Genomic DNA, 144,179 nt, shown 5'->3' on the forward strand with positions numbered 1-144,179 from the left:
TCACTGCTGAGCAGACATGTCAAACAGGGTATTTCCTCAACCTAATTCTTACACTCGCCTCTGATGGAGTGGGAAATAATCATGTTTGGCTGTTTGTGAATAAAGGGAAAGAGAGGAGGGAAAGGAGGAGTCTTAATTATCTTAATAGGTTTTTTTTCCAGACTCTTGCAGCTGAGTCTACCCAGACAGCAGCTGTGAGCAGAGAAAGGTTTTTGCCTGGCTTCAGATCCACTTCCTCTCACTGTGTCTCTTGCACAGTAATACACAGCCGTGTCCTCAGGCTTCAGGTTGTTCATTTGCAGATACAGGAGGCTGTTTGAATTGTCCCTGGAGAGGGTGAATCGTCCCTTCACTTTATCCAAGTAGCGAATGTCTGATGAGCCTTGATTTATCTCTCCCACCCATTCCAGGCCCTTCCCTGGAGCCTGCCTCACCCAGGCCATCCAGTAGCTGCTGAAGGTGAACCCAGAGGCTTGACAGGAGAGGCGAAGGGCCTCTCCGGGCTTTTTGACATCCCCTCCAGTCTCCTCCAGATGAATCTCTGATAGAACACCTAGGAAGAAAGAGATATACCATAAAGCCTCCTTTATGTTAAGGTTAAGAATTGAACAGTCCTTTGTATTGAAAAGTAGAAATATTACCTCTAAAGATGGCTGAAAAGAAAACAATTTGAAGCAACAGTAGCATTTCCCCCACTTTTACTTTGAGAAGGGTTGACTGGAAATGGTCTCAAGTCTACAGGGGGTTCTGCGTTTTGGTGTAGCTGAGGATGGTTTAAACAGGAAGCTGGCCCTTTATTTGCATACATCTCCAAATAAATGAGACACACAGGCCTTTCACAAACAGAATCTCTTTGTGCTTACACAATAAGCAGATACAATTTGGGAGTTGGCAAACAATGTCTCAGAACTATAGGAAGGAATGGGACAGGAGTTATGGCTTCAGAAAGGCATGCTGACGTTCAGAATTAATTGAAAATTGGTCAGAGAGGTTGATCAAGGGGAAACATTAAATCCCACTATTCCACATTTATTGATTTTCCATGCCTTGCCCAGACCACTTAGATTCATGCAATTGTGCTAGCGGGCTTGTTCACACATGAACACAGGTAGAAGCTGTATCTATGCATGTACAATTCTTTGAGCAAAATAGAATCATAGAGTTGGAAGGGGCCAATAAGTCCATCAAGTCTAACCGCCTGCTCAATGCAGGAATCTAAATTAAAGCATATCCGACAGGTGGCTGTCCAATTGCCTCTTGAATGCCTCCAGTGTTGGAGAGCCCACCACCTCCCTGGGTCATTGGTTCCATTATCATACTGCTTTAACAGCTATGAAGTTTGCCACCACACCAAAGAAGACTCGTGACACAGTTATGGAATAATGTTATATTTATTTAAAATATAACAATTATATATTGTATCCAATTTCTGCCAATTACCAAATTAAATCAACTTCGGGCAGGTGAGGATAACTAACTGAGAGGGATTTATCCCTCCAGTTCACTGGGCATGTCAGTCTCTACAGACCATGACTCCCTAGCAAAGTATGTGGGTGAAATTATCCCTCTTTGCCAGAAGAGTCAATCACATGTTTCCAACCTCCACACCCCACCATACAGGCATTCACCCTGATGTGCAAGTTGGTTGCACAAGGACACCCCCAAGATCCCCACCAGCCATGCCTGACTGGCGGTTCCCTAGTGAGTGCCCTTTAATACAATGCCTCAGTCACCTATTTTGTACCCCACCTTCCTCACCTGCCCGAATTCAATGCCAGCCAAAGCGAAACAACCCAAATTCCCCCTTTCAGCCAATTAAATCAAATCCCAGCAGTATGGAGTAGGCAAAACGGAAGGGATGCTGACATCAACATCCCCCCCCCAAAATTCCTACTCAGCCCCAACTGGTGACTAGCAAAACCCATACTGACAAGGGAGGGGGGTGCCGCAAGCAGAGATGCAAGATTTGAGGGAGGAGCTGGCTTATATGCCCTGCTCCCCCCTTACTTGGATTGGCCCCAGGAGCCCCACATGCCACAATTTTGAACCCTTTGGAAATGTTCCCGAGCCTTCTGCTAATGTGGGGTGGTGGCAAACATGCCCCCGCCTTGGCGGGAACAGCATTTTCCTGATGTTCAACAAACAATGTACTTATTGATTTGTGTCCATCAACTATTGTGGATATAAGCATACGGAATGTACTCTCATTGAACCTCATATGCAAATAAGGTTGTGTACACACTATACCTTTAAAGCATGTATGAAGTTACATTTTTCCTGTACACTATAGATTGTTAATGCTTTCTGGTAATTGTAACTCTGTGAGGGGTAAAATACAGCGCCGAGAATTTTTTTGAGGGGGGAAATGTGCTTAGAATATGCTTTAAAGGTATAGTGTGTACACAGCCTAACTGTCCAAGAGTAGGGTCCCTGAAGACTGCTTGTATCTTCAGAAACACTAGTCAGAGAGACCTTTTAGGCCATAAACCTTGGAAAGGAGAAGGCTTTTTTAACCATCCAGACTTTTCCCTGAGGGGACATTCTCCCACCTCTCCCTGAGAGTTACAGCTTTTCATTTCCTTTTCCTTGTTGGTAGAGGCAAGAGTATCAGGTGGAAATTATCTAGGCAGAACATCAGAGCTTCCCATATCTTCAGCAACATCAGCCTGAGACTGGACCTTTGTATGTGTATAAATGTGCCCCTAGGATGTACTTGGGTGTGACTTGTGGACTTGGAAACTTAGAAATTGGCCTTCGTTTCAGCGCTTCCTACTTTTAATTCCAGGGTTGCACTTCATTTTAAATTCTGTTAGTGTTTTAATAGAATAATGTCTTGTACTTGTAAGCAGCAGCCATGACTGAAAGATATGAATGCAGAACTGGATTCCCTGCCTGTTTTTAAACGATGCTTTCAGAATTTATTACTTCTAAGCAGAGCTTGGAAAAGTTACTTTTTTGAACTACAACTCCCATAAGCCTCAACCAGCATGGCCACTGGATTGGGCTGATGGGAGTTGTAGTTCAAAAAAGTAACTTTTCCAAGCTCTGCTTCTAAGTAAGTTTTGGAAAGGCATAAGTTGGTCTTGTCTGTACAGTCTGTTGGTCAGTAGATCCTATTGTGTTGTGTAGCTCAGGTGGTAGAGCATCTGCTTTGCATCTAGAAGGTCCCAGATTAAATCCCTGGCATCTCCAGGTCAGTCTAGGAGATACTCCCTACCTGAAACCCTGGAAAGTCGCTGTCAATCAGTGTAGCCAAAACTGAGCTAGATTGACCAATGGCATGACTTGGTATAAAGCAGCTTCCTATGTTTGTTATCACCACACAACACATTAATCAATTGTCTGTCCATGATTTGGCACATAAGGCTGAATCCCATCCTGTGGTTGGTTCCAAAATTCAAGTACTTCCCCCTGAAGTTGAAAAGAGTGCTCTGTCATTGCAGTTTCTGGGTGATCAATGGCTTTCAACAAGCCAACTTATTAGTAAATTATATGCTGAAATCTCACAAGTTGCAAAACTGGTTAGAAAATATTAGCTTTGTGTCCCCTAGAGTCTTTTTTTTTCCAAAATTAGAAGTCCATCAGGTCATGTTTCCAACAAAATATGGTCACCTGGGCCTTTTGAACTAAGGCCACAATTTGTACAAGTGCACAGGTCAAATATGAACACAGATTGGATACTCGATGAATGTAAAATATGAACACGCCTGCTGTTAATATCACACCTATCCTTTATGCCATATTCTCTGCTGGTTTTCTGTCTCTGTTCCTGACCGCTTGTACGTCTCTGGCACCACCATTCCAGCTGCAGAGACAGCAAGGCTGGCCGTTTTGTTTCCACCCTCTGCTCTGAAGGGATCTCTGAGGTATTTGTGCAGGCAAGAAGCTGGAAGCTGTCACTGTGTCTCTTGCACAGTAATACAAGGCAGAGTCCTCAGGCTTCAAGCTGTTCATTTGCAGAAAGGCTGACGTTTGAAAATTGTCTCTGGAGATGGTGAAGCGCCCTTGAACCTTGGAGTTATACCATTGGTTAGTGCCTGTAGGTTTGCTTAATCCAGCCACCCACTCCAGTCCTTTCCCTGGAGCCTGACGGATCCAGTGTATTTCGTAGTCGGTAAAGGTGAATCCTGAAGCCTTGCAGGAGAGGCGGAGGGAGCCCCCAGGTGCTATGACACACCCCATCCAGTCTCCACCAGCTGAACCTCTGAGTGGCAGCCTGAAAATGACAAGACAAATAGAGCATCAGGGGAAACCTGTGCAGAAAAGTGTGGAAGTCCATAGTGTCTCTTATTCAGAGCTTGGAAAAGTTACTTTTTTGAACTACAACTCCCATCAGCCCAATCGAGTGGCCATGCTGGCTGGGGCTGATGGGAGTTGTAGTTCAAAAAAGTAACTCTGCTCTTTTTAGGGAAATGCTACCTGAAAATGCTGTAAAGAACAGAAGGAGGTTTAACCAAAGAGTCATGTCTCTGCCTGCTTTGAAGCTGTTAAGAACAACCTAGTCCAGTGTTAGGTGGTTGGAGACTACAAGGCTGGATGGGAAATAGCAGCTTTTAAGGGTGGTGAAAATGTGCAGCTCATTTGCATGTGCTCTGTCTCATATGGGCTGCAGAAGGCCCTCTCCTTTAATTTACCTGCATTTTCTAGCTAAAGGGCTAGAGAAAAGAAGATGGAGAGAGCTGCCCTCTTGCCTATAGGGCTCGTGGAAACGCCAGAGTTTCCCAAGAAATGCTTTTTCCTAAGTGGTTCCTGCCAGGGATAGATAGACCTAAAGGGAAAGGGGGATTTCCAAATGGGGAAAAGAGGGGGACAGCCAACAAACTGAGGTTTGCCTAAGAAGGACTGTGTTTAATGAGGTAGAACCAACAACAGCATTCCAACAACATTATTGCATGATAGTTGTTGTTTTTTGTATTTGGCTCCTCTCTCTGCCAATGTCCATCATCTGCTACACATCACTTAGAAGTTAAATTTTGCTCCGATGCAAATTAAACACAATCAATTAAACAAAGAAACTTTGCCCGACTGCTTTTTTAAATGTGTACACAAAAACCTGTCACATTTTTTTTTTTAAAAAGGAAATTCACAAATGGATTTGAATCACCTAACAAGCCTATAGCTGCAGCTTATATATTCAGACAATCTATATCCCACCCTTCTAATGCATTGGCATTGTTCAGATTAAAATGCAACAGCAGCATAACAAAGCAACAGTATATTACAGTTTATTACAAATTCCCTGAGAGCCTCTTATGTCTTACATCTTTATAAAAATGCAGGATGGTATGGTTGATATGGAATATGACAAATTCATACAATCCCATAAGTACATAGGGAGCATTCACAACTTTTTTGTGAAGAATGTTTCTGAAGACTGTTAGATAAGTTTCATGCTGGGGACCTCTTTTTTTAGAATGAAGGTCACGTGCAGAAGACCTTTTTACTGAGCATTCAGCCTGAATTGATTGCTCAGTGTTTGCAAGGAGATTAGATGACATCAGCTATTTCTTGAGTATTCATTCTGATTTGTTTACAAGTAGGTTAAACATCCCATCAAGCAAATGTTACCCTACTCTTTCCATTGCATTTTCACATTACTGTCATTTTCACATACAGGTCAGATTATGGGGGGTGAGTTTCTTGTTCAAGAGTTCCAAACTGACTTTGACTGCACAAACTGATTTTGCCAGTGTATGACTGAATCCCACCCCAAAATGGTGACAGTCTGGATGGAAGCACCTTTAGCCACTGATACTATGAAAAAATATGCGTACTTTCTAGCTTCACTCTGCAGTTTGAAAGAGCCTGTGGTTCATGAACTTGCTGGTGCTTCTTGTGTATTTGCTGACCCCTTGCCATGGGCAGGACCAGATCAGGCACATTGTTTCAAGCTATTCAGAGCATAAAGAAGAACCATGTTGGATCAGGCCAAAGGCCAGCTAGTCCAGCATTCTGTTCTAACAGTGACTAATCAGCCCACAAGCAGAACTGTAGTGCAACAGCACTCTTCCCACTTGGGATTCCCAGCAACTGGCACACTGCCTCTGACAGCGAAGGTAGAGCATAGACATCATGTGTCCACTGCTCACTGGCAGCATCAGAAAAAAGTGGTGGGGTACAGGGAAAAGTACAGTTTTGAGGGAAGGGACAAGCTTTGTTCTAGTTGTTCAGTTTCTGAATGAGAAATAATAGTGTGTTTTACATTAATGCTCCCTTCCTGAATACTATTATACACACCCCAGTTGTTGATTGCTGAGATATCCCACAGGGATCTGCACATAATCTGAGTATGGTCTCATTGCAAGGATGGTGACTAGACATTTGTGGTAATTTTGTTATATATGGTTGTGCCAAAAGATATATGCATATAGAGCAAATTAGCATTAGTGGCCTTCTCAGTGGTGGCCCCCAAATTATGGAATGATCTTTCTGACAAGGTGCGCCTGGCGCCAACACTGTTATCTTTTCGGCACCAGGTGAAGACTTTCCTCTTCTCCCAGGCATTTTAGCATGTGTTTTTAAATTGTTTTTACATTTTTTAAATTGTGTTTTCAAATTGTTGTGTTTTAAAATTTGTATATTTGTTTTTAATCTTTTTAATTGCTGTAAACTGCCCAGAGACCTTCGGCTATGGGCCGGTATGTAAATGTAATAAATAAATAAATAAATAAACTGGAATGAAATCCAAGCCAAGTTTTACATCCACCCACTTAGAGGTCCAGTTGTGTTCACAGGAGTACAGAAGAAGGAAAAGAGTATTACTACCATTTCTGCTGTGGACGTGACCAAAGAATAATGCTGGACAGTGTGACAATGATCAGCAACAGGATGTTGAACTAGACGACCTTCAGCCTGAGAAGAACAGAGCTCTTAGGTTGGGCAAAAAAATTGTTTCAGTTCGCACTTGAAGTCGAATTTATCAAATTCTCACTTTCCAAAACAACAAGGGAACCCAAACGCAGGCATCCTTCAAAATTAGGACTTAATCAAATTTTGCAACGCAGTTTGCCATCCAAACAATGGTTACAAAAATGCATGTCTTAGCAGAAAGTGTGCATGAAAACGAACGTATGAGTGAAAGTAACATACAAAACTGCATCATATGACAAGAAATTGCTTATAAGAATGTGCACATTAATCAAAACTGCCTACAAAACTGTGTTTATTAGGATAAATTCACACTAACATGCTGAGGAATTTCCATGAGGTTTTTTTTTTAAAAAAAAAAATCACAAATTGCTGCAGAAATGTGGAGAACTGAATTTAAGATTGGAAAAAATGAGAAACAGAAAAGCAAAACTGACAGAACGTTTCATCCCTACTCCCCCCAATTCTACCCTTCAGTATCGTGCAGTCAAAATGGTCTCAAAAAACAAACCCAGAGAGCTGCATTGAACAAAGGAGTTTTGTGTTTTTTGCAAGCCTTCAGATTCACCTCCTCTCACTGTGCGTCTAGCACAGTAATACAGAGCGGTGTCCTCTGGTTTCAGGTTGCTCGTTTGCAGGAACAGCACGCTTGAGGGATTGTTCCTGGAGATAGTGAAGCGCCCTTTCACCGAGTTCGCATACTGTTGCTGGCTCCCATCGCTGTATATCCATGCAATCCATTCCAGACCTTTCCCAGGAGCCTGTCTTACCCAGTTCATGTGGTAGCTGCTGAAGGTGAATCCAGAAGCTTGACAGGAGAGGCGGAGGGAATCTCCAGGCCTTTTTACATCCCCTCCAGACTCCTCCAGTTGGATCTCTGATTGGACACCTGGAATAGAAGTCTTATTATAATGCTTCCTTTGTATTGAACCCCTAGAACAGCCTTCACCAAGCTGGTGTCCTTCAGATGTTTAGGACTGCAACTCAGTCCTAAATATCTGGAGGGCAGCAGCTTAGCAAAATCTGTCCTAGGATGCAAAGGTCTTCTAACTGTTAATTGTACCCAAAGGAAGAGAAATTACCTGCTATGGCTGCTGAACATAAAACAAACTGAAGCCAAGGTATCATTTTCCCCCTTTCACTTTTGGAAAAATAGACTTAAAAGTGGTCACAGACACTCAGGTGTTGTGTCCCTGGGTGGTAGTTGGAACAGAATGAGTGGCCTCTTGATTTATACAGAACTCTGTCACTGAATTTACATATATCTCAAGATAAAAATGTGACTCTGTTCCTGGTCTCTTCATGAATCAAAATGGCATTGAGAAAGTCTGGCACCGCCCATGACGTCTTGTCCCCTTTTAGCCCTGCCCTACACTGTCCATGCTGAACTGGAGACTCAGGTTCTGCACACACAGGTGTCCTGGATGACTTAGAAACCTGATTATGCAGAGTTCCAAATTGCCCTACGCATGTAGAGCAGTCACCTCATTTCTGGCCCCAGTGTCTGGACAGTGATGGTGAGGTCAGAGGGAAAGGAGATGCCATGAAGGTTTTTATTGTTTTAAAAAACCACCCATTATTATCATCATAACTATCATCACCATCACAGCAACAACAACAGGCCTCAAAGTCATTGTGCTAGCTTTTATCTTAGTTTATGACCTTTTCAAATCAGAGGAAAGCTTGCTTCTTATTAACGTGTATAAGCAACAAATATGAGATCCATGTTTAATTCAAAAAAGCAGGGAATAACTATAAACACAAGCCATTTACTCTGGCCTGATCACTATAGACATCTCCACTGGTGGAGCCAGGAACTCCACCAGATTACCTTTTTTCTGCATTTGACAGACAGAATGTTAACTGGAGCATGGGGCAGGGAGCATATCACCCCTGTGTTTATTGACTCCACTGGCTCCCAATTTGCTTCCGGGCCCAATTCAAAGTGCTGGTTCTGACCTTTAAAGCCCTAAACGGTCTTGGACCAATGTAACTGAGGGTCCGCTTACACCCATATGTATCTGCCCAGGATTTAAGATCATCTGCCTGTGGTCTCCTCTGCGTGCCTGGAGTGAAAGACATTGGACTGACAGGCATGCGGGAGAGAGCATTTTCAGCTGTGGCCCCCAAGCTTCGGAACACCCTACCCCATGAAGCCCGCTCTGCTCCCTCCCTGATGGTTTTCCGGAGACTTCTGAAAACGATCTTGTTCTGGAGAGACTTTGGGAGGGACTGAAGGTAGAGCCTGACACTGATTTTATTCCTCTATGTTAATTTTTACCCTTGTAGTTCCCTTTAGTACCACTCCTTATATATATATGTATATATACACATATATATAGTATTCTATGTATTTTAATTTATTTTAAAGTTTTTGTGATTTTATTGTTTACAATTTTATTATGTATGTGTTTGATTTTATTTTTGTAAGCTGCCCTGAGTGCCCTATTATAGGGTAGAAGGGTGGGATAGAAATATTTTAAATAAATAAATAAACTACATGTCCATAGCTTGTGGCTCTTGCTCATCTTGCTGCTTTTTGAACTCTTCTGCCGTTTTGAACTTCCAGTCTTTCCAACTATGTGGTGGTGCTTCCAGTCTAATGCCTCACCCTGCAGACTGACAAGACTTTTTCACACAGACATGTTGTACAGGTCCTGTTTTTCTCCACCATGGATTATGTGTTGTCTTTGGAGTCTGAAGGTGTACAATCAATAAAGAAGGCATTTCCTTGATCTTTTGACCTGACTCGCCTGTTTTAATTACTGTGCTGTAATTGGAATGCTTTGTTACTTGTTCTTATTATGGCGTATTTTTAATTATTTTAACAATTCTGCAAAGTTGGATTCTGTATGTAGCAAACTGCTTTGGAGCCTGTTTTGGCTTTATGTGGAATAATCATAATGTAAGTTGATGCATTTTAAACTGTTCCACTGTAATGTCTCATTCCTGAAGACTGGCAATTGATGCATCTTAAACTGCTGTGCTCACTTGAGGCATGGTAGCACAGGATTGTAGGGAAATCTCTTGAGGAGTCAAACTCTCAAGGGATCAGTACAATGTTAGTGTTCAGAGAAACAGATGAGACAATTATCATCTTCATGGGAGAAACTGCAAATCAACCAACATTACTCAGATGCAATTTAATTCCCTTGTGGTCAATGACATTTTATATTCTTTGTAAACTGCTGCCCTCTTGTGTGAAGCAGAAGGAAGAAAATGTTTGTCTTGTGGAGAGATGTTTCAAATGAAATGTGTGTCAGGTGGAAAATATATTTTTCCTCAGCCATTAGACTGGTTCCAGATCGAGTATTTTATCCTCCATAACCACAATTAGGATAGAAATAAACTCACTGTTCTGCCGGTTCCAGTGCGTCTCCACCTCTCTCTTCTTAAAATGGGGGCACACGACGCTAGTCAGACCCCGCCTCTTTTTACTGTAAAACCTTTTTAAAAAATCAGCTTCAAAGAGATTTTGCAACTGATCGGCTGATCAACCCATGGCCCCTCCAGATGTGGCCAATGGAAACGCTTTGCTGTAGGCAGCTAGTGTGTCCACAGGCTTAGAAGGTTCTATCAGGGTTGCCAACTGACCAGAAAAGACATGGCTTGTTTAAATTCTGATCCATTGACTAGTGATTGATCAACAGGTTTATAATAAGAAGATCTTCATGGTGTGTAGATAAGAATCACCAGGCGCTAATGTGTACAGTTAAGGGTGCCTTTTAAAGGCATAGAAGCAAGGTGGGATTAAAAACTGGCAACCCAAGCTTCAACAAGCAGAGAGCTGGAGAAAAATAAGGGGGCATGATTCAACTAGAATTAAGGACTAATTAATTAAGGTATTAGGAATTAGACTCCACTGATTTCTTCAGGAAAGAGGGGAACAGCATCTGACAAATCTATTTTTAACTATGCCACATCAATTTAAATTTATTTTTCCTAATATAATGCAATTTTGTATGTTATTTTCACTAATGTACTACATCATTATATACACTTTCCCCAATGCATGTGCTTGGTACGAATCATTTGGCTGGAGAATTGCACTGCAAAATTTGAAAAAAAAAAGTGTAAATTTCAAAGGATAAATTTGTTTCAGTTTGTGTATTGGTTGAAAAAAGTGTGAATTAATTAGTTTCCCATTAAAACTGGCTCCCTATTTGCTACCGGGCCAAGTTCAAGGTTCTAGTTTTGATGTACAAAGCCCTATACAGCTTGGGACTAGGATACCTGAAAGACCGTCTTACCCCTTATATACCCAGTCGATCACTGCGCTCTGCAGGTGAGGGCCTCCTGCAGATACCATCTTATCAGGAGGTCAGCTCTGCACAACATAGGAAACGGACCTTTAGTGTGGCAGCACCTACCCTGTGGAATTCCCTCCCTTTGAATATTAGGCAGGCACCATCTCTGCTATCTTTTCAGTGCCTATTGAAGACTTTCCTCTTTCAAAAAGCCTTTTAGGTTGAGACCTATCCCAATTTGCATCTGTGTTAGAATTGCTTAATATGTTTTTTAATAATGTTTTAACCCTTTTTTAAGTTGTTTTTTTTTAAAAAAAATGTTTTTAACGCTGTTTTGTTTTAATGTATTTTAAGATCCGTTTTTATGATGTTTTAAAGTGTTTTTAGTGCTTTGTTTGCTGCCCTGGGCTCCTGCTGGGAGGAAAGGTGGGATACAAATTAAATAATAAATAAATAAAATAAATGAAATGCAAACAAGTCCAATGTTCTCCTCCATCCCTTGTGAAGACCTTGATTTCCATTGACACAAGTTCCCATTTAAATTGTGTGAAATCCAATAATTTTGGCTCACTGGATGTATGTATGTATGTATGTATGTATGTATCAGAGTATAAGGGTTTATTGACTACTTCAATATTTCCCCCCCACTTTTAACTGTCTCATGGATTTCCACAACCGTGGGAATGATGATTTGGTAAAAGAGCTGAGCTTTCCCTTTGGAAGATCACAATTTCCCATTCACTGAATTACAGTTCCCAGGATCCCCCATCATAGAGAGAATTACTCTTCCATGTCTACAGTGTAGATAATTCTTTAGATGCCTTGATCTCATTTGAGTTGGATGGAGATGTGTCAAGATCAAAAGGAGGTTTTTGCCTGCCTTTGAATTCACTTCCCCTCACTGTGTGTCTCACACAGTAATACACAGCCGTGTCCTCAGATTTCAGGTTGTTCATTTGCAGATACAGGAAGCTGTTTGAATTGTCCCTGGAGATGGTGAATCGTCCCTTCACTTCATTCGAGTAATAAATGGTAGATGAACCTGAGCTTATATATGCCACCCATTCCAAACCTTTTCCAGGAGCCTGCCTCACCCAATTCATTTCATAGCTCCCGAATGTGAATCCAGAGGCTCGGCAGGTGAGGCGGAGGGAATCTCCAGGCCTTTTGACATCCCCTCCGGACTCAACCAATTCGACCTCCAGTCGGACACCTAGAAAAAAAGGTATTTTAAGAGACATGCTGCATTTTATTAACACCCCAAAATGTACCAGACTTCTTTACTGGAAAGGATGGTTTTACCTCTAAAAGCTGCTGAAAAGAAAACAAGTTGAAGCAAAGCTATCATTTTTTCCTGCTTAATGCTTTAAGAGGGTTGAGTGAAAAGTGGTCCCAGGAATTCAGGGTCATTAAGCTGGGGAGGGGAAGGCATTTGACTGCTTTAAAGAGGAAGCCCTCTCTGAAAATTTACATACGCATTTAGATAAAACAATCAATAGAGGCTTTTGGCAGTCTCTAACTAGAGGCATGGCTTGTCTTGTTAGGATCTCCTTTGACGATGGACAGTTCTTCACAGGGGTGGATTTATGTATCCCTCTTAGGATAAAAGAGCATTGCAGGCCTTGCCATTTCTGTCTCGTTGAGCGTGCCCAGAACATGCGGTGCAGAATCTGCTGAAAAAAATCCTTGGCACAGCTGTGGGGAGGAACCGGGCTAGACTGATGTGATCAAATGAAGTGTCAGAAAGGAAAATTTGGATTTATAATTAACCAACAATATAAAGCACAGTACAGCAAAGAAATAATATGCTTGTGGGATGCCCTCTCTTTATAAGCAAAAATTATAATAGAATCATAGAATAGTAGAGTTGGAAGGGACCTATAAGAACATTGAGTCCAACCCCATGCTCAATGCAGGGAATATATGAATAGTTATTTGCAGATAAATGGATAGCTTACATGTAAGTATTCTGCCTTGAGGATAGAATATTAGAGCATGTAACAAGACTCCCCTTGTCCCTGAATTATCAAAGCAGGGGAAGCCTGTCTCCTGAAATGTGTGAACTGGAAAATACGAAAGCTATGTTTGCATCAGGGGTCACCAATGTGGTGCCTTTGGGCACATCTGCACTAACAGGGGCCTTCCCTGGTGCCTACCGGGCCCTCTCTCCCTTTCGAAATTAGGCTTGAAAAAAGGACCCTGTTGTAGCCAAAGGAACAGGTTGTGTTGTGTGGTCGGCTGCAGTGTGTGTGTGTGTGTGTGTGTGTGTGTGTGTGTGTGTGTGTGTGTGTGTGTGTGTGTGTGTGTTTCAAGCCCATGACAGCTTTTCCACTTGGCAAATCTGCCCATTGGTCCAAAAAGGCTATTGGCACCTAATGTACCTGAACCAGACATTTGATTCACATCAAGATAAGTACAAGTTTACTCTTATAAAAAATCACACACCTTCCCCACAGAATGACTGTTTCTTTGTGGAAGGTGAGAGAGTAAGTTTGCTGGTACATGAAAGTTGCAGCTTAACAAAGCTACTTCTCCCTGGTGGAAGAGAGCTGGGGTGTTTTCAGGAGGTCCCTTTGCCTATGGCATGAAAGGAGACCTGTGGCCCTCCAGATGTTGTTGGACCCCAGCTCCTGCCAGCCCCAGCCAGCCTGGCCAATGGCAACATCTGGAGGGCCATGAGTTCCTCACCTGGACTAGACATATCAGTATTTCTGTCCTTGTACGTACAATTATCATGTTCTGCCCACAAAACACTTCCAGCCCAATACACTTTGCTGTCCCAGGCAGAGACCAAACTCTGCTCTGCTCTGCTTAGACAAACTTTAGAAAGTCTTCTTCATCTGCTAACTTACTAATTCCATCCATTCTTCTGCACACACGCATACCCAATAGTACTGCTTGATCACCCTGTCTCCACCGTTTCTGAGGAACAAACAATAAGAATAAAGAAAGCATACTTCGGGAGCGTGGAGTGAAGCCGATTTCATAAAATCCTCCACTGGATGGGTGCCACTTCCCTAAGATGGAACACACACACACACACACAGAGGGAACTGAAATGAGTGTTCTGCAGACGTGTGTGTGAGAGAGAAGCAGCTGTTTGGCAGTTCGTGAACAGAAAAGCCACAAAAAGGTTTTATTCAGTAAATAGCGCAAAGAATGGTTTAGTAAGATCCCACTTCATAAACCATTCTAGAGGAAGAACAGCAAGCTGTCAACAGGCTTTGCACCTGACCTAGGTGTGTCCACTCCAACACGTCTAGAGAGAGCCCTCATGTGCAGGGCCGGTTCTAAAGGGCGGCCAGGTTGGGCACCGGCCCAAGGGCCCTGGAGCTACAGGAGCCCCTGAGGGCCCCTGAGGGGCCGTCTGCTCCCCTTCTGCAATCCGCCCCCCCACACACACCCCACTTACCTGTCAGCCGGCTTTTTAGCATTGCCCTTAATGAAGATGGCGACCGCAGCTTCCCTGAGGTACTGAAGCTGCTGCCGCCATCTTTGTTGATGGTAGAGATGTGCACGCATAGCATGCACGTGTGCCATCAACAAAGATGGCGGCGGAGGCTTCATTCGCCATTAAGGGCAATGGTAAAGACTAGACAGGAAGGGGGCAGTGGGGGGGCACGCGGGGGGACCGTGTGCACACTCATATGCATGCGTGCACACACACACACACCCTCTGGGGGGCCAGGGCAAGCTGATGCTCAAGGGCCTCTGCATGCCTGGAGCCGGCCCTGCTTATCTGTTCAGGGGTGGCAGTGTCTGAGTGAAGGAGAACCTTGCAAAAAGGTGGGATTAGACTATTCATTGATAAGAATTAATGTAAACCGCCCAAAGAGCTTTGGCTATGGGGCAGTATATAAATGTAATAAATAAATAAATAAAAGATTTAAACCAAATGTGTACACTTTAAATGCATACTTTCCCTGCAGCCTTTAAAAAATGAATCTGCACAAAGCGGGAGGGAGTTTTCCTATGATTGAGCACCTGCTTCTGGTCGACTGCGTAACCTCACATGGTCAACAACATGTACTTTCCCATTGATCAGCAGAGCCACAGGAAGAGGAGGGGGCTATAGATACATGTCTAGAGGGAGCCCTCATGTGTACAGCTGTATGCAGGGGTGTCAGTGTCTGCAGGAAAGGGAGCCTTGGAAAAGGAGGGGTCAGACTATTCATTAATAAGAATTAAATCAGTGTGCACATTGATTTCTATAATTTACCCTCATATAAAGTTTGGAGGTTCTTGACTGCATGAACATGGCTACTTAGATTTTTGTTAAATTTAACAGTGGAAAAAGCACATTTCTTAAAACCCTCAGCTGTGTGCGTGCTTCTTCTCCAAATTGATACTCCCCGGCAACATACACAGACAGTCCAAACCACTGCTGAACAGATATGTCAGACTGTATGTTTTGCCACCTTGATTTTTATCCTCGCTCCTGTTTGAGTGGTGAGTGCATGGGAAGGGGTCAAGTGATTAGTCCCACCCACATGCACGTAGCACATATACACACTCACACAAACATATTATCCACATGAGAGTGCATCCTGGGGAATTGGGTCCCTCCATGACTGTGGTTCCATGTGAAGGGGGGCAATTTATTCAAGAAAAGGGGACTGGAGTACACCTACTGTAACATTTGACCAGATTTCAACTTTAGTTTTAAGATGATGGTATCATTCTCATCTCATGGTGAATATGTAGGAAGGACATTTGCAATTTAAATACATACCTTCCTTGCAGTCTTTAATATCTGCAGAAAATGGAAGGGAGTTTAACTGAGTACCTGGAAAACCAAAATGGGACAGAATTAGACCACTGTCTCCATCCATAGGCAGAAATAGGCACACACAATATTTCATGTAACCTCTTCTCACAGAACCTTCTTGTTGGATGGCATAAAATATGAGATGCTCATGCCCTGAGTCCAGTCCCCATATTCTGGATTCATGCTGTTTTTATGCTTTTTATTTAGTGGCCACATGGATTTTGATACAAACAAATTACATGTTCATTTTCTCCATTTACATTTTCTCCACCAGAACATCTCTTCGGGATTCAGAGTCTCAAAGGACTGTACAGTCATGGTTTGCAAGGAAATGTCTGAGGAAGTACTTAGCCTCACAGATGAAACCACTAGTGGTATTTGGAAGGCCATTTTATGCCAGGCATGGCTGATGGCATTTTGTCATCTTCACACCATGTTTGACCCCTTGTGAGGAACAGGAGGAAGCAGAGAGATCTGAAGCCTGATTTTGTGACAGTTGATGGGTCAATAGACAGTTGGATGAGATTTTTGAATTCTCCTTCCAGTGAAGTTGGGCACAGAGAAGCAACCCCAAGCATTTCGCTGTCTGCAAAACTAATTTGAAGTATTGAACCTTGGGTTGTTCATTGTTTCTGTAAATGTATCCTGCCCATGACACGTAACTTAGTGTGTGTTTGTGTGTAAACATAATGATACATATAGGGAGAGGAAGATTTTAAACTTTCCTGTCCCTGCAGTTCCCCTTGTGATTTTCAGCTGTGGTGTAGTGGTTAGAGTGTTGGACTATGACCTGGGATACCAGAGTTCGAATCCCCACATAGCCATGAAGCTCACTGGGTGACCTTGGGCCAGTCACTGCCTCTCGGCCTCAGAGGGAGGCAATGGTAAACCCCCTCTGAATACCGCTTACCATGAAAACCCCATTCATAGGGAACCCATAAGTCAGAATCAACTTGAAGGCAGTCCATTGTTGTTGTATTGTTAGGGAACAGGTGAGAATGGTGCAAAGTGTTGGGCTGGTGACCAGTAGGCATTACTGTCTCTAGTTGTTTTCCATGAAGCCTGCAAGTTTGAAGACGTAACTGTGGTTAAGGGGGGAGTTATGTCTATGCCCTGTCTGGGAACGGACTGCCTGGGCCGTTGCTATGGTAGCCATCTGATAGAGACTGGGAAAGTTTTAACAGAGTTTGTGTGTTGTCGTCTTCTGAATTATGCCTCTGAGCTGAGAGGTTGTCTTTTGTGTTTATCTATGGAGAGAGATGTACCAGAAGGGAGGTGACTGAAGAATCTCTACATGTATTTACTCTTAAGCCTCTGGCCTTAATGTCTTTCAATAAAGACTCTTAACATGCTCTGAAGAAGTTTCTTGCTCAACTTAACTCCAACGTAATGTATGCTGTTTCTCACAACAACGCACACACACCAACAGTGGTAGCAGAGGATGGTTGCGCTCCACAGCGCATTACACGGGAGTAAGTTGCTGGTCTGAACGGCAGACGGAGTTCCAGAGAGGGCAGCGTGATTGAACCAGACGGAGGTGAGCAACATGGCTGTAAACCTGTCTGGGGGAGGCTTGCCGATGGAACGACTTAATGAAAAGAATTTTGGCAGCTGGAAGCCGAGGATGAGGGCTTTGCTGATAAAAGAGGATTTATGGGACACAATAGATGGACCCACTCCGGCGGTACTGACTGCGGCTTGGACGCGTAGAGATCAGAAGGCGCAAGCTTTTATACTTCTGGCTCTATCTGACTCTCAACTGCTACACGTGAGAGATGTTACAAACGCCAAGGAGATGTGGGACCGGTTGGAAGGCATTCATGTGCAACAGACTGCGGGATCTAGATTGTGTTTGGCATGGAAGCTTTATCAAATGCGCTTCACGGGTGAGTGCGACATGAGTGAGCATCTCACGGAATTCAGACGCCTGTTTGCTGAGTTGACGGACCGAGGCGTCAAACATTCTGAACTTCAGAAGACCTATCTGATCCTGGCTTCACTCGATGGGACTTGGAATAATATGGTCATGGCTTTCGAAGCCATGCCTGACGGAGGTTTGAACGTTGCGTTTATTGAGGAAAAATTGTCCCAAGAATGGCAGCGGAGACAGGAGGCGAAAAGAGCCGAGTCGATGGAGGCTGTCAGGAGGCCAGAGGTGAAACATGCCGTGCCGAAGGATAATAAACAGGAGCAGCAACAGAGGCTGAAGGCTTGTTTTGTTTGCGGAGATCGACGACATCTCCAGCGGGATTGTCCAGTCAAGCGAAACTCCAGGGACGGAGGCTTGAAGCAAGGCAGTGTGAACTTTGTTTGTAAACAGAACTCTCAAGATTTACGACCTGTGAACTGGTTGCTCGACAGCGGAGCAATCCATATATTAATCAAAGACAGGAGTCTGTTTTACACGTCTACTGATGAGAAGGACTTTGTTTTACTTGCTGATGGATCACGGAAATCCGTAAAAGCTAAAGGTCTGGTGAAATTTGACAAGCTTGGAATAATGACAAACTGTTTGTTTGTTCCGGATTTGGCTCATAATATTTTATCAGTGGGCAAACTGGTGAGTTGTAATTATTCAATTTTGTTCCACAAAGACCAATGTTTTATAATGAGGGGAGATGAAGTGTGCATGCAGGGAAGCCTTAATGATTCACAGTTTGTAATAAAGAGCAGTCAAGCAGGGTGTGCTGTGTTAAACGCTGAGGCACAGGTACATCAGGGCTGCGTCCATGAATGGCATCAAAGGCTGGGGCATGCAAACCTTAACACAATAAGGAAAACCCCTTTGCACAGTGAAGACATGCGTTTAAAAGATTGCGGACAGTTAATGGATTGTGATTCTTGTAATCAAGCTAAAATGACTATTGCACCAATAAACCGGGAGGCTGAGAGAACCACAACAGCTCCCTACCAGCTAGTACCTGTTGATTTAGCAGGGCCAATAAATGCTTCACGAGGAGGTGCGAAATTCTACATGGTACTGGTAGATGATTTTTCAAGATTTTGTCATGTTTTTCTGTTAAAGCATAAAAGTGAAGCTGAGCAGAAGCTGAAACTGTTCATTAAGAGAATCGAAACTCAACACTTGGTCACGGTGAGGGCTATACGCTCGGACCAAGGTGGGGAATTTACGAGTAAAGCATTGAGTGACTTTCTGTAGAGTAAGGGAATAAACCAGAATTTCACTGCTCCACACAGCCTGTTTTCCAATGGAACTGCTGAGAGAAAAAATAGGGTGCTTGGGGAAGCAATGAGAGCCATGCTGCTGGATTGCAGTTTAGGGAATTCTTTCTGGGCAGAAGCAATTCTTTATGCAAATTACATTCACAACAGGGTGTTACACAGTGCTATTGGAATGTCTCCTTATGAGAAACTTACTGGCAGAAAGCCTAGAATACAACGCATTCAAAAATTCGGGGCAAGGTGCTGGATCCACATTCCACAGGGAAAAAGGAGGGGCAAGCTTGTGCCCAGAGCACAGCAAGGGTTTGTTTTGGGATTTCAGAATGCATATTACAGAGTTTGGTGTCCAGAAACACAGCAATTAATTCTGAGCAGAAGCATTAAAGTCTCAGAAAAGCCTTGGGATCAAAGGGAGACAGTCCTTCTTACAGGAACAAATGACACACAAACACAATCACAGAAATTTCAGCCAGATGTTGACATTAAAGTGGAAGGTACACAAATTCCTCTCAGAGATGCTTTGAATGAGCTCATTTCTGGAAAACGCAGATCGAAGAAACGAAAAGCTGAGGAAATGGAAGCTCCTGCGCAGGTTGTGCCAAGCACAAGCACAAATGGGGGGGCAGAGAGAGCCGAAGCTCTGGTTCCTTTAAGACGCTCCACGAGAGCGAATTTAGGCAAACCGCCTGACAGATTTACTGTGGGATTAATAACAAGTCCTGGAATGAATAAACTTGTAGACATGGATCCTGAAACACTTTATTTGACATGTGTTGAACCAAAGTTTGAGTGAATAAAGTTTTGAACTGTACTGAGATGTAATTTTGAACTGTACTGAACTGAAATTGTATGATGCAATGTACGGAAATGTATTGTAGAAATGTATGACTGTATGATTATGGATTATGGAAATGTATTGCATGTGTATTTTGCAGTCTTAATGGAAAAAAGGGGAGACTGTTGGGCTGGTGACCAGTAGGCATTACTGTCTCTAGTTGTTTTCCATGAAGCCTGCAAGTTTGAAGACGTAACTGTGGTTAAGGGGGGAGTTATGTCTATGCCCTGTCTGGGAACGGACTGCCTGGGCCGTTGCTATGGTAGCCATCTGATAGAGACTGGGAAAGTTTTAACAGAGTTTGTGTGTTGTCGTCTTCTGAATTATGCCTCTGAGCTGAGAGGTTGTCTTTTGTGTTTATCTATGGAGAGAGATGTACCAGAAGGGGGGGGACTGAAGAATCTCTACATGTATTTACTCTTAAGCCTCTGGCCTTAATGTCTTTCAATAAAGACTCTTAACATGCTCTGAAGAAGTTTCTTGCTCAACTTGGATGAGACCGATTATCTGGATCCGTTTCAATCCGGTTTTAGGCCTGGTTTTGGCACTGAAACAGCCTTGGTCGCCCTGTATGATGACCTTTGTCGGGAGAGGGACAGAGGGAGTGTGACTCTGTTGATTCTCCTTGATCTCTCAGCGGCGTTTGATACCATCGACCATGGTATCCTTCTGGGGAGACTCGCGGAGTTGGGAGTTGGAGGCACTGCTTGGCAGTGGTTCCGCTCCTACTTGGCGGATCGTCACCAGAAGGTAGTACTTGGGGAACATTGCTCAACTCCTTGGACTCTCCATTGTGGAGTCCCTCAGGGGTCGGTTTTGTCCCCCATGCTTTTTAACATCTACATGCAGCCTCTGGGTGCCGTCATCAGGAGTTTTGGAGTGCGTTGCCACCAGTACGCTGATGACACGCAGCTCTATTTCTCCTTTTCATCTTCTACAGGTGAGTCTGTGGATGTGCTGAATCACTGCCTGACCGCGATAATGGACTGGATGAGAGCTAATAAACTGAGACTCAATCCAGACAAGACTGAGACACTGTTGGTGAATGCCTTCCCTGCTCAGATGGTGGATGCTTACCCTGTTCTAGATGGGGTTACACTCCCCTTGAAGGAACAGGTTTGTAGTCTTGGGGTTTTTTTCGATCCTTCCTTGTCTCTAGAGGCGCAAGTGGCCACGGTGGCAAGGAATGCATTCTACCACCTTCGGTTGGTAGCCCAGCTACGGCCCTATCTGGACAGGGATGACCTTGCCTCAGTTGTTCATGCTCTGGTAACTTCTAGGTTGGATTACTGTAATGCGCTCTACGTAGGGCTGCCCTTGAAGACAGTTTGGAAGCTTCAGCTAGTGCAAAACGCAGCAGCCAGACTGCTGACGAGGACCAGCCGGTCAGCGCATATAACACCTGTTCTGGCCCGTTTGCACTGGCTACCTATTTGCTTCCGAGCCAGATTCAAGGTGCTGGTTTTGACCTATAAAGCCTTACACGGCGTGGGACCGCAGTATCTTGTGGAACGCCTCTCCTGCTATGAACCGACCCGGTCACTTCGCTCAGCGTCTAAGGCCCTCCTCCGGGTACCAACCCATCGGGAAGCCCGGAGGACAGTTACTCGATCTAGGGCCTTTTCTGTAGTGGCCCCCGAATTGTGGAATAGCCTCCCCGAAGAAATATGCCTGGTGCCGACGCTTCTATCTTTTCGGCGCCAGGTTAAGACCTGGCTATGCTCCCAGGCATTTTAAAGCGTTTAATGTTACAATTTTAAATCTCTTTGTTTCAGTTTATTTATTGTGATATTTTGTATTTCTGTACTTTTAATCTTTTGTACACCGCCCAGAGAGCTATTCGCTATGGGCGGTTTAAAAATGAAATAAAATAAATAAATAAATAAATAAACTTAACTCCAACGTAATGTATGCTGTTTCTCACAACAACGCACACACACCAACACAAAGGGGGATGCACTGCAGAAAATTCATAATTTGTATCTGGAGTCCCTCTCCTGCTGCTGATCAGTGGGAGAGTATGTTGTTGACCATGCAAGATCAGGCAGTAGACCCGAAGCATCCAGGGGGCAGGGGCAGGGGTGGAGATTGTACATATCTAAACCAGAGATAGGGAAAAGGGCATATTTCTTGGAGAATATGCATATTGCCCACAGAATGTACACAATGCCCTTGAGATACATACATTCCCTAAGGCCTGTTCAGGATTATTCGTATTGTCTGCAAAATATACCACATTCACCTGATCAGCCCAATCCACATGCCCATGGTACACATGTGTAGATGTGCATGCAGACACACATATACTATCCACATGGAACTTCATGCGAGGAAAATGTTGTGTCGGAAGGGGACCCCATTTGCTCCAGAAAGGAAATCCGTACTCCACGACAATATCGTATCAGATTTCAATTTCAGCTTTTTTTTCTATTGTCTTTGTCTCTGGGTGGATGTGGAAGGTGGGCCTCTTGATGTCCTCTTAGCCCACCACTTAATATCCTTAATATATAAGTTTAGTTTTAGTGTTGAAAGGGCCTGTCAGACTAGGGTTGCCTTTGGTTTGGCCAGAGACAGTGGGTGGTTGCTCATTTGTTCCTGAACAAGCAATTTGCCTGCCACGCTGGGAACCAAGATGTGTGTGAGATACAAACAGACACTGGGGAGTTTGTGAACAGAAAGACACAGAGAGGAGGGTAAAAATGGTCTAGTTAGATCCCCCTTCACAATACCATTCTAGATGAAGAATAACAGCATGTTGGCAGGCTTTGCACCTGACCTAGGCGTGTCCACTCCAAAATGTCTACAGAGAGCCCTCATGCGTACAGCTGTATGGAGGGGTGGTAGTCTCTGGGTGAAGGGGAACTCAGGAAAAGGAGGCAGCATACTATTCATCACAATTATCCTAACCGTTTTCTTCCAACAGTTTCCTCAGCTGTTTTGGGCAAAGGAGTGTTTTTGCCTGCCTTCAGATTCACTTCCTCTCACTGGGTATTCCCTCGCACAGTAATACACAGCTGTGTCCTCAGGTTTCCGGTTGTTCATTTGCAGATACAACAGCCTGTTTGTATTGTCCCTGGAGATGGTGAATCGTCCCTTCACTTTGTCCAAGTAGCGAATGGTACTAGAAGCTGAATTTACATCTCCCACCCATTCTGGTCCCTTCCCTGGAGCCTGTCTCAGCCAGTGCATTCAATAGCTGCTGAAAGAGAACCCGAAGGCTTGACAGGAGAGGCAAAGGGATTCTCCAGGCCTTTTTATGTCACCTCCAGACTCCTCCATCCAAACTTCTGATTGGATGCCTAGGAAGAAAGAAATAGTATTGCAAAGCTCCCTTCATATTAATCTCTAGGATTGAACATGTACTTGAACTGAAAAGGACAAAAAAAAATTACCTCCAGTGATTAATGAAAAGAAAGCAAATGGAAGCAAATGTAGCATTTCCCCACTTTGGCTTAAAGAGGGGTTGATGGAAAGTGGTCCCAGCTCTATAGGATGGATCTGCTTTTTGGTGTAGTGGTGGCTGGGAGGATGCCTGGCTGAATTAAACAGCAAGCTGAGCCTCTATTTACATACATCTCCTGTTAAAAGAGCCACACAGGCCTTTCCCAAACAAATATCTTCGTCTTTACACGGTATGTACATCCATGATGTGGGAGATGACAAAAAATTCCTCATCAGATCCATAATGAGAAATGAGGCAAGAGTTGTAAGTATACATTTAGAGTATATAGCAGAAAAGATGAGAGTCCTAATTGTTTAAGAGTTATTAACAATTGCTGAGCAACAGGAATGGAAAAATCTGTTAATTTTGGTTCTCTCTTTTTATCATTTTTCTAATCATAAATTCAGTTCTCCAGATTTCTGCAGCAATTTGTGATTTCTTTGATCATTTATTCTTTTTTTAAAAATCCTCACAGATATTCTTCGGGATTTTAGTGCAAATATCTCCTAAGAAACATATTTGTCTACAGTTTTGACTAATGCACATGTTTTGGCAAGCCATTTCTCCTAATATAAATGCATTTTATTTTATTTTCATTTTTATTCATGTGTATAGACATTTCCCCCCTAATAGAGGCATTTTTGTAAACATTGTTTGGTGGGAGAATTACATCACAAACGATTGTGCCAGTAACATTTTCCCCTCCATGAATTGTGGTCCATAGGCTGAAGAGAGAGAGCAAATTGGGAGCAAGGCTCCCAGCGAGTCAAAGTCTCACAGGGGCCCATAGAGTTGAAGTTCACAAGGAAATATCTGAGGAAATAATTAGCCTCACAGGAGAAACCACAAGCAGTACTGTCAGATCACCATTTTCTTTCAGTCATGGCTGATGGCATTTTGTGTTCTTCACACCATGTGAGAAACAGGAGGAAGAAGTGAGTTGTGAGGCCTAGCTTTATAACAAGATGCTTAATGTGTGAAATGACATTTGATAGAGATTTAGGAATTTTCCTTGTGATAACATTGGACACCAAGCATGTAGCAGTACACAAAACAAATACAAACCATTGGATGTTGAATTGTGGATTCCTTTAGAAAATTTCATCCCCATCATCTCCCTGCCTTCAAAATGTTCTATGTGGAAGCATGAGTGTTTCAGGCTAAAGAAAATGCAGGAACAATGAGGTGCTTTCAGGAGTCTCCTTTGCTTAGGCCTAGAATTGGAAGCTTGTGGTCCTCCAGATGTTGTTGGATCTCAACTTCCATTAGCTCCTGCTAGCATGGACAATGGTCAGGGATCAGACGTAAAATCCAGCAACATCTGGAGGGCCAAAGGTTCTCTACCTGGACTAGAAACATATGCATGCCTGTCCTTGTCTTTACAACTCTACTCTATGTCCCTTGTCTGCCCTCTAAACACACTGTCCTAAGATGTTTTTCTTCCAGAAGCAGAGCCTAAACATTGCACCCCTCTGCTTAGCCAACATTTCAGAAACACTTGTTGCACCAGTAAATCAAAAATCCTTTCCTTCATCTGTGTCCCTCTCTTTCCGTGGTATAGCCTGATCAACCTTCTGTATGGTAGAATTGGCCTTGCCACCAAAGTTTACCAAGAAGAACTGACAAGAATTGAATCAGTAATACACATTAATTTTTATAATTTATCTTTCTAGACAGTTTTGGAGTTCCTGATCACACACACTGGGGTATTTAGATATTCATTGACTTAAACACTAGAGTAAATCCCGTCAGAGCTTGGAAAAGTTACTTTTTTGAACTACAACTCCCATCAGCCCAATCCAGTGGCCATGCTGGCAGGGACTGATGGGAATTGTAGTTCAAAAAAGTAACTTTTCCAAGCTCTGATCCCGCTTCATATAAACCTCAGCTGTCTGAGTGCCTCTTTCCCAAGTTGGAAGCCCCTCCCTCCAACTAACAACACAAACAGGGAGCAAATACCATTGCTGAGTAGACATGCCAGACTGTATGTTTTCCAGTCCTGATTCTTATATTCACTCTGAGTGGAATGATGAGTAGGTGGGAAAGAGTCATATGATAGATCACATCCACATGTCTGAGCTACACACACACACACACAACAAAAACATATTATCCACATGGGATAATATATCTTCTCTGGGGGGAAGCGGTTCCCACGTGGCTGTGGTTATGTGTGAAGGGGCCCCAATTTATTCCAGAAGAGATGCCTGGAGTACACCTACCACAACATGTGACCAGATTTCAACTTTAGCATTAAGATGACAGCATCATCTTAATCTCCAGATGGATATGTAAGAAGGACATTTTGATTTCTTCCCCTTGGCCCACCACATCATAGCCTAGTCTTTTAAGTCCACTTGTCAGATGAAGGGGAAAGAATCTGACAGAGTTGTGTTGTCTTTGGTTTTCCCTACTTGGAAACAGCTAATGGTGGAACAGGGCAGGGAGAAAAGTGCTATAAAATTCCTTTCATGGCTTTGGATTTTTTTCCGGAAAAGGCCATTTACCTGTAGAGCTGGGAATCGAGAAGAGCGTCGTTCAGAGATGTGTGTAAAAAACTGGGCCTTGGAAGTTTGTGAATGGACAGAGAGATGAAAGCTTGAAATGGTCTGCCTGGATCCCTTTTCCTTTTTCAGGTCCACTCTGGAGGAAGAGCAGCATCACAGCGACAGGCTTAGCACCTGACCTGGGTGTATTCATTATACCTTCATACAGAGAACAGTAGCATGTGTAGCTCATATGGGTGCATGGCTCTTCCTCTCTGCATGAATGAGGTCCCTGGACATTGAGGGATTATGCCATAGGTCTCAATTATCTTAACAATTTTCATCAGTCTCTTCCAGCTGGATCAACTCAGAGAGCAGCTGTGAGCAGAGAAGGGTTTTTGCCCAGCTTATGATTCACTTCCTCTCACTGTGTCTCTTGCACAGTAATACACAGCCGTGTCCTCAGGCTTCAGGTTGTTCATTTGCAGATACAGGAGGCTGTTTGAATTGTCCCTGGAGATGGTGAATTGTCCCTTCACTTTATCCGAGTAACGAATGGAAGATGAACCAGGATTTATCTCTCCCACCCATTCCAGGCCCTTCCCTAGAGCTTGTCTCACCCACGCCATCCAGTAGCTGCTGAAGGTGAACCCAGAGGCTTGACAGGAGAGGCGGAGGGAATCCCCAGGTCTTTTGACATCTCCTCCAGACTCAACCAGTTGGACTTCTGACTGGACACCTAGAACAAAAGGCATTTTATGAGACTTGCTGCACATTAACACCCAGAATGTCCCAGTGCTCTTTATTTGAAAGGATGGATTTACCTCCAAATGCTGCTGAAAAGAAAACAAGTGGAAGCAAAACTATCATTTTCCTTGTGAAATGCCTCGAGAGGGTTGACAGAAGAGTAGTCTGAGGTAGAGTCACGTAGCTGGGGATGGGAGGGTGTCTGACTGCTTTAAGCAGGAAGCTCTCTCAGAAAATTTACATACCCATCTGGATAAAAACTCCAACTTTTGGCAGTCTATGACAGGAGGTGTGCCTGGGGTCTCTCATAGCTTCCTTCTTGACTAAGGGACAATTCGAGAACTTCTTTCCAGGGGTTGATTTATCTCTCTCTCTCTCGGGATAAAAGAGCAACACTCGCTTTTGCAATTTTTGTCTCTTTGAGCATTTCCAAAACACATGGTGATGAAGGAGGTGAACACATCCTTAGCATAGCTGTGGGGAGGAACTGGGCTAGAATGATATGACCAAGAGAAGTGGCAAAAAGGAAAGTTTAGATTTAAAATTATATAAAAGAAAGATAATGCTTGTAGAATGCCCTCATGTAAAGATTTAACCAAAAAGGTAGATGGATAATTTATGAATACAGAAAGTATCCTGCTTGATGTAAAATATTAGAGCACATTGTAAAGCACTCTCATTGTTCCATGTTCCTGCCCTTCTCAAAGCAGGGGGAATAATGTCTTCTGTAATGTGTGAATTGCCAAATAAGAAACCTGTTTTCACATCACTGGTCACCAAAGTGGTGCCCACAGGGCCACATTCACCTGCAGAAACCTTCCTTGGTGTTCAAAGTGCCCCCTCCCCCTGCTAAATTTAAAGTCGAAAGAAGCTATCTATTGCAGGCAATAGAATTGGTTGAGGTGTGTACTTGTGTTGTGGTGTGTGTGTGTGTATTGCCCATGACATTTTTTGCAGTTGATAAAAATGGACATGGGTCCAAAGTGGTTGCTGACCCCTGGTTTACAAAAAACAGACCCTTGATTTACTTGCAAATAAGGACACGGCTGTGTATTACTGTGTGAGAGACACTATAATATAATAATAATAAGATTTTATTTGTGAGTCGCCTATCTGGCCGAGTTAACGGCCACTCTAGGCGACGTACGTACATACAATAAAATACAATAAAATCAATAAGGACCGTGATTCAGCTCAACTCCACTCTTCCGATTAATAACCACATTAAAACTAACCCATCCCAGAGATCCCATAGGCCTGCCTGAACAGCCAGGTCTTCAAGGCCCTGCGGAAGCCTATCAGGGAGGGGGCATGGCGGAGATCTAAAGGAAGGGAATTCCAGAGGGTGGGGGCCACAATCGAAAATGCCCTCTCTCTGGTCCGCACCAGCCTAGCTGTTTTGGCTGGTGGGACTGAGAGGAGGTCCTGTGTGTCTGATCTTGTCAGGCGGCATAATTGGTGATGCTGGAGGCGTTCCTTCAGATAAGCTGAGCCGAAACCGTATAGGGTTTTAAAGGTCAACACCAACACCTTGAATTGGGCCCGGTAAAAAACTGGTAACCAGTGTAGATCTACTAACACAGTGAGAAGAAGTGAATCGGAAGCCAGGCAAAAACCCTTCTTTACTCATAGCTGCTCTCTGAGTTGATCCGGCTGCAAGAGACTGATAAAACTGTTAATATGATTGAGATGAAAAATCTGATCCTTCAATTTCTAGGTTTCTTGTTCATACAGAGAGGGAGAGGCACCCATTCATATGAGCTATACATGCTACCGTTCTCTGTACAACTAGGCACTAACTATTGTGTATAATTTGTTCAGCCATATTTTACGTAAAATGTTTAAACCAAATGTGTACAAGTTAAATGCATACTTTTCCTGCAGTCTTTCAAAAACAAATCTGCACAAAATGGAAGGGAGTTTACTTATGACTGAGCACCCACAAAACTGAAATGGGTCAGCATTAGACCACTCTCTCCATCCCTAGGCAGATATAGGCACAAGCAATATTGTATGTAATCTCTTCACAGAGAACCTTCTTGCTGGATGACATAAGAAAATAGCAGATGCTCATGCTCTGAGTCCGGTCACCATTTTCTATATTTATGCTGCTTTGACTTTTATGCTTTTAATTTAGTGGCCGCATGGATTTTGATAGATGATGCCAGTTACATTTTCTGCACCAGAACTCTTGGGGAGTCAATGTCTCAAAGGAGCAATCACTTTAATGCACAGCAAAGACACAGGCTTGTCAGTTAGGGTTGCCAGGTCCATGGCCTGAGACTGATCCTGTATCTTTAGGAGAAGAGAAAGTCAGCCAAGGGCAGGTGTTCTTGCAACTCTGTAATGGGAAAAACCACAAGGTGGAATTCTCCCTCTCCCCTCCACAACTTTTAAAGATACAGAAGACCTCTTGGAGGCCGGGCCTGGCAACAGGATCAGTCTTGGGCCAAGAACCTGGCAACCCTATTGTCAGTATATCCATAGCAAAGCAAACACTCAGGCGGATCAGTTTCACCTTAGCAGTGGAAAGGGACAGGCTGGTCTATTTCACAGTGGCAAAGCAGAGTTCCATGTGTTTGTTTTTTTTAAAAAAAATCCAGTGTGGGAAAAGCTGGGGAAACTGATAGCATGCAGGATCAGTCCTCAACAATGGCGAACCTGAAGACTATTGGGCTCCGCACCCCAACACACACAGAGTGCATATACCATTGTGGAACAGGTATGTCAAAACTTGGTTTTCCCAACTTCATTTTTATCCTTGCTCCTGTTTGAGAGGTGAGTGCATGGGGAAGAGTCATGTGGTAAGTCCAACCCACATGCCTGTAGCCAGAGCTTGGAAAAGTTACTTTTTTGAACTACAACTCCCATCAGCCCCAGCCAGCATGGCCAGTGGATTGGGCTGATGGGAGTTGTAGTTCAAAAAAGTAACTTTTCCAAGCTCTGCCTGTAGCACATATGCACACTCACACAAACATATTATCCACATGGGGGTACTTCTTGGGGAATCGGGTCCCCCATGACTGTGGTTATGTGTGAAGGGGGGGACAATTTATTCAAGAAAAGGGGACTGCAGTACACCTAACAGAACATTTCACCAGATTTCAGCTGTAGCTTTACGATGATGGCGTTGTTCTCATATCAAGGTGGATATGGAGAAAGGACTTTTTCATTTTTCTTCTCCTTGGCCCATCCCTTTATAGTCTAATCCTTTAAGTCCACTTGTCAGATGATACTGAAAGCATCTGTCAGACAAGGGCTGACTTTAGTATTGGATTAGTGGAGTGGGGCAGGGACAAATGTGCTTTAACGTTTTTCATGACTTTGGGATTTTTTTTTCTGAACACGCCATTTGCCTGCAGAGCTGGGAACTGTGATGAGTGTTCTTCAGAAATGTATGTAAAAAACTGGGCATGGAAGTTTGTCAGTAGACAGACAAGGAAAGGAAAGGTTAGAATTGTCTGGCTGGACCCCTTCCCCCTTCTCAGTTCCACTCTAAAGAAAGAGCAGCATCAGGGGAACAGACGTTGTGCTTGACCTAGGTGAGTTCATTAAAACTTGCAAAGAGAAATCCCATATATATTTGCATGGAGGAGTGGCTCTTCCTCTCTCTGCAAATGGGAACTGTCGTGGAATTTATGACTAGGTTCTTTTTGGAGGAGACTTAATAACATAGCCAAAGCCTGGATTAAGGTCATTTATTCAGAAAACTGCTTTACTGGAGCAAAGTACATAACTCAACTAAAATGGGGTTTAGATACAGACATATATATACCCCCACATTCGTCGTGACCATGGCAACAGTCTCATTCAATTATTCTATGCTACTCTGATGCTCTGCCCCCTGTAGCAGCCACCATTCCTGCGGCATCAGGATCCTTGGCACATGTTCAGTCTCCTACAGCAGTTCTATTCCCTATTGCTTACGTTACTCCCCTGCCTAAAGGGAATGGTGGCCAGAATCCTTCTCAGAACTCAGGAAAAAAGAGGGATCAGATTATTGCTCTCAAATATTTTAACAGCTGGATCTTGCAGCTGGATCAACTCAGACAGCAGCTGTGAGCAAAGGAGAGTTTTTGCATGGCTTCAGATCCACTTCCTCTCACTGTGTCTCTTGCACAGTAATACACAGCCGTGTCCTCAGGTTTCAGGTTGTTCATTTGCAGATACAGGAGGCTGTTTGAATTGTCCCTGGAGATGGTGAATCGTCCCTTCACTTTATCGGAGTAGCGAATGGTAGTTGAAGCTGGATTTATCTGTCCCACCCATTCCAGGCCCTTTCTGGGAGCCTGTCTCACCCAGTGAATCCAGTAGCTGCTGAAGGTGAATCCAGAGGCTTGACAGGAGAGGCGGAGGGAATCCCCAGGTCTTTTGACATCTCCTCCGGATTCAACCAGCTGGACATCTGATTGGACACCTAGAACAAAAGGCATTTTATGCGACCTGCAGCACATCAATACCCAGAATGTGTCAATAATCTTCATTTGAAAGGGTGGATTTACCTCCAAATGCTGCTAAAAAGAAAACAAGCGGAAGCAAACCTATCATATTCCTTGTCAAATGCCTGGAGAGCGTTGAGAGAAAAGTCGTCTGATGTACTCAGGGTCATGTAGCTGGGGGCGGGAGGGTGTCCGACTGCTTTAAGCAGGAAGTCTGAGAAAATTTACATACCGGTCAGGATAAAAACACCAACAGAGACTTTTGGAATGTATGACTTGAGGTGTGCCTGGTGTCTATAAAACAAGCTTTTGCAATCTCTGTCTCTTTGAGCATGGCCAGAACACAGGGTGAGGATAGAGGTGAACAACCCCTTAGTGTAGCTGTGGGGACCAATTGAGCGGGAATGATGTGATCAAGTGACAAAAAGGAAAGTTTAGATTTAAAATTAAATAAAAGAAAGGAAATGCTTGTAGAATGCCCTCAAGGTTTAAACAAGAGGGCACATGGATAGTCTACAGAGCCCAGCAGAAGCTTGTAGTTTGGGTGTGTCTAGAGAAGGGTTGGAGACTGAAGGCAGGCAGAGAGACTGGCTCTCTGCACCATGGCATTTGGGGTGCCTCCTGTAACCCAGTTGGAAAAGCTGTAGATTGGCCTGCTGATGCCATGAACCCCCTCCATCTTAAGCTCAGGTTGGAATGTGTGTAAATAAATAAACCATATTTCATAAAGACATTGCAGTATCTGCTGACCTTCTCCCCAAAGGAAACCAAACCCTGGATGAGCGCAGGGACCCCGGAAATCTCACCGCTCAGAGATTGGGGAGGTGCACAACAATATTTTGCCTATTTTAATTCCCTGTTTTGAAACTGGGGGTTTGTGGGACGTTAGAAATGTCCTCATATAGACTGGGAGATGAATTTAGTCGTAGCATGAGGCCAATCCTCATGGGAATTGCAGGGGAGGGAAGATTTTACCAGCTGTGGAAGGTCATCCAGCAGGGAAAGAGGACTGGGAGAAAAAAAAAAGTGTGAAGTATCTCTTATGCAACCCACTGCCATTTCTGCTCACTCCCCCCACGCTACTTCAAGATTACTACAAGAGAATCCAGCTCCTAATGGGAAAAAGTTTGTCCACTCCTCCCATGGCTGCAAAATACTGACAGTCTGGAGGCAACTCTAGCAGCATTCCATACCTAATTCCCCCATTCAATCCAGTAGAGTTGAACATTGAAAACACCTCCTAGTTCTGCATAGAGCAAAGGAAGGTTTTGAGCAGCCTTCAGATTCACTTCCTTTCACTGTGTCTCTTGCACAGTAATACACAGCGGTGTCCTCGGCTTTTAGGTTGTTCATTTGCAGATACAGCATGCTTGAAGGGTTGTTCCTAGAGATGGTGAAGCGCCCTTTCACCGAGTCAGCATAATATTGTGAGGTCCCTTCACCGCTGCTTATCCTTGCCATCCATTCCAGTCCCTTTCCAGGAGCCTGTCTCACCCATGCCATCCAATAGCTGCTGAAGGTGAACCCAGAGGCTTGACAGGAGAGGCGAAGGGAATCCCCAGGTCTTTTGACATCTCCTCCAGACTCAACCAGCTGGACTTCTGATTGGACACCTAGAACAAAAGGCATTTTATGAGACTTGCTGCACATCAATACCCAGAATGTCCCAGAGCTCTTTATCTGAAAGGATGGATTTACCTCCAAATGCTGCTGAAAAGAAAACAAGTGGAAGCAAAACTACCATTTTCCTTGTCAAATGCCTTGAGAGGGTTAAGAGAAAAGTGGTCTGAGGTACTCAGGGTCACGTAGCTGGGGACGGGAGGGTGTCCCACTGCTTTAAGCAGGAAGCCTGAGAAAATTTACATACCCATTTGGATAAAAACACCAACAGAGACTTTGGCAATCTATGACTGCAGGTGTGCCTGTTGTCTTTAACAGGCTAAGGTACAGTTTGAGAAGTTCTTTCCAGGGGTGGATTATCCTTCTCTCTCAGGATAAAAGATCAACACAAGCTTTTGCAATCTCTGTCTCTTTGAGCATGCCCAGAAGAAAGAGTGAGAAAGGAGGTGAACAATTCCTTTGCGTAGCTGTGGGGAGCAATTGGGTGGGAATGATGTGATCATGTGACAAAAAGGAAAGTTTAGATTTAAAATGAAATAAAAGAAAGGAAATGCTTGTAGAATGCCCTCATTTAAAGGTTTAAACAAGAGGGTACATGGATATTTTATATCCTGCCTTGATGTAGAATATTAGAGCACGTTATAAAGCACTCTTGTTGTTCCACGTTCCTGTGCTTCACAAAGCAGGAGGAATAATGTCTCCTGTAATGTGTGAATTGCCACATAAAAAGCTGTTTTCACATCAGTGCTCACCAAATGGTGCCCATGAATGCACATTCAGCCGCAGATGCCTTCCCTGGTGCCCTAAGAACCCCCTCCCCCTGCTAAAATTAGCTTTGAAATAAGCAATCTATGGCAGGCAATAGAATTGGTTGTGGTGTGTACTTATTTGAAGATGAGAAGAGTCCTGTTAGATCAGGCGAAAGGCCCACATGGCTGGCCGTGCTCCTCTCCACAGTGGCCAACCAGATACCTATGAGGAACCCAGAAGCAGGATTTGATTGCAAAAGCACCTCCTCAGCAACTGGAATTCAGAAGCCTACAGCCTCCAACAGTGGAGGCAGAACATAGTTATTGTGGTCTGTTTACTGCTCACAGAAAAGAAGGAGGTATCAGAAGTGGCAAAGTGCAGCTTTAAAGGGGGGACTTTGTCTTAGCTCTTAGATTTCGTAAAGGGAAAGAATGGTAAATTTCACATTAAAGGTTCCCATTCTGAAGACTGTTATGTACACTAGTGATGGAAGGATCTGTCAATTTCGGTTCTTTCTCATTTTTCCAACTGCAATATTCTGTTCTCCACATTTCTCCAGCAATATGCAAACAATTTGGTTAAACCATCCTCGTGGCTATTCATCAGCATTTCGTGCAAATCTCTCCCACTAAACACATTTAGCATGCATTTTTTTACAAATGTACACATTTTTTGCAAGCAATTTCTCCTAATATAATGCATTTTTGCATGTTATTGTCACCAATTTAAACATTCGTTAGGCACACTTTCCTCTAATATATGCATTTTTGTCAACATTGTTTGGCTGAAGAACTGCATGGCCAATTTCGGACAAGTGCATATTTGGATGGATGGCTGTGTTTCAATTCTCACCTTGTTTCCAAAAGTGCCGATTGGATAAGTTCAGCTTCAAATGCAAACTGAATCAATTCTCTCTCCCCGTCTCTAATGCACACCCCACTCTTTCAGCAGGGAGAGATCCCGGGGGTTTGGATTCCTTGGAATGAAGGTCACTGGAAGCTTGTGGTGACTTTGTGATAGACAGCACACACACACACAAATCTCTAATTAGCATTAATCAGCATTGGTGGATGGCTGCAACAAAACCAAAAGGCATTCTTACAGCCAGAATGATGGCAGAGCCACCCAATTGGAGCGGATCAGTCTAGCTTTGCTCTCCTCATCAACACGTACCTGGGTACAGAATCAGAAAAGGGATGTTTCTTGTTGTGGGATTGACAAAAGAAGAAAGCTGAACACTGTGAGCAACAAGATGCTAAACTAGATGACCTTCACCCTGAGAATAATAGGGCTCCTGTCGCTTTTGGGCTCCTCTAGATGGACAATTTATTGAGAATTCATCCCGATTTGCTTGCAAAAAGCTTATGTGGCCATTAAACAATGTCTGGAGGTTATATGGCAATGGAGAACCAGTGTGGTGTAGAGGTTAAGGTCTTGGACTACAACCTGGGAGACCAGGGTTCGAATCCCCACACAGTCATGAAGCTCACTGGGTGACCTTGGGCCAGTCACTGCCTCTCAGCTTCAGAGGGAGGCAATGGTAAACCCCCTCTGAATACTGCTTACCATGAAAACCCTATTCATAGGGTTGCCATAAGTGGGGACTGACTTGAAGGCAGTCCATTTCCTTTTTATATGGCAATGAGCATTCATCCTGATTTGTTTGTGGGGTGTTAATGCGTTCTTCCATTAATCATTAACTGATCACACATTTTTCAGTGCATTTCCCCCTTACTTTTGTAACTGCAATTCTTTTAATTTTTTAAACCTACAATTGTACAAACCTAAATTTCTGGTATGTGCTTGAATCCTTCCTGCAAAATACTGACAGTCTGGAGGCAACCCTAGCAGCATTCCATACCTAATTCCCCCATTCAGTCCAGTAGAGTTGAACATTGAAAACACCTCCTAGTGCTGCAAAGAGCAAAGGAAGGTTTTGAGCAGCCTTCAGATTCACTTCCTTTCACTGTGTCTCTTGCACAGTAATACACAGCTGTGTCCTCGGCTTTTAAGTTATTCATTTGCAGATACAGCATGTTTGAAGGGTTGTTCCTAGAGATGGTGAAGCGCCCTTTCACCGAGTCAGCATAATATTGTGAGGTCCCTTCACCGCTGCTTATCCTTGCCATCCATTCCAGTCCCTTCCCAGGAGCCTGTCTCACCCAGTTCATCCAATAGCTGCTGAAGGTGAATCCGGAGGCTTCACAGGAGAGGCGGAGGGACTCTCCAGGCCTTTTGACATCCCCTCCAGACTCCTCCAGACGGATTTGTGATTGGACACCTGGAATGGAAGTCCTATTATAACGCTTCCTTCATATCAACCCCTAGAACAGTCCCCACCGAGATGGTGCCATCCAGATATTTCGGACTGCAACTGCCGTCATCCCCAGCCAGGAAGATAGGAGGTGCAGTCCCAAATATCTGGAAGGAAGCTGCTTAGGAAAGGCTGTCCTACAGTCCAATTGTCGTGCAATTGTTAATTGCCCGAAAAGGAAGAGAAATTACCTGTGATGGCTGCTGAACATAAAACAAACTGAACCCAAAATATCATTGTTTCCATTTTTTGTTTGTTTGAGAGGATTTGATCTGTCTCCCTGGGTGTAGTGGGGACAGAGTGAGTGGTCTCCTGATTTATACAGGACTCCGTCCTTGCATTTACATACACCTCAATATATATAAAAAAGTCTCTACCCCTGGCCTGTTCATGCAAACAAAATGGCATGGAGGAAGAGAGTGAGGCCATATCCACTAGCTGGCACCGCCCATGTCATCTCTTTCCCAGCTGGCCCCCTCCAGTGCTGTTCATTCTGAAGTGGAGAGTCTGGCTATACACACAAAGGCTTCCTGAGTGGTTTGGGACCCTGAATATCCAGTGTTCCAAATGGCCCTACACATGTAGGGCAGTCTTCTCATTTCAGACCTTCAGCCCCAGTGCCTGGGGAGTTGGAGCATGGCCAATGGGAATGGATCTCTTCTCATGGAGGTTTTCCGTAAAAGAAAATACTGCCCATATCAGGGATGATTTATGTTGAAATATGTTGAAATAGACCTCGTTGACACTCTGCTAGCTCTGATCTTTGCTTCTCCCCTTTTCAAAGCACAGGAAAGTGTGCCTCCTGCTCATGTGTGTGAAGCAACAGATATAGAAGTCATGCTTAATTCCATAAAGCAGGCACTTGATGACCCTAACCATTTGCTATGGTTTGATATTGATAGACATCTCCACTGCTAGAATCTAGAATGGGAACAACCTTTGAGGAGACTATTTACACATTAGTTTCTCTGCATTTGATAAATAAGATCTGCAACCCTTGGTTCTTTCTGCAGTTGCTGGTTACTGAACTCTTCTGCTGCCTTCAACTTTCTGTATGTATGGTGATGTTTCCACTGGAGTGCCTTGTCCCTGTTGACTGGCTAGATCTTCACCCTAAAAAGGTTATGCAGGCACTGTTTCCCCCCACCATGGCTTACCTCTTGGCTGTGGAGACTGAGGGTAGTCAGTTAGAAAAGAAGACATCTCCTTTACTTCTTGACCAACTCTCCTGTTTTAAATTCCCATGCTGTTGTAACTGAATTGTTTTATTGTATATTTTAACGATGCTGACTTTTTGATCACGGAGAAATTTAACCATGTTGTATAATTGTTTGGCTTTTTAAAAATTCTGTACAAAATGTAGAAGTCTACTTTGGCAATAAGCAGTATATAAATAAATAAATTACTACGACTACTACTACTACCAACAACAACAATACTAATGTAGATTGCTTCATCCAAAAGTGTTCTGCTCACTTTACGTGTTGGAAAGTAGAGTCCAGAATTGTGGGGAAGACTCATGAGAATTCAAACTCTCAAGGGAGCAGTACAATGTTACGATTTCAAGGAAACCGATGAGGAAAGGATTGCTTTCGCAGTAGAAAACAGAAACCCAGCATATGTTACTCAGATGCAATTTAATTCCCCTCATGGTCAATGGTGTTTTGTATTCTTTACACAATGCTGCCCTCTTGTGTGAAGGAGAAAAAAATTGTCCTATGAAGAAATGTTTTTATTGAGATATGTGTCAGCTGGAAAAGATATTTTTCCTCAGGTCATTTGATCACCTCTTTTACAGTCCCTCATAACCACAGTTACAAGGTTGTGTCTGGGTTGCCAACTAGCCAAGTCAACAAAATGGCTTGACCCGTGATTGAACTCAAAAGGTGAACCTCTTCCTGCTGTGAAGATAAGCATCATCACCTGCTAAAGTGTGTCATTCAGGTTGCTTTTAAGGGCACAGGAGCAGAGTGTAGTAAGAAAGCTGGCAACCCAAGTTCAACAAGCAGAGAACTGGAGTAAAACAAGGGGGCACAATTCAACCAGAATTAAGGAGTTTTAAGATCCGCTTATTTCTGTGGGAAGGAATGAGCATCTGCAAACCCTTTATGTCCAACCCTGCTGTAACAATTTAAATTTAGCACATTTAGCACTTATTATGCTCATCCACAGAACAGGGGCAACACCCTTAATGCCCTGCTCTGAGTTACTGTGGAGAGGTGGCCCTGCCGCTCCATTAAGTCCCAATGTCCCCAGCCAGCATCTGGATTGCAGTACAAATGGCACAAGGTATATGCATAGGGTAATATTAAGTGCTAGTCCTAATCAGAATAAGAACATAAGAGGAGCCTGCTGGGTCAGGCCAGTGGCCCACCTAGCCTGGCATCCTGTTTTCACAGTGGCCAACCAGATTCTCCAATGGAAAGGCCAAAAGCAGGACCTGAGCACCAGAGTACTCACCTCTCCTGTGGTTTCTAGCAACTGGTATTTGGATGCATATTGCCTGACTATGGAGGCAGAGCATAGCCACTATGGCTAGTAGCCATTGATGAGGGACTCACTAGATGCCCTTGATCATTCTGGTTGCCGTTTTCTGAACCCTTTCCAACTCTACAATATCCTTTTTGCAGCGAGGCAACCAGAACTATATGAAAATGGAAACTGACTGCCTTCAAGTCGATTCCGAGTAATGGCGACCCTACGAATAGGGTTTTCATGGTAAGAGGTATGCAGAGGTGGTTTACCATTGCCTCCCTCTGAGGCCGAGAGGCAGTGACTGGCCCAAGGTCACCCAGTGAGCTTCATGGCTGTGTGGGGATTCGAACCCTGGTCTATATACAGTACTCCAAATGTGGCTGCATATGTATAACAACATTATGATATTGGCAGTTTAATTTTCAATACCTGTCCTAATTATCCTCAGCATGCAATTTGCCTTTTTCTCAAATGCCACACTCTGGGTTGACATCTTCATTGAGCTGTCCACTATGACCCCAAGATCTCATTCCTGGTCAGTCACTGCCAGTTCATATCCCACGAGCATATATGTGAAATTAATGGGGGGGGTTTTGTTCCAATATGCATAACTTATTCACTAGGAAAGACAATTATGCTGGGGAAAAACAGAAGGGAGTAGAAAAAGAGGAGGGCCAAACAAGAGATGGATTGATTCCATAAAGGAAGCCACAGACCTGAACTTACAAGATCTGAATAGGGTGGTTCATGACAGATGCTCTTGGAGGTCGCTGATTCATAGGGTTGTCATAAGTCAAAATCGACTTGAAGGCACACAGCAACTACCAAATGCATAACTACACTTTTTTATGTTGAATTGCATTTTCCATTTTATCGCTCCACTGTCATATGGAGAGATGTTTCTACTGAAATGTGTGTCAGCTGGAATATACAGTATATTTTCCCTCAGCCATTAGACTGGTTCCCATTTTAGTCTTTTACAATCCCCCATAGCCACAATTGCAAGGCTCTATCAGGCTTGCCAACTGACCAGAAAAGACATGGCTTCATCATATTCTGATCTATTAGCTAGTGACTGATCACCAGACTTCAGAAGATGTAGCTCTTCCTGGTGTGAAGATAAGGCTGCCTTTTTAAGGCACAGGAGCGGGGAGTGACAAAATTTAGCAAGACAAGCTTCCACAAGCAGAGAGCTGGAGAAAAATATTAGGACATCTCTTATTAATTAAGGGCTTTTAAGTCTGCTGATTTCTATGGGAGGGAAATAGCATCTGCAGAATCTATTTTTTTAACCATGCCACATCGATTAAAATTTATTTTTCCTAATATAATGCATATAATGGTATATTATTTTCACTAATGTACACATTTTTATAAACACTTTCTCCTAATATCCTAGATCCAGGGCCTTTTCAGTGGTGGCCCCCGAATTATGGAACAGTCTCCCCAATGAGGTGCGCCTGGCACCTACTCTTCTATCTTTTCGGCGCCAGGTTAAAACCTTTTTATTCTCCCAGGCATTTTAATGTTTATTGTCTCTTGTTAAGTTAATTTTATTTCAAGTGGTTAAATGCTCAAGCTGTATGTTTTTAGTGATTTTACCTGATTTTACTTTTACTGTATTGTATTTTATTCCTTGCTGTGAACCGCCCAGAGAGCCCTAGGCTAAGGGCGGTATAGAAATGGAATGAAATAAATAAATAAAATAAATAAATATATCTGCTTTCTATAAATAATTTGGCTGAAGAACTGCATTGCAAAACTTGGAGAAGTGTAAATTTCAAAAGAACATTTTGTTTCAGGTAGTACATTGGTTCAAAAATTAGTTTCCTATTAAAATGCAAACAAAACCAATTTACTCCCCCATCCCCTGTGAATAACTTGACTTATATTGTTTGACTTATATATTGACTTATATATTGACTTATATGTAAATGTTTTTAGATTTTCATCTTTTGTACTTTTCGTTGTATGTTATTGGATTTTATTGTATATATCTGTTTGCTTGTTGTTCACCGCCCAGAGAGCTATGCTAGTCGGGTGGTATAAAAATTTAATAAATAAAATAAATAAATAAATTATATTGAGACAGGTTCCCATTTAACAGGCTGAAGTTGTGTGAAAGCAAATAAATTTGGCTCAGTGTTGTTGTGTATCAGGGTTTATCAACTCCATCCATATATATAAGATATTTCATATCACTTTAAAATAAGGATTTCAACCATCTTGGGAATGATGGTTTAGTAAAAGAGCTGAGCTTTCCCTATTAAGATCACAATCTCCCATCCACAGAACTACAATTCCCAGGATCCCCATCACAGGGAGAATTATTCTTCCATTTCTACAGAGCACATGTTCATTTAGATGCCTTGCTCTCAAATCTCGTTCATTTCAATTGCATGGGGAGGTCTCATGATCAAAAGGAGGTTTTTGCCTGCCTTCAGATTCACTTCCTCTCACTGTGTCTCTCGCACAATAATACGCAGCCGTGTCCTCAGATTTCAGGTTGTTCATTTGCAGATACAAGAAGCTCTTTGAATTATCCCTGGACATGGTAAATCGTCCCTTCACTTCATTCGAGTAATAAATGGTAGATGAACCTGAGCTTATATATGCCACCCATTCCAAGCCTTTTCCAGGAGCCTGCCTCACCCAATGCATTCCATAGCTCCCGAATGTGAATCCAGAGGCTCGGCAGGTGAGGCGGAGGGAATCCCCAGGCCTTTTGACATCCCCTCCGGACTCAACCAGTGGTGCAATCACCAGCAGTCGGACACCTAGAAAGAAAAGCATTTTAAGAGACCTGTTGCATATCAACACCCCAAACCTACCAGCCGTTTTTATTTGAAGGGATGCATTTACCTCCAAATGCTGCTGAAAATAAAATAAGTTGAAGCAAAACTATCATTTTCCCTGTCTAATCCTTTGAGAGGGTTGAGTGAAAAGTGGTCCCAGGCAACTCAGGGTCACCTATTGTGGCAAGGAGGGTGCCTGACTGCTTTAAAGAGGAAGCTCTCTGAGAAAATTTACATACCCATCGGAATAAAAGCAGCAAAAGAGACATTTGGCAATTAATGGCTGTAGACATCCTTGGTATTCATAAAGATCTGCTTCTTTGCTAATATAAAAATTGAGCCATTCTTTACGGTGGTGGATTTATGTATTCCTCTCAGGATCAAAGAGCAATACAGGCCTTTGCAATCTCTGTCTCTTTGAGGATTCATATACCAACCTGATTTTCTTTCTTTTCAGAAAGGAAAGTGGGTTTCCTTCTGCATTATTTTTCTTAACAGGCCATTCGCCTACTGATCTGGGAACTGAGATGAGTGTTCTTCACATGTGCGTGTGAAAAACTGGGGCTTGGAAGTTTCTCAATAGACAGACAGACAGAGGAAAGCTTAATTTTTTTCTGGCTGGACCCCTTTCCCCTTCTCAGGTCCACTCTGCAGGAAGAGCAGCATCATAGCAACAGACTTTGCACCTGACCTAGGTGTATTCATTATAACTTGCATAGAGAGATCCCTTATATATGTCAGAACTTGGAAAAGTTACTTTTTTGAACTACAACTCCCATCAGCCCCAGCCAGCATGCCCACTGGACTGGGCTGATGGGAGTTGTAGTTCAAAAAAGTAACTTTTCCAAGCTCTGATATATGTGTCTGGAGAGATGGTTCCCCCTCTCTCTGTGAATGGGAACCCAGGAAAACAAACGGATCAGATTATTGTTCTCAAATATCTTAACAGTTTTCTTCAGTCTCTTGCAGCCAGATCAACTCAGAGAGCAGCTGTGAGCAAAGGAGGGTTTTGCCTGGCTTCAGATTCACTTCCTCTCACTGTGTCTCTTGCATAGTAATACACAGCCGTGTCCTCAGGCTTCAGGTTGTTCATTTGCAGATACAGGAGGCTGTTTGAATCGTCCCTGGAGATGGTGAATCATCCCTTCACTTTATCCGAGTAGCGAATGGTAGATGAAGCAGGATATATATCTGCCACCCATTCCAAGCCTTTTTCAGGAGCCTGTCTCACCCAGCGAAATGAATAGCTTTCGAAGGCAAACCTAGAGCCTCGACAGGAGAGGAGGAGGGAATCCCCAGGCCTTTTGACATCTCCTCCAGAATCAACCAGTTGGACTTCTGATTGAACACCTAGAATGAAAAGCAGTTTATAAAGCTTGCTGCACATCAACACTCAGAATCAGTTATCTTTATTGGAAATGATGGATTTACCTCCAAACATTGCTGAGAATGAAGCAAGTTGAAGCAAAACTATCATTTTCCTTGTCTAATGCCTTGAGGGGGTTGAGAGAAAAGTGGTCTGAGGTACTCAGGGCGATGTAGCTGGGGAAAGGAGGATGTCTGACTGCTTTAACAAGGAAGCTCTCTGATAAAATTTACATACCCATCAGGATAAAAACACCAACAGAGACCTTTGGCAATCTATGATGGGAGGTGTGCCTGGGGCCTCTCATAGCCTCCTTCTTTGTTAAGGTACAGTTTGAGAAGTTCTTTACAGGGGGTTGGACGATGGCCTTATAGGCCCCTTCCATTATATCCTTCTCCGAATAAAAGTTAAAATGGGCCATTGGAATCTCTGTTCTTTTGAGGATGCCCTTCACACCATGGTGAAAATGCAGGAACAATGGGGTGCTTTCAGGAGACTCCTTTGCTTAGCCCTAGAATCACAAGCTTGTGGTCCTCCAGATGATGTTGGATCTCAACTCCCATCAGTCCCTGCTAGCATGGACAATGGTCAGGGATGAGACGTAAAATCCAGCAACATCTGGAGGGCCAAAGGTTCTCTACCTGGACTAGAAACATATGCATGCCTGTCCTTGTCTTTACAACTCTACTCTATGTCCCTTGTCTGCCCTCTAAACACACTGTCCTAAGATGTTTTTCTTCCAGAAGCAGAGCCTAAACATTGCACCCCTCTGCTTAGCCAACATTTCAGAAACACTTGTTGCACCAGTAAATCAAAAATCCTTTCCTTCATCTGTGTCCCTCTCTTTCCGTGGTATAGCCTGATCAACCTTCTGTATGGCAGAATTGGCCTTGCCACCAAAGTTTTCGAAGAACTGACAAGAACTGAATCAGTAATACACATTAATTTTTATATTTTATCCTCCTAGTTCCTGAGTTGGAGTTCCTGATCACACAAACTAGCCTATTTAGAAATTCATTAGCTGAAACACTGGAGTAAAGCCCACTTTGTAAAGCCCTCACTCAGCGGTCTGAAGGTCTCTTTCCTAAGTTGGAAGCCTCCCCAACTGTCAACACAAACACAGAGCAAATTGCTGAACAGACATACCAGACTGTATGTTTTCCCTGATTCTTATATTTACTCTGAGTGGAACGATGAGTGGGTGGGAAAGAGTCATGTGACCAGTCACACCCACATGCCTGTGGTACACACACACACACACACAAATACACAAATACACACACACACACATATCATATATTATTCACATAGGATTGGATCTGGGGGGAAGTGGTTCCCACATGAGTGTGGGTATGTACAATGGGCCCAATTTATTCCAGAAGAGATGTCTAGAGTATTATTATTTATTTATTTGTTTATATTTTGCCTTTCTTTTCATGCTTAAGACCCTCCGTGGCGCAGAGTGGTAAGTGGCGGTAACGCAGCCGAAGCTCTGCTCACGGCCGGAGTTCGATTCCAACGGAAGGAGGAAGTCGAAACTCTGGTAAAAGGGGTTGAGGTCCACTCAGCCTTCCATCTATCCGTGGTTGGTAAAATGAGTACCCGGCATATGCTGGGGGGTAAAGAAAGGCCGGGGACGGAACTGGTGATCCCACCCCATATATACGGTCTGCCTAGTAAACGTCGCAAGACGTCACCCGAAGAGTTGGAAACGACTCGCTCTATAAGTGCAGGGACACCTTTACCTTTTTTTCTTTTCATGACAGAAACCCAAGGCGGCTTACATATGGTTCCCAGGCAGTCTCCCATCCAGGCACTGACCAGACCTGACTCTACTTAGCTTCAACAGGATGCTGAATTCATGTGCCTTCAGACCAGAGCTTGGAAAAGTTACTTTTTTTGAACTACAACTCCCATCAGCCCCAGCCAGCATGCCCACTGGATTGGGCTGATTCGAGTTGTAGTTCAAAAAAGTAACTTTTCCAAGCTCTGCTTCAGACCACAGCTTGGAGTACAACTACCACAACAAAATTTGACCAGATGGTATCATCTTAAACTCCAGATGGATATTTAAGAAGGACATTTTGATTTCTTCCCCTTCGCCCACTACATCATAGCCTAATCTTTTAAGTCCACTTGATAGATGAAGGGGAAAGAATCTGAGAGAGCAGGGTTGTCTTTGGTTTTGCCTACTTGGAACCAGGTATCGGTGGAATAAGGCAGGGAGAAAAGTGCCTTAAAGTTCCTTTCATGCCTTTGGATTTTTTTCTTGAACAGGCTATTCACCTGTAAAGCTGGGAATTCAGATGAGTGTCCTGCAGAGATGTGTGTAAAAAACTGGGCTTCGCAAGTTTGTCAATGGACAGAGAGATGAAAGCTTGAAATGGTCTGCCTGGATCCCTTTCCCTTTTTCAAGTCCACTCTGGAGGAAGAGCAGCATCACAGCGACAGGCTTAGCACCTGACCTGGGTGTGTTCATTGTACCTTCATACAGAGAACAGTAGCATGTGTAGCTCATATGGGTGCATGGCTCTTCCTCTCTGTATGAATGAGGTCCCTGGACATTGAGGGATCATGCTATTGGTCTCAATCAGAGCTTGGAAAAGTTACTTTTTTGAACTACAACTCCCATCAGCCCAATCCAGTGGCCATGCTGGCTGGGACTGATGGGAGTTGTAGTTCAAAAAAGTAACTTTTCCAAGCTCTGGTCTCAATTAACTTAACAGTTTTCATCAGTCTCTTCCAACTGGATCAACTCAGAGAGCAGCTGGGACCAAAGAAGGGTTTTTGCCCAGCTTATGATTCACTTCCTCTCACTGTGTCTCTTGCACAGTAATACACAGCCGTGTCCTCAGGCTTCAGGTTGTTCATTTGCAGATACAGGAGGCTGTTTGAATTGTCCCTGGAGATGGTGAATCGTCCCTTCACTTTATCCGAGTAGCGAATGTAAGATGAACCAGGATGTATATCTCCCACCCATTCCAAGCCTTTTCCAGGAGCCTGTCTCACCCAGTCCATCCAGCAGCTGCTGAAGGTGAATCCAGAGGCTTGACAGGAGAGGCGGAGGGAATCCCCAGGTCTTTTGACATCTCCTCCGGATTCAACCAGCTGGACATCTGATTGGACACCTAGAACGAAAGGCATTTTATGCGACCTGCAGCACATCAATACCCAGAATGTGTCAATAATCTTCATTTGAAAGGGTGGATTTACCTCCAACTGCTGCTAAAAAGAAAACAAGTGGAAGCAAACCTATCATTTTCCTTGTCAAATGCCTGGAGAGCGTTGAGAGAAAAGTGGTCTATTGTACTCAGGGTCATGTAGCTGGGGACGGGAGGGTGTCCGACTGCTTTAAGCAGGAAGTCTGAGAAAATTTACATACCGGTCAGGATAAAAACACCAACAGAGACTTTTGGAATGTATGACTTGAGGTGTGCCTGGTGTGTATAAAACATGCTTTTGCAATCTCTGTCTCTTTGAGCATGGCCAGAAGACAGGGTGAGGAAGGTGGTGAACAATCCCTTAGTGTAGCTGTGGGGACCAATTGAGCGGGAATGATGTGATCAAGTGACAAAAAGGAAAGTTTACATTTAAAATGAAATAAAAGAAAGGAAACGCTTGTAGAATGCCCTCATTTAAAGGTTTAAACAAGAGGGTACATGGATATTTTATACCCTGCCTTGATGTAGAATATTAGAGCACGTTATAAAGCACTCTTGTTGTTCCACATTCCTGTGCTTCACAAAGCAGGAGGAATAATGTCTCCTGTAATGTGTGAATTGCCACATAAAAAGCTGTTTTCACATCAGTGCTCACCAAATGGTGCCCATGAATGCACATTCAGCCGCAGATGCCTTCCCTGGTGCCCTAAGAACCCCCTCCCCCTGCTAAAATTAGCTTTGAAATAAGCAATCTATGGCAGGCAATAGAATTGGTTGTGGTGTGTACTTATTTGAAGATGAGAAGAGTCCTGTTAGATCAGGCGAAAGGCGCACATGGCTGGCCGTACTCCTCTCCACAGTGGCCAACCAGATACCTATGAGGAACCCAGAAGCAGGATTTGATTGCAAAAGCACCTCCTCAGCAACTGGAATTCAGAAGCCTACAGCCTCCAACAGTGGAGGCAGAACATAGTCATTGTGGTCTGTTCACTGCTCACAGAAAAGAAGGAGGTATCAGAAGTGGCAAAGTGCAGCTTTAAAGGGGAGACTTTGTCTTAGCTCTTAGATTTCGTAAAGGGAAAGAATGGTAAATTTCACATTAAATGTTCCCATTCTGAAGACTGTTATGTACACTAGTGATGGAAGGATCTGTCAATTTCGGTTCTTTCTCATTTTTCCAACTGCAATATTCTGTTCTCCACATTTCTCCAGCAATACGCAAACAATTTGGTTCATCAATCCTCATGGCTATTCATCAGCATTTTGTGCAAATCTCTCCCACTAAACACATTTAGGATGCATTTTTTTAACAAATGTACACATTTTTTGCAAGCAATTTCTCCTAATATAATGCATTTTTGCATGTTATTGTCACCAATTTAAATATTTGTAGCACACTTTCCTCTAATATATGCATTTTTGTAAGCATTGTTTGGCTGAAGAACTGCATGGCCAATTTCGGACAAGTGCATATTTGGATGGATGGCTGTGTTTCAATTCTCACCTTGTTTCCGAAAGTGCCGATTGGATAAGTTCAGCTTCAAATGCAAACTGAATCCGTTTTCTCTCCCCATCTCTAATGCACACCCCACTCTTTCAGCACGGAGAGATCCCGGGGGTTTGGATTCCTTGGAATGAAGGTCACTGGAAGCTTGTGGTGACTTTGTGATAGACAGTGTGTGTGTGTGTGTGTGTGGCTGCAACAAAACCAAAAGGCATTCTTACAGCCAGAATGATGGAAGAGCCACCCAATTAGAGCGGATCAGTCTAGCTTTGCTCTCCTCATCAACACGTACCTGGGTACAGAATCAGAAAAGGGATGTTGGGTGTTGTGGGATTGACAAAAGAAGAAAGCTGAGCACTGTGAGCAACAAGATGTTAACTAGATGACCTTCACCCTGAGAATAATAGGGCTCCTGTTGCTTTAGGGCTCCTCTAGATGGACAATTTATTGAGAATTCATCCCGATTTGCTTGCAAAAAGCTTATGTGGCCATTAAACAATGTTTGGAGGTTATATGGCAATGGAGAACCAGTGTGGTGTAGAGGTTAAGGTCTTGGACTACAACCTGGGAGACCAGAGTTCGAATCCCCACACAGTCATGAAGCTCACTGGGTGACCTTGGGCCAGTCACTGCCTCTCAGCCTCAGAGGGAGGCAACGGTAAACCCCCTCTGAATACTACTTACCATAAAGCCCTAGTCATAGGGTTGCCATAAGTCGGGACTGACTTGAAGGCAGTCCATTTCCTTTTTATATGGCAATGAGCATTCATCCTGATTTGTTTGTGGGGTGTTAATGCGTTCTTCCGTTAATCATTAACTGATCACACATTTTTCAGTGCATTTCCCCCTTACTTTTGTAACTGCAATTCTTTTAATTTTTTAAACCTACAATTGTACAAACCTAAATTTCTGGTATGTGCTTGAATCCTTCCTGCAAAATACTGACAGTCTGGAGGCAACCCTAGCAGCATTCCATATCTAATTCCCCCATTCAATCCAGTACAGTTGAACATTGAAAACACCTCCTAGTTCTGCATAGAGCAAAGGAAGGTTTTGAGCAGCCTTCAGATTCACTTCCTTTCACTGTGTCTCTTGCACAGTAATACACAGCGGTGTCCTCGGCTTTTAGGTTGTTCATTTGCAGATACAGCATGTTTGAAGGGTTGTTCCTAGAGATGGTGAAGCGCCCTTTCACCGAGTTAGCATAATATTGTGTGCTTCCTTCACCGCTGGTTATAGTTGCTGTCCATTCCAGTCCCTTCCCAGGAGCCTGTCTCACCCAGCTCATGTAGTAGTTGCTGAAGGTGAATCCAGAGGCTTGACAGGAGAGGCGGAGGGACTCTCCAGGCCTTTTGACATCCCCTCCAGACTCCTCCAGACGGATTTGTGATTGGACACCTGGAATGGAAGTCCTATTATAACGCTTCCTTCATATCAACCCCTAGAACAGTCCCCACCGAGATGGTGCCATCCAGATATTTCGGACTGCAACTGCCGTCATCCCCAGCCAGAAAGATAGGAGGTACAGTCCCAAATATCTGGAAGGAAGCTGCTTAGGAAAGGCTGTCCTACAGTCCAATTGTCGTGCAATTGTTAATTGCCCGAAAAGGAAGAGAAATTACCTGTGATGGCTGCTGAACATAAAACAAACTGAACCCAAAATATCATTGTTTCCATTTTTTGTTTGTTTGAGAGGATTTGATCTGTCTCCCTGGGTGTAGTGGGGACAGAGTGAGTGGTCTCCTGATTTATACAGGACTCTGTCCTTGCATTTACATACACCTCAATATATATAAAAAAGTCTCTACCCCTGGCCTGTTCATGCAAACAAAATGGCATGGAGGAAGAGAGTGAGGCCATATCCACTAGCTGGCACCGCCCATGTCATCTCTTTCCCAGCTGGCCCCCTCCAGTGCTGTTCATTCTGAAGTGGAGAGTCTGGCTATACACACAAAGGCTTCCTGAGTGGTTTGGGACCCTGAATATCCAGTGTTCCAAATGGCCCTACACATGTAGGGCAGTCTCCTCATTTCAGACCTTCAGCCCCAGTGCCTGGGGAGTTGGAGCATGGCCAATGGGAATGGATCTCTTCTCATGGAGGTTTTCTGTAAAAGAAAATACTGCCCATATCAGGGATGATTTATGTTGAAATATGTTGAAATAGACCTCGATGACACTCTGGTAACTCTGATCTTTGCTTCTCCCCTTTTCAAAGCACAGGAAAGTGTGCCTCCTGCTCATGTGTGTGAAGCAACAGATATAGAAGTCATGCTTAATTCCATAAAGCAGGCACTTGATGACCCTAACCATTTGCTATGGTTTGATATTGATAGACATCTCCACTGCTAGAATCTAGAATGGGAAGAACCTTTGAGGAGACTATTTACACATTATACATTACACATTACACACATTAGTTTCTCTGAATTTGATAAATAAGATCTGCAACCCTTGGTTCTTTCTGCAGTTGCTGGTTACTGAACTCTTCTGCTGCCTCCAACTTTCTGTATGTATGGTGATGTTTCCACTGGAGTGCCTTGTCCCTGTTGACTGGCTAGATCTTCACCCTAAAAAGGTTATGCAGGCACTGTTTCCCCCCACCATGGCTTACCTCTTGGCTGTGGAGACTGAGGGTAGTCAGTTAGAAAAGAAGACATCTCCTTTACTTCTTGACCAACTCTCCTGTTTTAAATTCCCATGCTGTTTTAACTGAATTGTTTTATTGTATATTTTAACGATGCTGAATTTTTGATCATGGAGAAATTTAACAATGTTGTATAACTATTTGGATTTTTAAAAATTCTGTACAAAATGTAGAAGTCTATTTTGGCAATAAGCAGTATATAAATAAATAAATTACTACGACTACTACTAACAATAACAACAATAATAATGTAGATTGCTTCATCCAAAAGTGTTCTGCTCACTTCACGTGTTGGAAAGTGGAGTCCAGAATTGTGGGGAAGACTCATGAGAATTCAAACTCTCAAGGGAGCAGTACAATGTTACGATTGCAAGGAAATCGATGAGGAAAGGATTGCTTTCACAGTAGAAAACAGAAACCCAGCATATGTTACTCGGATGCAATTTAATTCCTCTCATGGTCAATGGTATTTTGTATTCTTTACCAAATGCTGCCCTCTTGTGTGAAGGAGAAAAAAATTGTCCTATGAGAAATGTGATCTGACCATCCCAAGGCAGAAATAGGCACAAGCTATACTGCATACGGCCTGTTCAGTCAAGACATACAAATCAGGTAAGTAGGATTAGGATTGCAATTTAATTAAGTAATTGAAACATATGTGCAGGAGAAGCAGATTTTCTCTCTCTTGATGTTGTGTGTACAGTATTCCTTGGATCTGAGTTAATTTCTAATGATGTTCCCTTGTGCTGCTTCCATACTGCTGAGCTCCTGATTTGACCTGGTCTGACCACAAGGTAGAAATAAAAAAAATCTGATCAGGAGGAAGTCAGGCCTCTCAAACTCCCCTGATGTTTAAAAGGTGTAGAAGTCCTTTGCTTGCACTCACCCAGGTAAGGGTTGCTTCCAGACCACCTGTTTTGCTGCACATTCATTCTGATTCGTTTGCAGGGAATTTTCCTGACATTGCATCAGGCAATGGTTATCCCACATTTTCCAGTGACTTTCCTCATCACTTTAATATTGCCAACAAACACCTCTGAGCAGCACAAAGGCGGGGGTTTCAGGGAAAGCCAAGTTCTACACCTCCTCCTCTCAGAATCCTGATGGAAATTGCTCCGCACCCAGACATACCCACACACTGCTTTTATAGCTGAAATTGAATCCAGTCAATCATGGGAATCACAAGGGTGGGGAGGTTTAACCAGCTGAGGAAGGGGTTTGGGGGTTGGGGTTATGCATATGGGAGTGTGCACTGATGGGACTGTGTACTGATTTGCTGTAGGAATTCTGATGCCATTGCCTTTTGAAATGCTGTTGATTTGTGCTTTTTTGCACGCGTGTGGAGATATGAGCTGTTTAATGATTTGTTAGGAATTACCTTGATAGGTTTTTGTAATAAGATTTGCATGTTGAAGGTTTGCTGTTCTGTGACTGTTGGATTGTGGGTGTATGTACAACGGTTTGGGAGAGCAAGGAAAATGTGCATGTGGTTGAGGGCATGCTTAAACATGTCGGGAACTCAGTCTCTTGGCCACCGCCAAGTTATGAGGACTGGGTAAGCTGTTTGGATGCAGAACTGGGACTGGGAGCTCCAAGAAAGAAGAGGAAGCCTGAAGAGAGAGTAATTAATTGAAACCGTGATGTAAGGGAATGGACTGTTTGTGTACTTGTGTGGGAATGCAACTGTATGTATATGACTATGCTTTTAATGATGTATATTTCAATGTCTGCCTAACCTCTACGTGTTGTTTCTTTGTAGGGGAAGCTGTTATTCTGTTGGTTGTTTGCAGGTCTGGGACAGACCTTTTCAGCGAAGGGTGTAGTGTTATGAGCATGGGGGTTGGGATGGATGTTTCCTGTGGGTCCCCTTTCCAGCCCCTGATTTGGAATCCCATGCCTTGGGGCTGGCTCTGCTGGCCAGATGAATTTCCCTTGTTAAACAAATAGAGTGTCCAGGTAAGATAATGGGTCTATCAGTTGCCCAGCAACGGTGAATGGGCCAGGAAGACCCTTTTGTCATTGAAACTCTTCAGGAGAGGATCCCCCCCTTCCTAGAGCCCAGCAGAAGCTTGTAGTTTGGGTGTGTCTAGAGAAGGCTTGGAGACTGAAGGCAGGCAGAGAGACTGGCTCTCTGCACCATGGCATTTGGGGTGCCTCCTGTAACCCAGTTGGAAAAGCTGTAGATTGGCCTGCTGATGCCATGAACCCCCTCCATCTTAAGCTCAGGTTGGAATGTGTGTAAATAAATAAACCATATTTCATAAAGACACTGCAGTCTCTGCTGACCTTCTCCCCAAAGGAAACCAAACCCTGGATGAGCGCAGGGACCCCAGAAATCTCACCGCTCAGAGATTGGGGAGGTGCGCAACAATATTTTGCCTATTTTAATTCCCTGTTTTGAAACTGGGGGTTTGTGGGACGTTAGAAATGTCCCCATATAGACTGGGAGATGAATTTAGTTGTAGCATGAGGCCAATCCTCATGGGAATCGCAGGGGAGGGAAGATTTTACCAGCTGTGGAAGGTCATCCAGCAGGGAAAGAGGACTGGGAGAAAAAAAAAAGTGTGAAGTATCTCTTATGCAACCCACTGCCATTTCTGCTCACTCCCCCCACGCTACTTCAAGATTACTACAAGAGAATCCAGCTCCTAATGGGAAAAAGTTTGTCCACTCCTCCCATGGCTGCAAAATACTGACAGTCTGGAGGCAACCCTAGCAGCATTCCATACCTAATTCCCCCATTCAATCCAGTAGAGTTGAACATTTAAAACACCTCCTAGTGCTGCAAAGAGCAAAGGAAGGTTTTGAGCAGCCTTCAGATTCACTTCCTTTCACTGTGTCTCTTGCACAGTAATACACAGCCGTGTCCTCGGCTTTTAGGTTATTCATTTGCAGATACAGCATGCTTGAAGGGTTGTTCCTAGAGATGGTGAAGCGCCCTTTCACTGAGTTAGCATAATATTGTGAGGTCCCTTCACCGCTGCTTATCCTTGCCATCCATTCCAGTCCCTTCCCAGGAGCCTGTCTCACCCAGTGCATCCAATAGCTGCTGAAGGTGAACCCAGAGGCTTGACAGGAGAGGCGAAGGGAATCCCCAGGTCTTTTGACATCTCCTCCAGACTCAACCAGCTGGACTTCTGATTGGACACCTAGAACAAAAGGCATTTTATGAGGCTTGCTGCACATCAATACCCAGAATGTCCCAGTGCTCTTTATCTGAAAGGATGGATTTACCTCCAAATGCTGCTGAAAAGAAAACAAGTGGAAGCAAAACTACCATTTTCCTTGTCAAATGCCTTGAGAGGGTTGAGAGAAAAGTGGTCTGAAGTACTCAGGGTCATGTAGCTGGGGACGGAGGGTGTCCCACTGCTTTAAGCAGGAAGCCTGAGAAAATTTACATACCCATCTGGATAAAAACACCAACAGAGACTTTGGCAATCAATGACTGCAGGTGTGCCTGTTGTCTTTAACAGGCTAAGGTACAGTTTGAGAAGTTCTTTCCAGGGGTGGATTATCCCTCTCTCTCAGGATAAAAGATCAACACAAGCATTTGCAATCTCTGTCTCTTTGAGCATGCCCAGAAGAAAGAGTGAGAAAGGAGGTGAACAATTCCTTAGCGTAGCTGTGGGGAGCAATTGGGTGGGAATGATGTGATCAAGTGACAAAAAGGAAAGTTTAGATTTAAAATGAAATAAAAGAAAGGAAATGCTTGTAGAATGCCCTCATTTAAAGGTTTAAACAAGAGGGTACATGGATATTTTATATCCTGCCTTGATGTAGAATATTAGAGCACGTTATAAAGCACTCTTGTTGTTCCACGTTCCTGTGCTTCACAAAGCAGGAGGAATAATGTCTCCTGTAATGTGTGAATTGCCACATAAAAAGCTGTTTTCACATCAGTGCTCACCAAGTGGTGCCCATGAATGCGCATTCAGCCACAGATGCCTTCCCTGATGCCCTAAAAACCCCCTCCCCCTGCTAAAATTAGCTTTGAAATAAGCAATCTATGGCAGGCAATAGAATTGGTTGTGGTGTGTACTTATTTGAAGATGAGAAGAGTCCTGTTAGATCAGACGAAAGGCGCACATGGCTGGCCGTGCTCCTCTCCACAGTGGCCAACCAGATACCTATGAGGAACCCAGAAGCAGGACTCGATTGCAAAAGCACCTCCTCAGCAACTGGAATTCAGAAGCGTACAGCCTCCAACAGTGGAGGCAGAACATAGTCATTGTGGTCTGTTTACTGCTCACAGAAAAGAAGGAGGTATCAGAAGTGGCAAAGTGCAGCTTTAAAGGGGGGACTTTGTCTTAGCTCTTAGATTTCGTAAAGGGAAAGAATGGTAAATTTCACATTAAAGGTTCCCATTCTGAAGACTGTTATGTACACTAGTGATGGAAGGATCTGTCAATTTCAGTTCTTTCTCATTTTTCCAACTGCAATATTCTGTTCCCCACATTTCTCCAGCAATACGCAAACAATTTGGTTAAACAATCCTCGTGGTTATTCATCAGCATTTCGTGCAAATCTCTCCCACTAAACACATTTAGCATGCATTTTTTTACAAATGTACACATTTTTTGCAAGCAATTTCTCCTAATATAATGCATTTTTGCATGTTATTGTCACCAATTTAAACATTGGTTAGGCACACTTTCCTCTAATATATGCATTTTTGTAAGCATTGTTTGGCTGAAGAACTGCATGGCCAATTTCGGACAAGTGCATATTTGGATGGATGGCTGTGTTTCAATTCTCACCTTGTTTCCGAAAGTGCCGATTGGATAAGTTCAGCTTCAAATGCAAACTGAATCAATTCTCTCTCCCCGTCTCTAATGCACACCCCACTCTTTCAGCAGGGAGAGATCCCGGGGGTTTGGATTCCTTGGAATGAAGGTCACTGGAAGCTTGTGGTGACTTTGTGATAGACAGCACACACACACACAAATCTCTAATTAGCATTAATCAGCATTGGTGGATGGCTGCAACAAAACCACAAGGAATTCTTACAGCCAGAATGATGGCAGAGCCACCCAATTAGAGTGGATCAGTCTAGCTCTGCTCTCCTCATCAGCACATACCTGGGTACAGAATCAGAAAAGGGATGTTGCTTGTTGTGGGATTGACAAAAGGATAAAGCTGAACACTGTGAGCAACAAGATGCTAAACTAGATGACCTTCACCCTGAGAATAATAGGGCTCCTGTCGCTTTAGGGCTCCTCTAGATGGACAATTTATTGAGAATTCATCCCGATTTGCTTGCAAAAAGCTTATGTGGCCATTAAACAATGTCTGGAGGTTATATGGCAATGGAGAACCAGTGTGTTGTAGAGGTTAAGGTCTTGGACTACAACCTGGGAGACCAGGGTTCGAATCCCCACACAGCCATGAAGCTCACTGGGTTACCTTGGGCCTGTTACTGCCTCTCAGCCTCAGAGGGAGACAACGGTAAACCCCCTCTGAATACTGCTTACCATGAAAACCCTATTCATAGGGTTGCCATAAGTTGGGACTGACTTGAAGGCAGTCCATTTCCTTTTTATATGGCAATGAGCATTCATCCTGATTTGTTTGTGGGGTGTTAATGCGTTCTTCCATTAATCATTAACTGATCACACATTTTTCAGTGCATTTCCCCCTTACTTTTGTAACTGCAATTTTTAAAAACTTTTTAAACCTACAATTGTACAAACCTAAATTTCTGGTATGTGCTTGAATCCTTCCTGCAAAATACTGACAGTCTGGAGGCAACCCTAGCAGCGTTCCATACCTAAGTCCCCCATTCAATCCAGTACAGTTGAACATTGAAAACACCTCCTAGTGCTGCAAAGAGCAAAGGAAGGTTTTGAGCAGCCTTCAGATTCACTTCCTTTCACTGTGTTTCTTGCACAGTAATACACAGCGGTGTCCTCGGCTTTTAGGTTATTCATTTGCAGATACAGCATGTTTGAAGGGTTGTCCCTAGAGATGGTGAAGCGCCCTTTCACCGAGTTAGCATAATATTGTGTGCTTCCTTCACCGGTTATAGTTGCTGTCCATTCCAGTCCCTTCCCAGGAGCCTGTCTCACCCAGCTCATCCAGTAGCTGCTGAAGGTGAATCCGGAGGCTTGACAGGAGAGGCGGAGGGACTCTCCAGGCCTTTTGACATCCCCTCCAGACTCCTCCAGACGGATTTGTGATTGGACACCTGGAATGGAAGTCCTATTATAACGCTTCCTTCATATCAACCCCTAGAACAGTCCCCACCGAGATGGTGCCATCCAGATATTTCGGACTGCAACTGCCGTCATCCCCAGCCAGGAAGATAGGAGGTACAGTCCCAAATATCTGGAAGGAAGCTGCTTAGGAAAGGCTGTCCTACAGTCCAATTGTCGTGCAATTGTTAATTGCCCGAAAAGGAAGAGAAATTACCTGTGATGGCTGCTGAACATAAAACAAACTGAACCCAAAATATCATTGTTTCCATTTTTTGTTTGTTTGAGAGGATTTGATCTGTCTCCCTGGGTGTAGTGGGGACAGAGTGAGTGGTCTCCTGATTTATACAGGACTCTGTCCTTGCATTTACATACACCTCAATATATATAAAAAAGTCTCTACCCCTGGCCTGTTCATGCAAACAAAATGGCATGGAGGAAGAGAGTGAGGCCATATCCACTAGCTGGCACCGCCCATGTAATCTCTGCTGGCCCCCTCCAGTGCTGTTCATTCTGAAGTGGAGAGTCTGGCTATACACACAAAGGCTTCCTGAGTGGTTTGGGACCCTGAATATCCAGTGTTCCAAATGGCCCTACACATGTAGGGCAGTCTCCTCATTTCAGACCTTCGGCCCCAGTGCCTGGGGAGTTGGAGCATGGCCAATGGGAATGGATCTCTTCTCATGGAGGTTTTCCGTAAAAGAAAATACTGCCCATATCAGGGATGATTTATGTTGAAATATGTTGAAATAGACCTCGATGACACTCTGCTAGCTCTGATCTTTGCTTCTCCCCTTTTCAAAGCACAGGAAAGTGTGCCTCCTGCTCATGTGTGTGAAGCAACAGATATACAACTCATGCTTAATTCCATAAAGCAGGCACTTGATGACCCTAACCATTTGCTATGGTTTGATATTGATAGACATCTCCACTGCTAGAATCTAGAATGGGAAGAACCTTTGAGGAGACTATTTACACATTATACATTACACATTACACACATTAGTTTCTCTGCATTTGATAACTAAGATCTGCAACCCTTGGTTCTTTCTGCAGTTGCTGGTTACTGAACTCTTCTGCTGCCTCCAACTTTCTGTATGTATGGTGATGTTTCCACTGGAGTGCCTTGTCCCTGTTGACTGGCTAGATCTTCACCCTAAAAAGGTTATGCAGGCACTGTTTCCCCCCACCATGGCTTACCTCTTGGCTGTGGAGACTGAGGGTAGTCAGTTAGAAAAGAAGACATCTCCTTTATTTCTTGACCAACTCTCCTGTTTTAAATTCCCATGCTGTTTTAACTGAATTGTTTTATTGTATATTTTAACGATGCTGAATTTTTGATCACGGAGAAATTTAACAATGTTGTATAACTATTTGGATTTTTAAAGATTCTGTACAAAATGTAGAAGTCTATTTTGGCAATAAGCAGTATATAAATAAATAAATTACTACAACTACTACTAACAATAACAACAATACTAATGTAGATTGCTTCATCCAAAAGTGTTCTGCTCACTTTACGTGTTGGAAAGTGGAGTCCAGAATTGTGGGGAAGACTCATGAGAATTCAAACTCTCAAGGGAGCAGTACAATGTTACGATTGCAAGGAAAGCGATGAGGAAAGGATTGCTTTCGCAGTAGAAAACAGAAACCCAGCATATGTTACTCAGATGCAATTTAATTCCTCTCATGGTCAATGGTGTTTTGTATTCTTTACAAAATGCTGCCCTCTTGTGTGAAGGAGAAACAAATTGTCCTATGAAGAAATGTGATCTGACCATCCCAAGGCAGAAAACGGCCCAAGCTATACTGCATACGGCCTGTTCAGTCAAGACATACAAATCAGGTAAGTAGGATTAGGATTGCAATTTAATTAAGTAATTGAAACATATGTGCAGGAGAAGCAGATTTTCTCTCTCTTGATGTTGTGTGTACAGTATTCCTTGGATCTGAGTTAATTTCTAATGATGTTCCCTTGTGCTGCTTCCATACTGCTGAGCTCCTGATTTGACCTGGTCTGACCACAAGGTAGCAATAAAAAAAATCTGATCAGGAGGAAGTCAGGCCTCTCAAACTCCCCTGATGTTTAAAAGGTGTAGAAGTCCTTTGCTTGCACTCACCCAGGTAAGGGTTGCTTCCAGACCACCTGTTTTGCTGCACATTCATTCTGATTCGTTTGCAGGGAATTTTCCTGACATTGCATCAAGCAATGGTTATCCCACATTTTCCAGTGACTTTCCTCATCACTTTAATATTGCAAACAAACACCTCTGAGCAGCACAAAGGCGGGGGTTTCAGGGAAAGCCAAGTTCTACACCTCCTCCTCTCAGAATCCTGATGGAAATTGCTCCGCACCCAGACATACCCACACACTGCTTTTATAGCTGAAATTGAATCCAGTCAATCATGGGAATCATAAGGGTGGGGAGGTTTAACCAGCTGAGGAAGTGGTTTGGGGGTTGGGGTTATGCATATGGGAGTGTGCACTGATGGGACTGTGTACTGATTTGCTGTAGGAATTCTTCTGATGCCATTGCCTTTTGAAATGCTGTTGATTTGTGCTTCTTTGCATGCGTGTGGAGATATGAGCTGTTTAATGATTTGTTAGGAATTACGTTGATAGGTTTTTGTAATAAGATTTGCATGTTGAAGGTTTGCTGTTCTGTGACTGTTGGATTGTGGGTGTATGTACAACGGTTTGGGAGAGCAAGGAAAATGTGCATGTGGTTGAGGGCATGCTTAAACATGTCGGGAACTCAGTCTCTTGGCCACTGCCAAGTTATGAGGACTGGGTAAGCTGTTTGGATGCAGAACTGGGACTGGGAGCTCCAAGAAAGAAGTGGAAGCCTGAAGAGAGAGTAATTAATTGAAACCGTGCTGTAAGGGAATGGACTGTTTCTGTACTTGTGTGGGAATGCAACTGTATGTATATGACTATGCTTTTAATGATGTATATTTCAATGTCTGCCTAACCTCTACGTGTTGTTTCTTTGTAGGGGAAGCTGTTATTCTGTTGGTTGTTTGCAGGTCTGGGACAGACCTTTCCAGGGAAGGGTGTAGTGTTATGAGCATGGGGGTTGGGATGGATGTTTCCTGTGGGTCCCCTTTCCAGCCTCTGATTTGGAATCCCATGCCTTGGGGCTGGCTCTGCTGGCCAGATGAATTTCCCTTGTTAAACAAATAGAGTGTCCAGGTAAGATAATGGGTCTATCAGTTGCCCAGCAACGGTGAATGGGCCGGAAGACCCTTTTGTCATTGAAACTCTTCAGGAGAGGATCCCCCCCTTCCTAGAGCCCAGCAGAAGCTTGTAGTTTGGGTGTGTCTAGAGAAGGCTTGGAGACTGAAGGCAGGCAGAGAGACTGGCTCTCTGCACCATGGCATTTGGGGTGCCTCCTGTAACCCAGTTGGAAAAGCTGTAGATTGGCCTGCTGATGCCATGATCCCCCTCCATCTTAAGCTCAGGTTGGAATGTGTGTAAATAAATAAACCATATTTCATAAAGACACTGCAGTCTCTGCTGACCTTCTCCCCAAAGGAAACCAAACCCTGGATGAGCGCAGGGACCCCAGAAATTTCACCGCTCAGAGATTGGGGAGGTGCGCAACAATATTTTGCCTATTTTAATTCCCTGTTTTGAAACTGGGGGTTTGTGGGACGTTAGAAATGTCCTCATATAGACTGGGAGATGAATTTAGTTGTAGCATGAGGCCAATCCTCATGGGAATCGCAGGGGAGGGAAGATTTTACCAGCTGTGGAAGGTCATCCAGCAGGGAAAGAGGACTGGGAGAAAAAAAAAAGTGTGAAGTATCTCTTATGCAACCCACTGCCATTTCTGCTCACTCCCCCCACGCTACTTCAAGATTACTACAAGAGAATCCAGCTCCTAATGGGGAAAAGTTTGTCCACTCCTCCCATGGCTGCAAAATACTGACAGTCTGGAGGCAACCCTAGCAGCATTCCATACCTAATTCCCCCATTCAATCCAGTAGAGTTGAACATTTAAAACACCTCCTAGTGCTGCAAAGAGCAAAGGAAGGTTTTGAGCAGCCTTCAGATTCACTTCCTTTCACTGTGTCTCTTGCACAGTAATACACAGCGGTGTCCTCGGCTTTTAAGTTGTTCATTTGCAGATACAGCATGCTTGAAGGGTTGTTCCTAGAGATGGTGAAGCGCCCTTTCACTGAGTTAGCATAATATTGTGAGGTCCCTTCACCGCTGCTTATCCTTGCCATCCATTCCAGTCCCTTCCCAGGAGCCTGTCTCGCCCAGTGCATCCAATAGCTGCTGAAGGTGAACCCAGAGGCTTGACAGGAGAGGCGAAGGGAATCCCCAGGTCTTTTGACATCTCCTCCAGACTCAACCAGCTGGACTTTTGATTGGACACCTAGAACAAAAGGCATTTTATGAGGCTTGCTGCACATCAATACCCAGAATGTCCCAGTGCTCTTTATCTGAAAGGATGGATTTACCTCCAAATGCTGCTGAAAAGAAAACAAGTGGAAGCAAAACTACCATTTTCCTTGTCAAATGCCTTGAGAGGGTTGAGAGAAAAGTGGTCTGAAGTACTCAGGGTCATGTAGCTGGGGACGGAGGTTGTCCCACTGCTTTAAGCAGGAAGCCTGAGAAAATTTACATACCCATCTGGATAAAAACACCAACAGAGACTTTGGCAATCTATGACTGCAGGTGTGCCTGTTGTCTTTAGCAGGCTAAGGTACATTTTGAGAAGTTCTTTCCAGGGGTGGATTATCCCTCTCTCTCAGAATAAAAGATCAACACAAGCATTTGCAATCTCTGTCTCTCTGAGCATGCCCAGAAGACAGGGTGAGGAAGGTGGTGAACAATTCCTTAGAGTAGCAGTGGGGAGCAATTGGATGGGAATGATGTGATCAAGTGACAAAAAGGAAAGTTTAGATTTAAAATGAAATAAAAGAAAGGAAACGCTTGTAGAATGCCCTCATTTAAAGGTTTAAACAAGAGGGTACATGGATATTTTATATCCTGCCTTGATGTAGAATATTAGAGCACGTTATAAAGCACTCTTGTTGTTCCACGTTCCTGTGCTTCACAAAGCAGGAGGAATAATGTCTCCTGTAATGTGTGAATTGCCACATAAAAAGCTGTTTTCACATCAGTGCTCACCAAATGGTGCCCATGAATGCACATTCAGCCACAGATGCCTTCCCTGGTGCCCTAAGAACCCGTACCCCTGCTAAAATTAGCTTTGAAATAAGCAATCTATGGCAGGCAATAGAATTGGTTGTGGTGTGTACTTATTTGAAGATGAGAAGAGTCCTGTTAGATCAGACGAAAGGCGCACATGGCTGGCCGTGCTCCTCTCCACAGTGGCCAACCAGATACCTATGAGGAACCCAGAAGCAGGACTCGATTGCAAAAGCACCTCCTCAGCAACTGGAATTCAGAAGCGTACAGCCTCCAACAGTGGAGGCAGAACATAGTCATTGTGGTCTGTTTACTGCTCACAGAAAAGAAGGAGTTATCCGAAGTGGCAAACTGCAGCTTTAAAGGGGGGACTTTGTCTTAGCTCTTAGATTTCGTAAAGGGAAAGAATGGTAAATTTCACATTAAAGGTTCCCATTCTGAAGACTGTTATGTACACTAGTGATGGAAGGATCTGTCAATTTCAGTTCTTTCTCATTTTTCCAACTGCAATATTCTGTTCCCCACATTTCTCCAGCAATACGCAAACAATTTGGTTAAACAATCCTCGTGGCTATTCATCAGCATTTCGTGCAAATCTCTCCCACTAAACACATTTAGCATGCATTTTTTTACAAATGTACACATTTTTTGCAAGCAATTTCTCCTAATATAATGCATTTTTGCATGTTATTGTCACCAATTTAAACATTGGTTAGGCACACTTTCCTCTAATATATGCATTTTTGTAAGCATTGTTTGGCTGAAGAACTGCATGGCCAATTTCGGACAAGTGCATATTTGGATAGATGGCTGTGTTTCAATTCTCACCTTGTTTCCGAAAGTGCCGATTGGATAAGTTCAGCTTCAAACGCAAACTGAATCAGTTTTCTCTCCCCATCTCTAATGCACACCCCACTCTTTCAGCAGGGAGAGATACCGGGGGTTTGGATTCCTTGGGATGAAGGTCACTGGAAGCTTGTGGTGATTTTGTGATAGACAGTGTGTGTGTGGGGGGGGCGCATGCACACACACACACATATCTAATTAGCATTAATCAGCATTGGGGGATGGCTGCAACAAAGCCAAAAGGAATTCTTACAGCCAGAATGATGGCAGAGCCACCCAATGAGAGCGGATCAGTCTAGCTCTGCTCTCTTCCTCAACACATACCTGGGTACAGAATCAGAAAAGGGATGTTGCTTGTTGTGGGATTGACAAAAGAAGAAAGCTGAACACTGTGAGCAACAAGATGCTAAACTAGATGACCTTCACCCTGAGAATAATAGGGCTCCTGTCGCTTTAGGGCTCCTCTAGATGGACAATTTATTGAGAATTCATCCCGATTTGCTTGCAAAAAGCTTATGTGGCCATTAAACAATGTCTGGAGGTTATATGGCAATGGAGAACCAGTGTGGTGTAGAGGTTAAGGTCTTGGACTACAACCTGGGAGACCAGGGTTCGAATCCCCACACAGTCATGAAGCTCACTGGGTGACCTTGGGCCTGTCACTGCCTCTCAGCCTCAGAGGGAGGCAACGGTAAACCCCCTCTGAATACCGCTTACCATGAAAACCCTATTCATAGGGTTGCCATAAGTCGGGACTGACTTGAAGGCAGTCCATTTCGTTTTTATATGGCAATGAGCATTCATCCTGATTTGTTTGTGGGGTGTTAATGCGTTCTTCCATTAATCATTAACTGATCACACATTTTTCAGTGCATTTCCCCCTTACTTTTGTAACTGCAATTCTTTTAATTTTTTAAACCTACAATTGTACAAACCTAAATTTCTGGTATGTGCTTGAATCCTTCCTGCAAAATACTGACAGTCTGGAGGCAACCCTAGCAGCGTTCCATACCTAAGTCCGCCATTCAATCCAGTACAGTTGAACATTGAAAACACCTCCTAGTGCTGCAAAGAGCAAAGGAAGGTTTTGAGCAGCCTTCAGATTCACTTCCTTTCACTGTGTCTCTTGCACAGTAATACACAGCGGTGTCCTCGGCTTTTAGGTTATTCATTTGCAGATACAGCATGTTTGAAGGGTTGTTCCTAGAGATGGTGAAGCGTCCTTTCACCGAGTCAGCATAACATTGGTTGCTACCATCATACCCTATTCTTGCAATCCATTCCAGTCCCTTCCCAGGAGCCTGTCTCACCCAGTTCATCCAGTAGCTGCTGAAGGTGAATCCGGAGGCTTGACAGGAGAGGCGGAGGGACTCTCCAGGCCTTTTGACATCCCCTCCAGACTCCTCCAGATGGATTTGTGATTGGACACCTGGAATGGAAGTCCTATTATAACGCTTCCTTCATGTCAACCCCTAGAACAGTCCCCACCGAGATGGTGCCATCCAGATATTTCGGACTGCAACTGCCGTCATCCCCAGCCAGGAAGATAGGAGGTACAGTCCCAAATATCTGGAAGGAAGCTGCTTAGAAAAGGCTGTCCTACAGTCCAATTGTCGTGCAATTGTTAATTGCCCGAAAAGGAAGAGAAATTACCTGTGATGGCTGCTGAACATAAAACAAACTGAACCCAAAATATCATTGTTTCCATTTTTTGTTTGTTTGAGAGGATTTGATCTGTCTCCCTGGGTGTAGTGGGGACAGAGTTAGTGGTCTCCTGATTTATACAGGACTCCGTCCTTGCATTTACATACACCTCAATATATATAAAAAAGTCTCTACCCCTGGCCTGTTCATGCAAACAAAATGGCATGGAGGAAGAGAGTGAGGCCATATCCACTGGCTGGCACCGCCCATGTCCTCTCTTTCCCTGCTGGCCCCCTCCAATGCTGTTCATTCTGAAGTGGAGAGTCTGGCTATACACACAAAGGCTTCCTGAGTGGTTTGGGACCCTGAATATCCAGTGTTCCAAATGGCCCTACACATGTAGGGCAGTCTCCTCATTTCAGACCTTCGGCCCCAGTGCCTGGGGAGTTGGAGCATGGCCAATGGGAATGGATCTCTTCTCATGGAGGTTTTCCGTAAAAGAAAATACTGCCCATATCAGGGATGATATATGTTGAAATATGTTGAAATAGACCTCGATGACACTCTGCTAACTCTGATCTTTGCTTCTGCCCTTTTCAAAGCACAGGAAAGTGTGCCTCCTGCTCATGTGTGTGAAGCAACAGATATAAAACTCATGCTTAATTCCATAAAGCAGGCACTTGATGACCCTAACCATTTGCTATGGTTTGATATTGATAGACATCTCCACTGCTAGAATCTAGAATGGGAAGAACCTTTGAGGAGACTATTTACACATTACACATTACACATTACACATTACACACATTAGTTTCTCTGCATTTGATAACTAAGATCTGCAACCCTTGGTTCTTTCTGCAGTTGCTGGTTACTGAACTCTTCTGCTGCCTCCAACTTTCTGTATGTATGGTGATGTTTCCACTGGAGTGCCTTGTCCCTGTTGACTGGCTAGATCTTCACCCTAAAAAGGTTATGCAGGCACTGTTTCCCCCCACCATGGCTTACCTCTTGGCTGTGGAGACTGAGGGTAGTCAGTTAGAAAAGAAGACATCTCCTTTATTTCTTGACCAACTCTCCTGTTTTAAATTCCCATGCTGTTTTAACTGAATTGTTTTATTGTATGTTTTAACGATGCTGACTTTTTGATCACGGAGAAATTTAACAATGTTGTATAACTATTTGGATTTTTAAAAATTCTGTACAAAATGTAGAAGCCTATTTTGGCAATAAGCCGTATATAAATAAATAAATTACTACAACTACTACTAACAATAACAACAATAATAATGTAGATTGCTTCATCCAAAAGTGTTCTGCTCACTTTACGTGTTGGAAAGTGGAGTCCAGAATTGTGGGGAAGACTCATGAGAATTCAAACTCTCAAGGGAGCAGTACAATCTTACGATTTCAAGGAAACAGATGAGGAAAGGATTGCTTTCACAGTAGAAAACAGAAACCCAGCATATGTTACTCGGATGCAATTTAATTCCTCTCATGGTCAATGGTGTTTTGTATTCTTTACCAAATGCTGCCCTCTTGTGTGAAGGAGAAAAAAACTGTCCTATGAAGAAATGTTTTTATTGAGATATGTGTCAGCTGGAAAAGATATTTTTCCTCAGGTCATTTGATCACCTCTTTTACAGTCCCTCATAACCACACTTACAAGGTTCTGTCTGGGTTGCCAACTAGCCAAGTCAACAAAGTGGCTTGACCCGTGATTGAACTCAAAAGGTGAACCTCTTCCTGCTGTGAAGATAAGCATCATCACCTGCTAAAGTGTGTCATTCTGGTTGCTTTTAAGGGCACAGGAGCAGAGTGAAGTAAGAAAGCTGGCAACCCAAGGTTCAACAAGCAGAGAGCTGGAGTAAAACAAGGGGGCACAATTCAACCAGAATTAAGGAGTTTTAAGATCCGCTTATTTCTGTGGGAAGGAATGAGCATCTGCAAACCCTTTATGTCCAACCCTGCTGTAACAATTTAAATTTAGCACATTTAGCACTTATTATGCTCATCCACAGAACCGGGGCAGCACCCTTAATGCCCTGCTCTGAGTTACTGTGGAGAAGTGGCCCTGCCGCTCCATTAAGTCCCAATGTCCCCAGCCAGCATCTGGATTGCAGTACAAATGGCACAAGGTATATGCATAGGGTATTATTCAGTGCTAGTCCTAATCAGAATAAGAACATAAGAGGAGCCTGCTGGGTCAGGCCAGTGGCCCACCTAGCCCGGCATCCTGTTTTCACAGTGGCCAACCAGATTCTCCAATGGAAAGGCCAAAAGCAGGACCTGAGCACCAGAGTACTCACCTCTCCTGTGGTTTCTAGCAACTGGTATTTGGATGCATATTGCCTGACTATGGAGGCAGAGCATAGCCACTATGGCTAGTAGCCATTGATGAGGGACTCACTAGATGCCCTTGATCATTCTGGTTGCCGTTTTCTGAACCCTTTCCAACTCTACAATATCCTTTTTGCAGCAAGGCAACCAGAACTATAGGAAAATGGAAACTGACTGCCTTCAAGTCGATTCCGAGTAATGGCGACCCTACGAATAGGGTTTTCATGGTAAGAGGTATGCAGAGGTGGTTTACCATTGCCTCCCTCTGAGGCCGAGAGGCAGTGACTGGCCCAAGGTCACCCAGTGAGCTGCATGGCTGTGTGGGGATTCGAACCCTGGTCTATATACAGTACTCCAAATGTGGCTGCATATGTATAACAACATTATGATATTGGCAGTTTAATTTTCAATACCTGTCCTAATTATCCTCAGCATGCAATTTGCCTTTTTCTCAAATGCCACACTCTGGGATGACATCTTCATTGAGCTGTCCACTATGACCCCAAGATCTCATTCCTGGTCAGTCACTGCCAGTTCATATCCCACGAGCATATATGTGAAATTAATGGGGGGGGGGTTGTTCCAATATGCATAACTTATTCACTAGGAAAGACAATTATGCTGGGGAAAAACAGAAGGGAGTAGAAAAAGAGGAGGGCCAAACAAGAGATGGATTGATTCCATAAAGGAAGCCACAGACCTGAACTTACAAGATCTGAATAGGGTGGTTCATGACAGATGCTCTTGGAGGTCGCTGATTCATAGGGTTGTCATAAGTCAAAATCGACTTGAAGGCACACAGCAACTACAAAATGCATAACTTTACACTTTTTTATGTTGAATTGCATTTTCCATTTTATCGCTCCACTGTCATATGGAGAGATGTTTCTACTGAAATGTGTGTCAGCTGGAATATACAGTATATTTTCCCTCAGCCATTAGACTGGTTCCCATTTTAGTCTTTTACAATCCCCCAGAGCCACAATTGCAAGGCTCTATCAGGCTTGCCAACTGACCAGAAAAGACATGGCTTCATCATATTCTGATCTATTAGCTAGTGACAGATCACCAGACTTCAGAAGATGTAGCTCTTCCTGGTGTGAAGATAAGGCTGCCTTTTTAAGGCACAGGAGCGGGAAGTGACAAAATTTAGCAAGCCAAGCTTCCACAAGCAGAGAGCTGGAGAAAAATAAGAGGACATCTCAGCCAGAATTAAGGGCATTTAAGTCCGCTGATTTCTATGGGAGGGAAACAGCATCTGCTGAATCTATTTTTTTAACCATGCCACATCGATTAAAATTTATTTTTCCTAATATAATGCATATAATGGTATATTATTTTCACTAATGTACACATTTTTATAAACACTTTCTCCTAATATATCTGCTTTCTATAAATCATTTGGCTGGAGAACTGCATTGCAAAACTTGGAGAAGTGTAAATTTCAAAAGAACATTTTGTTTCAGGTAGTACATTGGTTCGAAAATTAGTTTCCTATTAAAATGCAAACAAAACCAATTTACTCCCCCATCCCCTGTGAATAACTTGACTTATATTGTTTGACTTATATATTGACTTATATATTGACTTATATGTAAATGTTTTTAGATTTTCATCTTTTGTACTTTTCGTTGTATGTTATTGGATTTTATTGTATATATCTGTTTGCTTGTTGTTCACCGCCCAGAGAGCTATGCTAGTCGGGTGGTATAAAAATTTAATAAATAAAATAAATAAATAAATTATATTGAGACAGGTTCCCATTTAACAGGCTGAAATTGTGTGAAAGCAAATAAATTTGGCTCAGTGTTGTTGTGTATCAGGGTTTATCAACTCCATCCATATATATAACATATTTTATATCACTTTAAAATAAGGATTTCAACCATCTTGGGAATGATGATTTAGTAAAAGAGCTGAGCTTTCCCTATTAAGATCACAATCTCCCATCCACAGAACTACAATTCCCAGGATCCCCATCACAAGGAGAATTATTCTTCCATTTCTACAGAGCACATGTTCATTTAGATGCCTTGCTCTCAAATCTCGTTCATTTCAATTGCATGGGGAGGTCTCATGATCAAAAGGAGGTTTTTGCCTGCCTTCAGATTCACTTCCTCTCACTGTGTCTCTCGCACAATAATACGCAGCCGTGTCCTCAGATTTCAGGTTGTTCATTTGCAGATACAAGAAGCTGTTTGAATTGTCCCTGGAGATGGTAAATCGTCCCTTCACTTCATTCGAGTAATAAATGGTAGATGAATCTGAGCTTATATATGCCACCCATTCCAAGCCTTTTCCAGGAGCCTGCCTCACCCAATGCATTCCATAGCTCCTGAAAGTGAATCCAGAGGCTCGGCAGGTGAGGCGGAGGGAATCCCCAGGCCTTTTGACATCCCCTCCGGACTCAACCAGTGGTGCAATCACCTGCAGTCGGACACCTAGAAAGAAAAGCATTTTAAGAGACCTGTTGCATATCAACACCCCAAACCTACCAGCCGTTTTTATTTGAAGGGATGCATTTACCTCCAAATGCTGCTGAAAATAAAATAAGTTGAAGCAAAACTATCATTTTCCCTGTCTAATCCTTTGAGAGGGTTGAGTGAAAAGTGGTCCCAGGCAACTCAGGGTCACCTATTGTGGCAAGGAGGGTGCCTGACTGCTTTAAAGAGGAAGCTCTCTGAGAAAATTTACATACCCATCGGAATAAAAGCAGCAACAGAGACATTTGGCAATTAATGGCTGTAGACATCCTTGGTATTCATAAAGATCTGCTTCTTTGCTAATATAAAAATTGAGCCATTCTTTACGGTGGTGGATTTATGTATTCCTCTCAGGATCAAAGAGCAATACAGGCCTTTGCAATCTCTGTCTCTTTGAGGATTCATATACCAACCTGATTTTCTTTCTTTTCAGAAAGGAAAGTGGGTTTCCTTCTGCATTATTTTTCTTAACAGGCCATTCGCCTACTGATCTGGGAACTGAGATGAGTGTTCTTCACATGTGCGTGTGAAAAACTGGGGCTTGGAAGTTTCTCAATAGACAGACGGACAGAGGAAAGCTTAATTTTTTCTGGCTGGACCCCTTTCCCCTTCTCAGGTCCACTCTGCAGGAAGAGCAGCATCATAGCAACAGACTTTGCACCTGACCTAGGTGTATTCATTATAACTTGCATAGAGAGATCCCTTATATATGTCAGAACTTGGAAAAGTTACTTTTTTGAACTACAACTCCCATCAGCCCCAGCCAGCATGCCCACTGGACTGGGCTGATGGGAGTTGTAGTTCAAAAAAGTAACTTTTCCAAGCTCTGATATATGTGTCTGGAGAGATGGTTCCCCCTCTCTCTGGGAATGGGAACCCAGGAAAACAAACGGATCAGATTATTGTTCTCAAATATCTTAACAGTTTTCTTCAGTCTCTTGCAGCCAGATCAACTCAGACAGCCGCTGTGAGCAAAGAACGGTTTTTGCCTGGCTTCAGATTGACTTCCTCTCACTGTGTCTCTTGCACAGTAATACACAGCCGTGTCCTCAGGCTTCAGGTTGTTCATTTGCAGATACAGGAGGCTGTTTGAATTGTCCCTGGAGATGGTGAATCGTCCCTTCACTTTATCCGAGTAGCGAATGTAAGATGAAGCAGGATATATATCTGCCACCCATTCCAAGCCTTTTTCAGGAGCCTGTCTCACCCAGCGAAATGAATAGCTTTCGAAGGCAAACCCAGAGCCTCGACAGGAGAGGAGGAGGGAATCCCCAGGCCTTTTGACATCTCCTCCAGAATCAACCAGTTGGACTTCTGATTGAACACCTAGAATGAAAGGCAGTTTATAAAGCTTGCTGCACATCAACACTCAGAATCAGTTATCTTTATTGGAAATGATGGATTTACCTCCAAACATTGCTGACAATGAAGCAAGTTGAAGCAAAACTATCATTTTCCTTGTCTAATGCCTTGAGGGGGTTGAGAGAAAAGTGGTCTGAGGTACTCAGGGCGATGTAGCTGGGGAAAGGAGGATGTCTGACTGCTTTAACAAGGAAGCTCTCTGATAAAATTTACATACCCATCAGGATAAAAACACCAACAGAGACCTTTGGCAATCTATGATGGGAGGTATGCCTGGGGCCTCTCATAGCCTCCTTCTTTGTTAAGGTACAGTTTGAGAAGTTCTTTACAGGGGGTTGGACTTGATGGCCTTATAGGCCCCTTCCATGATATCCTTCTCCGAATAAAAGTTAAAATGGGCCATTGGAATCTCTGTTCTTTTGAGGATGCCCTTCACGCCATGGTGAAAATACAGGAACAATGGGGTGCTTTCAGGAGACTCCTTTGCTTAGCCCTAGAATCACAAGCTTGTGGTCCTCCAGATGATGTTGGATCTCAACTCCCATCAGTCCCTGCTAGCATGGACAATGGTCAGGGATGAGACGTAAAATCCAGCAACATCTGGAGGGCCAAAGGTTCTCTACCTGGACTAGAAACATATGCATGCCTGTCCTTGTCTTTACAACTCTACTCTATGTCCCTTGTCTGCCCTCTAAACACACTGTGCTAAGATGTTTTTCTTCCAGAAGCAGAGCCTAAACATTGCACCCCTCTGCTTAGCCAACATTTCAGAAACACTTGTTGCACCAGTAAATCAAAAATCCTTTCCTTCATCTGTGTCCCTCTCTTTCCGTGGTATAGCCTGATCAACCTTCTGTATGGCAGAATTGGCCTTGCCACCAAAGTTTTCGAAGAACTGACAAGAACTGAATCAGTAATACACATTAATTTTTATATTTTATCCTCCTAGTTCCTGAGTTGGAGTTCCTGATCACACAAACTAGCCTATTTAGAAATTCATTGGCTGAAACACTGGAGTAAAGCCCACTTTGTAAAGCCCTCACTCAGCGGTCTGAAGGTCTCTTTCCTAAGTTGGAAGCCTCCCCAACTGTCAACACAAACACAGAGCAAATTGCTGAACAGACATACCAGACTGTATGTTTTCCCTGATTCTTATATTTACTCTGAGTGGAACGATGAGTGGGTGGGAAAGAGTCATGTGACCAGTCACACCCACATGCCTGTGGTACACACACACACACACACACACAAATGCACACACACACACACATATCATATATTATTCACATAGGATTGGATCTGGGGGGAAGTGGTTCCCACATGAGTGTGGGTATGTACAATGGGCCCAATTTATTCCAGAAGAGATGTCTAGAGTATTATTATTTATTTATTTGTTTATATTTTGCCTTTCTTTTCATGCTTAAGACCCTCCGTGGCGCAGAGTGGTAAGTGGCGGTAACGCAGCCGAAGCTCTGCTCACGGCCGGAGTTCGATTCCAACGGAAGGAGGAAGTCGAAACTCTGGTAAAAGGGGTTGAGGTCCACTCAGCCTTCCATCCATCCGTGGTCGGTAAAATGAGTACCCGGCATATGCTGGGGGGTAAAGAAAGGCCGGGGACGGAACTGGTGATCCCACCCCATATATACGGTCTGCCTAGTAAACGTCGCAAGACGTCACCCGAAGAGTTGGAAACGACTCGCTCTATAAGTGCGGGGACACCTTTACCTTTTTTTCTTTTCATGACAGAAACCCAAGGCGGCTTACATATGGTTCCCAGGCAGTCTCCCATCCAGGCACTGACCAGACCTGACTCTACTTAGCTTTAACAGGATGCTGAATTCATGTGCCTTCAGACCAGAGCTTGGAAAAGTTACTTTTTTTGAACTACAACTCCCATCAGCCCCAGCCAGCATGCCCACTGGATTGGGCTGATTCGAGTTGTAGTTCAAAAAAGTAACTTTTCCAAGCTCTGCTTCAGACCACAGCTTGGAGTACAACTACCACAACAAAATTTGACCAGATGGTATCATCTTAAACTCCAGATGGATATTTAAGAAGGACATTTTGATTTCTTCCCCTTCGCCCACTACATCATAGCCTAATCTTTTAAGTCCACTTGATAGATGAAGGGGAAAGAATCTGAGAGAGCAGGGTTGTCTTTGGTTTTGCCTACTCGGAACCAGGTATCGGTGGAATAAGGCAGGGAGAAAAGTGCCTTAAAGTTCCTTTCATGCCTTTGGATTTTTTTCTTGAACAGGCTATTCACCTGTAAAGCTGGGAATTCAGATGAGTGTCCTGCAGAGATGTGTGTAAACAACTGGGCTTTGCAAGTTTGTGAATGGACAGAGAGATGAAAGCTTGAAATGGTCTGCCTGGATCCCTTTCCCTTTTTCAGGTCCACTCTGGAGGAAGAGCAGCATCACAGCGACAGGCTTAGCACCTGACCTGGGTGTGTTCATTATACCTTCATACAGAGAACAGTAGCATGTGTAGCTCATATGGGTGCATGGCTCTTCCTCTCTGTATGAATGAGGTCCCTGGACATTGAGGGATCATGCTATTGGTCTCAATCAGAGCTTGGAAAAGTTACTTTTTTGAACTACAACTCCCATCAGCCCAATCCAGTGGCCATGCTGGCTGGGACTGATGGGAGTTGTAGTTCAAAAAAGTAACTTTTCCAAGATCTGGTCTCAATTAACTTAACAGTTTTCATCAGTCTCTTCCAACTGGATCAACTCAGATAGCAGCTGGGACCAAAGAAGGGTTTTTGCCCAGCTTATGATTCACTTCCTCTCACTGTGTCTCTTGCACAGTAATACACAGCCGTGTCCTCAGGCTTCAGGTTGTTCATTTGCAGATACAGGAGGCTGTTTGAATTGTCCCTGGACAGGGTGAATCGTCCCTTCACTTTGTCCAAGTAGTTAATGGTAGATGAATCTTGTTTTATCTCTCCCACCCATTCCAAGCCTTTTCCAGGAGCCTGTCTCACCCACTCCATCCAATAGCTGCTGAAGGTGAACCCAGAGGCTTGACAGGAGAGGCGGAGGGAATCCCCAGGCCTTTTGACATCTCCTCCAGAATCAATCAGCTGGACATCTGACTGGACACCTAGAACAAAAGGCATTTTATGAGACTTGCTGCACATCAATACCCAGAATGTCCCCATGCTCTTTATTTGAAAGGATGGATTTACCTCCAAATGCTGCTGAAAAGAAAACAAGTTGAAGCAAAACTATCATTTTCCTTGTCAAATGCCTCGAGAGGGTTGAGAGAGGCGTGGTCTGAGGTACTCAGGGTCATGTAGCTGGGGACGGGAGGGTGTCCGACTGCTTTAAGCAGGAAGTCTGAGAAAATTTACATACCAGTCAGGATAAAAACTCCAACAGAGACTTTTGGCAATCTATGACTGTAGGTGTGCCTGGTGCCTCTAACAGGCTAAAGTACAATTTGAGAAATTCTTTCCAGGGGTGGATTTATATATATATATAAAAGATCAACACACTCTTTTGCAATCTCTGTCTCTATGAGCATGCCCAGAACACATGGTGAGGAAGGCGGTGAACAATTCCTTAGCATAGCTGTGGGAAGGAATTGGGCTGGAATGATGTGATCAAGTGGTAAAAGGAAAGTTTAGATTTAAAATTAAATAAAAGAAAGAAATGCTTGTAGAATGCCTCCATTTGAAGGTTTAAGCAAGAAGGTACATGGATAGTTTATGTATAAGTATCCTGCCTTGATGTAGAATATTAGAGCACGTTATAAAGCACTCTTGTTGTTCCACATTCCTGCGCTTCACAAAGCAGGGGAAAAAATGTCTCCTGTAATGTGTGAATTGCCACATAAAAAAGCTGTTTTCACATCAGTGCTCACCAAATTGGTGCCCATGGATGCGCATTCAGCCGCAGAAGTCTGAGAAAAGTTACATACCCATCAGGATAAAGACACCAACAGAAATGTCTGGCAATGTCTGACACGAGATGAGCCTGCAGTCTCTCATAGCCTCCTTCTTTGCTAAGCACCAGTTTGAGACGTTTTTTCCAGGGGCTGATTTATATATCCCTCTCAGGATAAAAGATCAGCACACTCTTTTGCGATCTCTGTCTCTTTGAGCATGCCCAGAACACACAGTGAGGAAGGAGGGGAATAATTCCTTAGCATAGCTGTGGGAAGGAATTGGGCTGGAATGATATGATCATGAGAAGTGGCAAAAAGAAAAGTTTAGATTCAAAATTAAATGAAAGAAAGAAAATGCTTGTTTAAAGGTTTAAGCAAAAGGATAGATGGACAGTTTATGTATACATATCCTACCTTGATGTTTAAAATATTAGAGTACGTTGTAAAGCACTCTCATTGTTCCACATTCCTGTCCTTCTCAAAGCAGTGGGAATAATGTCTCCTGTAATGTGTGAATTGACAAATATGAAAGCCGTTTTCACATCACTGGTCACCAAAGTGGTGCCCATGGGTCCACAGTCACCCACAGAAGCCTTCCTTTGTGCTCAACGTGCCCCTCCCCCTGCTAAATTTAAGCTTGAAAGAGCAATCTATTGCAGGCAGTACAATAGGTTGTGATGTATACTTGGTTGTGGTGTGTGTGTGTTGTCCATGGCACTTTCTGCAGTTTATAAATTTGTCCTTGGGTCCAAAGTGGTTGCTGACCCCCGGTTTACATTAACCAGACACTTGATTTACATGAAAATAAGCTGAATGTGTTTACTCTGTTCAAAAATCACCAAATGTTTATCCAGTGGTAGAATTAGGAACCAAGTATTGCGTATAGCTTGTTCACCCATAGTTTACGTAAAAGGTTTATAAAATGGGAGTGAGTTTACTTATGACTGAGCACTGGAAAACTGAGACAGAATTAGACCACTCTTTCTATCCCTAGGCAGAAACAGGCACAAGCAACATTGTATGCAACCTCTTCACACAGAACCTTCTTACTGGATGACATAAGAAGATATCACATGCTCATACCCTGAGCCCAATTCCCATAGTCTGCTTTACACTGCCTTGACTTTTATGTTTTTAATTTAATGGCCACACAGGTTTGAAACAAACAGATGATGCCAGTTACATTTTCTGCACCAGAACATCTCTTGGGGAGTCAGAGTCTCAAAGGGCCTGTACAGTTATGATTTGCAAGGAAATGTCTGTGGAAATAATTAGCCTTACAGATGAAACCACCAACGGAATTTGGAAGGCCTATTTATTTCAGTCATGGCTGATGGCATTTTGTCTTCTTCACACCATGCTTGCCCCCTTGTGAGGAACAGGAGGAAGAAGAGAGATCTGAAGCCTGTTGTTGTTGTTATGTGCCTCCAAGTCGACTATGACTTATGGTGACCTTATGAATCAGTGACCTCTAAGAGCATCTGTCATGAACCACCCTGTTCAGTTCTTGTAAGTTCAGGTCTGTGGCTTCCTTGATGGAATCAAGCCATCTCTTGTTTGGCCTTCCTCTTTTTCTACTCCCTTCTGTTTTCCTCAGCATTATTATCTTTTCTAATGAATCATGTCTTCTCATGATGTGTCCAAAGTATGATAACCTCAGTTTCATCATTTTAGCTTCTAGTGACAGTTCTGGTTTAATTTGTTGATTCTTCTCTTATCAGCTTTTTTCGCTGTCCGACTTTCACATCCATACATAGAGATCGGGAATACCATGGTCTGAATGATCCTGACTTTAGTGTTCAGTGATACATCTTTGCATTTGAGGACCTTTTCTAGTTCTCTCACAGCTGCCCTACCCAGTCCTAGCCTTCTTCTGATTTCTTGACTATTGTCTCTATTTTGGTTAATGATTGTGCCAAGGTATTGATAATCTTTGACAAGTTCAATGTCCTCATTGTCAACTGTAAAGTTGCATAAATCTTCTGTTGTCATTACTTTAGTCTTTTTGACGTTCAGTTGTTGTCCTGCTTTTGTGCTTTCCTCTTTATCTTTCATCAGCATTCGTTTCAAATCATTACTGGTTTCTTCTAGTAGTATGGTATCGTCTGCATATCTTAAATTATTGATATTTCTCCCACCAATTTTCACACCTCCTTCTTCTTGGTCCAATCCTGCTTTCCGTATGATATGTTCTGCGTGCAGATTAAATAAGCAGGGTGATAAAATACACCCCTGTCTCACACCCTTTCCAATGGGGAACCAATCGGTTTCTCCATATTCTGTCCTTACAGTAGCCTCTTGTCCAGAGTATAGGTTGCGCATCAGAACAATCAAATGCTGTGGCACACCATTTCTTTTAAAGCATTCCATAGTTTTTCCTCATCTACACAGTCAAAGGCTGTGCTGTAATCTATAAAGTACAGGGTGATTTCCTTCTGAAATTCCTTGCTCCGTTCCATTATCCAACATATGTTTGCGATACGATCTCTGGTGCCTCTTCTCTTTCTAAATCCAACTTGGACGTCTGGCATTTCTCGCTCCATATATGGTAAGAGTCTTTGCTGTAGAATCTTGAGCATTACTTTGCTTGCATGGAATATTAAGGCAATAGTTCAATAATTACTGCATTCCCTGGGATCCCCTTTCTTTGGAATTGGGATGTATATGGAACGCTTCCAGTCTGTGGGGCATTGTTGAGTTTTCCATATTTCTTGACAGATTTTACTCAAAGTTTGGACTGATTCAGTCTCAGTAGCTTGTAGCAACTCTATTGGTATGCCATCTATTCCTGGTGATTTGTTTCTTCCAAGTGTTTTAAGAGCAGCTTTCACCTCGCATTCTAAAATTTCTGGTTCTTCATCATACAGTTCCTCCGTGAATGAATCTGCCATCCTGGCATCTCTTTTATAGAGTTCTTCAGTGTATTGCTTCCATCTTCCTTTTATTTCCTTTTATTTCATCTCGGTCAGTCAGTGTGTTTCCCTGTGGATTATTCAGCATCCCTACTCTTGGTTTAAATTTCCCTTTCATTTCTCTAATCTTTTGGAACAGGGCTCTTGTTCTACCCTTTTAGTTGTCCTCTTCTATTTCTATACAGTAACTATTGTAATAGTACTCTTTGTCCCTACGTACTAGTCACTATATTGTTGCATTTAGGGTTCTGACTGTGTTTGTATCTCCTTTTGCTTTTGCTTTCCTTCTCTCTTTAACCATTGGAAGAGTTTCTTCAGTCATCCATTGAGGTCTTTCTCTCTTTTTAGCTAGAGGTATTGTCTTTTTGCATTCTTCTCTGATAACGTCTCTGACTTCATTCCATAGTTCTTCTGGTTCTGTGCACTACGTTTAAAGCCTCAAACTTGTTCCTTATTTGGTCTTTATATGCTGCTGGGATGTTATTTAAATTGTATTTTGGCATTATGATTGCTTTGTTGGTCTTCTTTAGCTTTACTCTGATTTTTGATACGACCAGTTCATGATCTGTACCACAGTCTGCTCCTGGTCTTGTTTTTGCAGAAAGTATGGAACTTCTCCATCTTCTGCTACCAATTATATAATCAATTTGATTCCTATATTGGCCATTTGGTGATGTTCACGTGTACAGTTGTCTTTTCGGTTGTTCAAAAAATGTGTTTGCAAGAAACAAATTATTGGCTTCACAGAATTCAATAAGTTTTTCTCCTGCTTTGTTTCTGTCTCCTAGGCCCCATTTCCCCACAATTCCTAATTCTTCTCTGTTCCCTACTTTTGCATTCCAGTCCTCCATGATTATCAGCACATCTTGTTTTGGTGTGTGATCAATTTCTTCCTGTACTTCTGTGTAAAATCTCTCCAATTCCTCCTCTTCTGCATTTGCCATCAGAGCATAGACTTGGATGATGGTTATGTTGATAGGTTTCCCATTTAATCTCATTGATATAACTCGCTCAGACCTTGCGTTGTAGCTCCTAATTGCTCTTGCTACGTCACTTCTCACTATTAAAGCAACCCCATTTGTTCTTAATTTTTCATTTCCTGCATAAAATATTTTGTAGTTGCCTGATTGGAAATGTCCCATTCCCATCCATTTTAGTTCGCTCACACCAAGTATTGTAATGTTGATGTGTTCCATTTCTTGTGTGACAATGTCTAACTTTCCCTGGTTCATGCTTCTCACATTCCATGTTCCTATTGTGTGCGTCGTACAACGCCGGACTCTCCTTTCGCATCTGTGCGCATCAGCCTCTGGGCTTCCTTTCAGCTTTGACCCAGCTGCATCATTAGTCACAGCACTACTCGTACTTGTCCTTTGTTCTTCCCCCGTAGCTTGGTGAGTGCCTTCTGACCTGGGGGTCTCATCTTCCTGCAGTATCTCGTGTTGCATTTTGGATACTATGTTCATAGGGTTTTCGTGGTAAGGGATATTCAGATGTGATTTACCATTGCCTTCTTCTGAGTTTGGATGCATCTTAGTCTGGTGTTTCAGCTTTGACCATTCCACCTTGGGTGCCCCTGCTAGGAGTCTAGCCTCTTGGTCTAGACTCCTGACGGCATTGCTCTCAGCTTCTTCAACATACTCAACCCCCCTCACCACGTTAAGGTGTGCATCCTAAGAGGAGGAAGAGGAAGAGAGAAGAGGAAGCCTGATTTTTTGGCAATTGATATGTCAATTGACATTTGGCTGAGATTTATGAATTCTCCTTCCAGTGAAATTGGGCACAGCAAAGCAGCCCCAAGCATTTTGCTGTCCCCAAATCAAATTTAAAGTATTGAACCTTGAGTTGTTCATTGTTTCAGTAAATGCCACCCCCCCATTGGTACATAACGTGTGTGTGAGAGAGAGTGTGAGTGTCAGTGTATGTGTAAACTTAATGATACATGTAGGGAGAGAAAGATTTAAAACTTTCGTCTCCTTGCAATCCGTCTTGTGCTGCTCAGCTGACTAGGGAACAGGTGAGAAAGGTGAAAAGGGGAATGGCCTGCAGAAAATGTGTAATCTTTTTCTGGAGCTCCCTCCTCTTCTTGCCATTCTGTTGATCCATGGGAGGGTATGTGGTACAGTGGACCAGAAGCAGCCTTTTGTGGGGATGGATGTGTGTGCAGAGTTTATACTTCCAAACCAGAGATAGGGGAAAAGGTATGTTTGCCACCACACCAAAGAAGACTCGTGACACAAAGATGGAATAATGTTATATTTATTAAAATATAACACACTAAATCAAATTCAATTCAGCCAATTATCCAAATATAAAACACTTCAGGCAGGTGAGGCAAAACCTAAGTGGAAGGGAATACTCCCTCCCATTCTGAAGGCAAATAATTCTTCTCAGACTGTAACTCCCCAGTCAAGGATGTGGGAGAAATCCTCCCTCCTTGCTATTGGAGTCAGGTGTGTGGTTCCAACCTCCGCATCCTGGCCCCGCCGTACAGGCGTTCATCATGATGTGCAAGCCGGTCCCACGAGGACACTCCCCAGATCCCCACCAGACATTAAGCCCTGATGGTTCCCTAGGGAGTGCCCTTTACCAGAATGCCTCAACCGCCTCCATTTTAACCCCAATATACCTCACCTGCCCAAATTCCATGCCAGCCAAAGCAGACACACCACAACCCAACCCGACAGGTCAATTGAATTAAACCTAAGCAGTATGGAGTAGGCAAAACCAAAGGGATTCTAAAATCAGGATCCCCCCCCAAAAAAATTCCTACTCAGCCCCATTTGGCGACTAGCAGAGCCCATACTGACGAGGGTGGGAGGGAGGGTGCCGCAAGGCAAAAAAGGCAAACGCTAGGGGGAAGGACCAGCCTTATATTTGCTGCTCGAACCCCCTCCTAATTGGTGAGATGATCCCACGTGGCTCAGTCAAGAACTTCGAGACCCTTCCCACATCTTCTTATTAGAATTAGGGCGGCGGCAAATTCGCCCCTGCAAAGGCAGGAACGGCATTCTTGGACCATGCAGAGTACCCAGAGAATATACACAATGCACTTGAGATATGTATACTCCCCAAGGTCTGTTGGAGATTATGTATAATGTCCAAAGAATGTGCAATATCTAGCCGAGATATCTAGCCACTTGTGAGTTCTGAGGCCTAATTTTATAACAAGATGGTTAATGTGTGAAATGACTCCCCTCTGCTTGTTCAGTGTTTTAAAAATGTTTGCTACGCCAGTAAATCAACAACTCTTCCCTTCATATACGTCCCCCTCTTTCCATGGCAGAGCTGGCCTTGCCACCCAAGGTTTCCAGAAAGAAATGATAAGAATGAAATCAGTATGCATGTTAATTTTTATAACTTATCCTCCTAGACAGATTTGGTGTTTCTGATCACACAAACTTGGTTACTTAAGTTTTCATTAACTTAAATACCAGACTAAAGCCCAGTTTGTAAAATCCTCAGCTGTGTGGGTGCCTCTAAGTTGTATATTTGCTCGCTATTGTTTTTACTGAATACATTTTAATTGCAATGGCTTGTAGCTAATGCAAATAAAGGATTTCGTTCATTCATCCTCAGCTGTGTGGGTGCCTCTATGCCAAGTTGCCACCTGTCAGGTCCCTCCAGTCAGGATCCTGGTTTTTATTTGTTCTCTCACTGGCTCTAGCACAGATCTCACAAGATCCCACTGCTAGGCAGCATCACCAGTCACTCCCTGTAATTCAATATTGCCTTGAGACTGTGCCTTAGTCTCCTCCTGGCTTATTGATAGTTTGTGTCTGGGTGCACTTGCAGGCCACAACCCCCCTGTATCTTTGTGCCTATAAAGCGTACAGCCCTGGGTTGCTCTGGATACCTGATGATGTTATACTATCTCTTCACCGCTGCCACCATTTGATACTGTTTCTCCACCTTGGTAAATACCCTGCCCACCCTTCTGGTCTGTGAAAGCCCCAGCCAAGGATCAGGCTTTTGGTAAATCAAGAAAATATTTATTTATAAACACCAGGAAATAACAAAATTACTTAAGGTATATTTAACAAGCATATGGTTTCATATATTGTGTTACTCTTTATGTTTCTAGTCATATATAATCTGCCTCAATACCAGCCTAATACAATCCAACCCACAACCAACTCCAACAGAACTCCCAAACTCCACCTCAACCAACCACCTCTCTCAACTGTCATCCTCTCATTTATACCTTCAGCCACTCAAACGCTCAGCCAATCATCATACAGCATCCTCCAGCATTCTAGCTCATGTACTCCCCCTCTCACTCCATCCACTTACCTCATTTACTCTAATAAACCCGCACTTACCATATTTACAGTAATATCTATATATAGGAACATCACAGCCCCCCCCCCCAAAATACCACACACAGAAACACAGAGAGCAAATACCATTGCTGAACAGACATGCCAGACTATATGTCTTCCCAGCCTGATTCTTGTCTTTGTTCTTGGTGGAAAGAGCCATGTGACCAATCCCACCTATATGCCTGAAGTGCACACCACACACAGAATCTCTCTCACACACAACAGATATAGATATAAATTATCCACATGGGATTGGCTATGGGAGAATCGGGTCCCTCATAACTGTGGTTATGTGTGGAAAGGGCCCAATTTCTTCCAGAAGAGATGCCTGGGGTACACCTACCACAACATTTGACCAGATTTCAATTTTAGCTTTAAGATGACAGCATCATCTTACTCTCCAGATGGATATTTAGGAAGGACATTTTGATTTCTTCCTTTGCCCATCCCTTCATAGCCTAATCTTTTAAGTCCACTTGTTAGATAAAGGTGAAAGAATCTGATAGAGCAGGGTTGTCTTTGGTTTTGCCTACCTGGAACCAAGAATTGGTAGAATGGGGCAGGGGAAAAAGTGCTATAAATTTCCTTTCATGACCTTGGACTTTTTTTCCTCAACAGACCTTTCATTCATAGAGCTGGGAACTGAAATGAGTGTTCTGTACATATGTGTGTGAAAAACTAGAGCGTGGAAGTGTGTCGAAAGTTAGAGAGAGGAACTGAAAACTTGACAACCTTTCAAGTCCATTCTGGAGGAAGAGCAGAGTCATGGGAACAGACTTTGCACCTGACCTAGGTGTGTTCATTATAACTTCATACAGAGAACAGTAGCATGTATAGCTCACATGGACGGGTGGCTCTCCCTCTCTGTGTGAATGAGAACCCTGGACATTGAGTGATCTGGCTATTTGTCTCAATTATCTTAACAGATTTCTTCAGTCTTTTCCAGCCAGATCAACTCAGAGAGCAGCTGTGAGCAAAGAAGCGTTTTTGCCTGGCTTCAGATTGACTTCCTCTCACTGTGTCTCTTGCACAGTAATACACAGCCGTGTCCTCAGGCTTCAGGTTGTTCATTTGCAGATACAGGAGGCTGTCTGAATTGTCCCTGGAGATGGTGAATCGTCCCTTCACTTTATCCGAGTAGCGAATGTAAGATGAACCAGGATGTATATCTCCCACCCATTCCAAGCCTTTTCCAGGAGCCTGTCTCACCCAGTCCATCCAGTAGCTGCTGAAGGTGAATCCAGAGTCTTGACAGGAGAGGCGGAGGGAATCCCCAGGTCTTTTGACATCTCCCCCGGATTCAACCAGCTGGACGTCTGACTGGACACCTAGAACGAAAGGCATTTTATGAGACTTGCTGCACATTAACACCCAGAATGTCCCAGTGCTCTTTATTTGAAAGGATGGATTTACCTCCAAATGCTGCTGAAAAGAAAACAAGTGGAAGCAAAACTATCATTTTCCTTGTCTAATGCTTTGAGAGGGTTGAGAGAAGAGTGGTCTGAGGTACTCAGGGTCACGTAGCTGGGGACAGGAGGGTGTCTGACTGCTTTAACAAGGAAGCTCTCTGAGAAAATTTACATACCGGTCAGGATAAAAACACCAACAGAGACTTTTGGCAATCTACGACTGGAGATGTGCCTGGTGCCTCTAATAGCCTCCTTCTTTGCTAAGGCTCCTCTTTGGAGAGAAATGAACTGGGCTGGAATGAAGGGGCAGAAAGGAAAGATTGCAAATTTAAAAAAAATAGGAAGGGGGGACTCCAAATAAAGATTAACAACTTACATTTTTCAGCAACCCACCCCGTTTTCACCGTTCTTACCTGTTCCCCAGTCAGCTGAGCAGCTGCAAAGGGGGTTGCAGGGAAAGGAATCTGTGTACCTTCTTTCCACCACCCATGATTCTGATGGAAATTGTCCCTCACTTGCTCTTACAGCAGCCTGTAGTCACTCATCCTGGGAATCACAAGGAAGGGGAGATTTAACCAGATGAGGAAGGGTTGCCCAGGAGGAAAAAGAGGATTGGCAGAGAAATGGTGTGAAGTAACTCTGATCCTAACCAATGCAGTTTCTAGTCCAACACCTTGCTGCCAAATTACCATCCCTCCCTCCTTTCACCTTGTTTGGCATGAAATGTTCTCAGTTCCACTAACATTTGTGGGCAAAACCCTGTACTATTGCATCTGTTACAGGTTTTCATAATTTGATTTAAACAATAATATAATGTTTTGTCCATTTTAATTCCCCGTTTTGAAATGGACGATCGTGGGACCTTAGAAATGTCCTCATATTGACTGGGAGATGACTTCACATTCTTTGGCATCTCTTTGGAGACCCTGGGTTGTATTCAAAAAGTCCAGACTAGATCCACTGAAAATAATGAACCTGAGTTAGTCATATTTATTAACTTCAATGGGTGGATCAGGAATGGGCAAGGAAACAGAAATTACTATTATTATTATTTATTAAATTTATTAGTTGTTCTTCATAAAATGAACCCAAAGCGGCATACAATAAAAACATTAAAACTAGTATTATACTAAAAAGTTAAAAATAAACACAATACATGAATAAGACAGTAAAACAACCTTCCCACCCCTTAAAAAAGCTACAGTAACAAAAGCCCTCCAAAAATTAAGAGCCAAATGCCTGGGAGAAGAGGCCTGGCATCTAAAGATAGATAATGATGGTGCCAGGCATGCCTCTCTGGGGAGGGTGTTCCATAAACAGGGAGCCACCACTGAGAAGGCCTGTTCTGATGTCACCACCCTCTGCACTTCTCTCAGAGGAGGCATGCAAAGAAGATCCTCAGATGCTGAATGCAATGTCTGGGTCGGTTCAAATGGGGAGAGGTGATCCTTAAGATTCTGGGGTCCTGACTTCCGGGAAGGGTGACTTCGCTTGTGCCTGCTTTTGAGATGGGCTCCCGCCTCAAAAGAAGCTTATTCAGATATAAATCAGTCAGAACATTTTTTTTTTGACTGATGAAATTTCTCCCGGGCAGGGAGAAACGTAGAGATCAACCTCAAAAGCCTGTTTTTGTTGGGAGGACTGGATTTCATTAATTTATGAGAAAAGGTCCAGCCAGCAATGCCGGACGGACTTCCGAACAAGCTCTATCTGATTAATGCGATACGTTTATCTTTTCTTCAAAGAGAAAACGGACTAACAGACAAGCACCCTTCTTTCTATTATTTTTTTTACTTGGTTTAAATTGTTGCAGCAAAAAGAGATTTGTCATATGAATCAGCTTTAAAGAACTTCTGGGTGAGCTATAACTCTTCTCTGTTATTCACGAAATTAACAGCTTATCTCTGTTTCTATTGCAAAAAGCTGTCCTGGAAGTGCATTCTAAAGATATAAACAGAAGAGGGATTTCTATTCTGAGGAACATTATATTGTCTGGGACTATTCTCTTTTTGGTCTATTTTATTTTGACGAATCTGCTTCTTCACGACGCCACTAACTGTTTTGATGCTGGGAACTAAATTTGTTTTGTATTCTTGAACATAGAGAGATAAGGCAGGCTGCTCTGTTATACTGTGATGTCATCAAGCCTGGAATATTAACCCAATTGTTGCTGAAATAAGAAGTGGTTCTTCTTTATTTTTGTTTTGTTTTGTTTTCGTGGTTTTAAAAATGGCAATCAAGAAAGTGGCTGAGAATCTGGAAGTAATTATGTTTCAGAAAATAATGGATGAGATTGAGATAACGAAACAAACCCTGCGACAGGGCAGTAAGGAGCTGAAAATTGAACTGAGCAAAATGACGCAGGAGCTTAAAGAAATAGGGGATCCTGTGAGAGAGAAGAATGAGATCAGAGATGAGAAAAGAAAAAATAAAGGGAAGATACAAGCCCTGGAGATTGGAACAAATGTGGAATTGGAAAAAGATCTGGAGTTTATGGATATTAGATATAAAATCTACTGTTTGGAATTTAACGTTATCTCTGAAGAAATTAATGAAGATATTAGAGATAAAGTTATCAATGGCTTGGATAATCTTGTGGACTGGAATGACGTGATGGAGCTTGATATAGAGAAAATCTATGGAATTAACTGCAGCCATGTGACAATGGAAAAACTCTCAAGAGATGAGCCAGTGCATTTTGTAAAAAAGAAGAACAGAGATATGACTTTACAACAATATTTCAGCAACTTATTCAGAATCGATGGTAAGAAAATATTTGGGATAGAGGAAATTCCCATCAGACTCTTATTATATGACTATGGCTATGACAGCAAGATTATTATGGAATACTGATAATGGAAGATTGGACACTGAAATTACTGGATTTAACAGGACTATTGAAGATGGAAGATGGAATTAATAGGGATAATGGAATAATGGCTATTGAAATTATTGGACCTAACAGATTTTGATGAGATGGATTAATCGATATGTTTATTTGGACTATGGTTATGACAATAAGATTATTATAATTATTAATGAGATGGATTAATCGACATGTTTATTTGGAGAAAAATTGATAGATATATTTCTTAAAGAATTGAAACCTCTCTTTGACTTTTTGTGGAAAGAATAAAGTAATGTTTATGAGATTTGATGATTAATTAAGATTACTGGAGGAAAGTGATTTTATAATATAATTTAAGAGACAGGATTGTTATATATTGTAGACCTATAACTGATTTGATCTGCGACAAATGGGAAGTCAACATTTTATTTTTTTGTTTAATCATTTTTGTTTTGTTTTGTTTTTTGTCTTTGAATGTTTTATGATTTTGTTTTGTATGTTTTATGAAAAATTGAATAAAAATTATTGTAAAAACAAAAAAGGAAAAAAAAAGATTCTGGGGTCCTGAACCATATAAGGCTTTATAGGTCAAAACCAGCACTTTGAATTGAACCTGGAAACTAATGGGTAGCTAGTGCAGTTGCACCAGAATTGGTGCTATGCACTCAGACCGTCTTGCCCCAGTGAGCAGTCTGGCTGCTGAGTTCTGCATCAGCTGAATTTTTTGAACTGTCTTCAAAGACATATATAACACACTGCAGTAATCTAGCCTAGAGGTTACCAGAGCATAAACAACGGAAGTCAAGCTATCAGAAAGTGGAGAGTGGGAATAAATGGACTGTTCTTCTAATGGCGGGATGTAAATTGTGGAGTCCCCCAAAGTATTGGGACCTGTGCTTCTTAATTTGTTCATAAACAATCTAGAATAAGGGGTGATCAGTGAAGTGGCCATGTTTGCTGATGATACTAAATTGTTCAGGATTGTTAAAACAAAAGGGGATTGCGAAGACCTGTTCAAACTGAGTGAATGAGCGGTAAAATGACGAATGCAATTCAGTATAAACAAGCGGAAATTTATGCATACTGGAGCAAAGAATTTTACATACACACTCATGGGGTCTGAACAGACAGTGACTGACCAAGAAGGAGACCTATGGGTCATAATGGATAGCTCGATGAAGATGTCAACACAGTGTGCAACAGTTGTGAAAAAGGCAAATTCCATGCTAAGGATCATTAGGAAAGGTACTGAAAATTAAACTGCCAATATAACACCACATATACAAGTGCAGCCACGTTTGGGGTACTGTGTACAGTTCTGGTCTCCTCACCTCAAAAAGGATATTGTAGAGTTGGAAACATGTCAGAAAAGGGCAACCAGAAAGATAAAGAGAATCTAGTGACTTTGCTTTCAAAGGCTACTAGCCTTGGGACTTCCCCCTCTTTGAACAATAATTCCTAGGATTCCCATAGTAGGCAAAATTAAGTTCACAGTGGAGACATCTGTGGAGATGCATTTATTCCTATAATTTATTAGTAGGCAGAATTAAGTTCAGGGTGTAAATACCTTTGCTCCTAAATCTTTTCCATTTGAGCTTCACGAATAGCAGTCATGATCAAAAGGAGGTTTTTGTCTGGATTCAGATTCTCCTCTTCTCACTGTAATGCACAGCTGTGACATCAGGTTTCAGGTTATTCACTTTCAAATACAGCAAACTGTTTGAATCATCCAGTGCCCGCCCACCCATCCACCGACTCAATCCCCCCTCTTTCTCCCCTTCTCCACCTTCCGAATTATATTGCTCCCTTCCACCCAGCCTTGGGAGAAAGCCAGAGATCAGCAAACACACAGTCTGGTCAATTTAGCTTTGGCAAAGCAAACACAGAAGCTGGCCAGTTTCACCTTAGCAAATTAAAGGCCTGAGGTGCAAAGCAAAGAGCCTGCTGAGCAAAGCAAAGATGCAGCAGGCTGAGCAAAGCAAAGACACAGACTGGTCAATTTCATGGTAGCAAAACAAAGAGGCAGGGTGGTCAGTTTCACATTAGCAAAGCAAAGTTCCATGTGCTCATTTTTTTTAAAAAAATCCAATGTGGGAAAAGCTGGGGAAACTCGCAGCATCCAGGATCAGTCCACAAAGATAGCAAGCCTGCAGACTAATGGGAAGTCTGGTACAAAGTTTGATTTTAGCAAAATTCTCACTCATCCCTACTTGTGGGTCTGTACCCCACTTCTGATACCATGTCTTGTTTCTTGTATTAATGAAGACAGCTGTAAAACTGTTGTAAGCCAGCCACAAATGTCTTATTTAGTCTTAACATAAAAAACCTCTCTCATTATCAAACTTCCAGCTTCTGCTGTTTCCCTCTCGGCTCTAGCCACACCCCTTTACTCCTTGTTCCTTCCAAACCAGCTTGTAAAGGAGCCTTACTCTCACAGTCATTTAAAAGAAATCTGCACAAAATGGGAGTGAACAGACCTATGACTGAGCATGAACAAAAGTGAAATGGGACAGAATCAGGCCACTCTGTCCATCTGTATATTTCTGGAGGCAGAAACACAGGGATAAGCTATACTGCATGTAGCCTTGTCAAACAGAAGCAATCTATTGCCGGCAATAAAATAGGTTGTGACGTGTACTTAGTTGTGTTTTTTGTGTCTCTCTGTGTGTGCTGTTCATAGCAGTTTTTGCCATTTACAAATCTGTCATTGGATCCAACATGGTTGCTGATCCCCGGTTTACATTAACTAGACACTTGATTTGCATGAAAATAAGCTGAATGTGTTTATTCTGTTCAAAAATCACCAGTTGTTAATCCAGTAGTAGAACAAGGAACCAAGTATTGCATATAGCTTGTTCACCCATAGTTTACATAAAAGGTTTAAACCAAATGTGTACAATTTAAATGCAGACTTTTCATGCAGTCTTTCAGAAACAAATCTACAGAAATGGGAGGGAGTTTACCTATGACTGAGTACCTGAACAAGTGAAACGGGTCAGAATTAGACCACTCTCTCTATCCCTAGGCAGAAATAGGCACAAGTGACATTGTATGTAACCTCTTCACACAGAAGCTTCTTGCTGCATGATGTAAGAATATATCAAATGTTCATGCCCTGAGTCCGGTCACCATATTCTGGATTTATGCTGCTTAGACTTTTATGCCATGTGGATTTTAATACACAGATTATGCCAGTCACATTTTCTCCACCAGAACATCGCTTGAGGAGTCAGAGTCTGAAACTGCATGGTTCACGAGGAAGTGTCTGAGGAAGTAATTAGCCACATAGATAGAACTACCAATGGTACTTGGAAGGCCATTTTATTTCAACCCTGGCTGATGGCATTTTGTCAACTTCACAGTGTCCCCGTCCCCTTGTGAGGAACAGGAAGAGAGTTCTGAAGTCTGGTTTTGTGACGATCGATATGTCAATTAACCTTTAGCTGAATTCTCCTTCCAGTCAAGATGGACACAGTGAAGCAGCCCCAAGCATTTTGCTGTTCAAAAAAGATTGAAGTATTGAACCTTGAGTTGTTTATTCATTCAGTAAATGCCAACTAGGGATCTTCTTGAATTTCACAAAATTTGAATCTGACACCGGATTTCCTATATATTCGCAGTTTGGGGGTTTTTTTGTCCTCATGGATTGGATTCTTTTCTAGCGGTTTTCCACGGCTGAAGCTGATTTTTAAAAAAAATTCACTTCAAAAATATTGAAATCAGTATTGATATTTTCCTCAAAAATGTGTGTAACAAACTTGGGCTTGGAAGTTTCTCAATAGACAGACAGAGAGAGGAAAGCTTAAAATTGTCCAGCTGGACCCCCTTCTCAGGTGAACTCTGAAGGAAGAGCAGCATCATGGGAAGAGACTTTCCATCTGACCAGGTGTGTTCATTATAACTTGCATACAGAGAACAGTAGCATGTATAGATGGATGGGTGGCTCTCCCTCTCTGTGTAAACAAGAACCCTGGAAATTGATGGATCATGCTATTGGTCTCAATTAACTTAACAGTTTTCTTCAGTCTCTTGCAGCTGAATCAACTCAGAGAGCAGCTGGGACCAAGGAAGGGTTTTTGCCCAGCTTATGATTCACTTCCTCTCACTGTGAATCTTGCACAGTAATACACAGCCGTGTCCTCAGGCTTCAGGTTGTTCATTTGCAGATACAGGAGGCTGTTTGAATTGTCCCTGGAGATGGTGAATCGTCCCTTCACTTTATCCGAGTAACGAATGGAAGATGAACCAGGATGTATATCTCCCACCCATTCCAAGCCTTTTCCAGGAGCCTGTCTCACCCACTCCATCCAATAGTTGCTGAAGGTGAACCCGGAGGCTTGACAGGAGAGGCGCAGGGAATCCCCAGGTCTTTTGACATCTCCTCCAGACTCAACCAGTTGGACTTCTGACTGGACACCTAGAACAAAAGGCATTTTATGAGACTTGCTTCACATCAATACCCAGAATGTCTCCGTGCTCTTTATTTGAAAGGATGGATTTACCTCCAAATGCTGCTGAAAAGAAAACAAGTGGAAGCAAAATTATCATTTTCCTTGTCAAATGCCTTGAGAGGGTTGACAGAAGAGTAGTCTGAGGTACTCAGAATCATGTAGCTGGGGACGGGAAGGTGTCTGACTGCTTTAAGCAGGAAGCTCTCTGAGAAAATTTACATACCGGGCAGGATAAAAACACCAAGAGACTTTTGGCAATGTATGACTTGAGGTGTGCTTGGTGCCTCTAACCGCTGTGACTGGCGGTGTCTGGTCTTATTAAAATCTGCTTCTTTGCTGCTGTATAATGTGAGCAGTTCTTTACAGGGGTGGATTTGTGTATCTCTATTGGGATAAAAGGAAAACATAGGCCTTTGCAATTTCTGACTCTTTGAGTATGCCCAGATCATGTGGTATGGAATCTGTTGAACAATTGTTATTGTGTTTTAAGAGTTTCTTTTCCCCCTAAACACCCTTGAGATGTTTCCATAAAATGCTTTCAATAATAAAAAAAGACATATCCTACTGTAGGAAAATCATGCACTATCTCTGACCCTTTATTTCTGCCCTTCTCAAAGCAGAGGAAAACTTTCTTGTGCAATGTGAGCACCTATGGGAGCCATGCTTAATTTCACAAAGCAGAGACTCAGTTGTTATTGTTCCAACCAGAAGGAATTGACTCTGATGAAGCCACTATATATTCCTCCAGTGGAAGAAGCTATGGGGTGACGTTTGAGATAGGACTTTCTGTGTACATTGTGTGTTTATGTGTCTAACGTGGATGGCACTGGTCCAGCTTTCCTGCTGTTGACATTTATGCTTCTCACTTTAGTGCTCCTGTTGACAATCTAAATTTTCATCCATGCCAGTTTTGTTGCTTCCATCCACACTACCACTACCACTAGCAATGCCATGCCTTACCCATTGTGGCACCCCTAGAGATAGATGAGCAGGCCCTGCACCACTAAGAGGGCCCTGCTTGGCCCGGGGTCCCTCCTGTGGGCTGAGTAAACTCAACCATTGTCAGAGAGTTGGCGGGGGAAAGGCTGCCTCTTTCATAAAAGTGCATGGTTCCCAAGGTGTGTTGTGCTGATTTTAACTATGACATGAAAGGGGCTCACTCTGCTCATAATAGCCTGGGCTGATCTATACCTGGCTCACTCCCTCTCCCTATATTTCCTAGAAAGTCTTCAGAGTGATGTGATGTACCACAATATGACATTGTCATGGTCTGGGGTATAGAATGGCTCTGGAGTGACCCATTATATTCCATCATGTCTCAGCAATCTAAAGGCCTTCTAGGAAGTGTAGGGCAGGTGTTGGGGAATCTTTTCAGCCTGAGGGTCGCATTCCCTTCTGCACAACCTTCTGGGGTCCTCATGCCAGTGTTGGGAGGGGCAGAAGCTGAGTATGAGCCAACAGTGTGGTGTGGCTGCAAAAAAGGCAAATGCTATTTCAGTATAGTTTTCAAATTATGTGTAGTTCCCCTCTATTTGGCACTGGTTAGGCCTCATCTTGAGTATAATGTCCAGATCCAGGGAACACAATTTAAGAAGGATGCAGACAAACTGGAACGGGTTCAGAGAAGGGCAGCAAGGATGATCAGGGGATTGGAAATAAAGCCTTATGAGGAGAGACTGAAAGAACTGGACATGTAGGACATGTTTAGCCTTGAGAAGAGAGGACTGAGGTGAGATACGATAGCACTCTTCAAGTACTTGAAGGGCTGCCACACAGAGGAGGGCCAGGATCCCTTCTTGGTCATCCCAGAGTGCAGGACATGGAATAATGTGCTCAAGTTGCAGGAAGCAAGATTTCAGCTGAACATCAGGAAAAACCTCCTAACTGTTAGGGCGGCACAACAATGGAACCAATGACCTTGGGAGGTGGTGGGTTCTCCAACACTGGAGGCCTTCAAGAGGCAGCTGGACAGTCACCTGTTGGGAATGCTTAATTTGGATTCCTGCATTGAGCAGGAGGTTGGACTTGATAGCCTTATAGGCCCCTTCCAACTCTACGATTCTATGAGAACCAAACGTGAACCATGCAATGAATGTTAACTTTACCTGTGCAAAATAGGTAGGTTTTACTCCGGCTCACACACACCTCGCAATACTTCATCCAGGCCAGCAAGAGGTATTATCAGAGTACCAGAACACATTTTCGCCAGGCAAAAACACTCAAGGAAGGTGTGGTGTGGGGACAGATACAAGGGTCAGACAGAGGACTGAAGGACTGCATTAGGCACAGGGGCTGAGGCTTCCTGTCCCTGTTGTATGCATTGGCAGAGAGAGAAGATCCCTGCCACTATGAGCAGGAAAACCACCTGGGGTAACCTCTTCCATTTAATTTCCGAGATGAGGCAAACAGCCAACATGAGGAAGGGCCTGATCCGGGACTTCCTAAAACCTGCCTCTGGTTGTCCGTAGGCTACAGAGTGAGTTGAACATGCATCATGAGAGCTCACTGAACCTGTCTTTGCATCCTATAGAATTATGTTCACTCTTTATATTTAAAATGTAAAGCGGCCAGATTGGTAACAGGGACCAGACGGTTCGAACATATAAAACCGATTCTGGCCCGCTTGCATCGGCTGCCTGTATGTTTCCGAGCTCGATTCTTTTTTTTTTTAATAATTTTTATTCAAATTTTTCAAAAGACAAACAAAACAAAGTCAAAAAAACATAACAATACATCAACAAAAAATGAAAATAAAATAGTTGACTTCCGATTTGTCGCAGATCAGCTATAAGTATATAATATACATCAAACCTGTCCCTTAATGTATACATACAGAGTCCCTTTTCTCCGTAGGCTGTCTTAATTGTTTCCGAGCTCGATTCAAGGTGCTGGTTTTAACCTATAAAGCCTTACAGGGCTTGGGACCACAATACCTGATGAAACGCCTCTCCCGACATGAACTCATTCGTACACTCCACTCCACATCCAAGGCCCTCCTCCGGGTGCCTACTCCGAGGGAAGCTGGGAGTCTGGCAACAAGGGAGAGGGCCTTCTCAGTGGTGGCCCCCAAATTATGGAATGATCACCCTAATGAGGTGTGCCTGGCACCAACACTGTTATCTTTTTGGCACCAGGTCAAGACTTTCCTCTTCTCCCAGGCATTTTAGCATGTGTTTTTAAATGTTTTTTTAAAAAAATTTAATTGTATTTTTAATTTTTTTGTGTGTTTTAAAATTTGTATATTTGTTTTTATTGTTTTCAATTGCTGTAAACCGCCCAGAGAGCTTCATCTATGGGGTGGTATATAAATGTAATAATGAATAAATAAAACGTTTTTGGGGGTTTTTTGTGGGGAGGGCTGTGTAGGTGCATGACAGTTAAGGCTGTTTCTGCCTTGTAATAGAGAATGTATGGGAAAGTCTCTGAAAAAGTCAAACCCTCCGGGGACCGCTGCCATGTCAGTTCTCAAGGAAACAGCTGAGGAAGTAATCAGCCATGCCGTTCAAGCCACAAAGCATTCTGCTCAGCTGCCTCGTAGCCAATGGCAATTTGTAACTGAGAGGCCACTGTGGCCCTGCTGTGGAGGGAAGCCGGTGGAGGAGAGTTTGCAGGGGCCTGGTTTTGCCTAGAGATGCTTCTGTTGTAATATGCAGACAGGGACTTGGAGACAATTTCAGCAGCAGTTGGGGATTCTGAGGCCCAGCAGCTGTTGGATTCCATCAGCCCCAGCTAGCATGTCCAATGTTCAAGGATGATTGGAGATGGGCCCACCAACATATGGAGGGACACAGTTTCCCTGTTAGATGGGACATCTGAGGACCACACAGAGTTCCCAGCTTCCACTTGCACAACCACTCTTCCCCTTCCCTACCTTCCTGATGTCCTCCATCTGTTGAAACGAAGAGGGTGTGCTTGCAAACACATCCAGATGACCCCATGTTCTTCACTTCTGCTCCAACAGCTACTGGACCACAAGATGTTTTGCCTGGCTGGGATGTGACCTTGAAAACTGATCATGCCTCTTGCTTGTCTGGATGGAGGATACCGAGGTGTGTGTGTGTAAAAAATGAACCTATTGTACAAAGCTAAGGTTCACATTCATTGTTCCACCCACTTTTGCCTCTGCCCTCACGCACCAGCAGCATTTGGCCCTAGGAAGGTGGCCCAAAAGGGAATGTGGCCTTTGGGCTGAAAAAAAAGGTTCTCCACCCTGGTTGAAGGTAATTGCTTTCATTTACTTAGAATAAAGAATGGATGTGCGTTCCTTAATCTTCTTCAGGAAATTTCTGAGACAGTCAAGAGTTTGATGCTCAAAATATTTCCCATTAGATTGCCTGAAGTGGAGCTCTCATAAACTTATGTTGGCCAGGCCATAGGCATTAGGCCAATTTGCTAGCGTTTCTGTCATCCCTGGCCAATCCAGAAGCTTCCTAGTTTCTACCAATCACCGAGGCCAAAGTATGTACTAGATCCCTTCTGGGGAAGCTTAAGTACTCACCATGCCAGATAGATCGTTAGTCTGAGCCCCAGTCACTGACCCAAGCAAAGGGCCTCTCCAGATATCCTTGTGTTGGACTACGACCTGGAGACCAGGGTTCAAATCCCCACACAGCCATGAAGCTCACTGGGTGACCTTGGGCCAGTCACTGCCTCTCAGCTCAGAGGAAGGCAATGGTAAACCCCCTCTGGATACCGCTTACCATGAAAACCCCATTCATAGGGTCGCCATAAGTCGGAATCGACTTGAGGCAGTCCATACATGATCCTGCCTTTAATACTGTTTGCACCAGCCAAAGTTTCAAAGTGGACACACTGCTTCCTTTCCAATCAGTGTATGCCCTACCACTTCCTGCTAAAATAAGGTAAATAAAATAAAGTAAATAAAATAAATAAAGAGTAATAAATAATAATAAAATCCTGTTCTGTTTATATCACAATTGTCCCACTTTATTATTATTATTATTATTATTATTATTATTATTATTATTACTATCCCCTTTCAACAAGCCTTTTAAGTTGAGACCTTATCCCAGTCTGCTTCTGTGTTGGAACTGCTTTTTAATATGTTTTAAAACTTTTTTTTTAAAAAAAAACCAAAACAATGTTTTTAAACCTTTTTTTTTAAAGATGCCTTCAAAGCTTTTTTTTTTTTAAAAAAAGTGTTAGAAGTTGTTTTGTTTTAATGTATTTTAAAGTCTGTTTTTATGATGTTTTGAAGTGCTTTTAGTGCTTTTGTTTGCCATCGTGGGCTCCTGCTGGGAGGAAGGGCGGAATAGAAATCAAATAATAAATAAATAAACAAATAAATTAAAAAATTATTTTTAAAATCATGCTTTGCTGTAGTACAAGAGTGCCCCTCCCCCCAGATTGCAATCATGCAATAAGATTCGGGAAGCATTGCTGAACAACTAATATAGCAAAATGGTTTGTGGACGGTCCAATATAAATCCACTGCTAATACACTATTATTGCGTTAATGACACATTGCTGAATACACCTGGTGGAACATGTCAGTCCAGAGGAGCCACAAGTGAAAGCAATCAGAAAACAGCACCAGAATTTGCCAAGTAAAGGTAAGGAGATCAGAAAATAGCACCAGAATTCATCAAGCGAAAGGTAAGGATATCGGAAAACAGAATCAGAATTTAGAACTCCAGGGACTCACACCTATCAGTGACACACACACTCAGAGCCAAGGGAAATGTGACACAAGCCAGATTTCACTGGCTGGTGGTGGGATTCCGGTTCCATTTCCCATCCTCCTGTAACTGCCACTTTGAGGAGACATTGGCCAGCATGGGGAAATGAAAGACCCTGAGATACAGAGCAGTGTTTTACATCTTTTTCTGGACCTTGGCACCAAAGTCATGCTGGGATAGGGCTGAGTTGGTAACATGGAACTTGTAAAGGACTGAAGCAAAAATGCACGGCACATTTGTCTCTATACATGGAAACAGAGGGGCGGAAATGAACTTCTGAGCCTATCTTTCTCACCTGCAGGGAAATGCAGAAGGTAATATAAAATAACTTGTATACACATATAAGGGATGCTGGATCTTTGAGTTTGAAGTGCCCTCTGCTGTTGAATTTAAAGTCTCCTTTGTCATCTGAAGTCCCCTGCTCAGAACACGCAGAAAGCCCCTTTCCTGGATTCTTGGTAAATGCCACTGGGTAGACAAGAGCAGCCAGCTGGATTCTCTCATTTCTTTCTGTGGTGGAAGGCAGGATGATGGTCACTACAGACACCTTTGTGCCAACGGACTTCAAGATCACTGTCTCAGAGCTGCGGAGTTTGATGGAATTGCGGAAGAGCGAGGCAGTGGCGAAAATACAGACAACTTATGGTGATGTCGTTGAAATCTGTGCACGGCTGCAGACTTCACCCACGCTAGGGATATGTGGTACCCAGACAGAATTAGCTCTACGTCAAGCTGCATTTGGATCAAACTTTATACCCCCTAAAAAACCTCTAACTTTCCTCGAATTAGTATGGGAAGCGCTACAGGATATGACGTTATGTATCTTAGAAGTTGCAGCCATCATCTCTTTGGGACTTTCTTTTTATCAGCCAGCCGGAGGGAGCATCGCAGCATGCCGTCCAACAGATGTAGGAGGGGAAGAGGAAGAAGCCGAAGCCGACTGGATTGAAGGATGTGCAATCCTTTTATCAGTCGTGTGTGTGGTGTTGGTAACTGCTTTCAATGACTGGAGCAAGGAAAAGCAATTTAGGGGGTTGCAGAATCGCATTGAAAAGGAACAGATGTTTACTGTCATCAGGCAAGGGCAGTTCATGCATGTGCCGGTAGCTGAATTAGTCGTTGGGGACGTTGCACAGATCCATTATGGTGACCTTTTGCCAGCTGATGGATTACTTCTCCAGGGTTATGACCTGAAAGTTGATGAGAGCTCCCTCACAGGGGAATCAAATCATGTCAAGAAGTCTTTGACAGGGGACCCCATGTTACTGTCAGGTACACATGTGATGGAAGGCTCTGGGAAAATGGTTATTACAGCTGTAGGTGTAAACTCACAGACAGGGATTATCCTCACTTTACTTGGAGCCGGAGAGGATCAGCCAGAGAAAAATCACTCAGACAAAAAACATAAAAAGCCAGGTGACAGCCCTAGGCACAGCCAGGGCACTGTTAAAAAGGGCTCTAGTGCATCTAGGAACCAGATTGAGGATGACAAACACAGTGCAAAGAAACGGAGCACACACCCTAAAGAAAAATCGGTTCTACAGGCGAAACTCACAAGACTGGCCCTTCAGATTGGCAAAGCAGGGCTCGCCATGTCGATGATCACCGTCATTGTCCTTATCACCTATTTTTTAATTCAAAACTTTGTGATAGAGAAGCGTACTTGGACTGTTCAGTGTACCCCCGTTTATGTGCAGTATATAGTGAAGTTCTTTATTATTGGGGTGACAATCTTGGTTGTGGCTGTCCCAGAGGGCCTGCCGCTAGCCGTCACCATCTCCCTTGCCTACTCTGTGAAGAAAATGATGAAAGATAATAACCTTGTCCGGCATTTGGATGCTTGCGAAACTATGGGTAATGCAACTGCAATCTGTTCCGACAAAACAGGGACTTTAACCATGAACAGAATGACTGTGGTCCAAATTTTCATTGGCGGTGCACACTACAAAGTTGTGCCTGCCACTGAATTGATTCATCATGCTCTGCTGAATTACCTGATTGAAGGCATTTCGGTCAATTGTGCTTACACTTCTAAAATCCTCCCTCCTGAAAAGGAAGGAGCCCTCCCTCGCCAAATTGGTAACAAAACAGAATGTGCTTTACTTGGCCTGCTATTGGAACTGAACCAGGATTATGAGGCTGTAAGGACTAAGATACCAGAGGAGAAACTGCACAAAGTGTACACCTTCAATTCCGACAGGAAATCGATGAGCACGGTTTTGAAAAATCCCAATGGCAGTTATCGGCTATTCAGCAAAGGCGCTTCTGAAATACTCCTTAAAAAATGCACCCGCATATTGAATGCCACTGGTCAATCTGGATCTTTCTCCAAGAAAGATAGAGAAAATGTGATCAACAATGTGATTGAGCGAATGGCCTCTGAAGGACTCCGCACCATATGCCTGGCATTAAAGGATTTCCCAGCTGGCTACTCGGAACCAAATTGGGACGAGGAGGATGACATTTTCAAGGACTTGACCTGTATTGCAGTCGTAGGCATTGAAGACCCAGTGAGACCTGAAGTTCCTGATGCAATAAGAAAATGTCAGAAAGCTGGTATCGTTGTACGCATGGTTACTGGGGATAACATTAATACAGCTCGGGCGATTGCTGCAAAATGTGGCATCATGAGGCCGGGGGAGACCTTTGTGTGCTTAGAGGGGAGTGATTTTAATCGACTGATACACGGTCCAGATGGAGAGATTCAACAAGAGCTGATTGACAGGATTTGGCCTACCCTTTGTGTCCTTGCGCGGTCCTCACCTGCTGACAAGTATAACTTGGTGGCAGGGATCATTAACAGCAACATCACTGAACAAAGGCAAGTGGTAGCAGTAACTGGGGACGGCACAAATGATGGGCCTGCGTTAAAGAAAGCCGACGTTGGCTTTGCAATGGGTATTGCTGGGACCGATGTTGCTAAAGAAGCTTCTGATATCATTCTCACTGATGACAACTTCTCAAGCATCGTCAAAGCTGTCATGTGGGGTCGGAACGTGTACGACAGCATTTCCAAATTCCTCCAGTTTCAGCTCACTGTCAATGTGGTAGCCGTGATAGTCGCTTTTACCGGGGCATGCATCACCCAGAATTCCCCTCTGAAAGCTGTACAGATGCTCTGGGTCAATCTCATTATGGATACCTTTGCTTCTCTTGCTTTAGCCACAGAAAAGCCAACTGAAGCTCTGTTGGAACGGAAGCCTTATGGTAGAAATAAACCTCTTATCTCCCGTATGATGCTGAAAAACATTGTGCTTCATGCCACTTATCAGCTGGTTGTTGTCTTTGCCCTTGTTTTTGCAGGTGAGAAATTCTTTGATATTGAAAACGGGCGGACGGCACCATTGCATTCCCCTCCAACCCAGCATTACACCATTGTATTTAATACATTTGTAATGATGCAGATTTGTAACGAAGTCAATGCCCGGAAGATTCATGGGGAAAGAAACGTTTTCTCTGGGATATTCAGAAATGCCATTTTCTGTTGTATAACTCTGGGAACGTTCATTGTCCAGATCGTCATTGTGCAGATTGGAGGGAAGCCCTTCAGCTGTGCAAAGCTGACCCTAGAGCAATGGCTGTGGTCCACCTTCTTTGGCCTGGGGACATTGCTATGGGGGCAGTTTATTGTATATATCCCAAACAGGTATCTGCGGTTCCTCAGACCACTCGGCGAGCAGCCACCAGAAGAGGAAATTATTGAAGAAGAAGAAGAACTCTACGAAGAAGAGATTGACTATGGTGAGCGGGAAATGCGTCGGATCAGTCAGAGTTCATGGTGTAGGGGTGTAAACAGAGTGCATACGCAGTACAGAGTAGTGAATACTTTCCGTACTCCCCCTTATGAGTTACATACCTCAAACAGTAATAAAACCATCTAACAGAATACAAGTAATGAATCTTCTTTACTTGACACTGCATTTTCATTAAAAAATGAGTTATGTACACATTAACTCTAGTAAGAAAGGGATAGGATCCCCTACCCAAGGAAATGGAGCGTTTTTAAAAAGCTGTCTAACAAAATAGAGGGAATTGTCCAGAAAAAGCGGGGGGTGGAGATAAAAAAAATAAAAAAATCCAAATCAAACTGACTAGGTGTATTTAAGTATTATGTTAGCAGACCTATACCGGATCTCGAGGCCTTAAATGCCTTTTTGCAAGGATTGCCGTTTATATTGATTTAAAGGCAATGTTATATTATAAATGAGGGAAGCTAAACATTGCATAACCTTTTACTTTGGCGCTTGTTCGTGCTTATGACTGGTATAAAATTGCTGAGTTTCCTTAGGCCTTCAGTTGCCTCTTTGGAAATGTGCTATTTCCCCCAAGTATTTGGAACCATTTCTTTAGCTGCTGGGCAGTGCTTCCTAAGGGAAGGGTGGTGAGATATGTCTGGCTACAAGTATGCTAAGTGTATTTGAATGTTGTTCTTGATAGTTGTTTGCAGGGAAAGATGATTAAATAATAAAGATGGTTAAAACTTTTTTTTTAAAAAAAGAATTCAGTCAAATGTGTTATTCAATCTTAGAAGCATAGAGTTGGAAGGGACCTCAAAGGTAATCAAGTCTAACCCTTTTCCAGTTAGGGAAATCTGCTGCACAGCATCCCAGATAGGTGCTTATCCAGGGTCTGCTTATAAACCTCAAATAAAGGAGACCCCACCACATTGCAAAACAGCCTGATCCACCGCCAAACATCTTGTATTGTCAGGAAGTTCTTCCTAATGTTTATTTGAAGCCCTTTTTTTGGGGGGGGGGGTTCGTATGGATGTTTTGGTTTCTGTCCTACCTTCTGGTGCAGAAATGGGCAATCTCAGGCTCCCTCTCCATCAAGACCTGAGAAGTCTCTCCAGGAGACATTCCCTCTTGCCAAGCCACATCCTTTACTGGCCCTCCTTTACTTACACACACAATGTTTTTGCTAGGGCTGTGTAGAGACACACTGCCATCCACACTGTGGGTCCAATCCAGAGGGGGGTCTTCAGGCTCACCCACCCTGGGTCAATATAAACAAGTGTAAAATTATGCATATTGGAGCAAAGATTCTTAATTTCACATATACGCTCATGGGGTCTGAACTGGCGGTGACCGACCAGGAGAGAGACCTCGGGGTTGTAGTGGACAGCACGATGAAAATGTCGACCCAGTGTGCGGCAGCTGTGAAAAAGGCAAATTCCATGCTAGCGATAATTAGGAAAGGTATTGAAAATAAAACAGCCGATATCATAATGCCGTTGTATAAATCTATGGTGCGGCCGCATTTGGAATACTGTGTACAGTTCTGGTTGCCTCATCTCAAAAAGGATATTATAGAGTTGGAAAAGGTTCAGAAGAGGGCAACCAGAATGATCAAGGGGATGGAGCGACTCCCTTACGAGGAAAGGTTGCAGCATTTGGGGCTTTTTAGTTTAGAGAAAAGGCGGGTCAGAGGAGACATGATAGAAGTGTATAAAATTATGCATGGCATTGAGAAAGTGGATAGAGAAAAGTTTTTCTCCCTCTCTCATAATACTAGAACTCGTGGACATTCAAAGAAGCTGAATGTTGGAAGATTCAGGACAGACAAAAGGAAGTACTTCTTTACTCAGCGCATAGTTAAACTATGGAATTTGCTCCCACAAGACGCAGTAATGGCCACCAGCTTGGATGGCTTTAAAAGAAGATTAGACAAATTCATGGAGGACAGGGCTATCAATGGCTTCTAGCCATGATGGCTGTGCTCTGCCACCCTAGTCAGAGGCAGCATGCTTCTGAAAACCAGTTGCCAGAAGCCTCAGGAGGGGAGAGTGTTCTTGCACTCGGGTCCTGCTTGTGGGCTTCCCCCAGGCACCTGGTTGGCCACTGTGAGAACAGGATGCTGGACTAGATGGGCCACTGGCCTGATCCAGCAGGCTCTTCTTATGTTCTTATGTTCTTATGACTTGGGGACCACCCACCTCAGCTCAGACCCACTCCTGAATAAGTTTGCAGGGGCAGGACTCATGTTTAATTAGGTAAAATAAATCATAATTAAATATATGGCAAGGAGGGAGTGGGGGAAGGAGACATCATATTTCCCCCCATCGATAGTGGAGTCAATTTAATTTATCATGCTATTTTGCAAAGCCCCCCCGTCCCCGGATTGCTCCCTCAGATCATGAGGGGCAGGAAAACCGTTTGCAAAACAGCATTGAGGCGCAAAGATGTCTAAACGGTCCCAACTTGATTTGGGCCTCTGGCCTGGGTGAATCTGGCGCACAGCCCCGGTTGAGGCCTAGCTGGGATCTGCTCTTGAAGTCAGATAATGGGCCTTGCTTACCAGGATGGAGGATAGAGCGGTGTGTGAGTGTGTGTAGAAACCGCCTGCTGTACAAAGGTAGAGGCTGTTTATTGAGAATTCATTACGCAGGATCCACTTAAACAGTTCTTAAATAGTGCAAGGACTTTTAGCTGTGCAGTGCAAGTTCCCCACCCTCTCATTTTCCCTGTGCACTCCCCTCTGACCCCTAAACCAGTTCTGGGGGGGCTCTCCCAACCCTCCAGAGCAGATCTATGGGGTGCACAGGGAGAAGAGAAGGTAGGAAAGTTCCATTGCCCAGCTAAAGTTCCTTACACTAGCAGAACTCTTTACGTGGATACCACCCATTCCCATTTGTTTGCTTGGAGGTAGATGACATTGTGCCAAAGCAAGTGTGATCTCAGTTCTGTGCATTTTCCCATCACTTTCCTTATTGCAAAAAGTCTGATATTTTGGGGAACTGGTTTAGTTGTGCAGGAGCACCTAATCGGCTTTAATTGTGTAACCTGAATTTGCTGGTACTGTATGTGATTGAATCCCACCGAAAAATAGAGACAGTCTGGAAGCACCCTCAGTGTAAGGGTCTCTCTTCACTTGTGCCTCTCAATACAATGTGGGGATGCATGTTGCATAAATGGTTTACGTACATTTGTTCCATAGCTGGGGCACAGACCTGGATACGGATTCCTAGACTGTGCACAAACCATACATTTAAAGCACATTTCCCCCCTCCAAATAATCATAGGAACTGTAGCTTGTTAAGGGTTCTGGGAACTGTAGCTCTATGTGGGGCAATCTACCCAGGATTCTTTGGGAAGAAATGTGTTTTAAATGTATGGTGTGTACATAGCCCTAGACGAGGGGAGAATGTGAGGATTGTAGTAGTGAAGACTTACTAACCACTTCCTGTTTGTTCAAATCCGGGTTGAGTTTGGCTGATGAGGAGATGTGGGTGGATTAAGAAGATGTAGCTGAGAATAGCTCCTAGCTGTTCAGAAACCCTTGACATCCTCATTTAAGATGTGCTTTGTCATCTCAATGCTGGCATTTGTCCAGGCTATCAACTGCTTTTGCATACTGTGTGTATTCTAGCGCAGTAGTATGTTCCAGTGTCTTTTGTCTCCATGCCTCTCATCTCTAAGTAAACCTCCCTCTTGGAAGTGTCTCTGGAGATGGTGAGCCGGTTTTTCAGGGACTCCAAGTATCTCATGTCATTATCCCAATAGACATGACATAACCACTCCAGGCCTTTTCCCGGAGCTTGACGAATCCAGCCCACTGCATACCCACTTGCAGTAAGGGAGAATCCAGACACAGAGCAGGTCAGCCTGAGGGTTTCTGATGGCTGCAGCTGCACTGAGCTGGTCTGGCCCAACGTCACCTGGGAATGGACACCTGGACAAGAGAAGGGAAAATGTCCATCAGAGGACAGACTTCTGCCTTTACAAACGAAGAATGGAAACGAAAGTTGGTTGTTCAAGGAGACACTTACATGGTGGGATGACCAAGAGGACGAAGGAAAGAAGTAAAGAATCCATGATCCTTTCTGCAGATAGGAGGGGAGTGTGGAAGAAAGAATGAGATGTGTTTGACTTTTGAGCTGAAGTTAGGAAAGGACTTTGAAATCCTGTGATAAAAGAAGGCTGGATGAGAATCATTTGCATATACTCTCTGTATGTAAATCCACAATTAGCGCTGACTTCAATAAAAAGATGCCCTTGTCATAAAATCCTGATGAGCAAAAAGCAAATCACGGGATCGTGTAGTTCTGCTCCAGGGGTAACCAACATGGTGCCCTCCGGATGTTTTAGACTAGATCACTTCCCACTCAGCATTGCCAATGATAAGGGATGTTGCAGTCCAAAACGTCAATGGCTACTAGACATGATGGGTATGTTCTACTTCCATTGGCAGAGTCAATATGCCTCTGAAAGCCAGTTGCTGAGAATAACAAGCGAGACGACTGCTGTTGTGCTCTGGTCTTCCTTACAGGCTTCCCATTATGGGCAACTCCTTGACCACTGACTGTGAGTGCAGGATGCTGGACTTAGATGGGCCACTGGCCTGAACCAGCAGGCTTTAGTGTTCTGAAAATACCTAGAGAGTACCAGTCCCTGTTCTGTTCTGGTCCATTTTAAGTATACCTTCAGGCTTATTCTCACTTGTGGATTGTAATTTCTAATCCACTCTTTATTTATGTTGATCACTAATCAGTGTGAAAAAGAACACCACCCTCGACTAGCCAGGTTGTTGTCATACAACCTACATAGAATTGTTGCTGTTGTTAATATAACATCCTCAGTGTACATGGCAAAGTAAAATTGGAACATAGCTCATGGAAGAGAGAGGAGGAGATACTGACGGCCACCAACATGGATAGCTTTGAAAGACGATTAGACAAATTCATGGAGGATAAGGCTATCAATGGCCACCAACTCTGATAACTGTTCTACAGTACCTCTACTGTCGGAGGCAGTATGGTTCTGAATATTAGTTGCTGGAAAATGCAGGAGGGGGGGAGTGCTCTTGCACTCAGGTCCTGCTTAAGGGCTCTCCATGGGCATCTGGTTGGCCCCTGTGAGCGCAGGATGCTGGACTGGATGAGCCATTGGCCTGATCCAGGAAGCTCTTCTTCTTATACCAAAGGCCCTCCTCTGGGTGCCTACTCCGAGGGAAGCTGGGGGTCTGGCAACAAGGGAGAGGACCTTCTCAGTAGTGGCCCCCAAATTATGGAATGATCTCCCTGACGAGGCGCTCCTGGCGCCAACACTGTTATCTTTCTGGCGCCAGGTCAAGACTTTCCTCTTCTCCCAGGCATTTTAGCATGTGTTTTAATTGGTTTCTAAATGTGTGTTTTTAAATTTATATATTTGTTTTTTAATGTTTTAATTGTTGTAAACCACCCAGAGAGCTTCGGCTATGAGGAGGTATACAAATGTAATAAATAAATATCAGGAGACCTCTTTTTTCTAGGAAGGTGTTTGCACCTCCCATAATTTTCCAAGTCCCTTTTCTGCACTGAAACATTTTCAAGGCAAACAAATATGGTTTCAATGCTCTATGCAAATATCCATAATCTGTATTCCTTAATCTCACTGCCAGATGTGGATTTCTTTCCCCACAAATGTGGAAAACTGGGCTCTTGCTGAAGTTCAAATATGCAGTACAGGGTTCACTTCACAAAACCCACAACTGTCAGGAAGCAACTTCCCTATGATGGGATCCCCCATGGCTGAATTATGTCTGGCTGAATAGGAACATCCAGCTGTTCCACCCCTTTCCCCAAAGTATATTGTTTTCTTTTGTTTTACTCCACCAGGAGGAGTGAGGGACATCACCAAATGGGATCTTTAGCTTTCCTTGACTCAGTTGAACTCAAAGTTTGATATCCTACCTCTTTTCACTTCAGCGCACACTCCTACACTCATCTTCCAGCAAAGGTTCACCCTGCATAACTTAAGAACAAGAAGCTCAGCTCATCACTGGAACAACCCAAGAAATGCAATCTATGTATCCATCTTTCTATCTATTTCTAACTCTCTGAAATGCCTTATTAACTGCACTAGAGTGCCCTCCAGTGTCTGTATGTGTCTCCTGTAGTCTTCCAGCTGCTCTGAGCCCATCACCTGATCCTTTCACCCTTCAATTTTATTATGTCTTTATTGAATTTTCCAAAAAGAACCAAAACAGTCAACCTATACAAAATAAACCATAATCAATCAATACAATATGTTCTGTATGTATATTTAAGGGTGGGGGCAAGAAGGAAGTGGGGAGCAGCTTCTGGTCTAGAAAACCAACCCAGTATTCAGACATTCAAGCAAATAAACCTGATTAGCCAGGTTCCAAAGGGTCCAAACATAACTCAATAGAACGTGAACATCTGTAAATCTCAGGGAGGTGCCCAAAACCATATTTATATGGCTGATGACCTCTGACCAAAATACTATGACTTTAAGACAGGACTAAATCAAGCTTGTGAACATCTGGTTGTTCTTCGGCTACCAGTGTCATCATCTCTAACCATTGGCCATGCTGGATGAATCTCATGGTGGCTGAAGTCAACTGAAATCTGGAGAGTCAGTGGTTCCCAACCCAAGTCTTATCTCAAGAGTGGGGAACCATTGTCAACCCAATGGCCACGTTCCCTTCTGGGAAACCCTCTAAGGGCCACATATCGGTGGTGGACCGGACTATTATCATTATTATATTATATTTATTAGTCGCCCATCTGGCTGGTTGTCCAGCCACTCTGGGCGACGTACAAAGTAAAATACATTAAACATTAAAATGTTAAAATATAAAACCCAACAGTAGAAAACTTAACCCAACCCAAAGGCTTGTCTGAAAAACCAGGTCTTTAAAGTCCGGCGGAAGCTCATCATCGAAGGGGCATGGCGGAGATCATTTGGGAGAGAATTCCACAGGGTGGGGGCCACTATTGAGAAGGCCCTTCCTCTGGTCCTCACCAGTCTGGCTGTTTTAACCAGTGGGATCGAGAGAAGGTCTTCTGAGGCTGATCTTGTTGAGCGGCATCCCTGATGATGCTGGAGGCGCTCGTTTAGATAAACTTGCCTGAAACTAGAAGCTAAAGTGGGTGGAGCAACAAATGGAAATGTAACCTTTGCCCAGTAGATTAGTTTTTGCACACAGTCACGCATCTCTCTGTATTCTCCATCCAGGGAAGCAAGAGTCATTAACTGAAGCCAGAGCTTGGAAAAGTTACTTTTTTGAACTACAACTCCCATCAGCCCCAGCCAGCATGGCCACTGGATTGGGCTGATGGGAGTTGTAGTTCAAAAAAGTAACTTTTCCAAGCTCTGCGTGAATTCAAGGAAGCATTCCAGCCAGGAAGGAAACACTCAAGGAGAGTGTAAAAGAAGGTCAGAGAGGGATGTGGCCTGGGGTGAGGGGATGTGTCTAGGGAGGGAGTCTGGCCTGGGGAGACTCAGAAGGGCCAGAAAGGCACCTGGAGGGCCCCCTTTGGCTCCCTGGGCCTGAGGTTCCCCACTCCCAGCTCATATGGCAACTGAGAGGGTGAGTGAAGACTGGGCAGATAGGTGCCACTGCACCCTCGCTGCTTGTGGCCCAGCTGTATTTCCAGTCAACTGGCCCAGCCACAGCATACCGTGGATGCATGTCCTAGATGGGCCCAGTTGTACCAGACTGCTCTTGAGGCTTCCAAGTGCTCGTGCAGACTTGCTGAAAAAGCACGAAGTTACACTGTGCTTCTTCTGTTCCTTGCTCCTTCCCCTCTCTCTGCTTGTGGAAGCTGGTCTCATGCAAGATGCGAAGCAGTGAGTAGGAAAGCCAGGTTTCAAGATGTCAGAGATGTACCATAAGCCAGGGGTGGGGAGCATCAAGCCTGGCGAGAAATGTGACCCTCCAAGCCCGTCTTGGGACTCTCCCCAGGCTATACGTCTTCCCAGCTCTACTCTACCGCCATCCCACTATTTTCTTTTCCCTAGCTGGAATGTATCCTTAAAGTCTGCCATTCCGGATGACCAAATCTGTCAGTTGCGTTTCTCACATGCCCTCATTTCTTTTCAGTTCTTTGGTTCTCCACATTTCCACATCAGTTGGTGAGTTTGTTTTTTTAAAAAAATAATGAAGTTGTCGTGAAAATTCTTCAGCATTTTAGTGCAAAAATTTCCTAATCTACACATTTTTCTGTGTAGTTTTGCCTAATCTACACATTTTTGCAAACCACTTTTCTCTAATATAATGCATTTTTGTCTGCTGTTTTTATGAACATAATGCATTTTTATGCATGTTTTAACATAGTACTGCAAATGCATTTTTGTATACATTGGAAAATGGAAATGGCCTGCCTTCAAGTTGATCCCAACTTACTGCGACCCTATGAATAGGGATTTCATCGTAAGAGGCATTCAGATGGGTTTTTACCATTGCCTCCCTCTGAGGCTAGTCCTCCCCAGCTGGCTAGGGCCTGCTCAGCTTGCCACAGCTGCACAAGCCAGCCCCTTCCTTGTCCGCAACTGCCAGCTGGGGGGCAACTGGGCTCCTTGGGACTATGCAGCTGGCCCATGGCTGCACAGGTGGCAGGGCACGTAACCCCTGAGCCACTCACTGTGGGGGTGATCTTTAGCTGGCCCTTGACACCCAGGAGACATGAGCGGGGATTTGAACTCACAGACTCTGGACTCCCAGCCAGGCTCTCCTCCCCACTGTGCTATACCAGCTGTTTTTGTATACAGTACATGGCTGGAAAACTGTGTTGCAACATTCAGCAGTATAAACCTGCACACATGCAAAAAGACACACAGCCCCACCTCCTCAGCTGGTCCATCAATATCAGAGGAGGATGGGGGAGTTATCACCCCTTCTCCATTAATCAAATATTCAACCTGTGCTGGGCTCTGCCCACCTCAGTACAGTGTCTCTCCCCCCCCTTTCTTTGTGCTGCTGCTGCCAAAATTAATGGGGCCTTGGAGAGGGGATGTGCTCAGGGGTGGATCAGGTCCCTGGTGTTGGGGATACCTCCCCAACTTAATTCACCTTATGGGATCAGTAAGTGATTCCCTTCACATTGATCAAAAAATGTCGCAAGACATACCCATTTCTTCAAGTCAGTGGTTTTTATGGTTTCATTTTGGGCACATTACTCGTGGTGTTTTAGGAGAATTCCTGAGACATTTTATGAATAGACCTGGAATTGTAAGGTGTGAACACCAAGTGTGCATGCATATATGTAGAACATGTAGAAGAGGATAAGGAACTGGGCTGTTTGCCCTACCATAAGAACATGAGAAAAGCCTGCAGGATCAGGCCAACGATCCATTTACTAACGCATCTTGTTCTCAAAGCGGCCAACCAGTTGCGTATGGGAAGCCTGGAAGCAGGACCTGAGTGCAACATTAGCACTCTCTCCACTTGTGATTCCCAGGAACGGGTATTCAGAGACATACTGCCTGTGAGAGTGGTGGTAGAACAAGGCTTTGGGACACTCCAAATGATGCACCCAGCAAGCTTTGGGCTACTCCCAGAGCTTGGAAAAGTTTTTGTTTTTTTAACTACAACTCCCATCAGCCCGAGCCAGCATAGCCAGTGGATTGGGCTGATGGGAGTTGTAGTTTAAAAAAAGTAACTTTTCCAAGCTCTGGCTACTCCAAATGATGCACCCAAATATCCAGTCTCCCCTATAAGATGACATTGGATTATGCCTGGCCCAGCATTTTTTGGGAGTAAAAATCATGCTGAAACTTGTGTGTGCATGCCAATAATAGCCAAAATATATTAAAATAAATTTAAGGAACTGGGTTTGTGCACCCAGGCCATCCCAAATCATTCATTCATACCTATGAGAGTGTCATAAAAAGATGGCAGAAGCTTTCTTTGGATGCAAGACACTACCCAGCATGACCCCCCCCCCCAAAAAAAGACAAGAATAAGAAAATGATATTTGCAAGCAACAGTAAGTTCTGGCCCACCACAAATCATGCATCTAGGTGTGAGTCCTCTATGAAATGGCATAGAGTCAAGTCCAGTTTCCAGTGCTTTGTTTTCCAAAAGTATGTACAAGCTTACTCCTGAAGGTTTATTATTTATTTATTTATTATTTGATTTATATCCCGCCCTTCCTCCCACCAGGAGCCCAGGGCGGCAAACAGAAACGCTGTTGATCCAGTGTGTAGCATCTGTGACCATACTAGGAGCACTAGGTTGTGCTCAACTAAGTTACAGTCAGAGTAGACCCATTGAGTTTAATAGAGCTAAGTTACTTGTATCAATTAATTTCAGTGAGTCTGCTTTGAGAAGAATAGAGTGCAACCCACATACAGCCCAAAGTACATAGCTCTAGTCACCTCATCTCAAACAGAATGCTGTAGACCAGGACAAGCCACACCCCTCCCGGAAGCCAAAATGGTCATTACTGGAGCATCTCCACATAAGGAAAAGTTACAGCACTAGTTTAGAGGGGGGGAAAGGTGAGTAAGCGAGGGGAATGATAGAGGTGCACAAAATTGTGCATGGCATGGGGAAAGTGGCTAGTTAGAAGTTCCCATGATTCTAGAATCCAGGATCAATGAATCTTAAGAGTAGGACAGTACTTCTTCTTACAGCACATAGTGGACATATGGAAGACCACAGTATGTGGTGATGGCCTAGCTGTCTTGTCTTTAAAAGGGGGTACACTAATCCATGTAGGATAAGGCTATCAGGGGCCACCAGTATGGATGGTGCCATGCTATCTCCAGGCTCAGAAGTGGCATGCCTCTGAATGCCGTTTAGAGGGAACAGGAGCAGGAAAGTGCTGTTGACCTCATGTCCTACTTATGCAATTCCATAGGCATCTGTGCTTGACCACTGTGGGAAACTGGAAGTAGGACTGTGTAGGCTGTTAGTCTGATATAGCAGGCCTCTTCTTGTGTTGCTGGCAAGAGGAAGGGAATCCTAGTTGTATCATTGCCAGATCTAGACTAAAGATTTCCCCATTCTTTCTGACATAATCCTAGGGCCAAAATCTGTGGTTCATGTTTAATCCCTGTGGTGTGCTGAAACTACCTCCCAATTACTGTTCCATCAAAGAATGAGGGGGGAGAGATATGTTACTTATGGAACCCCCCAGAGGCCAAACTTTATATCAGAGGTAATTATCTCCCCTGCAGTTATCTCAATTACTGTCACTATTCCCTTGGCCCGAGATCCAACAGTTTTCCAGAAGATGGCAAAAAGCAACAACAAAGCATTTTGCAACTCAGAAGTGGTTATAAAACCTTCTCCTTCTGTCATTCAGAGCTGGGGTAAGGAGCAAAGGCAGGCAGGGCTCTGTCAGTTTGGACACTGACACTTTCCCCCTTTTTGTGGTCTGGTCCTGAGTTCAGATCAGTGCATGTTTGTTGCCATTCAAGGCATGCTTTTCTAACTTGGTTGCTGTTGAAGATAAGGCTGTTGTGTTTCTGTGTTAAGAACTATACTGGCAGAGACTTCTGCCATCTGTTCTGGTTGAGCAAGGAAAAGGACTGATGTAGATGGATGCAGCAGAACCTGCTCTGGAGAGAAGTTTTGGTGCAACAATCTCAAGGCTCCTGGTGTTGCTGCTTCTGCTGCCTCTCACAGAGAGCACCAGAGAGACCATGAGGTGTCCTGCAAGTGATCCCCTCCCTGTTCCTCACAAGTGGTACCAGCCAGGGGACCTTGTCGTTGGTGGGATTGGCTCTCAGATCACATATCCGTTTTCCCCATTTTGTTTCAATAAACAGCCTTCTCAGGAACAACCCTTTGAAATCCCAGTGTAAGGAGCTAATTTTCCCCCATCTCCCATGTCCCGTGAGCTTGGAATCTTTAATACAGGAATAATAGCATGCTGAAAGAACAAAGATGTGAAATGCATCCAGCACTTTTCTTTAGGAATCATAGGGCTCATCCAGACAACCTATTTATTAGACATTCATCCTAATTTGCTTTCATGGAGGTTATCCAATGTCCATTCCTTACTGAGCATTCATCCTGATTTGTAATGTGGAGGTCATACATCTTCCTATCCATTGATCATCATAACACATTTCTGGCACACTTCTGCATCACTTTCTTAATTGCAAAACCTTGCTTGAAAACAAATAAATAAACAAGCAAACAAATAAGTTGATTCGCTGTGCCAGAATGCTCTAATCCACTCTAATTGTGCACACATAAATTTCTGGTAGGTGACTGAATCCCTCTCCCCAAGTAGTGACTGTCTGGAGGTGACCATAGGTTTCTAAACCATCTGTACCAAGAGACGTCATCCTAAGAGAGATCTCTAGTTTATTTTGTCTTGTTCTTACTCTAGGATTGTGGGTTTCAATGTTGCCTTTAATTGCGCTAAAATTCACTTGTAGCAAGGGGGAACCTATTTATTTGTTTATTAGATTTATATCCTGCCCTTTCTCACAGTAGGAGCCCAGGGCTTTAAAAGCAATACCAAATATGCATTCCTGTGCATTGTAGAATTCATTTATGAAGGGGTATCCATCTATTTGCAGGATGGTGACAAAGTTCTACCAGCACATCCTGGCCTTGGCATTTGCCATAAATATGATCAACAAGAATCCCAAGATCTTGCCCAATGTGACTCTTGGCTTCCACATCTGTGACAGCTACTACGATGCAAAGCTGACCTACCGTAGCACTCTGGAAATACTCTTCAATTCACATAGATTTGTCCCCAACTATATATGTGGAACCCAGAAAAAACTAACAGCTGTTATTGGGGGACTTGTCTCAGATGTTTCCTTTCACATAGCTGACTTTTTAGGTCTCTACAAGATTCCACAGGTAAGATCTGTGAACTTGGGGGGTGGAGGGGGGAAGATTGGAGGGTTTCTCCTTTTACTGTCAAGTATTTATTTTCTCATTATGAAGGTGATTCTGAAGTTCCGAAAGAGGAAAAGATAAAATTATAACCAAAAATAAAATTTTACATACAAATAACCCAAATGGCAACTAGGGGAATGAGAAGAATAGCTGAGTCAGGGACATCTAACAGTGTTATGTACCATACCTGATTCCAGGAATCAGCAGCAATAGCCAAATAAGTACTTGAATACAACACGGGTAATTTTAAGCAGTTCATGGAAAGGGCTTCACATGCATTCAGATATTCCTCTGAATCCTTTCCTAAATTTATCTCTACATTTCCTTTTAGCTCACATATGGATCTTTTGCTCCAGAAGTGGGTGACTCCACACAAGTCCCTTCCTTATATCACATGGTCCTCAATGAAACTCTTCAATATAGAGGAATTGTCCAATTACTTCTACATTTCAGGTGGACCTGGGTTGGGATCTTCGCTGTGGATAGTGATAGCGGAGATTATTTCTTGCAGGCCCTGGAGGAATTATTTTCCCAGAATAAAATCTGTTCAGCTTTCACACAAAGGATCACAAGTCAAGGTCATTTCTTTACCCCTGATGAGATCCAGAACATGGGCTTTGATAGATATGTCAAGGATCCTAAAATCAGAACAATTGTGATCTACGGGGAAACTATGACATATCTGTTACTGAACACTGTTATAACTTTGTCGGTACCCGAACTGAAGGAAAACCCATCTCTTGCAAAGGTATGGATTATGACAGCCCAGATAGATTTTGCAGTAACAACTCTGATAAGGAGATGGGATTACAGAATATTCCAAGGCACCTTTTCCTTAGCGATTCACTCAAATGAACCTCCAGGTTTCCAGGCATTTCTTCAAAGCATAAAACCTTACCCAGTACAAGAATATGATTTTCTTAAAGATTTTTGGGAGCAAGTTTTTGAATGTTCACTTCCAACTTCTCAGAGGTTAATGGATGATGATGAGTATCCAACATGTACTGGGGAAGAGAAGCTGGAGAGCCTCCCTAGGTCTGTTTTTGAAATGAGCATGACTGGCCACAGCTACAGTATCTACCATGCTGTCTACGCTTTGGCACATACTTTGCAGACCATGGGCTCAATGAAGATGAAACACACAAGAAATGTGGGTAGCACAAGATTTGAACTTCAAGACCTTCAGCCTTGGCAGGTAATGACTCATAGGAACATGAGAAGCTATGTTATACTGAGTCAGATCCCTGGTACAGCTAACTCAGTGATGTCTACACTGACTGATAGAAATTGTCCAGGGTTTCAGATGGAAGTCTCTCCAAGCTCTACCTGAAAGTGCCAGGGGTTATACTTGGGACCTTCTGAATGCAAAGCAGATTCTTGAACACTAAGGTATGGTCCTTCTGCTTTCACACTGCAGCCCTTTTCCAAAATGAAATGACTTTATTGCCATGTTCACATTGGTATAAAACGAAGCAGCATCCATGACAAGTTGTGAAATAATTCATCATCATCATCATCATCATCTGATGTTTAAAAGTCAAAACAAATGTACAAGTATCTCATTGTGGACAGGAATAAAGTTGGACCTCTGAGGACAATTTCAGAGCCTGGGCAGATTCAGATGGGAGAATGAACTTCTACTAAGATCTCAGACCCAGGGTATTTTTGGCCTGAAAGGTACACTCCAGCACATCACACTGAGCCCCCAAAACCAGGGATGGGGAATGTGTGGCTCTCCAGATGTTGCTGGACTTAACAGCTCTCATAATCCCTGATCTTTGGCCATTCTGACTGTGGCCGACAAGAGTTGGAGTTCAACAACATCTGGAGGGCCACAGGTTCTCCATCTTTGCCCAGAGTTAATAGGCAGTCAGAAGCTGGTATAAGATTAGAATTATATGGTCCAGTCTCCAGGCTCCAGTCAGCATTGTTGCAGCCACTTCTTGATCTCATTGCAGTTTCCGAGGCGAGGTGTAATATAGCCTTGATGTAACTAGGGAAAGAGGAGAGAACTGATTTCTTCAGGAAGGGCTGCAGCTGGAGAGTTAGCCAGAGCAGGTAAAAAGACACAGGTGAACATGCTCACAAGTCACCCTCTCAAATGACCATGTGGAATTCAGTCATTATTCAATGACAAAGTTTGTGAATTCTAATTTTTCTCTAAAATTGATCTGAAAAAAACAAGAGATGTGAAGTTTCAGGGAGAAAAAAAAGGGGAAAAATTATGGGGGAACTGTTTTTATTTATTTATTTTTCATTTTTCCCAGTCTTTCATAAACAAAATAGAAAAATGGGGGAAAGCTTTTTATTATTATTTGTCCATACTGTTTTCCTGAGCCTTCACATTTGCATAACAACCCTATATTTTTAAACTATCTTTCATTTTATTCTGAAGCTGAAAGTACATAAAATTGTAGTAGTGAGGAATGTTTGCAAACATTCTCAAGAAGACCCCAGAATATTATTTTTTTCCCCTCTACCCACCAGCTCCACCCATTTCTTCAAGGCATTTTGTTTAACAACTCAGCTGGAAAAAAAGTGTCTTTTAATGACCATGGGGAATTTGTAGCCAGATTTGACATCATAAACATGGTCATATTCCCAAACAATTCCTTCCTTAAAATAGAAGTTGGAAAAGTGGTTCCTGATGCACTGGAAGGCGACCAATTCTTCATTGATGAGGATATCATTGTGTGGCACAGGAACTTTAACCAGGTATGGATTTTGAGGATATTGCAGGAAACTGCTCCATTATCAGGAAAGGTGATTCAGGATATGTGATTGACGGGGAAGGGCTGGAAGATTCCTGCCGTGTATAATGATCATAAGGGGTCTGATCTGCAATAAAGTCATCCCTCTGGTCTTTTGTCAGGGGACGATATGTCCCACCCCACAGCTGGAGCAAGCAGAGGCCAGGAAGAAGATGCTATGCATGTCGAATCAGATGGTAGTGTGACATCCCCTTAAAAAGAGCTACTGCCTCCAAACTGACCTCTTTAGATTTAGCACGGTACCCTTCACACCCAAAACATTATGTGGAATTACAGTCACCTTCAGGGGCTGAGTATGATTTTGGGAGGCATCCCATATTTCTCCTTTTGTGCACCATTTTTCTGATTGTTCCACACTGGTCAATCTGATCTTTGGTGTGTTGATTGATTTTGATGTCTTCCTTTAAATATATATATATTAACAATTCATACAGACAATTTATCTCAACCATCTAAAAAGGAAAAACATTAAGAGGATTAATTCTCAAAAAGCACCTAATAAGAAATTCTTAAATGCATCATTCCATTATTTCAGTAGAATAAATATCATAGATAAATAACTAAAAACACTATCCGTTTTCTTAAAAAAAACCTTTATTTATAGGGTTGGGGTTTTTAGTATACCTGATAACAATAATAAAAAACATCAATTGGTGTCTGCCTTATTCTCCATTTTATCTGAAACGTTTCCTAGGTATATTGTTTTCCTTATTTCTTTCTTTATTTGGACAATTTATGTACTTATTTATTTATTGAATTAGTCGCCCATCTGGCTGGCTGTCCAGCCACTCTGGGCGACGTACAACATAGGCATACAATATGTAGGCATTACAAATCTAAAAACAATGAAGATAAAATCTAACCCACCCCAAAAGCCTGCCTGAAGAGCCAGGTCTTCAAGGCCCGGCGGAAACTCATCATAGAAGGGGCATACCAATCATATTTAAACAAAACAGTAAGTGATTTACAACATTAGTTAAAACATCTTAAATAAACAGCAAACACACTAGTCACCTATAGTAAAATGCTTCCATTGGCCACACTGGGGTGGAGGTGTGGAGAATGGGTTGATTTGCTGATCAATTGTGAAATCTCTTTGAAGCCATTTAAAAAAAAAAAAAAGTGCACTCAAGCTGACCCCTCCAGGTTTTACAGTAAAAAGGGGCAGAGTTTGACTAGCGTCTTGTGCCTGCTTTTTCAAAAACAGAGGTGGAGATGCATTGGAACCAGCAGAACAGTAAATGTGTCTCTATCCTCAGAAAATCACCACATTCTTCACAAATACATCTAATCAGCTCCCTGTCCTGAAATTCCCAACTCCTTTTTTATATATTGTGTTATTACCAGCCATGTAGCCATACGTTCATTAAACCTCTATCCTTGAGCAATGCAGTTAATTTGACAATGTTTTGCTGCTTTCACACCTTCCTTATCAGATCCAATGTATTACGTTTCTGATTATTTCCCCATGCCTTTGCATATCATACTCAGAGAATCTTGATTTTAATGACTCATTCTATATGTCCTTTTACATCATTTAATGGGCACAATGAGGGGGATTCTCTCGCAACTAGCAGGAGGGGTATTGTGGGCAGGGAGGGAGGGAGATTGCAATGGGATGCTTTTGACCTTGGAGGCTTCAGCCTTCCAAATGCTGAGGAGTGAGAATGGAGTGGAGAAATCAGGAACTCCCTCAGTTTGTGCTGAGTTGGTCAAACAACTGAGATCACGAGCCTTGAGCTGGAATGGTTCCCCAGTACTAAGGAGAACTCAGGAGTTTCTTCCAGCTCTCTCACCAAGACAGAGATGAGCACTTGTGGAGAAATACAGTATAGCTGGATGCTGCCGATTCTTTTTATTAGCATTATTGTATTAATAGGTTTTTCTTGCAAATTTATTAAAGAAAAAAAAACATAGAGAACAAAAGGGGAGGAGCAAAAAACACAGGAAAAAATATCCATCAGCTGATTATTAAGAGTGCAATAACCACCAATTCATCCATCTTAGTTTACACATTTAGCTCAATATATGCCATCAAACTGTTCAAATAGGTATCCAGAGAAAGTTATAAATATTAATTCAGGTTTTACCCCCACAAAAATATTGATATTAATATCAATATTTTTTAAAAAATATATTTTTCAAATATTTAAAATTGATATTTTAAATGAAATATCAATATTAATAACTTTGAGGCAAATATCAGTATGAATATCAATATTTTTGAGGTGATTTTTTTTTAAAAAGATCCACTTCAGCTGCGGAAAACAGCTAGAAAAAAAATCTGTGAGGACAAAAAGAGAAGAATAAATAGGAAAACAACGGTCAAATTCAAATTTTGCAAAATATAGCACATCCCTACTTTCAAGCATAGATGGGCAGCTGCTAGCTTTCGGACCAGCTCTCCCCAGCTCAGCCACACCCCTTTTCCTTAGGATATGTCTCTCACTGACCCTGATTCTCACTCTCCTTGAGTGTTTTTGCCTGGATGGAATGTCTCATTGAACTCTCTTTGCTTGCCTGGGTGGAAGTGTGTGAGTGTGTTCAGAGTAGTCTGATGTACAAAAACTAAAAATTATGTTTGCCCATCAACGTTTGCCTTTCGCACTGCCCATCTCTGCCATATGTCCCCCACAAGTTTGGCTGAGTATATCCCATACAGAGCCATCCCTAGGCACTGGGAAGCAGGGCAGTTGCCCCAGGCCCCGCGCTTTGGGGGGGCACTCTTGGCGATCTGCTCACCAGCCGGCTTCTCCCTCCCTGCCTGCTCGCCTTCACCACGCCAGGCAGGGCGCAGCGCGCTCTCTCTCTCTCTCTTTCCCTCCGCCCGGGACAGGGGCTCACTCGCCTGCCCGCCCGCCCCCCATGCCGAAGCCGCCGCCACCACCGCCGCTCCTGCTGCGGTCAGCAAGCAGTAGCCACCCCAGGGACAGTGAGCTGGGCCAGCAGTTCTGGGACTGGTGCCTGCGCACCTACGGTGACTCGGCCAGGACCAAGACGGTGACCCAGAGCAAATGTGGGGAGCCCCCAACTATGCTTTTGCCCCGGGTCCCACACATGCTAAGGGAGGGCCTGATCCCATATATTTAAAGCACATGGCTTCCCTAAAAGAATCCTGATTACTGTAGTTTACCATACACAGAGCTACAGTTCCCAGCATCCTAAACAAACTACAGTTCCCAGGAGTCTTTGGGTGAAGTCATGTGCTTTAAATATATGATGCATATGCAGCAGTTGCCCAGAAGGAGATGAAGATTTGTGCCAAAGACAGTTACCCCACCCTGGACAGATATGTTCATTCCACACATTTGACATTTTTCTCTACAGATGATGCAATCAGCCTTCTTTAAAGTTGAGTGAACCAGTGATCGAACCACATACAAATTCTTTTGTGGCCCAACAGGATGGTCAACCATGCTTTTAAGGGAGGAGTTGCTTCCTTCCATTGGTCCCTAAATTTTCCTTCGCCAGGAAATTGATTGTGAAAATAATGCCTGCCATGCTTGGGAAAGTTATAGCCGTTTTTGTTTTTGATATGCACCATGTTATGTATTTGTCAATCTCAGTGGCGGCTGGGTGGAAGGCAGAGAGGTCAGTAGTAGGTGGAGCCAAAGCCCATGACAGGCAGAATCAGACCCAACGACAGGCAGAGCCAGCTAATTCTAGTTTCATTCCCATTCTCCTCCCAGCAGAGTTCTACAAGGGCAACACTGAGACTAAGGAGGAAGAAGCTAATGGCCAATGCCACCGCTTGGATTGGTTTTAAGAAGGCAGACAGGTAGGGGATGGCCGAGGTCAGACTAAGGTTGGTGGAACAGTGTCCCATTTGCCCTGATGGACTAGCCTTTACTGATGCACATCAGTTGTTCCCTTCCTTCTTGGCATTTCAGCTGATGGACATTTCCCCTCAATCCTATTTTCTCCCATTTGGAGTTCTCTTCCTTTTTATGGATAGGTGGTTCCCATTTCTGTATGCACTGCCTCTTGCCTCGTTGGACATCAGAAGAAAAAAAAGGAAGATATGAAGTTCTGTTGCTTTGATTGTGATCAATGCCCAGAAGGGAAGGTTTCAAACCAAACAAGTAAGTGATGGAGAGCATAAAACACTCAGATATTCAGTGTTAACATATGTGAGATCATGTATCATTCAGGATAGAGGAATATGGAACTGCAGAGTTTGTGGGATTTGCCCACTTACTGACATTTTAAAAAGCACTTGTCCCAGTGCAGAGAAGCTTGGGGAACTCCTCACAATGGGGCTATGTAAGAATTGGGCCTCCTCCAAGGATCTGTACTATGGACCATTGCTCTTAAAGTTCTTTATGAATGATATGCTGTGAGGGGTGAACAGTGAGGTGGTCCAGTTTGCTGATGACACCAAATTATTTAGAGTTATGAAGAATACCAGAAAGATTTATTGAAACTGAATGAAACTGAATGAATAAATGGGCAATAAAATTTCAAATGCATCAAATGCATGTAACGTGATGCAGATTGAGCAACACCAGCCTGAGCAGGATTTTGTTAAAAAAAGAAAATGAAACATTTTATGAGCACCTTTCTCTGGGCATTTTTAAGTAAATGCTAAATGTCCTTAAATTGAAATTATTTACTATTAAGATACACCTTTCATGACATTTTATTTATTTAAATAAATGTGTGTTTAATTATTAAAAATGAAGATTACATTCCCCATTCACATTATTTTAAAGAGCCCTTTTAAGTTCATCCCCCATTAAAATTCCTTTTAAAAAAGGCTGGATACGTAACATGAATAGCAGCCAAAAACCCGATTCAGCAAGACAACACCATTCCCACTCTGAGATTTATTTATTTGTTTCATTTATATACCACCCCATAGCTGAGGCTTTCTGGTCGGTTTACAGCAATTAAAAACAATAAAAACTAATATACAAATTTTAAAACACAGAAAAACAAAATAAAAAAACATTTTTTTAAAAAAAACACAATTTAAAAATAAATAAAAACAATTCAAAAATTGAGATGAGAGTGTGTTTGCATCATCTCCTCTTGTATTAAAGAACCCTCAAGAGCTTTACTCCCAAAGAGAGGGGTGGAACCATGTGGGCTCTGCAGCCCTGTAGGAGAAGCCAGCTCCAGCTCCAGCTCCATCTCTAGATCAACCTTTGTCTCTCTTCCAGTGCCCACCCTCCCTCATCCCCACCTCCCCAAAGCAGTATGTGTTTTCCTGGTTGGCTCATCTAACGATTGAGAAGGATTTTTGAGGGAATCCTGGATATTTATTTATTTATATCTCACCCTTCCTCCTAAAAGGAGCCCAGGGTGGCAATTAGCTTACTGGAGTGAAATTTTACCCATGTGTTTATTATTTGACATTCAGTGCAGGCAGGATATCCTTAAGCCTGAATGGGTTAAGGACACTCTTAGGCATCTTCTGTTGCTTTTGGTGTAGTCGATCATGGTTGGCTCATCTAACGATTGAGAAAGATTTTTGAGGGAATCCTGGATAGGCAGTAGGACTCCTTTTTTTTCACCTATTCCACATTGCTGGATATTTTACTTATTTATTTATTTATATCTCACCCTTCCCCCTAAAAGGAGCCCAGGGTGGCAATTAGCGTACTGGAGTGAAATTTTACCCATGTGTTTATTATTTGATATTCAGTGCAGGCAGGTGGTGGAATGAGAACATAAAGGATGGATATCCTTAAGCCTGAATGGGTTAAGGACACTATTAGATACGTTCAGTTGCTTTTGGTATAGTCGATCCTTGAGGGGTGTCCTGTAAGCCTGGCATGCACACTATGGTGAACACTGGGCAGCATCTCGGGTTTGCATGTATTGGGTTCACATATATAAGGCCCACTTAGCAAGGACAAAGTAATTTGCTCTGAATCCTTGGCTGGGGAATCACAGAGTGTTATTAAGTGCTAGTCATACTGAGAGTAGACCTATTGGGTTGCATTCAACTTATTCAAATTAATGAACCTGTTAGTCATGTCTATTAACTTCGATTGCCCTGCCCTAAGTAGGACTAGCAATGAATGTAACCCACTTAAGTTAATAAACACCTCTAACTTAGGCTCATTCATTTCAATGGGTCTACTCTGAATAGGACTTAGTTGACTATAAACAATAGACCGTAGCAGTCAACATGCCCTAAATAGGTTGCAGTTCTTTTGACTGTTGTATTTAATAGATATGACTATTCTGCCAGTTCATTGTTTCTTGAGTCTTCTTTGTGGGTTTTGGAGGCAAAGAAGGAATAAAGCTAAGAAATACTAAAATGCATTTGCACAGCCCTGCTTCCCTGTATGCAACCTGGAGGTAGCAGTTAGAATAACCATCAACTCCAACACTGAATGTCTTTGAGAACTGGGTTTGTATATAAATTGATGCAGTGATGGCATCTCTTTCCTTTTTAGACATGGATGATTGCTTCAAATGCCCAGAAGATCAATATCCAAACACAGATAGAGATAGATGTATCCCCAAAGTGATAACATTTCTGTATTATGAAGAATCTTTGGGGATCAGTTTTACTTCAGCCTCTGTGTTATTTTCGCTCATCACGGCTTTGGTGCTCAGAACTTTTATTAAGAACAAAGATACCCCCATTGTCAAAGCCAACAACAGGGACCTCACCTACACTCTCCTCATCTCCCTCCTGCTCTGTTTCCTCTGTTCTTTCTTCTTTCTTGGCCAACCCAGGAAGGTGACCTGCTTTCTACGACAATCTGCTTTCGGCATCATCTTCTCTGTAGCTGTTTCTTGTGTGTTGGCCAAAACCATCACTGTGGTTGTTGCTTTCATGGCCACCAAACCAGGGTCCAGCATGAGGAAGTGGGTGGGGAAAGGTCTATCCACCTCCATTGTCCTTTCCTGCTCCTTGATTCAAACAGGTATTTGTGTGGTATGGCTAGGAACATCTCCTCCATTCCCAGATTTGGACAAGCATTCTGTAACTGGACAGATCATAGTGGAATGCAATGAAGGCTCTGTCATCATGTTTTATCTTGTCTTGGGCTACATGGGACTTCTGGCCATCATCAGCTTCACCGTGGCATTCCTGGCCAGGAAGTTGCCGGACACTTTCAATGAAGCCAAATTCATCACTTTCAGTATGCTGATGTTTTGCAGTGTTTGGTTAACTTTTGTCCCAACTTACCTGAGCACCAAAGGGAAATACATGGTGGCTGTGGAGATCTTCTCCATTTTAGCCTCCAGCGCTGGGTTACTGGGCTGTATCTTTCTCCCTAAATGTTACATTATTGTCTTGAGGCCTGACCTTAACAACAGGGAGCAGCTAATAAGGAGAAAGAATTAGAGTGTCAACTGCCCTATTATATGTTTTCCCATATAATGGGCTTATGCTAAGAGTAAGCACCAGCTACTATGTGCTTAACACATAAACAGCTTGCTATATCAGCCTGCCTAGTTTCCCAGAAGGTGGATTGCTGTTGCTTACCTGGAGAGAGAGAGGAGGGACAAGGTGCTGGGGAGGATGGTGAGTTGCAGAAGCATACACAGAGCCAATCTGCTTTCCCTGCAAGTGTGTTTGTACCATGCTGACCTCTTCACTGCCTCACATCTCTTTCTCACTCCTAGAAAGCAACAGTAACCCACCTATCATGGAACTAACAAAGTGACGCCACCCCAGCCAGCAAGTTGCTTCTGAGTTAATTCACTTGCATATCCAAGTTGGGGAAGGGCTGTAGATCAGTGGTAGAGCATCTGCTTTGCATGTAGAAGGTCCCAAGTTCAATCCCTGGCATCTCAGGTAAGGCTGGGAGATTTACCTGCCAGAAACCCTGGGGAGCCACTGTCACTCTACTGAGCTAGATGGGCCAATGGTCTCATTTAGTATAAGGCAGATTCCTGTGTACCTAAGTGAATAGAACCAATATGTGATAAGTTCATATCCTTGAGAAGTGGAGAATAAAACCTTCGAAATTATGATGACTGATTATTGTTCAGTTTTATAGTCTTTGACACGATATATAATCGACAGTGCAATTCTACTTAAACCTAAGCCCCATTGATTCAAAGTCGCTTGCTTCCCTAATAAAATGTGAATAGGGTTGTAACATTTTAGCACCCTGTCCATGCCTACTCAGAAGTAAGTTCTATTCATTTCTATGCAGCTTACTGCAGGCAAGTAGGTAAACAAGCAATGGATACTAGTCTGAGTCAGTAATTTTGCAGGCTGAGCCAACAGTTCTCAGATGATGATGCAGTTCCTTCACAACAGGTGTTCCTTGCTTGCTTGCTTGCTTCTTTATAAGATTTCTTACCTGTTCTTCACCATAAGGTCCCAGGGCAAGTCATAACGATATAATATGCAATTATAAAAAACAGATACAACCGTTACAGTTACAAAACATATAAGAATGCCCAAATGGAAGAGAATAATATAAAGTCAATAGAAGAGGTGGGTCCCACAAATCTAAATATCCTAATTCTCAAAGGCCTAGGTAAAGAGGTGAATACATGGCATTTGGCTCTGTCAGTCAGATCCAGGACACGGGATCCTTCCCATTGTATAGGGCAGACATTGCAGCGCTTGCTAAGGCCTGCTCCTCTAAAACTGCTGATGCTGAAGAGAAGACTTATGAGTTTCTCCAGTTCCCAGAGTTCCCTAGGAAGACGGATTGGTTGTTAGATCACTCTAGTAATCATAGCTCTGTGAGGAGAACAGGGGTTTCCTAACAACTATTGCCACCCTTAATAAACTACAGTTTCTAGGTTTCTTTGGGGGAAGCCATGACTGCTTAAAGTAGTAGCCTAGGGTATTAAATGTGTAGTACCGATGGGGCCAAGGTGTAGCATCACAGGTCAGGAGAAAGTACAGCATGGTGTCCTGTGCTTTTGGGGGACATATGACCATTTCTCAGAAACTATCATATTTCCACCATTTGAGAAAACATATAGAGTGATCTGTATAATTATGGAAGCTGGGCTAATTTATGTTGGTTTAAATTAGGCTGTCTTAGATTTATCTGGTGTAAAATACTTCAGATTCAAACCCCATTCAGGAACAAGGCTACTGCTGCCTGAACCTGCCCACACCAGGCAGGGAGAAAAGCCTGTCAATAGAGTTTGACTCTTAGCACTCTTTTGTCAGCGTAAGTTCAGCTGAGTTGCCAGGTCACATGACTGAGCTAAACAGAGTTAGGATCCAGCACACATTAGCAAACTAAGCTCCTGTATCTCCAGTTGAGCTGGGATGAGTGAGTTACACTGGCATACCGCAGCTGAGCTGGGAACCAGAGAGCTGAGCCAGAGATCTGCCAAATCCTAACTCCCTCACCCAGCAGATCTTGGGTGTGGATTACCCCCTGAGTCAGGAGAGTCTTTTGTAAGAAGGAATAAAATATTAGGGATTTTTAGCCTTTGATTCACCTCAATCAGCTAGAGTTTGGAAAGCCTGCAATAGCAAAGGTTCCTGGGAAACTGCCTCTCTATGAACTCTGAGTAGCTGCATATCTTGAGTGCCTGAGGGTATAGACTTCCTGACTCATATGAACATTTGGGGAATGTCATCCAGTGAGAAAGCAGGCACTCCTTTCAAACTAAGAATTAGTCTGCATAGTGTTTATGATCATCTTAACCCTTACAAAGAGGTAGGATAGCTATTATCTGAAACATCAAGAATTTACAGTGGGGAGATGGCAGTCATTATCTGGGAATTTATCTGGGAATGGCTTCTGAAAAAAACCAGATTCCTTGAGACAGAATATGTCAATGAATAGCATGTCTACTGTTACAGATTCATTGATGGCTGATTTATTTATTTATTTATTTGTGCCAGGGAATAGTGACCATCTTGGAGTGGTCTACTGGTTTTCAATTCTGCCTACAATATTGAGTTTTCAACCAAACGGGGGATATTTCTTAAATCCCAAGAGCACTTCAGCCTGAACACCTGCACAGTTGCTGCTAGTCAGTGTCAACAGTACTGAACTGGATTGGCCAATGTCTGACTCAACGTAATGCAAGTTCCTGTGTCCCTATTATGTCTATGACTGATCTGGAGTGATCCCCCTCTGCTGACACGGACCACACACCCTGCCTAGATCCATCCCCAAAGCAATCCAGGGGGTACAGTGGAAGGATTTCTTTTCTACTTTAAATATATGGTTGAGGGGGAGGAAAGGCTTATGCAGGGAATTAAGAAGATATTCTGCAATAGTTAGTTAATGCTTTCTAATTTTAATTTTTAATGGTTTTATTGTGTGTTTATATGTACTGTAAACTGCTTTTATTTTTTTAATGAATAGCAGTATATAAATATTTTTACAAATAAACAAATAATAAGAGCAGGGTTTGATCCTGCAGAGTGCTGCTTCTTTGCAAACAGCTTCCTTGCACGCAGAGGAACTGCTCCCAAAGGGGCAAGTACCAGCACCAAATGGTTCAAATCCTCCCAGTTACCAGCAGGCAACCAAGAGGATTCCATTCTTCATGGTTCACAAGTAAACTCCTTGCATGCAGGGAAGCTGCATGGTGAATGAGCAGCAACTGGCACCATGCAGGACAGAATCCCCTACTTCCCAGTTAGTAAGAGGGAGAATCAAATCCTGTCTGGTGCTGCTTCAGAGGGCAGGGAGAAGGAGAAGACTGGCAAGAAGGAGAGATCAGGCAGGAAATGGATTCACCCACCTCCCTACCCCACATTTCAGGCAAAGACAGAGTTGCATAGTAGATCCCTCCTTTTTGCAGTTTCTGCTTCTTCTCACCCATGCCTGCCTCTCCTTCCTATGCCACACCTTCTGGTAGCCGCAGATCATTCTGGACTGTCCAGCCCAACCCACTGTGATCTGGGGTTATCTCAGCCTGATGCGACTGACATGTGGATGCCCCTGAATCAGCCTGATTTGGTTTGGAACTGTGTCTCAGCCAAATTCAGTGCACAGCCGTACTTGATACTATTATCTGTGAGAGTACATGATTGTTTTGAGATGTTCTTAGTGTTTCTTCAGTGTTTAAGATATATTTTTGTTTCATTTTGTCATGGAAAGTTGCTATTCTGGGAGGAAGGGTGGGGCCGAAATACAACAGCAACTTTTTTTTGTTAAAAAATGAAGTGGTGGTAATCACAGCTTGATACAAGTGCTGTGGGTGCCACAACAAAGTGGCTGCCGTGAGCTGCAGAGGAAAGAGGTGCCAGTACTGTGTGCTGGTGAATACTACCATAAAAAAAGCAGTGATGACAATGGTGGTGATTTCAAAGCAGAACGTCATGAATGTGGAGGTATGGTGCAATCTCCGGGACACATTCATGGTAAAGAAATCAGGCTTAACAAATGCAAGGTTGATACCGACCAACAATAGACAAGTGTCCATCCCTAACATTTTTTTTATCTGCTCCTTTTGTGTTTGATTTCATTTGCATGGTATAACCTACACTGGGATCCATATTCAATGAAGGGTGGGCAAGAAAATCAATCAATTTTATTTTTTTTATTTATAAAAGTATTTATATACTGCCCTCTCAGAAAACATCATGGTGGTGTACAACGATATGGAAACCTTTAAAAGCAATGCAGAACAATTATGAAAATGACTGGCTACTCAAGAAACAACTGCATAGGCTTGCCAGCATAAAATACTAATAATCGGACACTTATAACAGGATACAATTATATTTCAATTTATTCTCCTTATCACATACCCCTTAATGTTCAAGTTTGACCTCAGCAAAATAATGTAGCATTTGGGTGAAAAGATGCAACCCAGCAGCCCAGCACTGGAGGCCAAGATGGAGAAGATCTCCACAGCCACCATGTATTTCCCCTTGGTGCTCAGGTAGGTTGGGACAAAAGACACCCAAACACTGCAGAACATCAACATGCTGAAAGTGATGAACTTGGTTTCATTAAAAGTGTCTGGCAACGTCCTGGCCAGGAATGCCACAGTGAAGCTGATGATGGCCAGAAGTCCCATGTAGCCCAGGACAAGATAAAACATGGTAACAGACCCTTCATTACATTCTGCTACAATTTCTGTAGTCTGTGAATGCATGGCCAAATCTGGAAATGGGGGAGAGATTGCCAGCCACACAACACAAATGCCTACTTGAAGAAGAGTGCAGGATAGAACAATGGTGTTGGTCAGTCTTTTCCCCATCCACTTCCTCACCCTGGATCCTGGTTTGGTGGCCATGAAAGCAACAACTACAGTGATGGTTTTGGCCAACACACAAGAAACAGCCACTGAGAAGATGATGCCAAATGCAGATTGACGGAAAAAACAGGTCCCCTTTGTAGGTCTACCAAGAAACAGCAAAGAGCAGACAAAGCAGAAGAGGAGGGAGATAAGGAGAACGTAGCTGATGTCCCGATTGTTGGCTTTGACTATAGGGGTATCTCTGTGTTTAATAAAAATTCCCAGTACAAAAGCTGTGATGAGTGAGAAAGAAACAGCAAGTGCTGTAAATGTGATCCCTAAAGGTTCTCCATAAGACAGAAAGTTTATCACTTTGGTTATGCAACTATCTTTACTCTGGCTTGGATATTTATCTTCTGGGCATTTGAAGCATTCATCCATGTCTTTAACAAAAAAGGAGAAAAAAGAGAACCATCAACAGTGCCAATATCTATCTACATGGAGCCCAATACTTGGAACTCCAAACCATGCTTGCAAACATACCATTTCAAAGGCACTCATTGTCAGCACTGAACATAATGTAGAGTCTAACCACAATCACATCCACATGCATTCATCTTTCCTATAAATTGCTTTAATCTATGGTTGCCATGCTCACATCAGCCATGTTTTAAGGTAGAGTTACCTTGAAGTTATTGTTTTGGTTCTTAAATAGAGAAAGAGGAATAATTGGGAACCAGGATGTTGAAATATGTGATTGTGAACAGAAATAAAATGAGCATGGCTAGCCTTGAGCAGGACTCCAACTCAATTATGCTCATACCTGACCACTAGCTAATTTTCCTTCCCTCTTCCCTAAGGCTGTGTGGGACTAACTGCCATTTATAGCCCATGGTTATAGCTGCTTGGAGTACCTGTGACATGAGCTGCAAAAACCTGCAGTCCTCAAAATGGTTAGAGGTGTGTGTGTGTGTGTGTGGTGGAGGGAGGGGAAGTCAAGCCACTGCTGAATACTCACTTGGCCCAAGGGCAGGGCCGGTTCTAAAGGGTGGCCAAGTTGGACACTGGCCTGACAGCCCCTGGAGCTACAGGGGGCCCCTCAGCCACCCCTCTGCTCCCCTTCTGTGATCCGTGGCCCCTCCATGCCCCCTAAACCCCCACCTACCTGTCTGCTGTCTTTTACCATTGCCCTTAACAAAGATGGCGGCCATGGTTTCCCTAAGGTACTGAAGCCCCTGCTGCCATCTTTATTGATGGCAGAGATGCACGCTAGTAGCACGCACGTGTGCCATCAACAAAGATGGTGGCAGAGGCGCCATCCCCTTAGGGAAACTGGCTGCCATCTTTGTTAAGGGCAATGGTAAAAGACAGCAGATAGGTATGGGGGGCATGTACGGGGGCCCAGGGCAAGCTGATGCCCAAGGGCCCCGGCATTCCTGGAGCCGGCCCTGCCCAAGGGTCATCTGTGGTAGATTGCTTTCTGTCCCCCATCAGCCATTTTAGGGACTGCAGAGTTTTCAACTCAGATAAACTGAGATGAAACAACTCTGTTGGCTTGAACAGGCAGACCTTGGCAAACATTTCTGTGACCTTTTCTTCCTGAGTATTTGAAAAAGCACTCAAAGCAAATCACACCAAAACACAACAAAATTTGAACTGAACACTTCCACATCCATGGACTTCTATCAATACGTTGATACCTATTACCCCAGTAGGCTAGAATATTTGCTGCAGGGCATGACCTACCCTTTTGGTCTGAGATCTTTCCTTCTGGGCATGGAGCACAATCATAGCAGCAAAATGTCTTCCCTTCCTTCTTTTTCTTCTGATAACCAGGGTAGCAAGAGTCACTGCATACAGAAATTGGCATCACCTATCCATAGCAATGTGGAGAGTTTAGGGTTGGAGAAATATGGGGCTGGGAGTGTTCTTTTGCTGACTTGCAAAGACATGAGTGGATAGTGGACATGGATCAATGCAGAGAATGATGTATACTAGTGGGTTACAAAAAGCGTAGAATAAGAGCCCTGTTCCAAAAGATTAGAGAAATGAAAGGGAAATTTAAACCAAGAGTAGGGATGTTGAATAATCAACAGGGGAACACATTGACTGACCAAGATGAAATAAAAGGAAGATGAAAGCAATACACTGAAGAACTCTATAAAAGAGATGCCAGGATGACAGATTCATTCACGGAGGAACAATATGATGAAGAACCAGAAATTTTAGAATATGAGGTGAAAGCTGCTCTTAAAATACTTGGAAGAAACAAATCACCAGGAACAGATGGCATACCAACAGAGTTGCTACAAGCTACTGAGACTGAATCTGTCCAGATTTTGATAAAAATTTGTCAAGAAATATGGAAAACTAAACAATGGCCCACAGACTGGAAGCGTTCAATATATATCCCAATTCCAAAGAAAGGGGATCCCAGAGAATGCAGTAATTATCGAACTAGTGCCTTAATATCCCATGCAAGCAAAGTAATGCACAAGATTCTACAACAAAGGCTCTTACCATATATGGAGCGAGAAATGCCAGACGTCCAAGTTGGATTTAGAAAGGGAAGAGGCACCAGAGATCATATCGCAAACATACATTGGATAATGGAACAGAGCAAGGAATTTCAGAAGAAAATCACCCTGTGCTTTGTAGATTACAGCAAAGCCTTTGACTGTGTAGATCATGGAAAACTATGGAATGCTTTAAAAGAAATGGGGATGCCACAGCATCTGATTGTCCTGATGCGCAACTTATACTCTGCACAAGAGGCTACTGTAAGGACAGAATATGGAGAAACTGACTGGTTCCCCATCGGAAAGGGTGTGAGACAGGGGTGTATTTTATCACCCTCTCTGTTTAATCTATATGCAGAACATATCATATGGAAAGCGGGACTGGACGAAGATGAAGGAGGTGTGAAAATTGGTGGGAGAAACATCAATAATTTAAGATATGCAGACGATACCATACTACTAGCAGAAACCAATAATGATTTGAAACGAATGCTGATGAAAGCTAAAGAGGAAAGCACAAAAGCAGGACTACAGCTGAATGTCAAAAAGACTAAAGTAACGACAACAGAAGATTTATGCAACTTTACAGATGACAATGAGGACATTGAACTTGTCAAGGATTATCAATACCTCAGCACAGTCATTAACCAAAATGGAGACAATAGTCAAGAAATCAGAAGAAGGCTAGGACTGGGGAGGACAGCTATAAGAGAACTAGAAAAGGTCCTCAAATGCAAGGATGTATCACTGAACACCAAAGTCAGGATCATTCAGACCATGGTATTCCTGATCTCTATGTATGGATGTGAAAGTTGGACAGTGAAAAAGCTGATAAGAGAAAAATCAACTCATTTGAAATGTGGTGTTGGAGGAGAGCTTTGCGGATACCATGGACTGCGAAAAAGACAAATAATTGGGTGTTTGAACAAATTAAACCAGAACTATCACTAGAAGCTAAAATGATGAAACTGAGGCTATCATACTTTGGACACATAATGAGAAGACATGGTTCACTAGAAAAGACCATAATGCTGGGAAAAACAGAAGGGAGTAGAAAAAGAGGAAGACCAAACAAGAGATGGATTGACTCCATCAAGGAAGCCACAGACCTGAACTTACAAGATCTGAACAGGGTGGTTCATGACAGATGCTCCTGGAGGTCACTGATTTATAGGGTCGCCATAAGTCGTAATTGACTTGAAGGCACATAACAACAACAATTGTGTCTTATGAGAGTGGATCTGGCATTAAACAGCAACACACACAGGCCAGTGGCAGCAAGGAACAAGGTGCAGATAGCCTTGCTCTCATCTTCTATGGTAATTCACCACCTCCCGATGGCTATATTTCCCTCTACCTGTGATCTCTGAAATTGGGGTGGCATCACCCATGTTTCAAATGTATAAATATCCATATGTTAGGGGAGTATGTGGATAAAATGCATATATTAGTGACAATAGCACACACAAAGACATTACATTAGCAAAAATTGATTGTAAAATAGGAGACATTTCCATCTGCATTTCTTTCTCTTTTTTTTAACCACAAAATGTTGCAGAAATGGGCAGAACTTAATTTAAGATTGGAAAAATGAGAAACTCTGAGAATTAAAACTGTCAGATTCATCCATCCCTGCCTATGATATCACGGCCAAGTTAGGCAAAGGAGGAAACTTCAGCTTTCCCAGTCACTGAATAATCTATCCTGACAATGGAGTAGCTGCCTAGAATCCCCCAAAATCCACACCTGGTTAAAGCTTCTGTGCCACACAATGATATCCTCATTAATGGTGAATTGGTTTCCTTCAGGAGCACTGGGGTCCACCATTCCTACTTTTACTTTCAGGAAGGAATTGTTTGGAAATAGGTCCATATTCACTATATCAAATCTGGCTACAAATTCCCCTTGGTCATTAAAAGACACTTTTTCTCCAGCTGAGTTGTTAAATGAAATGCCTTGGATAAATGGGTGGAGCTGGTGGAAAGAGAAAAAGAAACAAAAGATAAACATAGTGATGTATTCTTGTGAAGGGTTAATCCACCGTGGTCACTTCTGTGAATGTCTGGTGAGAAAGTGAGATCCTGATTATTATCCTGGAGCTCCCAGTTGGTTTGGAAGGGGAAGGGCTGTACCTCTGTGGTAGATCATCTGCTTTTCATGCAGAAGGTCCAAGTTTCAATCCCTGGCCTCTCCAGGTAGGCGTGGAAGAGACCTCTATCGGAAACCCTGGAGAGCCACTGCAAGTCAGTGTTGACAATACCGAGCTAGATGGACCCTTGGTCTGACTCAGTATAAGGTAGCTTCCTGTGTACATATGGCATGTGTTAAGCTGCCACAAGTCTCATGAAATCAGTTTCAGCTGATGCAGCCTGATGATGTGGACAATGTGCTTGTAATGATGTGACCAGCAACGTTGTAGCAACCCTTGTCCTTCTTGGCTTATTAAAACTTGCTAATGAGGTTTGATCGAGTGTATCCGAGGTGTAGGCAACACATCTTTGCAGGAGTGAGTGGTCCCAGCCACCCTGAAAGAGGCAGTGATCTGACTGCTCCTGAAAAAAAACATTGGTTTATGGCAACTACCACCCAGTTGCACATACCTCCTTTTTAGGGAAGGTGATAGAGAGAGTTGTGGTGCAGCAATTGCAAGTACTCTTGACTCATTCTAGTCTAGATTCAGGCCTGGTTATGGGACTGAATCAGCCTTGGTCACCCTGATGGATGACCTGGAGAAGGACAGGGGGACTGTGACCCTGTTATTCTTTCTTGATTTCTTGGTGGCTTTTGATACCATTGACCATGGTATCCTTCTGAGCTGACTTGGTGAGATGGGTAATGGAGGCACTGTTTTACAGTGGTTCCGATCCCACCTCCCACCTTGTTTTCAGATAATAGCATTGGGTGATTGTCCTTTGGCCAACTCTCACTTGTGCTGTGATGTGCCACAGGGTATCATCTTGTCCCCAATGCTGCTTAACATCTATATGAAGCCATTGGGAGTGGTCATCAGGAGATTTGGGGGAGGTGTCAGCAGTTGATACCCAGCTCTATTTCTCTATAACATCTGAATCGGGAGAGGCCATGCAAACCCTAGACCAGTGCCTAAATTCAGTGATTGGCTGGATGAGGACCAATAGACTAAGTCTGAATCCTAGCAAGATGGAGGCACTGTGGGTTGGTGGTCCCCGAGCTCAGATAATTGATCAATTGCCTGCTTTGGATGGGGATGTACTCACTCTGAAAGAGCAGGTTCATAGTCTGGGGGTGCTCCTGGATCCATCTTTGTCACTAGAGGCCCAGTTGACCTCAGTGGCTAGGAGTGCCTTTTACCAGCTTTGGCTGGTAATGCAGCTGCAGCCTTTTCTGAACGAGGACAGCCTGACCACTGTTGTCCATGCACTGGTAATGTCCAGGCTGGATTACTGTAATGTGCTGTATATGGGGCTGCTCTTGATGCTGGTCCAGAATCTGCAATTGGTACAAAATGCAGGAGTGTGACTGCTCACTGGGGCAGGGTATCTCCAACATGTTACTCTGCTGCTGAAATAATTGCACTGGCTGCCCATTAGCTACCAGGCCAAGTTCAAGGTTCTGTTTTTGTGTGTAGAAAGCCTAGCTTGGGTCCAGGATAAGTGAAATATTGCCTTACCCCTTATATATCCAGTTGATCACTGTGCTCTGCAGGTGAGGGTCTCCTGCAGATACCATCTTATCAGGAGGACCATTTTGTGCTGTGTCACCCACACTTTGTAATTCCCTCCCCTTAAATATTAGACAGGCACCATCTCTGTTATCTTTTCGGCACCTATTGAAGACCTTCCTCTTTCAACAAGCCTTTTAATTAGAGACCTTATCCCAGTCTGTGTTGGAACTGATTTTAGAGATATTTTGTTTTAACATGTTTTTAAAGATGTTTTGTATTCATATATTTTAAAGTCTGTTTTTAAGATATTTTAGAGTGTTTTTAGTGTTTTGTTTGTCACCCTCGGTCCTTCTGGGTGTGTTCCTGGATCCATCCTTGTTGCTAGAGGCCCAGGTCACCTCAGTGGCTAGGAGTGGCTTTTACCAGCTTCAGCAGGTGATACAGCTGTAGCTGTTTCTGGACTGGGAACACCCACACTGGAAGAGCCAAGTGGGGCCAGGGAGTCACACTGCAGAAGACTTCCTGTGGTTTTAATATGATAGAAAGTAAGAAGTACAAGGAACTCAAGGTTTCATGTAATGTAAGTACCACAAAGAAGTAAACAATAGGAGTAAATAATTGTAAAGAAAAGTAACCAAAAACACTCTTCCAGTTCTCTTCACTGAAGCAGAGAGAAGATACTGTATATCTGGACTCAAGGAGGCCAAGTTAATGTCCTGGCATACACCTTTCAATATCAACATGTCTTGAGTGCAAGATATCTGAAGAATTACATTCTGTCATACAAACCTCCCCAGGCCCTGAGATCATCTTCAGAGGCCTTATTCCATGTCCCATAGCTTCTAGTGGAAAGGCAGTGTTCAGGATCAGGCTTTTTTGGTGGTAACACCAGAGCTTTAACACCCCCCCAACAGAAAGCAATGACAGAATGGGCATTTCTGTCATAGCCCCCTGATTATGGGATGCCTTCCCCAACAAAGCTTGCCTGCCACCAGCTTTGTCATCTTTCTAGCACCAGGAAAATATGTTATTTTCCTAGGTATCTGGATAGTACTGTTGGTTTTGCTTTGCATGGCTGTTTTGTGTGTGTGTGCGTGTGCTCATTTTTGGGTGGAGAGACATAAATTGTGGTTTTTAGGTGATTCTTTAGAATAACACTTTTAGTCTATCTGTTTCATTTTAATGCAGGGGTTACCGACCTTTTGTGGCCCATGATTATATTTGCAAACTTGGTTAACACTACGACTAAGCACACACTGCAACCAAGTCTGTTGGCTACAATAGAATGCTTGCTTCAGTCTTCATTCCAGCAAGGGGAAGGGTGGTGACACTGCAGTTATGGAAGATGAGGCTATCAGTGACTACTAATCACGATGGGCATGTTTTACCTCCACTGTTGGTGGCACTATGCCTCTGGGTATCAATTGCTGGAAATCACGACTGTGGAGAGTGCTCTTCCACTTCTGATTGTGGGTTTCCCATAGACATCTATTTAGCTACTGTGAGAACAGAGTGCTGGAACAGAAGGGCCTCTGGTCTTATACAGCAGGGCTTTTCTTATGCTCTCATAGCCTTAAGGCATTTGGGAGCCCATATGCTCCTACTGGTGTTGTGTTGAGGACCCCTGTTGCCAACACACCAAGGAAGACTCGTGACACATGTATGGTTGAAATGTTATATTTATTAAAATATAACACATAATCAATCAAATTCCAATCCGCCAATTAATAATCTCAAATCCTTCGGGCAGGTGAGGCTCAACCTATCTATGAGGGTCTAGACCCTCCAAACCAGGAGGCAAGTCAGTCACATCGTACTGCAACTCCCCAGACAAGGATGTGGGAAAACTTCTCCCTCCTTGCAATCGGAGTCAGGTTTGTGGTTCCAACCTCCGCATCCTGGCCCCACCGTACAGGCGTTCACCATGATGCGCAAGCTGGTCCCATGTGGACACCCCCCGGATCCACACCAGGCATTACGCCTTGATGTTTCACCAGGGAGTGCCCTTTACCCAAATGCCTCATCCACCTCCATTTTTAACCCCAATTACCTCACCTGCCCGAATCCAATGCCAGCCAAACCAGAATCACCACAACCCACCCGGAACAAGCCAAATGAATCAAACCCAAGCAGTATGGAGTAGGCAAAACCAAAGAGATTCTGAAATCAGAATCTCCAAAAAAAAAATTCCTACTCAGCCCCCGCAGGCGACTAGCTGAGCCCATACTGACAAGGGAGGGGTGGGTGGGTGCCGCAAGGCAAAAAAGGCGCACTCTTAAAGCGGAGCAGGCCATATATAGCCGCTCAAAACCCTTACCCCATTGGTCAAGATACCCCACCTGACCTCTTACACAATTTCTGGAACCTTCCCGAGCCTTCCTAGAAATAGGGTGTAGGCAAACCGGCCCCTACCAAATGGGCAGGACCGTCATTATCAGAGCTTGGAAAAGTTACTTTTTTGAACTACAACTCCCATCAGCCCCTGCCAGCATGGCCACTGGATTGGGCTGATGGGAGTTGTAGTTCAAAAAAGTAACTTTTCCAAGCTCTGCCTGTTATAATGGCTATTCTATTATGTATTGTATTTTTGGCTTTTGCTATTGTAAATCACTTTGGACGCCTAAATTGTCCAGGGTCCCTCATGTCACCTATCTAGGTGGTTCATGCAGGTTTTTAATTCCTTTTTTTATTCCACTGAGATAGTTCTATTTTTATGATTGTGTCCTAATCTTTGTATTGGTTTTATTTTTATTGCTAACTGAAATGTTGATAGCAGAAAATGTTCCTTCTTTTCTGCATTTGTGTGTTTTCTGTACAGCTCAGCATTTGTTCTGCCATATAACCCAGTGCTTTTCAACCTTAGGTCCCCAGGCTTATGGGAGCTGTAGTCCAACAGCATCTGGAGAACCAAGGTTGCTGTAAGCTACTTTGTGCACCAGCCTATGTGAATAACACCAGAGACACATCATTACACCATTTTTCATGGATGAGAATGTTGGATGCTCTTTCACTTTGTACTGATTACTTTCTAACAACGAAGCCATTTCTTTGAGGGGACATTACCTGCCAAGGTTGAAGATTGTGAAGGTCAAACTTTTCTTCCTGCATCATCGCTTTGTATTTGGTCCAAGATGAGTCCATGGCTTGCAAAGCATGTGCTACAGCATAGACAGCATTGTAGATACTGTAGCTGTGGCCACTCATGCTCATTTCAAAAACAGATGTAGGGAGGCTCTCCAGTCTCTCTTCTCCAGTACATGTTTTATCAAACTTGGCTTGCAACTTGGAATTTGGAAAAGAACATTCAAATACCTGCTCCCAGAAAACCTTGAAAAATCCATCTTCTTGTGATGAGTGAGGTTCAATGTTCTGGAGATATGTGTGGAACCCTCGAGGTTCATTTGAGTGAATTGCAAAGCTTATGGTGCCATGGAATATTTGAAAATTCCATCTCCTTATGAGGCACGTTACAGCAAAATCTATCTGAGCTGTCATAAACCACACTTTCCCAAGATATGAATTTTCCTCATATTCAGGAATTAATAGTGCTACTAAGGTGGTCAACCACATGATGGTCATAGTTTCACCATAGGTGACAAATGATTTCACTTTTCTGTCCATGAAAGGTACAGTAATACTCCATCTCATATCATCCAGTTCATGATAGGTAAGGAAATGGCCTTGGTTTAGGATTCTTTGTATGAAAGCTGAACAAATTCCATTCTGGGAAAGCAGTGGCTCTATGGCCTGCAAGAAATAGTCTCCACTGTCATCATCCACAGCAAAGATCCCAATCCAGTTCCATCCAAGATGCTTAAGCAAATGGATAATCCCCATATACTGATGGGATTCATTGGGGACCATGCGGTAAAAGGAAGGGACTTGTTTTATACCACCTTTTTCAGGGGCAAATGATCCATAGGTGAGCTAAAAGAAAAATAAATATTTTAGAGCTGGGATCTGAGGCCATTTTTTCTGGGTGCATTTTCATACAGAGCATATTTTTTTAAGGAAAAATAGTTTGTTTGAATTTTTACCTTTGGTTAAAATCAGCAGTATTAACATCAATGACTCATTTGGAAAACTCATTTGGGAGAAATGTGGGAATATGATGTGAGTTCTGAGCAACACCTATGGTGGACAAAGACATCCTTACCCTAGTTTCCATGTCCCCAACCCCTTCTGAAGTAATTCTCCATTTGGATTGGTTCTTTGAAAAACGGACAAAAATGTTTTTACTCCATCTTATCTGTCCCACTTTGAGAAGTACAGCATTTCCCCCAGAATGAGAGGGGGAAATGAATTGCTTGTGAGATTAGTACAAACCTCAGCTTCCTTCCTCATGCACATGGCTTACCTGTGGGATCTTATAGAGAGCTAAGATGTCTGCCATGTGGAAAGAGGTATCAGAACCAAGTCCTCCAATAATAGCTATTAGGTTCTTCTGGCTGCCACATTTGTAGTTGGGGACAAATCGGTGTGATTTGAAAAGCAAGTCAAGAATAGTACGATAGAATATCTTCTCATGATAGTAGCTGTCATATATGTGGAACCCAAGTGTAACATTGGGCAAGATGTTGGGATTCTCGTTGATTTCATGGATGGCAAATGCCAAAGCCAAGATGTGCTGGTAGAATTTTGTCACCATACTGCAAATAAAGTTATATGTACTTTCAAAAATAAGTTCTGCACTGTGTGTAGTGGTTTTCTCAGGGCTCAGGACCACTCTGGCTTTACACAACATAATCTAAATTCTGAAACACTCCTATATGAATGTAATGTAATAACATTGTTGGACTGATGGAGGGGGAAAAGCCATCTCAGTGGCTGTGAAAGTGAACTATAGCCAATAGCTTCGAATGTGATTGAGGACAGACATGAACAGACAAAGCAAAGCACTATTTAAGAAGAAAGATGGCAGTGGGGAAATGTGTGAAATACAACTGAAAAGAGGCACAGCTTGGAACTCAATATGATGCATCAAATAAAATGTTGTGCAAAATATACAGTGTATTAATCTATCCAACACAGATTTATCAACCAAGCCTCTAAGTACTTCACAGGAACTGAAAAGAGGTCCAACTTGGAAATTCATAAAGGGCATCAAATAACAGTTTGTGCAAAATATATTGGTCCAGTCCACACAGATTTGTTTATTAAGCCTATTAAGAGTTGGCCGAAACTGAACTCAGGGCTTGGTCAATGCAAAGTCTGTGATTTGTTATGCAGTGATGATAAATCATTTCAAGGCTGATTGAAAATGATTTTTCCATTTTTTCCAATGTGGGAGAATTGTTCTAAAAATCATGGGCCGTTACTACTGGCCTGGTCAATGAGATTTTCTTTAGTACTTAGTACTTATACATTCCCCACACCCACACCTCTTTCAGCTGTATGCTGGTCCCACTGACTCTTGTGCCAGATAGTTGGCAGCAAGTCACTACAATTTTGTGAAGATAGTACTCTGTAAACAGCTGTAAGCCTTTTTTTTAAAGGCAAACTATAAGCATAGGAAATAGAAAAAAAGTTAATGACTGAAAGAAATGTGCCAGTATGAATGCACTCCATGTGTCTGTTCTTTGAAAATCCTATTTCCTCTATTTGATCATTCTTAGGTTTCCTAGCTCAAATGCTCAGATGGGCAATGGGGGGAGGGGAGTTTCTTACATTGGAAGGTCAAAGCCTAGCTCCTGAGAAGGATATACTTGGAAGGAAACTTTGGGGAATATATAAAGGATCTGAGAGGCAATCCCACCAATGAGAAGGACCCCTGGATGATGCCACTCATGGGGAACAGGGATGGGATCCCTTCCAGGACACTTTATGGAATCTATTTTGCACTCCTTGAGAGGCAGCAGAAGCAACAACAAAAGGAGCCTCATCATCCTTGCAGCAAAGACTTTTTCTTGGGCAGATTCTCCTGTGTCCACCTATAGTCCTATCACAGATGCCAGTCTAGGTTTAAAAAACTACAATGGATAGCAATAGTCTCTGTCAATGTACTTTGCAAAGAGAAGCATATTGGCTTTATATTTAAACTAAAGTCAACAGAATTACCAGCCCAGGGCATGAATGTCAAGTAGCATACAATTCATTTGAACCTCCTATTCCCAGCTATAAATGTTGCAAGAGAAACATTTTATTAACTCTTCCTGAATTGTTTATTGATGCTGTTTCTAGTGTCTTCTGGAAAACTGATGGAGCATCAGGTGAGTGAACTAATTTTTATGATGTGGATAATTATAAGAAGAGATAATTACCTCAATGGCACCACTGCTAGCAGGTGTGTCTATGATTTCACTAATTGACATCATGTAGGAGCTGAGATGAAGATGAGTAGGTTGAGTAAATCCCAACAGGAGGGTTTGGCCATAGAGTAGAGTCAGAAAGGACGTAACATATCTTTAGACTATAACTGGCAATTAGAATCTTCTTATCTAAACATCTCACTGTGAGACAGAATATGTCAGTGAATGGCATGTCTACTGCTATGGATTCACTGATGAATGATTTTGTTATTTTTTTAAAAAATGCCAAGGAGTAGTAACAATTGATCTTGGTGTGGTGTACTGGTTTTCAATTCTGCATACAATATTGAGATAGAGTTTTCAACGAAAAGGGGGATATTTCTTAAACCCCAAGAGCACTTCAGCCTGCACAGTTGCTGCTAGTCAGTGTCAACAGTACTGAACTGGATTGGCCAATGTCTGACTCAACATAATGCAGGTTCTGGTGTCCCTAGCGTTTCTATGACTTTCCCACAATTCACTCATAAAATCTGAAGTGGAATTTACATTTCTCCCCAATATATAGATCAAACAGATTTACTTTGGATTCACTGACATATTTATTTGTCTGCATAGAGCTCTCTTTCCCAACCTGATACCCTTAAGATGTCTTAGACCGCAACTCCCATCTAGAGCTTGGAAAAGTTACTTTTTTGAACTACAACTCCCATCAGACCAATCCAGTGGCCATGCTGGCTGGGGCTGATTGGAGTTGTAGTTCAAAAAAGTAACTTTTCCAAGCTCTGCTCCCATTACTCCTGACCATTGGCTGGCTAGATTCATGACTCATTATCTCTATGGTCTAGAACAGGGTTGGCTCAGGAGCTAAATGTATCTTTTCAGGCCTCTCTATCTTTCTCCAAGGACTCTCCCCAAGCCACAACCCTCATTGACCCTACTTTTCACCTTCCTTGAGTGTTTTGTCCTATACTAAAATGGGGCTCATGAAGTCTGACAATATTTCTTGCTTGCCTAAATGAAGGACAGAAAATGGTGTTCAAGTTTGTGTAGAAACTAGCCTACTCTGCAAAGGAAAAAAAATGCATTAATTGCTTCTCCACCTACTTTTGCCTCTGGGTCCACCCACTGCTGGCATGTGGCCCCCAGGAGGTTGCCTAGAAGGGAATGTGGCCCTGAGGCTGAAAAGGATTCCTCATGCCCACTCTGGCAGGAGCAATCCTTTGGGCCTTCCTGAACCATCCACACATTTGAGTCCAGTGTTCATCTGTATATCTACTGCTTCTTGCCTCATGATAAGGTCAGTTCTGAATGCCATGTTCATACTCTTGGCTTAGGTCAAGGCCCTCCAGATATTGTTGGACTAGAACTCCCATCATCACCAGCAAGCATGACGAATGGTAATGTGTGCTGTGTTCCAAAACCTCTGAAAGTCACTAGGTTGGCAAAGTCTGTGTTAAGGAAACAAAACCTAAATAATCACCCAAACCCCTGAAACCTCCCTATTCAGGGTTTCATGTAATAATACTAAAGATTGCAAAGAAAAGGTTCCATATCTGGTCAAATGATGAGTGAGATGAAATGCAGGATTATTTTCTAAATTATACATGTATGTCACTGGAACTAGCATATATTGTAAAATATTTTAATTACTTTCGTAACTTCATTAAGAAGAAGAAAAGAAAAAAAGGGGGGAAAGAGGGGAAAAAACTCTGCTTACATTAACAAACCATTTAAACTTCTATACATCCATTTTGGTTTACACATACAGATCAATATGGGTCGTCCAAATATGCAACCGGACAAAGTTGTTGTTTGAAGAAAGCATGTAGCAAGGGTGTATAGGTCATCAAACCATTGCATGACGGTTGACAGCTATTTGCCCTTCCAGGCTCAAAATACAACTCTCAACAGTCAATTGCTTGCTCCCAGAAGACCTTGAAAAACCCATCTCCTTGGGTCCAGCCAGGTTTTATGATCTGAAGAAACTGTCGGAATCCTCAAATCTTGTTGGAGTGAATCTTTCAGGAATCTTTCAGGAAAGGGCACCTTCAAATAACTGAAAATCCTAACCTCTCTGAAACCCTGTAAATGTAAAATCAAACTAGGCAGTCATAATCCACACCTTTCCAAATGATGCCTTTTCCTTATATCCAGGAACTCCTAGGAACACATACGTACTCAGCCATAGAATGATCATAGATTCACCATAAATGACAAATGTATTGGCTTTGCTGTCCACGAAAGCGAGCTAAATGTTTGAGATTATATTGTTAACCTTATTAAGACTATATAAATTGTTTTAGTTTGGGATTTCTTGAGTAAAGGCTAAACAAATTCCATTCTGGGAAAGCATTGGCTCCAGATCTTGCATGAATTGTTCTCCGCTATCATCATCCACCTCAAAGAGCCCTACCCGTGTCCCTCCAATCTGCTTCAGCAATTTGATAATACCCATGTACTGATGAGTTTCATTTGGGACCATGCCATAAAAGGAAGATATCTTCATGGTTCTTCTCTGCTGTAGGATAACTGTGCCACATGTGAGCTAAAAATAAATGTGCAGGTACTTTATGAAGAGTGTCTGAGTGTGCATGCCTATGAACATAATGATTATTTCCACAAAGAATAGACCAGTTTTTCAAGAGATATACTCAAGAGTGTTATAAATGGACCTTGGACTTCCTCATGAGTGCCCACTAAAGATTCAACTTCCCCTGTTTGCAAGGGTAGCAAGACCTTATGCTGGAGTTAATCTTCATGTCATCCCTAAAGTGTGTATAGCTGTACCCTTAACCCAACGACACACACAGAAAGTAAAATAAAGGTTGGTTTTATTAAGAGAAGGAACAAGGAAAAATATTGCAGCTTACAGTTACAATTAATAGCAAGCAGCGTTCCATTATTCATTTGTTCATTCTATAGCACTAGATAGACTAAAGCAAAGAGACTAACCCCTACGCACACTTTCAGAGTTCAGTTCACCCGCACAAATAGAAAAGGAAAGGAAGGAGCTCAGAAGTTGTGCATACCTATTCTGGAGAGGTACTGTGAGTCTAAGGCTAAGAGAGAAACTTTCATATCTAGCCCAATGAGCCAAGGTTCCGCCCTCTTGTAACCAGCGCTAGATTTGACAGATCTCACTCAAATCCTTTGCTCTGAAGCTCTGTGTTTGTCCTGATGATGCTGGGGTGTGCTGTTAAGTAAGGCAGCCACTGGACCCCTCCAGAAGAGGAACTGAGAACCCCTTTGAACCCCTCATGTTTTATACCTTTTCTAACTGAACTAATCCAATGTGAACATGACCAGACAGGTGCGGAAGTGACAGGTAAGAACAATAAAAGGATTTAAATTACCAGTCAAGGAATCTGTTTTTTTCCAGAAACCATTCCCAGATAAATTCCCAGATAATGACTGCCATCTCCCCACTGTGTATTCCTGATGTTTCAGATAATCACTATCCTGTCTCCTTCTAAAGGTTAAGATGATCACAAACACTATGCAGACAAATTTTTTGTTTGAAAGGAGTGCCTGCTTTCTCACTGGATGACATTCCCCAAATGTTCATATGAGTCAGAAAGTCTATACGCTCAGGCACTCAAGATATGCAGCTACTCAGAGTTCATAGAGAGGCAGTTTCCCAGGAACCTTTGCTATTGCAGGCTTTCCAAACTCTAGCTGATTGAGGTGAATCAACGACTAAAAATCCCTAATATTTTTTTTCCTTCTTACAAAAGACACTCCTGACTCAGGGGGTAATCCAAACCCAAGATCTGCTGGGGTGAGGGAGTTAGGATCTGGCAGATCCCTGGCTCAGCTGGCTGATTCCCGGCTCAGCTGCGGTATTCCTGTGTAACTCACTCATCCGAGCTCAGCCGGAGATACAGGAGCTTAGTTTGCTAATTTATGCTGGATCCTAAATCTGTTTAGCTCAGTCATGTGACCTGGCAACTCAGCTGAACTTACGCTGACAAAAGAGTGCTAAGAGTCAAACTCTATTGACAGGCTTTTCTCCCTGCCTGGTGTGGGCAGGTTCAGGCAGCAGTAGCCTCGTTCCTGAATGGGGTTTGAATCTGGAAAGTTTTACACCAGATAAATCTAAGACAGCCTAATTTAAACCAACATAAATTAGCCCAGCTTCCATAATTATACGGATCACTCTATATGTTTTCTCAAATGGTGGAAATATGATAGTTTCTGAGAAATGGTCATATGTCCCCCAAAAGCACAGGACACCATGCTGTACTTTCTCCTGACCTGTGATGCTACACCTTGGCCCCATCGGTACTACACATTTAATACCCTAGGCTACTACTTTAAGCAGTCATGGCTTCCCCCAAAGAAACCTAGAAACTGTAGTTTATTAAGGGTGGCAATAGTTGTTAGGAAACCCCTGTTCTCCTCACAGAGCTATGATTACTAGAGTGATCTAACAACCAATCCGTCTTCCTAGGGAACTCTGGGAACTGGAGAAACTCATAAGTCTTCTCTTCAGCATCAGCAGTTTTAGAGGAGCAGGCCTTAGCAAGCGCTGCAATGTCTGCCCTATACAATGGGAAGGATCCCGTGTCCTGGATCTGACTGACAGAGCCAAATGCCATGTATTCACCTCTTTACCTAGGCCTTTGAGAATTAGGATATTTAGATTTGTGGGACCCACCTCTTCTATTGACTTTATATTATTCTCTTCCATTTGGGCATTCTTATATGTTTTGTAACTGTAACGGTTGTATCTGTTTTTTATAATTGCATATTATATTGTTATGACTTGCCCTGGGACCTTATGGTGAAGAACAGGTAAGAAATCTTATAAAGAAGCAAGCAAGCAAGCAAGGAACACCTGTTGTGAAGGAACTGCATCATCATCTGAGAACTGTTGGCTCAGCCTGCAAAATTACTGACTCAGACTAGTATCCATTGCTTGTTTACCTACTTGCCTGCAGTAAGCTGCATAGAAATGAATAGAACTTACTTCTGAGTAGGCATGGACAGGGTTGTGCTAAAATGTTACAACCCTATTCACATTTTATTAGGGAAGCAAGCGACTTTGAATCAATGGGGCTTAGGTTTAAGTAGAATTGCACTGTCGATTATATATCGTGTCAAAGACTAT

General features: G+C 43.1%; 3 protein-coding genes, 2 pseudogenes and 11 gene segments (V, D, J or C); 2 read left to right on the forward strand and 14 right to left on the reverse strand.

Annotated features, from left to right (window-relative positions):
* Positions 1-26,190: 26,190 nt before the first annotated feature.
* Positions 26,191-26,746, reverse strand: LOC133366875 (Ig heavy chain V region 3-like; annotated as a pseudogene).
* A 3,869-nt stretch (positions 26,747-30,615) lies between these two features.
* LOC133366876 (Ig heavy chain V region 3-like) lies at positions 30,616-31,174 on the reverse strand. The segment is given in 2 exon segments: positions 30,616-30,992; positions 31,078-31,174. Coding segments are annotated over 2 exon segments (423 nt in total).
* A 9,390-nt stretch (positions 31,175-40,564) lies between these two features.
* On the reverse strand, positions 40,565-41,211 carry LOC133366877 (immunoglobulin heavy variable 3-48-like). The segment is given in 2 exon segments: positions 40,565-40,950; positions 41,208-41,211. Coding segments are annotated over 2 exon segments (390 nt in total).
* Positions 41,212-45,085: 3,874 nt separating this feature from the next.
* On the reverse strand, positions 45,086-45,636 carry LOC133366879 (immunoglobulin heavy variable 3-21-like; annotated as a pseudogene).
* Positions 45,637-47,990: 2,354 nt separating this feature from the next.
* On the reverse strand, positions 47,991-48,738 carry LOC133366881 (Ig heavy chain V region 914-like). The segment is given in 2 exon segments: positions 47,991-48,397; positions 48,622-48,738. Coding segments are annotated over 2 exon segments (462 nt in total).
* A 3,647-nt stretch (positions 48,739-52,385) lies between these two features.
* On the reverse strand, positions 52,386-52,970 carry LOC133366882 (immunoglobulin heavy variable 3-74-like). The segment is given in 2 exon segments: positions 52,386-52,792; positions 52,878-52,970. Coding segments are annotated over 2 exon segments (453 nt in total).
* A 6,842-nt stretch (positions 52,971-59,812) lies between these two features.
* On the reverse strand, positions 59,813-60,383 carry LOC133366883 (immunoglobulin heavy variable 3-74-like). The segment is given in 2 exon segments: positions 59,813-60,219; positions 60,305-60,383. Coding segments are annotated over 2 exon segments (453 nt in total).
* Positions 60,384-67,746: 7,363 nt separating this feature from the next.
* Positions 67,747-68,450, reverse strand: LOC133367205 (Ig heavy chain V region 914-like). The segment is given in 2 exon segments: positions 67,747-68,266; positions 68,352-68,450. Coding segments are annotated over 2 exon segments (432 nt in total).
* Positions 68,451-69,224: 774 nt separating this feature from the next.
* Positions 69,225-69,779, reverse strand: LOC133367206 (Ig heavy chain V region 3-like). The segment is given in 2 exon segments: positions 69,225-69,634; positions 69,716-69,779. Coding segments are annotated over 2 exon segments (423 nt in total).
* Positions 69,780-72,358: 2,579 nt separating this feature from the next.
* Positions 72,359-73,007, reverse strand: LOC133367207 (Ig heavy chain V region 3-like). The segment is given in 2 exon segments: positions 72,359-72,778; positions 72,864-73,007. Coding segments are annotated over 2 exon segments (378 nt in total).
* Positions 73,008-81,749: 8,742 nt separating this feature from the next.
* Positions 81,750-82,299, reverse strand: LOC133366884 (immunoglobulin heavy variable 3-21-like). The segment is given in 2 exon segments: positions 81,750-82,126; positions 82,212-82,299. Coding segments are annotated over 2 exon segments (423 nt in total).
* Positions 82,300-89,140: 6,841 nt separating this feature from the next.
* Positions 89,141-89,656, reverse strand: LOC133366886 (Ig heavy chain V region 3-like). The segment is given in 2 exon segments: positions 89,141-89,472; positions 89,558-89,656. Coding segments are annotated over 2 exon segments (378 nt in total).
* Positions 89,657-95,732: 6,076 nt separating this feature from the next.
* Positions 95,733-99,086, forward strand: LOC133366887 (plasma membrane calcium-transporting ATPase 1-like). Its single transcript, XM_061590423.1, has one exon. The coding sequence runs from the start codon at positions 95,733-95,735 to the stop codon at positions 99,084-99,086; it is 3,354 nt and encodes a 1,117-aa protein (XP_061446407.1).
* A 3,455-nt stretch (positions 99,087-102,541) lies between these two features.
* On the reverse strand, positions 102,542-103,058 carry LOC133366890 (immunoglobulin heavy variable 2-5-like). The segment is given in 2 exon segments: positions 102,542-102,876; positions 102,974-103,058. Coding segments are annotated over 2 exon segments (381 nt in total).
* Positions 103,059-111,468: 8,410 nt separating this feature from the next.
* Positions 111,469-121,878, forward strand: LOC133365956 (vomeronasal type-2 receptor 26-like). The gene is made up of 4 exons (XM_061588452.1): positions 111,469-111,759; positions 114,286-114,513; positions 118,525-118,651; positions 120,977-121,878. Exons 1-4 carry the CDS (start codon positions 111,469-111,471, stop codon positions 121,876-121,878), a joined length of 1,548 nt encoding a protein of 515 aa, XP_061444436.1.
* A 4,322-nt stretch (positions 121,879-126,200) lies between these two features.
* LOC133365954 (vomeronasal type-2 receptor 26-like) lies at positions 126,201-136,685 on the reverse strand. Its single transcript, XM_061588450.1, has 4 exons — positions 135,885-136,685; positions 130,925-131,152; positions 128,406-128,532; positions 126,201-127,102 (listed from the first exon to the last, which is right to left on the reverse strand). The coding sequence occupies exons 1-4, from the start codon at positions 136,683-136,685 to the stop codon at positions 126,201-126,203; spliced, it is 2,058 nt and encodes a 685-aa protein (XP_061444434.1).
* Positions 136,686-144,179: the final 7,494 nt, after the last annotated feature.

Source organism: Rhineura floridana, chromosome 11 (assembly GCF_030035675.1).
Source record: "Rhineura floridana isolate rRhiFlo1 chromosome 11, rRhiFlo1.hap2, whole genome shotgun sequence".
Lineage (NCBI taxonomy): Eukaryota > Metazoa > Chordata > Lepidosauria > Squamata > Rhineuridae > Rhineura > Rhineura floridana.

Coding starts and splice junctions, on each gene's coding strand:
- LOC133365956 (XM_061588452.1), top strand. CDS start 111,469: ATGGTGACAAAGTTCTACCAGCACATCCTGGCCTTGGCATTTGCCATA. Junction 111,760..114,285: donor GTCTCTACAAGATTCCACAG/GTAAGATCTGTG, acceptor TCTACCCACCAG/CTCCACCCATTTCTTCAAGG. Junction 114,514..118,524: donor GGCACAGGAACTTTAACCAG/GTATGGATTTTG, acceptor TTTTATGGATAG/GTGGTTCCCATTTCTGTATG.
- LOC133365954 (XM_061588450.1), bottom strand. CDS start 136,685: ATGGTCCCCAATGAATCCCATCAGTATATGGGGATTATCCATTTGCTT. Junction 128,533..130,924: donor GGCACAGAAGCTTTAACCAG/GTGTGGATTTTG, acceptor TGCTATGGATAG/GTGATGCCAATTTCTGTATG. Junction 127,103..128,405: donor AAAGATCTCAGACCAAAAGG/GTAGGTCATGCC, acceptor TTTTTGTTAAAG/ACATGGATGAATGCTTCAAA.
- LOC133366887 (XM_061590423.1), top strand. CDS start 95,733: ATGATGGTCACTACAGACACCTTTGTGCCAACGGACTTCAAGATCACT.